General features: G+C 47.5%; 3 protein-coding genes across 18 annotated transcripts; 2 read left to right on the top strand and 1 right to left on the bottom strand.

Moving 5' to 3' along the window:
- The first annotated feature begins 1,399 nt into the window (after positions 1-1,399).
- DBF4B (DBF4B-CDC7 kinase regulatory subunit) lies at positions 1,400-31,195 on the top strand. 3 transcript variants are annotated; one of them, XM_087441277.1, is made up of 14 exons: positions 1,400-1,801; positions 2,519-2,577; positions 10,267-10,306; positions 12,541-12,695; positions 16,041-16,226; positions 17,316-17,366; positions 18,244-18,331; positions 19,714-19,787; positions 21,422-21,455; positions 22,919-22,964; positions 25,196-25,342; positions 27,981-28,089; positions 28,236-28,360; positions 29,283-31,195. In XM_087441277.1, the coding sequence occupies exons 2-14, from the start codon at positions 2,548-2,550 to the stop codon at positions 30,337-30,339; spliced, it is 2,142 nt and encodes a 713-aa protein (XP_087297403.1). In that variant the 5' UTR covers positions 1,400-1,801; positions 2,519-2,547; the 3' UTR covers positions 30,340-31,195. The 3 variants fall into 3 exon arrangements, with proteins under 3 accessions (XP_087297403.1, XP_087297406.1, XP_087297404.1); XM_087441278.1 differs by having other exon boundaries at positions 1,401-1,801; positions 25,226-25,342; XM_087441280.1 differs by lacking the exon at positions 2,519-2,577 and having other exon boundaries at positions 10,271-10,306.
- Positions 31,196-37,597: 6,402 nt separating this feature from the next.
- Positions 37,598-56,216, top strand: ADAM11 (ADAM metallopeptidase domain 11). 2 transcript variants are annotated; one of them, XM_014789091.2, is made up of 26 exons: positions 37,598-37,710; positions 38,179-38,354; positions 46,523-46,599; positions 46,789-46,855; positions 47,852-47,937; positions 48,025-48,100; positions 48,505-48,571; positions 48,639-48,706; positions 49,080-49,154; positions 49,235-49,306; positions 49,502-49,668; positions 50,187-50,271; positions 50,392-50,482; positions 50,620-50,671; positions 51,176-51,275; positions 51,358-51,429; positions 51,548-51,640; positions 52,020-52,100; positions 52,649-52,699; positions 52,808-52,871; positions 53,101-53,200; positions 53,413-53,532; positions 53,624-53,792; positions 53,882-53,996; positions 54,083-54,173; positions 54,836-56,216. In XM_014789091.2, exons 1-26 carry the CDS (start codon positions 37,644-37,646, stop codon positions 54,882-54,884), a joined length of 2,331 nt encoding a protein of 776 aa, XP_014644577.1. In that variant the 5' UTR covers positions 37,598-37,643; the 3' UTR covers positions 54,885-56,216. The 2 variants fall into 2 exon arrangements, with proteins under 2 accessions (XP_014644577.1, XP_087297407.1); XM_087441281.1 differs by lacking the exon at positions 52,649-52,699.
- Positions 56,217-70,269: 14,053 nt separating this feature from the next.
- Positions 70,270-112,781, bottom strand: GJC1 (gap junction protein gamma 1). Of its 13 annotated transcripts, none has more exons than XM_087441285.1 (4): positions 112,606-112,779; positions 77,931-78,124; positions 77,276-77,351; positions 70,270-75,986 (listed from the first exon to the last, which is right to left on the bottom strand). In XM_087441285.1, the coding sequence occupies exon 4, from the start codon at positions 75,964-75,966 to the stop codon at positions 74,785-74,787; it is 1,182 nt and encodes a 393-aa protein (XP_087297411.1). In that variant the 5' UTR covers positions 75,967-75,986; positions 77,276-77,351; positions 77,931-78,124; positions 112,606-112,779; the 3' UTR covers positions 70,270-74,784. The 13 variants fall into 13 exon arrangements, with proteins under 13 accessions (XP_087297411.1, XP_087297410.1, XP_087297413.1 ...); XM_087441284.1 differs by lacking the exon at positions 112,606-112,779 and adding an exon at positions 112,024-112,150; XM_087441287.1 differs by lacking the exons at positions 77,931-78,124; positions 112,606-112,779 and adding exons at positions 82,321-82,431; positions 112,024-112,104.
- Positions 112,782-120,462: the final 7,681 nt, after the last annotated feature.

A 120,462-nucleotide genomic window follows, 5' to 3' on the forward strand; every position in this document is an offset into this window, starting at 1 on the left:
TCAATAGCTTATAACAACAGTTTATTTCTTGCTCACGCTGCAAATCCACTATGAGTTGCCCATGGTTTTCTTCCATGTCATCTTCACTAAGAAACCCAAGTTGATGGGGCAGCCTCTAGCTAGGACATTGCCAGTCACTGTGATGGGGGAAAGAACCTGGAAAACCATACTGACTTTTAAAGCTTGTGCTTGGAAGTGATGAGTCACTATTTTTCTTTTGTCATCAGCCAAAGCAAGTCACATGACCAGGCTTTAGTTCATCAGAACCTGGATGTATAATCTTCTGCAGGGAGGGACCCCACTGGAAGGAATACCAAGTATATGTAGTATAGTTAGCTCTACCATGGTGTTTAAAGAATATCATTCTGCCTGTGTATGGAGAATGGATTATATTGAGGAGAGGTAGGAAGCTACTCGAGTAGAAGTAGTGTTAGGAATCGGCGCAGTACTTTGGGCAAGAAATTATGGTAGCTCAGACTAGGGTAGTAGCAGTGGTCTGATTCAAGATGTACTTTGGAGTTGGTAGAACTTGTTTTTGGAGTACAGATGGGGATAAGGGAAAGTACTGAAAGATAACTTCTAGGTTTTTGGTTTGAGCAACTGAGTGGATGATGTGACATTTACTGAGATAGGGAGGACTGGGAGAAGAATCACTGGGGGTTTTGGGGAATAGGTGGGTGGAACAAAAGTTCTGTTTTGAACATGTAAAGCCTCTTAGATACCTATTAGACATCCAAATGGAAATGTCCACTAGGCACTTGAATAAATAAGTCTGGAGATCAGAGGAGAGGTCAGAACTAGAGACAGAAATTCTGCAGGTATTAGCATAGCGCTGAATTGTAAAGCCAAGGAGTTGGATGAGATGTCCTAGGGATAGAGTGTTAATAGGGAAGAGAAGAGGGCTGGGGGCTAAGGGCTAAGGGCTAAAGCCTTGGCTACTCCAACATTTATGGGTGGAACAGTGGCTTTGGGTCCAGCAAAGGAGACTGAGGCGGAGCCATGGAGGAAGGTGAAAACGGGCAGAAATGGAAGCAAAAAGAAGAAAGTTGTTTCAAGAAGGAGGGAGTGGTCTGTATCAATGTTCTAGAAGTCGGATAGGATGAGGATAGCAAAGTGATACCATTTGGGAAGGTGGAAGTCACAACTGACCTGGATAAGTACATACAGTTTTAGTGGAGAGGGGAAGACCAAAGTCTAATTAGGTAAATTGAAGAAAAGACGGCAAGTGAGGAATTGAGAAATTTTTTGTTGGATGGGTAAGTGGAGAAAAGGGAGGGAAACAAAGACGTGAAGATGAAATGATGTGTATGTGAAATTTTCATGTAAAACATAAATGCTCTATAAGTGTTAAGCTTATTTTGTTACTTATTCTCGAACTCCTAGGAATTTCAAACCAGCTCAGTATGAGGATCACTAAGACTCTACCACTAGACCCCAGCATGCTGACTATTAAGGCTCCAAGTGCCAATGAAAAGCCGAGAAATGAAGGGACTGATAGAGAAAGCGGAGCGAAAAATCAAGGGGAAGGGGAGGAGTCGCTGAGTTAATATTGTCCTCCTAGGGCCACCGTAGGGCAGCTCTCGAAGCTATGACATCGTTTCAGGGGCGGAGCCGACAGGAAATTTAAACCGAAGCCGCGGCTGAGGGCGCCTAGAGAATGATATTATAGTTGCAGGGCAACAACCGGGACTCCGGAGTCTTGAAAGAGCTCAAGGAGTCCGCGAATGTAAGACGACGGCCGTAAAGAAGGAATACGGAAGCCGAGAAAGAGCCGAGAATTTGAGGAGGGAGCCGGGAAAAGGTACGGATGCCGGGAAGGAAAAGAAGGGGTAAGAAGGCAGGCAGAAGGGGTCAGAAGAGTTGTGGAGAGGGTGCGTGGTCGGGAAGTGGGCACAGAAATCAGGGAGCGGTTACGTGCAGAAGCTGGAGAGGGTAGAGGGGCCGGGAAGGGGTCACAGGAGTTGAAGGGACAGAGGTCTAAAGTGGGTGCAGGGACCGAGGGCACAAGAACTTGGAGGGAGGCACGGGAATTGAAATTACACGGGGTGATGGGCCGGCCCCGTGGCTTAGTGGTTAAGTGTGCGCACTCCGCTGCCGGTGGCCCGGGTTCGGATCCCGGGTGCGCACCGACGCACCGCTCCTCTGGCCATGCTGAGGCCGCGTCCCACATACAGCAACTAGAAGGATGTGCAGCTATGACAGACAACTATCTACTGGGGCTTTGGGGGAAAAATAAATAAATAAAATCTTTAAAAAAAAAAAAAAAAAGAAATTACACGGGGTGGCCAAGAGGCCATGGGAGTTGAGGGAGCAGAGGCTGAAAGGGGGCGGTGGGACTGAGGGACAAGAGCCTGGAAGGAGGCGCGGGAGTTGGGGTGGAATATGGGTTGGGATGGAGTTGAGTCTTGCTGTAGCCGCAGTGGGGATAGTGCGGGATTTGGGAAGCGAGGGGAGCCGATGGTGGAAGGTCGAAGACTAGAGAAGGTGGTTCAGCTGCTGTTTTGTGCTTCTTTCTTAGGCGAAGATTGCTTTGAGCCGGAGAGTTCAATGGCTGAGAGTAGGCTCCGGGCTCCGGACCTAGGTAGGAAACAGGTCAAAACTGGGGATGCGAGGACCAAGTTGCTGCTCTTGCCCTAGAGTCTCTTGGGAGGAAAAGGCCAGAATATGTTAGCCCTATTGGGGTTTTCTAATTACTTAGTCGTTTTGTTTGTGTGTGTTGAGGAATGTCGTCGATCATTTAGGAATTCACGGTAAATGTCAAACAAGCTTTCAGTTTGATAATTATGAACAAGTTAGCAGACAGATGGGAAGTCAGGGTAGAGTAACTAAATCCATATTCATGGTTATTTTCACCATAAAATTCTTAAGTTTATCAATAAACTTAAACACCCACACTCAATTAGGTAAGTATTTTAGCGCATACTCACTTCTCTCAATACTCCCCCCTCCACTCTCTTAGTATCCTCTAGTTTTGTTTCTGGATTGTTATGGATGTGCATTTAGTTGTTGCATTATGAACAGCAGTACACTTTACTAAGTTATTTATGCTTCCTTCCCATGTCTTGTTGCTTTCTTCTGGATCTATTTCTCTTTTTGCTGGAGAACTTTCTCCAAGAGTGTTTTCAAAAGGGGGCTTTATGTGATAAACTTTCTGAGGCTTGTATGCCTGAGAATAGCTTTATTTCACCCTTGTATTAAAATTCTTGAGTCAAAGTTTTTTTCCTTCAACACACTGAAAAATTACAGTCGTTTCTTCTTGCGAAAAGTAGATACTGTTGAGAATTGATGTCAGTCTGATTCTTGTTCCTTTGTAAGTGATGTGCTTTTCTCTTGAGAAGATTTCAGATTATTCTCTTTATATTTGTTTTTAAAATTCACTGCAGCATGACTCTTAGAGGATTTTTATTTTCATTTTTCTTACAGTTTTATGTTTACGTAGTTTAAAAGGCCAAGGTCTGTCACACATACCCACACCCACACACACCCACGCAAGAGTATGAGTTGCTGCTCCTTTCCTACCTCCTGATCCCATTTCCTAAGGTACAACCATTTATGCTCTTTTAGCTATTTCTTCTAGTATTTACCTTCTAATTTCTAAATGGCATGCTTATGCTGCTTTTGTTGTTTTCAATTTTAAATATCTGTTGACTTTCTAATATGGAAAGTAAAGATTACTTTTCTGTCCCCACTCTCCTCTACACCACACACAAACAGATACACATTTCCCTCCTTTCCTCTCATCCTCCCAGTGTATACGTAATAGTTTTTGTTTAGTCATTTTTGTATTTACATTGTTGTGATTATGAAAAGATTATTCACAACGGAGCCATATAGTAAACTCAGAAGTATGCTTTGTTTTCTGTTTATGGATCACTAATTCATGTCCAAAGTCTTTACCAGAAGTATAAACTTTCTCTCAGGCCGGCCCGGTGGCGCAAGCGGTTAAGTGCGCTGCTCCGCTGTGGCGGCCTGGGGTCCGCTGGTTGGGATCCCGGGCGTGCACCAATGCACAGCTTGTCAAGCCATGCTGTGGCGGCGTCCCATATAAAGTGGAGGGAGATGGGCACTGCTGTTAGCCCAGGGCCGGTCTTCCTCACAAAAGAAAAAAAAAAACCTTCTCTCAATACTTTCAAGCTCATGAGAGAAACTATCAGTTTCTTCTCTGTCTGAGAGATGTACCTCTGAGACCACCACTGTCTTAGTACTCTGGTCGGGTCCAGTTATGCACTAGGCCTTTTGCACTGGTTTCTTCCTAGGATCTCCGTTCATCATTCTATGGAATTCCCTTTGCCTCTTTCCTATGTGGAATTCCCTATATTCTAAATTCCATATTTTCCTCTCTCTTTGTTTACTTCCTCATTTTGGTAGAGTACATCTTCTAGTATAGCTTTTTTTTTTTTTTTTTTTTTTTTAAGATTTATTTATTTATTTTCCCCCCAAAGCCCCAGTAGATAGTTGTATGTCATAGCTGCACATCCTTCTAGTTGCTGTATGTGGGATGCGGCCCCAGCATGGCCGGAGAAGCGGTGTGTCAGTGTGCGCCCGGGATCCGAACCCGGGCCGCCAGCGTCGGAAAGCGCGCACTTAACCGCTAAGCCACGGGGCCGGCCCTAGTATAGCTTCTTGAGAAAGGGAACATGACAGGCAAATTTTTTGAGACCTTGCAGGTCTGATTGTTTTTTATGCTACCTTACATTTGAATGATAGTTCAGCTAGGTAAAGAGTTCTAGGTTGGAAATAGTTTTCCCTCAGAGTTTTGAAGACATGTTCCATCTTCTTTTAGCTTCCAGTGTGCTGTAGCAAAGTCTGATGTTGTAAATATTTCTCTCTTCCTCCTGAGCACTACAAGGGCCTAGACTGCTCTCTCTCTGAACCACCCCTACCCCGGTCTAGCATTATTGCTGTCTAGCAACAATATTATTATTGACTATCTTTTTTACTTCCAAATAGTCATCATTACTATTGTTTTATGCAGTCAATGATTGTTTAAATTTATACATATTTTCACCAATTTTTTGGCATTTCGGGTCTTCCTTCTGGTTTCACTTTCCTTCTGTCCAAAGTACACCTGTTAGAAGTCCTTTAGTAATATTTGGTTGGTGATAAACTGGAGTTTTGTTTGTTTGAAAAATGTCTTTATTTTATCCTAGTTCTTGAATAATTGTTTAGCCAGATTTAAAATTCTAAGTTGACATTTATTTTCTCTCAACATTTTAAATATTTTAATAAAATTAAAGTATTTAATAATTTAAATACTTATTTTATAGTCTATATCTGATCATTCTATTTGAGGTTCTTGGGGATCTGATTTTGCTGTCTCTTATTTCTGCTGATTCTTCTATGGCGGTTTGTTTTCTTCGTTTTTTATTTGTATTTTTTTGGTGAGGAAGATTAGCCCTGAGCTAACATCTGTTGCCAGTCCTCCTCTTTTTGCTGAGAAAGATTGGCCCTGGGCTAACATCCACGCCCATCTTCCTCTACTTTGTATGTGGGGTGCTGCCACAGCATGGCTTGATAAGCCATGCGTAGGTCTACACCCAGGATCCAAAGCTGTGAACCCCGGGCCGCTGAAGCGGAGCACACGGACTTAACCGCTACGCCACCGGGCCAGCCCCCTAACTGTCCCTTTTAAAGGCTTTCAGATAATCCTCTGTTCCAGCCCACTGTTTCATTCCAGTATTCTACTACATCTGGTTTCTCCAGTTTCAGGGCCTTTCAGCTCCACCTTGCTTCTTGTTGGCTTCAGATTAAGCTTTCTCTGGTCTCCTGTCTGTTTTTCACTCATCCATCTGCTTCCAGCTTCCAAAATTTTATGGCATCTCTTACTTGTTATCTTCTTGCCAGTGTCTTTGTTCATTTTTATTCTTTCTCTGTCATTTTAGTGGGATTTGGGGAGAGAAAAAAGTTCTAGTATTCATCCTCCACATTTATTTGGAAGCTTGGACCATTATTTCTTCAAATATTTTCTTCTCTCCATTATTTTTTTCTTTCCCTTTGCAGTTCCTCTGATGTTGTTGAAATTTCTGTCCCTAGCCTCTGCGTTTCTTAGTTTCTCTGTTGTCCATTTCTTTATCTCTTCCTGATACCTCCTGGAAGAGTTCCTTGACCTCATCTACCAGCTCATACTGTGTTATGATATTCAACTCATCTATTGGAGTTTTTCTTTTTCCTTTTTATTCTTCATTTTAAAATAATTTCAGACTTAGGAAAACATTTCAAAAATAGTCAAGGGGTCCTTGTGCACTGTTTACAACTCTCCCAAATATTAACATCTTATGTAACCATAGTACAATTAGAAAAATCAGGAAATTAATATTGATAAAAAATATTAACTAGTCTACAAATCTTATTGATTTTACCAGTTATCCTCCAGTGTCCTTTTTCTGGTTTAAGATCCAATCCAGAATCATACGTTGCTTTTAGTCGACATCTCTCCTTAGTCTCTTCCTATTTGGGAGGAAGTGCTCATTTTTCTTTGTTGTTCAATACCTTGATACTTTTTTACAATTCTTTTTTTTTTTTTTTTATAATTTTTATTTATTTAATTTTTTCCCCCAAAGCCCCCGTAGATAGTTGCATGTCACAGCTGCACATCCTTCTAGTTGCTGTATGTGGGACACGGCCTCAGCATGGCCGGAGAAGCGGTGCGTCGGTGTGCCCCCGGGACCCGAACCCAGGCCGCCAGCAGCGGAGCACACGCACTTAACCGCCAAGCCACAGGGCCGGCCCAATACCTTGATACTTTTGAAGGACAGAATGTCCCTCAATTCGAGTTTGTTTGCTATGTCCCCATGATTGAATTCAGGTTTTGCATTTTTGACGCAGAAGTGATGTCTTGACCTTCTTGGTATGTGGTATCAGGAGGCACATGATGAGGATAAGGCTCACCACTGGTCATGTAAACTTTGATCACTTGATTAAAGTGGTATCTGCCAGGTTTCTCACTGTAAAGTTACTATTTTAGCTTTTGTAACGAACAAGTATCTTATGGGGAGACATCTTGAGACTGTGCAAATATTGAAGTTTAAATTTTTTCTTTTTTACCGAGGAAGATTCACCGTGAGCTAACATCTGTTGCCAATCTTCCTCTTTTTTTTTTTTTTTTTAAAGATTTTATTTATTTTATTTTTTCCCCCCAAAGCCCCAGTGGATAGTTGTATGTCGTAGCTGCACATCCTTCTAGTTGCTGTATGCGGGACTCGGCCTCAGGATGAACGGAGAAGTGGTGCCTCGATGCGCACCCGGGATCCGAACCCGGGCCACCAGCATCGCAGCGCGCGCACTTAACCACCAAGCCACAGGGCCGGCCCCAATCTTCCTCTTTTTGCTTGAGGAAAATTTGCCCTGAGCTAACATCTTTTGCCAATATTCCTCTTTTTACTTGAGGAAGATTTGCGCTGAGCTAACATCTGTGCCCATCTTCCTCTATTTTGTATGTGGGTCACCACCACAGCAAGGCCACCCACTAGTGGTGTAGGTCCATGCCTGAGCCGCTGAAGCGGAGCGTGCCGAACTTAACCACTAGGCCACGGGCCAGCCCCTAAAAATTTTTTTAACAGCAGTTTTATTGAGATATAATTCATATGCCACACAATTCATCTGTATCAAGTGGCTTTTAGTATATTCACAGAGTTGTGCAACTATCACTACAATCAATTTTAGAACTTTGATCATCCCAAAGCAAGAACCCCATACTGATTGACAGTCACTCCTGATGTTCCCCTAAGCCCCTAAACTCTAGACAGCCACTAATCTATTTTCTGTGTATAGGCTGCCTATTCTGAACATTTCATTGAAATCATACAATATGTAGTCTTTTGTGACTGGTTTCTTTCACTTAGTGTAACATTTTCATAGTTCATCTATGTTGTAGTGTATATTAGTACATCATTCGTTTTCATTGCTGAGTAACATTCCATTGTATGGATATACCACATTTATCTATTCATTAGTTGATGGGTGTATGAATTTTCACTTTTGGGCTATTATGAATAATACTGCTATGAACATTTGTTTACAAATTATCATGTGGACCTATGTTTTCATTTCTTGAGTGTATACCTAGGAGTATAATTGCTGGGTCATATGGTAACTCTACATTTAACCTTTTGAGGAACTGGCAGACTGTTTTCCAATGTGACTGTGCCATTTTACGTTCCCACCAGCCAAGTAGGAGGGTTCCAGTTTCTCTGCATCCTCACCAACACTTCTTTTTTATTATAGCCATCCTAGTGAGTGTGAATTTGTATCTCTTTGTGGTTTTGATTTGCATTTTCCTGATGGCTAATGATCTTGTGCATCTTTTCTTGTGCTTATTAGCCATTTTTATGTCTTCTTTGGAGAAATGTCTATTTTTATTTTATTTATTTATTTATTTTTGGTGAGGAAGATTGGCCCTGAGCTAACATCTGTGCCCATCTTCCTCTATTTTGTATGTGGGTCACCGCCACAGCATGGCTTGATGAGTGATATAGGTCCACACCTAGGATCTGAACCTGCGAACCCCAGGCTGCAAAAGTGGAGCACATGAACTTAACCGCTATACCACCGGCCTGGCCCCCATTGCTCATTTTTAAATTGGATTATTTATCTTTTATTATTTGAGGTTTTTTTAACTATTATATTTTGCATATCCATTATCTCCAATTAATTCTTTTCTTTACCTGCTGTTCCTGTTTTATGTTTCCAGTATCCTCCCTTGCCTTTTTGAGGATCTTTATTATACTTTAAAATTCTTTTTTCTGTCTGGTCCATTACTTATGGACAAATAGATAACCTATACCAGAGAAAGCATCTTTTATAGTACTTAGTTTCTTTAATTGCCTCATTTTCTTATAAGCTAATGTTCCCTTGAGACTGTTAGCAACTCTGATTGGTAATGTGTTCCTGGAAGGAAGATGCAAAAGCTTAGGCCCTATTTTGTGCCCCTCACATTGAGTTTAGGGACTAGGAGTTGGATAGAAGAGGAAAATCTCCCAAGGTGGAGAGCCCCTGGTTCCATTGTGGGCTCAGTCACTCCCTATTTGCAGCAACATTCTGTGCCCCTCCAATACACGAACGTTGCTTTGTACTGCAGTTGTGCATCGCTTAATGACAGGGATATGTTCTGAGACATGCTTCATTAAACGATTTCGTTGTTGTGTGAACATCATAGAGTGCACTTACACAAACCTAGATGGTATGTCCTACTACACACTTAGGCTATATGGTACTAATCTTATGGGATCACTGTTGTATATGTGGTCCATCGTTGACCAAAATGTCCTCATGTGGCACATGGCTATATTCATTTTCAAGAGTTGTCTCCTTGAATTGTAATTACCTAACTCACCAAATGGATAGAGGGTAAGGAGAGAGCCTCATTCAGGTGCCAGCCGGCGCACTGTCCCCTTGACTCCATGTTATCTGTTTCCCGCACACATGTGCATATTCATCCCAAGCAAGGCTCGAACACTGCCCTACTGTGAGCCTACTACGTCTGGTCGGTTCTGGGCTGCTTACCTGGCACTGGCAACAGGCAGGCAGTGACCCACTCTGCGCAACTAGAAAGTGTTCTCCAATCTGTCACCCACCTGTGAGTCCTGGCATTCTGCCACTCTAGGCTTGCTGTTCAGCCAGCCCCCCAGTGTCTGGTTCTGGTATCCATCCAATTCCTTATTTCTTCAGTGGCTTTCCTAGGTTTAGGTTCCGTGGAGAGAGTCAGCAGGCCTTGTGTGTTTATTATCTTTTTTAGAAATGAAAGTCAAAAGGGCTAATTCTGAGAAAGGCTTCTGTACAAGTATTGAATCATTAAGTTGTACACCTGCAACTAATATAACGTTGTATGTCAATTATACCTCAATGAAAAAAAAAAAGAAGAAGGAGAAAGCCTTCTGGAGAAGTTGGCATGGGGAGGGATCCAAAATGGCTACAGTTATAATAATGCCAAGGACTGACATTCAGCAGGTACTCCTGGTATGGTTATAGTCCAGATGTTTCTGGCCAGTTTCCGTTCTGAATGGTTGGTGCCTGTTAAGTATTTGAATATCTCCCCAATACCATTATCTGACACAATTTACAGTATTTTATTTACTGTATATGGACTGCCGATGGGGGTGGGTATTTATTTTCACTATTTCAGAAGTGAGAAAAGAGATTCAGAGATACTAAGTGAGACTGTGACTTGCCCAGGGTTACACAGCTAGTAAGAGGCAGAGGCAGGACTCACAACAAAAGTCTGTTCTGTGAAATGCCAAGCTGACTTTCCAGTATTTTCTGTCTCTATACCTAGGACCCTCAGGAAGACGGAGCTTTATGGGACCAGAAGGTAAGTGCTTGAGGGTCAGGTGCCCGCTGAGGTTGGGAGAGCAGGCTCTGGTTTAAGCATTGGGGGAATGATAATGATGTGTAAGACAGCGTCTCTTCCCCAAATAGTTCCCAGTCTAACGGGGGGGCCAGAGGTTTACCCTGAAAGAGTAAACAAGAATATGAAGCTTAAACTACTAGGAGGAGAGACAATAAGTAATATGAAACTGAGTAAAAAAATGGTATCTCATTAGGGCAAGCAGCCGTTAGCTGAGGAGGTCCAGTTGAAAGTCTGACTGGGCAGTCAGTGGGAGAGATGCAGGAATTCGTGCAGAGTTTTAGATAGTTTAAAAAAATCTCTGGTCCAAACCCCTCATTTAAAGTCCAACAGTTTTACTAACTATGTCTTGGTGTTGGCTATTCTGGGTCAGTTTTTTCAAGTATATGACATGCTCTTTCAGTATCTTAGTTTCAAATATATTTTTTTATTTCAGGAGAGTTTTCTTAAATTGTAGTTTTTAGTATTCTGGGTTTTTTGTTTGTTTTAGTTTTTGTCTTCGGGGACTATTATCTGTATATTAGAACTTCTTTGCCTATCTTCAGTATTTGTCACTTTCTCATGAATCTTTTTTATCTCTTCAAGTTTTAACATGTTAATATGAAAGTTTTCAAACCTACAACAAAGTCAAAAGAATTTTACAGTGAGCACTCATAGACATACCACTTACATTTTATCATTGACATTTTAGTATACTTGCTTTATCACATATCTATCCATCTTATTTTTTTTTCATTTTTATTTTTTTGTGAGGAAGATCAGCCCTGAGCTAACATCCTATGGTGATGCTCCTCTTTTTTGCCGAGGAAGATTGGCCCTGAGCTAACGTCTGTGCCTATCTTCCTCTACTTTATATGGGACACCCCCACAGCATGGCGTGCAACACACAAGTGGTGTGTCGGTGTGCACCCGGGATCCGAACCCGCAAACCCCGGGCTGCCAAAGTGGAGCGCGCACAGTTAACCGCTTGTGCCACTGGGCCGGCCCCCATGTATCTTATTTTTGATACGTTTCAAGTAATTTTGTACACATTAGTACCTTTCTCTCTAAATAGTTCAGCATGCATTTCATTGACTAGAATTCCGTATTCGTTTATAGTTTTTTCCTTTTGAAGGAAAATTTATATACAATTAAATGCACAATTCTTTTTTTTGTGTGTGAGGAAGATCAGCCCTGAGCTAACATCTGCCAATCCTCCTCTTTTTGCTGAGGAAGACTGGCCGTGGGCTAACATCTGTGCCCATCTTCCTCCACTTTATATGGGACGCCACCACAGCATGGCCTGACAAGCAGTGCGTCGGTGCGCGCCCGGGGTTCCAAACCTGGGTGGCCAGCAGCAGAGTGGGTGCACTTTAATCGCTACGCTACAGGGCTGGCCCCTAAATGCACAATTCTTAAGAGTTCATTCATTGAGGATTTTTTTTTAGCTTTATTGAGGTATAAAACTGTAAAATTCATTTCTTGTAAGTGTACACTTTCAATGATTTCTAGTTAATTTACAGAGTTGTGCAACTAACACAACAATCTAATTTTAGAATATTTTTATCACCCTGAAAGGAACCTCATGCCCATTTGCAGTCACTCCTTGTTCCCACCTCCAACCCTAAGCAATCTAATTTCTATCTCTCTATATTCTCCTTTTTGTGAACATTTCATATAAATGCAGTCATACAGTATGTGGTCTTTTTTGTCTGGCTTGTCTCACTTAGTATGTTTTTGAGATTCATCCTTGTTGTAGCATGTATAAGTAGTTCATTCCTTTTTATTGTCAAATAATATTCCATTGTATGGATAAACCACATTTTATTTCCATTTAAATTGTTCCCACTTTTTGGCTAAAACGAATAACACTGCTGTGAACGTTCTTGCGCAAGTTTTATCTGGACATAGGTTTTCATTTCTCGTGCGTATATGCCTAGGAGTAGAACTGCTGTGTCATGTGTTAACTATGTTTAACATTTTGAGGAACTGCCAAACTGTTTTCTAAAGTGGCTGCACCATTTTTCGTTCCCACCATCAATGTACAAGGCTTCCAGTTTCTCCACATCTGAGCTTCATGAGGGTAGACACTAGTCTCACAGCCATCTCAGGGCCTCACCGGGGTGCAGCACACAGAGGCTCTCAGGGAAGGTTGCTTGAGTCACGGGACTCTCTCTTTCCTCAGACTTCTCACCTTATTCCTCTTTGTTGTTTTCTAGGGGTTCAGCTAGGAGTTTCCAGTTATCTGAGAAAATGCCAGAAGAGTTCACCAGATGCTCGGAGGCAGCCCTTTTCTGGAAAGTCCTTCTACTTGGATCTGCCTGCTGGCAAGAATCTCCAGTTTTTGACAGGGGCCATCCCCCAGCTGGGTGGGGTATGTGACCTGCTTCTCTCCTGTGATACCATGTGCCTTTGTGGGGTTAAGGCAGGAGCTGGAGACGGTTATATTAGTGACTACCAGATATTTTCAGTGGTATCACAACATTTTCCAAAGCAATTTTAAGTATAAACCTTTTTTTTTTTTTTTGTGAGGAAGATCAGCCCTGAGCTAACATCCATGCCAATCCTCCTCTTTTTTGCTGAGGAAGACTGGCCCTGGGCTAACATCTGTGTCCATCTTCCTCCACTTTATTTTTATTTATTTTTTGTGTGTGTGAGGAGGATCAACCCTGAGCTAACATCCATGCCAGTCCTCCTCTTTTTGCTGAGGAAGACCGGCCCTGAGCCAACAACTATTGCCAATCCTCCTCCTCTTTTTCCCCGCCTCTCCCCAAAGCCCCAGTACTCAGTTGTATGTCGTAGTTGCACATCCTGCTAGTTGCTGCATGTGGGATGCCGCCTCAGCATGGCTGGACAAGCGGTGTGTCGGTGCATGCCCGGATCCGAACCCGGGCCGCCAGCAGCGGAGCGCACGCACCCAACCGCTAAGCCATGGGGCCGGCCCTTCCTCCACTTTATATGGGACGCTGCCACAGCATGGCTTGACAAGTGGTGAGATGGTGCGTGCCCGGGATGCGAACCCCGGGCCGCCACAGTGGAGCATGTGCACTTAAGCGCTACGCCACGGGGCCAGCCCCATAATTTACTTAACTGTTACCCTATGGACATTTAGATTCTTCCTAAATTTTAGCTTTTATAAATAACACTGTTGTGCAGAACTTTGGGTAGAAGGTATTTGCTGTATTTGAGTCCATTAAAAGTCCTTTAAAGGGGCTGGCCTGGTGGTGTAGTGGTTTAAGTTCATGCACTCCCCTTAGGCAGCCTGGGGTTCGCAGGTTCAGATCCCGGGCTTGGACCTATGCACCTCTCATCAAGCCATGCTGAGGCGGCATCCCACATACAAAATACAGGAACATGGGCACAGATGTTAGCTCAGGGCCAATCTTCCTCACCAAAAAAAAAAAAAACAAAGTCCATTAAAGCATCTGTCATATGGTACTTTTAATAAGGGGTTGATATGAGTATCTCTTGTGTTTAGAAAATAGGATGATAGTGCTTGGCCCTAAAGAGCTGGGTAACTGGGGAAACTGCATGAATGGACTTGGAATGCAGAGGGTTTTTGCTGTCTGCTAACAGAAACTCAGGGATGTAGGAACTCAGCAGTGGGGGTGGAGAGGATGAGGATTATACACCCAAAGTGGCCCAAAATTAGGTTTTGAACTTTTAGTCTGCTCTGTCATTTAGCCTTTGCTGTCTAAAAAACCACCCTAGAACTTAGGTTTAAAACAACAATTTATTATTTCTCACTATTCTCTGGATTGGCTCAGTGGCTTTTCTTCTGGTTTCATCAGGCCTCACTCCTGCAGCTGCATTCAGCTGGAGGGCCAGCTGGGCTGGAAGGACCAAGATGACTTGACTCACACATCTGGCAGTTGGTGCTGGCTGCCTCTATCTGGCCTCATGTGTTGTATGAGAAGCTTCTTATATACATCACATTATATACACTATCATATGTGTATACAGTAAGCCGGGCCAGCCAGTTACGTGGTGGTCTCAGGCGGCTTTCCTGGAAGGTGAAGGGAGAAGGTACAAGGCCTCTTGAGGCCTTGGCTCTAGAACTCACAGCTGTTACTTTCACCACATTCTTTTGGTCAAAAGGAGTCCGATTCAAGGAGTGGAAAAATTAGGCTCCACCTCCTGATGGGAGGAACAGCAAAGTCACCTTGCAAAGGAGTGGGTTTGTTGAGATGGGAGGAATGTGTGGCCATTAAACCATCTACCACGTTTATATAGAACAGTCATTGCTCCATTCCTACTCTAGCATTTGTTTCTGCCATATTACAGAAGGTAGACAGATGTAGTAAAATGTATATAACATAAAATACACCATTTTAACCATTTTTAAGTGTACAATTCATTGGCGTTAATTACGTTCACACTGTTGTGTAACATCACTGCTATGTTTCCAAAACTTTTATCACCCCAAACAGAAACTCTGTAACCATTAGGCAATAACTTCCCATTTCCCTCCCTTCAGCCCCATAACTCTAATCTACTTTATATCTCTATGAATTTGCCTATTCTAGATATATCATGTCACTGGAATTGCTGATATTTGTCCTTTTGTGTCTGGCTTATTTCACTTAGCATCATGTTGTCAAGGTTCATCTATATTGTACTGTGTATCAGAACTTCATTTCTTTTAATGACTGAGTAATATTCCAATGTAGGGATAGACCACATTTTGCTTATCCATTTGTCTGTTGATGGACACTTGGGTTGTTTTCGATTTTTGGCTTTTGTGAATAATGGTGCAGTGAACAATGGTGTACAAGTATCTGGTCAAGTCCCTGTTTTCAGTTCTGTTGGGGATATACTTAGCAGTGGCATTGCTGGGTTGTATAATAATCCATGTTTAGCTTTTTGAGGAACCTAAACTTTTTTTTTTTAACCTAAGTGTCAGGTTTCTCATTCAGTCACACTTCAGAGATATCGTCCATCCTTATTTTCAGAGGTATGTGGAGCTGGCTGGTAGTGGCTCACGAGAACCAATTGTTGTCACTAAATGTGGAATTGGAAAGAGATGCTGTCATATTGGTAGGTTGAGATCAGCCACAGTAGGAGTATTTAACCCATAGAAATTGGCAAATGGTACAAAGCAGGTTTTTTCCCAGAGTCAGTCATTGAGCATTTGCCAGCTCACCACTGCTTCTTTCCATCTTTTCTTCTTCCCATAGACCTGAGTTAAGTGTCATTGTGTTTCAGGTGCTGTGTTGGTTCTTGGGGTGCAAAGATGAGTCAGACCCTCTCAGTGCCCATGAAAGATGAGCAGATACCTATGCAGCTGAGTAATAGCCAAAACCCTTTTTTGTTTCATATTTTAGGTTCCTTTTGGTAGTGTGGTCAAGATTACAGGTGCAGTGTCTGGATGTCCCAATGTATCTTCACAGAAAAATCATGGCTTACCCAAGCTACTTTTAATCCTCTCTGGTCCCTTCATTGTGCTCTTGCTCCGTGCAAACTCAAATTGGTCAAATAACTCAAAGTCTGCCGGGTCAGAAGCAGCAGTTCTGGAGACAAAACCTTGTATTATATATATAAACCCTATTATATTTCAGGGTGACGTCTTCTTGGGGGCCCAGTACAGAACTGCAGTTGGTCTATTTAAAGACATTGATTCTGGAACTTCTGGCAGCCAAGATTTCCTTCCCCAGCCTCTTGATATTGGTGATTTTACTTTTGCTTTTGATTTTCAGCCACCTTTGTGATCTGGTTTCAGGTAATTGAGGGTTTCCTGAGCAAAGAAGTAAGTTACATCGTGTCCAGCCGCAGGGAAGCAAAGGCGGAGAGCAGTGGGACAAGTCACAGAGGCTGCCCCAGCCCCACTGAGGTCAGAGTGGAAACACTATCTCTGGCCGATCCAAAAAGTGGCCACTCGAGGCCTTCACAGAAACCCGTGGACTCGGTAAGAACCTCGTGGGGTAGGAAAGGTGTCTCCTATACACAAAGGAAGTAAGCCCCAGTGAGCCCTTTTAGGCAGTCTCTAGTTTTAGTTTCATGTGGTTTAATTTAATCTCTCATTTGAATTCAGGGGCTAAAAATATCTTATCATAGCTCTGGATCTAAACACCTCAGCACCATGCTATCCCTTTGATAAAAGTGTTCACTTTTTTGGGCCGGCCCCGTGGCTTAGCGGTTAAGTGCGCGCACTCCGCTGCTGGCGGCCCGGGTTCGGATCCTGGGCTCGCACCGACGCACCGCTTGTCCGGCCATGCTGAGGCCGCGTCCCACATACAGCAACTAGAAGGATGTGCAGCTATGACATGCAACTATCTACTGGGGCTTTGGGGGAAAAATAAATAAATCAAATTATAAAAAAAAAAAAAAAAAAGTGTTCACTTTTTATGGGACTTCAGAGTCAGAGGTTCAGAAACAATAAGAGCGTCCTCTGTTAACCAGAGAGGGCTTGTTGGAATTGGCCCAGGCTTATCTGCTGGAGAGTGCAGAGACTCTTAAAGAGAGGTCGTTTTTTTTTTTGAGGAAGATTGGCCCTGCGCTAACATTTGTTGCTAATCTTCCTCTTTTTTTTTTTCTTTTTTTCTCCCCAAAGCCCCAGTACATAGTGGTAGAGTTGTAGCTCTTCTGTACGCCGCCTCAGCATCGCTTGATGAGCGGTGAGTAGGTCCGTACGCAGGATCCAAACTGGTGAACCCCAGGCCGCCAAAGCAAAGTGCGTGAACTTAACCGCTGTGCCACTGGGCCAGCCCCAAGAGAGGTCTTAAAACATTTGTAACACTTTTATCTGGGGTGAATTCAGAATGTCCTTTTCCACCAGGGTCCAGGCTGCCCAGGCTGCAGCTGCCTGTGGGTGACCTGAACTTTTATGTGGCTTTACCTTTACCTCCAGAAGTTTGCTAGGCTCTCATTTCTGCCACTCCTCACTTGTCACTGCTGCCAGCTTTCTGAGGGACATGACTCCCAGACAGCCTTGCCAGCTCCTGTGTAAACATCTGTTTGTACACAGCATACCTCATTGCTCTTCTCTCCCTGTCAGGTGCCTATGAGCAGAGGGAAGGAGCTACTGCAGAAAGCCATCAGAAACCAGGTGAGCTGAGAGAGACGGGCTGGAGGTGGACGCCTCTGGCACAAGGAGGGGTTTAGCCTTTCTTCTGAGGCTCTTCTGAAGTACTGACACAAATCGCACACCCTGTGAGATGTGCAGTATTGTCATTATTTCCTTCTTACAAATGAGGAAGTGGGTCTCAGAGAAGTTAAATAATTAGTCCAGAGTCACCCAGGGTGTAAATGGTAGAACCAGGATTTGACCCCTTGATCTTTCCAACTTCAGAGCCTACCAAGAGAACCTTGGAGGAATGCTGTGGAGCATGTCTGCTCTGCACATAAGCCAAACTTTGTAGTCTTTTACAAGTAGCTGTTTATCCCTTTTGTGAGAATCCAGGGCCATTAAAGTTAAGTGGCAGGAGGAGGAGTTAAGGTGATCTTGTGAGAGGCGTTGTTAAAGTGACATCAAGATGAGTGCAGTGGCTGTAATGAGGGAGGATGGTATTGCTGGACTCAGACAGCCAAGCAGGAAAGGTCTGCAGCCAGCATAGTTTCCTGCTCTATGATGGTGATTGTCGCTGGTATTTATTTTGTACTTACTATGTGCTGAGAGCTCAGAGACCCTCCCCACAAACAGCTCTCTTATAAGCATGTGTTCCTTCCTGATCACAGGGTGGCTGGAGCAGAGCATATACGCGGATCAGCAGTCCCTCCCCTCCTGATGTGGCCGTCCTTGTGGAGGACAGGGGGCTTCTTCCTGGGGGTTGGAGTAGACTCTCCAGGTGCTGTGCTTTCTCCGCTGCCTGCCTCCCCTCAACATACCCCTATGTGGATGACCCAGAGCTCCCGGAAGCCAGGACATCCTGTCCCGTAGTGTTCAGGCCTTGGGAGTCTCATGCGCCTGCCTTTCATCTTTCCAGGGGAGCAGCAGCGGAGGAGGTAGCGGGAGCAGCAGCAGCCTCCTGACCAATGCCCGCTCGTGGGGCGTGAGGATTCTGCATGTGGACGGTACTGTTTCTGCCCAGGGTGCCTGTGGAGGGGAGAGCTGGTGGCTTGGACGGGAAGTGTTCGCTTTCAGAGGGGTCATAGTTGTGTAAGCTAGCTGGAAGCCAGACCTACTCAGTTACCGTGTTGATCCACAAAGGTGGGAGGGCGTGGAGAGCAGCAGTAACAGGCAGAGTGCAGGTACTGGGTGGTGCTGTTTTGTTTAACCCGCACCACAGCTCTCCTCAAGTTGGTATGATGATCCTGTTTTACCCATAAGGACATAATCCTAGTATCCATGACCACTTATCAGGTATTTGTTCTGTGCTAGGAATTACCTCATCTAATCCTCACCGAAGTCCTCTGCACGTTGTACAGATGAGGAAATTGAGCCTCCGAGGGATTAAGTAGATTAGCCATAGTCTCACCAGGAGTGAATAGTGTGGCCCATATTCCAACTTAGTTTGACCCAACTGAATTTCATGTTCTTTCTTTTCTATAGGGTTGCCTCACACTATAATCACCTGTTTGCAGGTTGTAATAAATTTACACTAGAATAGCTATCCTGAATCAGTTGGTGGGCCTCGTACCCAGCTCCACTTTGAGTCTGGGGTTTTCTCTGATCCATTAAAGGGGGCTGGTCCAAATCTAGCCTGAGATCTGCCAGGGCAATAGAGAACTGTGCTCGGGAGGGTCCTGGTTTGTGATGTGATGTGCTCCATCGTCACTGGAAAATCTGCTGTTTCTGACATGATCTAATTTCCTGCCTTCCTGTGTGTTAGAGAAGCTCCAACATGTGTAGCCCTTGCTGTGTCTTCCACCTAAGGATACATCTGAGTAACTCATATGGCATGGTCTCCCTGACAGAAGCCGCTCTTCAGTAGTGCCTTAAAGCCCTCTGTGAGCCATAAGGGAGCTCCTGTACAGGAGTTTGTGTTCGGGGCTATAAAATAGCATGAAGCCAGCTTCCGTACTTTTCCAGGGATAGAGGACCCAGTGCTTTTTTTTTTTTTTTTTTTTTGTGAGGAAGATCAGCCCTGAGCTAACATCCGTTGCCAATCCTCCTCTTTTTGCTGAGGAAGACTGGCCCTGGGCTAACATCTATGCCCATCTTCCTCCACTTTATATGGGACGCCGCCACAGCACGACCCAACAAGTGGTGCGTTGGTGCACGCCCGGGATCCAAACCCAGGCCGCCAGCAGCAGAGCACTACGCCACAGGGCCAGCCCTTTCTTTTATTATAAGCAGGTGCAGAGGTGACATGTAGCCAGATGGTGGCAGGCAAGGCTGGTGTGATCCAATGGGTCAGGCTGAGTGAGAAGTTTAGTCCCCAGCCCTGGGAAGGGGCTGTGCTGATGAAATGAAGAGTAGATCTTTTGGCCACAGCCCTCTGTTTTCTCCACAGAAATGATGGTGCATGTGCAGCAACTGTCTCTTGATGCTTTGTGTGTGAAGAAAGAAGGGCCAAAGAAGCCAGAGGTAGGTCATCCTGCTGAACTGAAGGGAAATGGATGGTTTACAAACACTGAGGTCTGTGACAGCTTTGTAAATCCATGACCCACCCAAGCCATCTCTTCCTGGCCGTCCTGGAAAAAGTAAGGAGTACAGCCTCTCAGCTCATCCTTGGTGTCCGCAGCCTTGCATTGCCCCATGCTACCTGCAAATCTTCCTTGGTGCGCTGAGGCATTCACTGTGGCCTGGACTGTGGACTGCCTGTGGGTAGTTCTGGCCTAGATGAAACGTGAATGCTCATGGCCTACTGGCCAGGCTGCCATCTGGGGACTGCTCTTGGCCTGGGAATGAGCCTGCAAATTGCATGGGTCGGGGTGGAGGGTGCTGTGGTTTTAAATAGCTGCCATCTTCCAAATTCTTGTTTGGCTTTTCTTTCTTTTTCTGGAGTTAAAACTGTGTGTACCACACATCAAGAGAGCCTGGGCTGATTTTTAAAGCCATGGTGTCTTCTCTTCACCGGGCCTGAATCTGAGGAAGGATTAAACCCTGCAGGTCCGCCAAGGGCCTGGCACCTGAGAGCGGGACCAACCGTAGTAGCAGACTAGGACAGAGTGCTTGGCCTTGGCGCTCCTCGCTCCTCACCCTCTGGTCTGGGAGTCTTTGGGGTTTCCCTGCAGCTAAGTAGATTTGCATTGCTCACAATTGAAAAGGGTATACAGTGAAAGTCTTTCTCCCCCCAACTTCTGTTCCTCAGCCACCCAGCTCCCTCCCTGAGATAAGCAATGTGAACAGTTTCTCAGGTATCCTTTCAGGACTCCATATACAAGCAGATATGTCAAAACTTCTCCCTTTTTATGCATATGCACAGTATTTTTACTTTGCTTTGTTCACTTAATCTATTTTGTAGATACTTGGGAGTCTTTTGGATGAGGTCTGGGTGCAGTCTGCTAATATGCGAGGGGATGTGGAAAGCTTCTTTGGGGTTGTGTTTGCCCTGGAGGTGTGGCCTGGAGAATCGAACCTCCTTGGGCCCAGAAGCATAGGCAGTCATGGATCCACTGGATCTCTCATCCTGCCCCCACCACCCAACTCTTTTACTGATTTTTTTAATTTGTTCCATTTAGTTTTTAATATTAGCTTTATTTGACCTTGGTTTAAATGTTGGGTTTGACCAGCAGAGTCAGGGTACACAGACAGGGCCCAGGAAAGCCACAGGCATTGTCTTCACCCTCATCCTGTAAGCTACCTGGAATGACAGCAGTGCCTAGGAAATACCAGCTGCCATGGAGTGAGCACATACTCCGCGTCGCGTCTCTTACCTACTTTCATTTCAGTTGTGTCACATCTGATGAGGTAAGTGGGAACTCCTCACATCACAGGCAGCACAGCTCCAGTTCCCACCCAGGCCCATGGGGCTCCACAGCTCTTGCGCTCTGCTCCATCCTGCATTCCCTCTACAAAGTCAGCTGCCAATGAGATTCACACACAATGCTTACCACTCATCATGTCCCTGGGGAGCTGGACGGAGCCATTGTGCTCAGGGCCCAGCGGACAGCAGGAAGCAAAGTGGGGCAGACTTGCAGCAACTAGGCTCACTGGGCCTGGTACCTCGACCCCCCTGGCTCCCTCACATCCTTAACCTATTTTCCCTTTCCATTTAGGGAACACGTCCAGCAGAGTCAAGAACACGGAAAGGTCAGTGTGGTAGCTTTTCCTCATCTAATTGCAATCCCTCCCTCCCTAAACGCTGCCCCACGACTCCCTCTGTGGCTGCATCTGCTCACTTTTCTGCGGCAGGAAGTGAGTCCAGGTTGTGTTCCTCTTCATGTTTCCAGGGCCTGGGCTTCAGAGAGGGGGGCGGCGGGAGAGAGGCAGCCACAAGCAAGTCCAGAGCTGCTGGGCCAGGGCTTCTCTTTAGAGCCAAGATCCCATACAGTCCCTCTGCCTCCTGCATCCTCTGGCTGTTCCTGGGCATTGATTGAAGTTCAGCATCCTTTTTCTTCTGGTTCAGGAGCAATTTGGGGTGGGCAGTTTGACAGCTGCCTACTACTTTCAGAAATGCCAAACTCCCTGAAATTGACAAACAGGCAGATTGATGGGTGCATCTCCCAGCTCCTCTTGAATGGCAGGAGAGTTTCTCTCCCTGGATGTTTCTCCCAATGATGTTCTTTAAGTGGCATTTATTCGTGCACAAGCAGGAGCTAAGAAAAGTCACTTGGCACCTCTCATGTTTGAAATTTAAGGAAATCTGTGGGGGAATTGATTTTAATCACTGTCTCAGTTAATTAGAAAAACAAGAAATTGCCCCAAAAAAGTAATTAATGGGAACTGCTGCTGCACAAGGAGAAAGGCTGCTTTTCGCTTGGGTGCTGGCAGCAGGCTCAAACAGGTCTGGGAGCTGTGAGGCTGCAGCCTCTTTGGGGATTTGGTGGCTGTTAGTTCTGCCCAGGCTTCCAGTGCCTTGGCTGCCCCTTTGACAGGACTTCCGGTCACCATGGGAAGGTGGAAGTGCTTCTTAATGCCTAAGAAATTTTTTAAACTGTGCAAATAACTAGTTAGTAGGGGATGAATCTCTTGATTAATTGACTCCAAATCTGTCTTCCCAGCGCCCATTTGCCCTGTTTTTTCAGGAACCAGATTTCACCTTTGATATTTTTTTACCATCCTTCTGCTAAGATCTCTAAACAAACACTCTTTAGTTGTCTTCCTCTCTGCTCTCCCCGCAAATACCCAGGGTCCTCATGCAGACACCAGGAGTGAAGGTCTGGGAAGGACCTGAGGCTTCTAACAGAAACCAGCAGGGGCTGGATTTCTCCCTCTCAGCCAGGTTTCTAATGGTCGGTTGACAGCTTCCAGAACCTACACACAGGAGAGTCCTCTATCCTGCTGAGGGCGGGCACGCCTGGGACCCCAGGCACCCTGCAGCCTCTCCCCGCCAAGAGTAGAACTCTTTCTCCCAGGGTAGAGGCCGGAGGAGATGGGAGTGGGTGTCTCACCTCTGCCAAATGGAAAGGCGCACCTTGGGCAGCCTGGGTTCCAGCTCTGAAAGGCTCTTAGGCTTTGGCAGATCCTTGCCTCTCTGAGCATTTCCTGTGTGTGTGGTGTGGGCCCTGCACTGGAGCAGACAGATGGCTGATGTGTGTGCTCTTCCTTTCCAGTGGGCAGACTGAAGGCACCATTCCTCAAAATTGAAGATGAGAGCAGGTGAGTGGGGCCTCCTCTCTCTCCCCTCACCCTTACCAGGCCCACACGGAGCAGAGGTGCTTAGGGGCCCCAAGCTGATGTGGGGGATATAGAGCCCCTCAGCCCTGCACCTTCCTCTTCCTCAGAAACTGCTTTCTCCCCATGTCATGGAGAAGTGTTACACAGACCACGAGGAGCCGCTGAAGGTGGCATTGCACAGTTGGCACTCCTTTTGGTCATGAGTCAGAGGTTTATGACCCTGTGTGTGAATTACCTCCTTTTAATGCTCTGCTTTTATGAGCTCATGATGTCCCCTCCAAGCTTGTTACTGGTCCTTGTTTCCCCCTAGGTGTACGCTGACACTTAATATCGAATCATTGCTGGCCCCAGTACAGTGCTAGTACAGTCATCTTGGCTAAAGAAAGGATGTTTGAGGTGGCATTGGGGTTCCCTTATCAGACCACCTTGTGCTTGATGAAGCCTTTGTGTTTTGCTGTGTAAAACCCTTTTTGGGCACATGTTATCTCATGACAACCCTGGGTAAAAAATAGCATGAGAGTCCATCTTCTTCCTAGTGGGGAAATTGAGGTCAGAGAAATTAAAGGACTGGCACACAGCCACTTTGCTAGTGAATCTTAGCCTGAGGCTAGAATCCAGGTGTCCTGGCTGTCCTGCCTGGTGCCCTCTCCACTCTGCCCTTTCTGTCCGCCATTAGGGCCCCTTCTTACCTAGAGCAGGAGGGTCTCTTTGATGATAACCTGATGAGCTCTTAGCCACCCGTGTGATCACTGACTCTTCAGTAAGTGCTAGATCAAAAGTCCATGTGAATCTAGAATTCTCTCAAAAACGTTTTTAAAGAAGAAAAGGCCACATGTACCCAGCAGAGACTCCTGGGACCAGAATTCTCTGTGTCCCTCAGCCTCAGGCAAGGCAGCTAAGGACCCAGCCCCAGGAGCCTGGCAAGCCTGCCTGTCCTCCAGATGATCCTAGGTTCATTCTTGGCGCCTGCACACAGTACAGAATTGGCTTTGCTGGCCCAAAAGTGAGTGGAAAGAACACAGGGATGGTAATGAGGTGCCCTCTTCTTCAGTTCCAGTGGGCTGGGGTACATGTCCTTAACCCTAGGCCCTTCACAACCAGTTAAATACAGTCATGACTTGTATGCAGTGGCTGAAACACCACTGACGCCTTAGTATTTCACTGCACATGGCAGGCCAAGGCGATGTCAGTTCCCGGAGGGGGTACATGTATTCGTGTGCCCCTGGCATCAAAGGCAAGAGGAGATCCATGCGGGGCTGAGGTTTCTTGTGACACTTGTTATATGCTGTTCTGAAGCAGGTGCTCTTCAAAGCCCGATAGCCTTACCAACCTCAACTTGCCAGCCTCCTAAGCAGAAATAAAACAACATTTGAGGAGGAAGCAATGAGGGTACCAGGGCTGTGAAGGGCACCTCCTTCTCCTTGAGGGTCCAAGAAGACTCATTTGTTAATACACTCCTGAAGCCAAGGGCTCTCTGTACCACCCAGGAACCCATGGCCTGCACTCTCCCCTGGAGCCTGGGCCATTGCATTCAACACCGTGTGCTGGCATTTCCATCAGCTGGGTTGGCTGAGCCTCCATGCATCACCAGATTTGGCTCTGAAAGTCTCTTGAATGTGAGCAACTTGAGGCAAACCACCAAAACCACTCAGTACATGTCAGACTATCCAGAACCTTCACTGTGCCTCTCCTTTCTGTTCAGAACACTACCCCTCAGATGGTACAAAGGATCAGCCCAGAGCAGGAATGTTTCTCTTCATGGAACAAGAAAATCACTGTTTAAACATTCTTCCTTTTAGATTCTGCCAGGCTAGAGTCCTCAAAGGTTGTTTTAGGGTCAAGAAACAAAATGGAAAGGTGAGAAGAACTCAATCAGGAATTGGGAGACGTGGCTTCCGGGCTGGTCTTGGCCACTTACTAGTCGTGAGCCCTTGGGCAAGTCACGGAACCTTTTGGGCTTCATTTCCTCTTCTATAACACAGGACAACACCACTTGTTCCACTCAGCTCAGAGGGTGGTTATAGGATTCAGATGAGGTAGTGAGTGTAAATGGGCTTGAAAAGTAGACAGGGAGAGCATAAGTATTCATTTAACCTTGTAAGACTAATGAGGGTTTGGTTTTAGAACTTAAAAGATATGCAGGTGAGAGTGCACTTTATCAGGATTGGAATTCTAGGGGCTGGCCCCTATCTCATCCTTTCACTTCCCCGCAGGAGTCAAAGTGGAAGTTTTCTGTGTTTCAGGAAGTTTCGTCCGTTCCACCGTCAGTTTAAATCCTTTCCTGAAATTTCTTTTCTGGGACCCAAAGACGCAAGTCCCTTTGAGGCCCCGACGACCCTGGGCAGCTCGCACCATACCAGGTGGGTCTTTCTGGTTCCTGAGTACCAAGGGCTGGTTACAGGCCAAAGTCCTTCCTCTCTCAGGCCTGCTGGTCAAATTTTGGAATGGCCATGTGTTAGCTCCTTAGGCGAAGTCTATTCTGGGAACTTAGCCCAGAGAAGAGAGACATTAGGAGTGCTCATCTGTATTATTTGGTGTTCTCCATCCCTACCGAAGAATTTGACTTGTATCCAGAGGGCAATAGGCGGGTTTCTGAAACTCAGATCTATAGACTACCTTCATCAGAGTCCCCTGGGGTCCCTTTAAAAATGCAGGTTCCTGGACTCCACACCCACAGAATCACAGTCTCTGAGGATGGAGCCCCAAAAGCTACATTCTCACGAGTACCCTGTGTAATTTCAACGCACATCAAAGTTTGAGGCCTTTTGAGCTAAATGTCAGGAATAATAAGCGGCAGGGGATCTGGGGCACCCGAAGTGGCTTGTAGGCTTGTTGGTATTCCTGCTCTGCAGATGTATGAGAATGTGAACCTCCACTGACCAAAGTGCAGAAGGAATAAGGCTTGGGTGGTGGACTAGATGCCTTCTCAGTCCGTTTCTCACTTCTGGCCCACAGGGTTAGTTCACAGACCGGAGAACAAGACAGGGCAGACTCTCAGCCCCAGAGTTCCCAGGGCCAAGGAGAGCCTGTGGGCTCCACCAGCAGACAAAGGCTGCAGGCTCAGAAAATCATGCAGATGGGAGGAAAACCAGGAAGGGAATGTGGCAGTAGACAGAGAGGGGAGGAAGGCGAGAACGAGCTGAACTGAAGTCCAGGTGCCCTTCGTACCTTTCGCAGAAGGTGCAAGGGATACCAGAAAGAGCCAGCCAGGAGGCTGCCCGAGCTTGGGGCAGGGAGGTGCTGCTAGGCCTGGGATGGCCTTGGGGTCGCCGAGGAGCTGAGAGCTTGTAAAGGGAAGATGATGAAGCAATGAAGCTCTGGTGTCGCATGTGAGGAGCATAGGGGGTTGGCCCAGGGTTCTGGGTGTGTGTGTGTATGTGTGTAGAAAATCCGTGAGAGGAAATGTTTAAATTTTTTAATTTAAAAATGATTATTATATGTTGGTTCAAAATTCAGGAGTTACAAAGGGTTTAAAGTGAAAAATCTGTATTCCATACCCATCCCCCAATCTCCAATCGTGGGTCTCTCTCCAGAGATCTGTGTGCACAGAAGTACATCATGTCTCCTTGGTTCTCTCTTCTTACATAAAGAGGAGCATAATACTCACTGTACTGAATCTTGCCTTTTCCGCTTAATATGTCTTAGATTAATCTCCTATTGGTGCCTGAAGAGCATCCTCATTCCTGTGTATGGCTGCAGGGTAGTCCACTGTATGGATTTACTCTAGTTTACTTAACCAGTCTCTTATTGATGGATGCTTAGATTATTTCCAGTCTTTTACTATTATAAACAATGTTGCAGTGAATAGTCCTGTTCAGAGTACATTTGTGATTGTTCAAGTATATTTGCAGAATAAATTCCTCAAAGTGGAAATGCTAGGTCAAAGGGTGCCTGCATTTATAATTTTGATAAATGCAGCCAAATTGCTTTTCATGGAGGTGATGCCAGTGTGCACTCTCACCCGCGCTGGACCAGCGCCCATTTCTCCAAACCCTTGGCTGATACTGTGAGCTGTCAGCCTTGTTGACGTCCGCCAAACTCATAGATTGGAAACTGAACCTCAGTGTAATTACAATTTTCATTTCTTCTCATTCTCAGTGAGGTGAAATCTGTTTTCATATGTTTGATCATTTGAATCTCTTTGTGGGAACCTTCTTCATACCATTGGCCCATTTTTCTGTCCAGTTGTTGATCACTTTTTTATTGATTTGTAAGGAGCCCTTCAGGTATGAGGAATGAGCCTTTGTGCGTGTTCTTTGTTATAAATAGCTCCCGCCAGTTTGTGGTTTGTCTTTTAACTTTGCTTATGTTTCTGCTTATGTTAAAAATTGCATGTACTTGAATTTATCGGCTTTTTTCTCTTTTTCTGTTTTTTGTGTCATACTTAGAAAAGTCCTTAGAGGAGAATATTTGGGACATGTTGAGTTTGCTCGGACAGTTAAATAGCCGTGCCCTACAGGTCGTTAGAAATACAGGACTGACATTCAGAGAAGTCAGGTTTGAGAAAGAGATTTGAAAGTCCTCAGTTAAGGTGGCAGCTGTGCCAAGAACAAGTCAGCATGAGGGAGGAGACAGACTGAACCAGGAGGAGGGGACATTCAAGGTGGAGGAGGTTGAGGGCAGCACAGTCCCCTCGCTGCTGTTGAGGCCTTTTCCCTCTCCCCTTGCAGGTCAAATGAACGTGGGTTTGGGTATGAGCACAGGGCTGGAATTGTCCTACGAGGGATTCTTGCTCCACCACTACCCGTCCTCCCCTGTGGTTTGAGTTGTGCGGGCGGGGAAGAGACAGCTAGGACGGTGCCCACAGGGAGGTCTCGTCTTCCTTGTTGCCTCTCCTGCATCCTTGGAGGAGTGGTGCCAAGTGTAGGCAGGCCTGCCTAAATCCAGGGCTGTTTTGGTCCATCCTCTTGCTGGCCTGGGCTCCAGGTCCTGGAGCAGCAGTTCCCCCTCTGTGGGCCCCGGCAGTGACCACTTTCCCCTACCTTGCACCCTCCCCAGAGAACCCAAGGACCTAGAGCCAAGCCCACGGTCAGCCGCCCGCACCGCGCCCGGGAGGAAGAGAGGCTACTGCGAGTGCTGCCGAGAGGCCTTCGAGGAGCTCCATGGGGTGAGCCCTTCCCCGCTAAGCCGCTGCTCCCCGACTGTTCTGAGAGAGCCTTTCCCACCAGTCTCTCCACCCTGGTGTGGCTGGCCAGTCTGCTCGCGTCCCACCTCGGCCTTGTCTAACCCCTGTGCCTGCTCTCCCCTGGGCAGCATCTGCAGAGCACCCAGCACCAGGGCTTTGCCCTGGAAGCCCATCTGTACGCAGAAGTTGATTGCATCATCGCCCAGCTCAGCCACGGCTTTGTGGACATCCCCTTCCAGGCCAGCCTCCCCAGGTGAGTGCCATGCGGTCTTCCATGCCTTGGCGGGCACCGTGCCTTCTCACTCTCCTGCTGCCGCCCTCTCAGGGGGGAAGGAGCCCTCGGGTTGGCGACAGCAGGGACCAGGCTGTGGCATTTTTCTCTTTCCTCACCTTTCTTTCCCACCATTCTCTGTCCTGTTTGTTTAGAGGTGGGAGGAGTGGGGAGACTTCCATTTGCAGCTTCAGCCAGTAGGGACTGAGCCCAGACCAGAGCATGGCTCCCTTCCTAAAGCGCCAGCATTGCCACAGTTGTGGGGGCAGGTGGGCAGTTCAGCAGTTGCTGCTCTTGGCATGTGTCCGGTCATGTGCCTGTCTGGCCTTCTAGAAGTGGGGAAGGGGATTCCTGGGTCCCTCCCAGGTGGGTAAAGAGCAAAGTCTTTCTGTCTTTCTAGAAGTTACCCCCGGAAAGAAGAATAGCAGGGGGTTCGGTGGAATTCCAGGGCCCTCTGAGCCCAGCTTTCCCACGCTGCCCACCAAGAAGTTGTGGCTTCATCTCTCACCCCCAGTCTCCACCTCGGGCCTCCCTTCCTGGGCTCAGCTTGGCCGGCCAGGTTCTGTGCTACTTTCTCCAGCCGCCAAAGGGCACACACATCCTCCTCTGTGGAGCTATTAAATGGAACAGCTTCTAACCTGTTCCTCTGGCCAACCCTGACCACAGGCCGCAGAGCCAAGAGAGGCGCAAACAGGGCTGGCCACTACTGCAGGGTCAGACCCACGAGTAGGCCTTTCCCAGGGCCCCAGCGTGGGCAGCTCTCTTCAGCACACCAAGACCCAAAAGCGTAGAACCATGCATGCCCACCCCCACCCTGCCCTCAGCCCCAACCTGGGAAGATCCCAACCTGCCACCTGCTCTGGAAGTGAGCCCTGTGGCCCACTGGGTGTTTCTGTCCCCACAGGCAGCCAGGCTCCCCGGCTTCGGATTGTGACCCTCTGTGTCCTGAGACTCCGCCTCCCAGCCAGCCCTCCCATCCCAGGGCAGCATGTCCCAGGATGAGGGAGGAAGACAACCACCAGGTCCCAGGCGCCCAAGAGCAGGAGGGGAAGGTGGGTGGCATGAAGGCACCAGCTGAACCTGTGGAGGCTGGCGAAATACCCGGACCAGTAGCAAGCTGCCAGGAGCTGGGGGCGTCGGCTGATGTCGTCGTGGACCCCCCAGGGACACCAGTATCCAGGAGCCCTACTTGCCAGCACCTCCAGCCCAGCTCTGGCTTTGCAGCCCTCTCCTCTGGCCTAGACCGGGAACTTATTGGCCACAAGCGGAAGGTTCAGTTCCCCAGTGGCAATGCCGAGAAGAGGCCAGGAATCTCCTGGCCACAGACCTCATTCTTCGTCCCGAGAGCCCCCAGCCCCTGTGGCACCAGGATAAGTGGTGGCAGGCATCTCCTATCCCTTCCCCCTTCAGGCCATGAGCCCAGCCCTCCGGCCTCCCCCCTGCCCTTGTGCCACCCACAGACCTGCCTCTCCCTCCCAGATGCCTTCCCCTGGCAGTCAACAGATAGGCCAGCCGAGTTCTGGGCCACACAGGCCCCCTGGCCTGGGGGAGGCTGGCCCCCAGGATCTCAGGATTCTGCGTGTGCAGTCCCTGGCCCTGCCTCCCAGCAGGCTGACCAGCTCCCCAGCTGCCCTGCAGCTCCAGGCCAGCTGTCAGCCCACCTGCACTCAGCTGTGGGCACACAGCCCCCAGAAGGACCTGCAGAGAGCCAGTCTACCTCTCTTTCCCCACCCTCTGCCAGCCAGTGGGGAAACCAGCTGCTCCCAATGGTTCTGGGCCCCCCAGCCTCTCCCAGTACCCTGCTTCCCTGTCTCCCAGCCCCAGCCCAGTGCTGGGAGAGGACTGCTTCTGTGAGTCCCCTGAGCACGCAGCTCTGGAGCCAGACAGCTCCCAACCCGAGGGCCAGATACACAGATGCAAGTTATACCTCCACTGAGTGCTGCATACCCAGCCAGGGCTGACATAGGAGCAGCAGTGCCCCAGGCTCCCCAAAAGAACCAAAAGGAGCCCTGGGCCTGGCTTTTGAAGTCCAAGTGAATGGCTCTCATCATGGCCGAGCTCTGTGGGGTCGATGGAGCCCCTCCTCCCGCCCAGTCTTTAGGTAGGACTAAGAGCGTCTGGGCTGGGGGCTGCCCTCTCCTACCCCTGCCTCCAGCCATGTCCCTGACCAGGCAGCGATCTAGGATGGGCTTGTCCAGCCATGGCCGGCTGCCCACGCCAGGAGGCAGAGGCAAGGTTGGCATAAGGAGGGACCACAGAGAAGCTGGAGCAGCAGGAGCCCTGGCCTGGCTTCCTGTCCCTCCGCAGGCACTTGCCTCTTTGCCAGAGCGGAGAGGGTGAGTTGTTGGTGTTCCCCACCCCCACCTCCAGCCGCCTTTCCCACAAGCATGTGGCTCTCTCCTGCTTTCCGAAATGCCTGTGTGTGTGTACCCCCTCCCCCAGCCCCCCACGCTCCTGCACCAGATCCTCAGGAACATATGAAGCAGAGGAGGGGCTTGGCTGCGGCACTTACAGAGCTCCCTCCCCAGCACTTAGTGGGGGCCCAGCGCTGACCTTTCCCCTGAGCCCAGGATGTGGCCAGAGCCCCCTCTGGGGACCCTTCTCAGCTCTTCCCTGCCTCAGCCCTGGCTGCCCACCCTGAATTCTGCTGTTCCAGGGTCAACGGTTCACCTGCCAACTTCTGCATCACCCTTTTCCTCCCTCCCTCCCTCCTTCCCCAAGGACCTCCCCCCATTTCTTTCAGCCAAGCCATTAATCTGGAGACAGAGATGGGTTTGCTATCGATTCTTATTACATTTTGTCCTGTGGTTCTTCTCACCCGTCTCTGCCTCTGTGTGTTTGTCTCTTTAAATGTGGAAGCTACCAGAACCCTGGTGCTATTCCGTGTCTCATTTTGGAGGAAGAAAGGGGGGACTAGCTGCGGGTGGGGACCAGAGTTGTTAGTTTGGAAATAGAGCAACTGTGTGTACAACCCTCAGAGAGGTCATGTTTGGCCTTTTTATGCCATTCTTGTTAAATTTCACAATTAAGCTTGGTTCAGGAACTGTAAATAAAATTGTTAATAACAAATAGCAAAGAGATGGGGCTGGAGTGCAGTGCGTCAGGCCTCGATCTGCCCTCCAGTGACCCAAGGCAGGGCTGGGGGCCCAGAGATTCGGACAGAATAACTGTAGAGCAGGATGGGAGCCTCCTGCAAGTGGAGAGCTTGTGTGAGTGCCACCACCCTCTGGCCCGCCTAGCCCCTGAGGGCTGCTTCCGTCCAGTGCCCTCAGGTCACTCACTTGGCTCTGCTGCTGCCCACTGAGTGGTCACCTGCAGAGGGCATGCTCATCACCCACTCCCAAGGACACGGCTTTGCCCTAATGAGTGTTCCTGCTAGGGGCCCTCTCCCCTTCCCCAGGGCCCAGGCAACGGCTTCCTTCAGGGCCCTGGTGGGTGTATCACTTTCCTTTTGTGACACAGCGGTACCTCGTCCCCCACTGCCTTTCCTGTGACCCTGCCACTCTGGGTGAGAAGTGTCCCCCCGCGCCTTCACAGGCCTCTCTCTGATATCCTCATGTGCTGTTCACTCAAAGATCCGCGCGCCAGATTCTGACAGCCGTCATCATCATCATCTGCCCAGAGCCTCACACCCAGCTGTGTGACCTTCCCCTCCCATCTCAAAGATTGTGACCTTGGGCCTCATGTCTCAGCCAGGTCAATCCTCAAGGCTACATCTCTTCACAGCTGTGTCTCTTCTGGCCTCCAGAATATACATTTAGAGGGGAACCCACAACACCTGAAACCTGACCCAGGACAGACGGGTACTGCTTGACATAAATTAGGCCCCTCAGTGGCTCTTTGACATGGGGACAGTTCAAACCTCCTTCCGCTCCCTCCCTCCCATCAGATGACTTTGCCTCAGACTCAGCAGGCAAGGCCTCATCCTGCTCTCAGTCCCCCTTCAACATCTGACTCGCAGAGGAAGTAGTGTCCTTCCTCCCCAAGTCTCACTGTCCCTGTGCTCTCCAGCGCGCCGCGGCCAGCCTTATCAATTTCCTCCTCTCGCATTCACCAGCTCTCCTTCCCTCGGCCCAAAAGCTCCGTCCTGGAAGACACTTGCATCGATTCAGCAGCTTGAAGAAGGCTCCCTCCTTCTATTCTCTGGCTACTTCCTGTGGGCTACAGCCACTGCCTCCAGGTCTGCACATCCCCTTCCAAGCCTCCTCGGTGGCTCTGCCTAAAGCAGTCCACTGGGATTGTCCGTTCCAAGGTCACCAGATAACCTGATAGTTACCAAAGTCAGGTTCTTGTTCTCCTTTTCCACCTTCTTGAAACCTGGCTCCGCGCTCCCAGTGACCCCATGATAGCCTGGTTCCCCACCCCTCCAGCCTCTGCTCTACCACGTCCCCTCTCACCTCCCAGAGCCCCAACGAGCCCTCGCCCTCACCGCCTCCCCAGACGCAGGCCTGGACCTTTGTTCTCACCTCTGTGCACTGCTGCTTTCAGACGTGACCTGAATTGGTAGCTTCACCCCTGACTCCCCTCTGCGTACTGATCTGCACCTGGGCTGGGTGGGAAGGCAGGAGATCTGGCTACCCCTAACTCAGTGTGACTGGGTGAGTCCCTTGACAACTCTGGGCCTCAGTTTGCTCATCTTGAAGTGAGGGGCTTGGATGAGATGATTTCAAGGATCCTTCCTTGCAATAATAAAATACCATGACCTCTAGTGAATCCCTTGTATCCCTCCAGTCCTGCTACCACCACAGACCAACTTACCAGGACCTTGTCCCTGGTCTGAGACTGGCTCCCCCTTCCTTCTTTGTCATGTGTCCCTCCTGCGTTCTCTAGCGCCTGCCCCTCTCAGCCACTCCAGCCAGTCTCGGGTCCTCCTGTTCATTTCCCCGCTGACCGTCCTCCCCTGCCGCCTCCCTCCCCAGACCTCGTCCAGCCACACTGAGCCACTTGTGGGGCCACCATGGGCAGTCTGGCCCCATGTCTTTGCTCTTGGTCCCTGACCTGGACTGTCCCTCACCGACAGCAAGAATGCCCCACTCTTCAAGGCACAGGTTTCATATTCTCCATGAACCCTGCAGCGTAAGCCTTCAGACCTCACAGACCTCAAATCGGGGTCCTGCCACGTTGTGACCTTTGGCAAACCCCTGAAACTCAGTTTTCTTAATCTGAAAAATGGAGGTAATAGTAGTTGCCGCCTCACTAGGACATCGCAAGAATTAAATCAGAATGTTTGTGAGGTGCTTGGCACCCTGTGAACACCCAACAAACTAACTTATTACCACTCACCCCCACACCCAGGAGGCCTCCCTCCGAGACGCCTCGCTAGTGCTTATTTTCACTAATCTCCCACCCTGTGACTGCTCAGACCCGCATCCCCATCTCCAGTGTAAATTTGAAGCTGCTAAGGGGCTCTGGGAGACACCCTGTCCCTGGGCGCCCCACTTTCCGACAGCCGGTTCTCAGAACTCCGGGAGGATCCCTTGCATGGGAGAGAAAGGACAGTGGGTGAGTGCTGCACCCCCTACAGCACGTTGGACCCTTGGGGCATGACTACATTTGTGCACTAGGAACCTCTCTAAGGAGGGGTGTCCTCGGGATTCTCACACCCCAGGCGCCTCCAGCTCCTCCCTGAGGCAAGGCCTCAGAGCTTCAGAGAGGCCTTCAGCTTGCAACCGAGAGGAAGGAGCATGAGGCTTCCCTTGGAGGGATATTCGGATGACAAGAGTGGTCCTCTCCCGGTGGAAAGGATGGGGCGCTGGGCTGGGATCCGGGAGGAAGCAGAATGAACTTCCTGTCCCAATGCTGTGGGCATTCCCTCTGTTCCCCCGACTCTGCAGCATCATGTCACCAAGCATAGTCTCTCCAGGTGGGGCCCCGAGGCCCCCAAGCCATAAAGGAGTCCCGCGGGCCCTTGACAAGGGCCAGGAAGCTGGTTTCCTCCTCTGCACCTTAAGGGCAACAGGGACAGTGCGAGCCCAGGCTGAGTGAGCCCCTCTGCACCAGGCACTGCTCCTGAGCACTCGAGGTTGTCCACCCATTTATCCCCTGGCAGCTCTGTGAGGGAGGGCTTTTCTAACCTCCACTTCACCGATGAGGAAACTGAGGCTCAGAGAGGTTGGGGGACCTGCTCAAGGTCACACAGCTGTTAACCAGGGTTGGGCCGCAGCTGGTTGCCTGGAGCCCTGCGTCCTGCTCTTACCCACCGCGCCACCCTGCCCCCTTGCCTGGCGTGGTCTCTGCTGCAGGCCTCGCAGACTGGGCACGGGGCCTGGACAGCCTCCGCTGGCAGGAATCACCGTCCAGCGCACCCCCCCAGGGCCGGGCAGCCGACACCCCTCCCTTACCTGCAGCTGCTGGGACTAGGTCTTGGCCCCTGTGCAGGAAAATCTGAGGGAAGAATTGGCTGAAAGGCAAGAACTGCAGAGGGAAGGAGGCCTCAGCCTCCTGGTGGTGGGGGTTCCCGAGGGAGCGCTGGGGCTGGGGACCAGAACCTAGCGGCTCCCCCAGCGGGGTGACCCTGAGCGTGGCCTCAAGACAGCAGGAAGCGTGGCAGCAGCCTCTGATTTCCAGAGTCCGCAGGCTTCCTCCTGAGAGAAACAAGAGATCACCAGAAGCGACCAAAGGAGCCGCCATAGCTGTGGGGTTGGGGTGAGATTCTCCCAGGGAACCCCCGGTTTGAGGGAGAGTCACAGGCCTGCCCTTAGGAGCCCCCATCTAAGGAGAAAACAGTCCTTGCTATCAGGGGTCGGAGGGGGGCGACAGTCGCTACTCTTGTGAAGTCCCAGTCTGAGGAGAGAGACAGCGGCTGCCCTCGGGGAGCCCCCAGTTTGAGGAGAGGCTGTTTCTACACCCCGACCTCAAGAGGGAAGGCGGGAGAGGGAACTGAAGCAAGCTTCCTGCCTGGGAGAGGAGTGCAGCTTGTAGGGCTGGGGAGGGGGGTGTGGTCAAGGGAGGGTCTGGATGTCCAGCTGGGCCTTCTGGGAGCTGGGGAACCCAGGGAGATAAGGGGCTGTTGGGGGCCGAGGGGCCACATGATTGAGCCTCCACTGGAGCTGGCCCAGAATGCCAGCAGAGAGGAGTCACTGCAAGGTCTCCCCAACAGGAAACCCAAGGAACCAGGGCCACAGAAGTGGTAGGAATGTGCCTCAGCCAAGGAGGCCTGGGCCTCTGACTGGGCTCGCTGTGTGGGCTTGGGCGTGTTGGGGGAGGGGATCCAGACTCCCACAGACCCGGGGCCCCCCATCATGAAATGACAAACTCCACCTATCCTTTTGGGAGTCGTGCTGGATCAGAGCTCACTGACGTGGCCCTGGAACATGGCACAGGTGGGGCAGTGTGGACTCACCCTGGTGGGGTCTGGTGTGCCAAACGGGGGGTGGAGGGTGGAATAGATGGACTTGATGGACCAGTCCCCTCTAGGTCCCAGAGAGAAGGCAGAGGTGGAGACAGGGGTAGCCAGAGAAGAATGGGACCCTGGAGTATGGGATGCACTTCTAACTGACCAGCAGTGTGAGATTTCGGGAAGCTCACGTACCCTCCCAGAGCCTCAGTTTCCCCATCTGTAAAATGAGGAGCACAATCCCTCCCTCCTGGGTAATTGTAGGTTTCCAGGGAATATCCCATAGTAGGTGCTAATTCCCGGGGGGCCCCCTCAATGCCACACCCTGGAGGAGGTTTCCCAGAAGTCTCCAGAGTGAAGGAATGGGCTCAGCCTTCCTGAGCATCTGGGTCTGGAGTGGCAGGTGGCTGAAGTAGGGGGAAGTTGGGGAGGGGAGTCACCCCATTCCCAGCACTGATGTCAGCCTCTGGGGAAATCACCTTCTCACTTCTCCAGGGCCTAAAATAGAGCTGGAGGAGGGGGGAGGAGTTGTCACGAGCCAGAGGCAGCTGCCCCGTCCCTGGCAAAGGCCCTGGGTTCCTGGGGAAGCAGAGGACCCAGGAAGGGTTTCTCTGCCTCCACTCTTGCTGCTCAGTGACCTATGCTCTCCCAGTGTGGTGCTAGGATGCTCTGACCTTAGGCACAAAGTCAGGATAGGGCCTCACCAGCAGTAACCACGCCCTACCACACCCTACCCTATCTCAAGGCTCTGCTCTTGGGACCCCTAGCAGAGGTCAGAGACCCCAGTTCCCATTATAGGGACCCATCTTGCCCAGGAGCTGGGCTGGAGTGCACAGCTGAGGAGGTAGGTTGGGAGGCCAGGTGGTTTGCAGACAGGGCAAATTAGTCTGGCCAGAAAGAGGAAGCTGGGGGGCTCCAGAGGTATCTTCTGCTCCTCAAAGATTTGGGCTGGCAAGAGAGGGGCAGAAATAGGGCATGCTAACAGCATGCAAATAACCTGGCTACTTTATATGATATTTAGGGGGAAGGACTGGGGTGCCCTGTGTGAGGGACTCTCAGCCCAGAGAGGGAAGGCCAGCCCCTCCTGGTGGCTCTGGTGACAGCAATCCCTGAAGCCCTCGTGGAGGCAGGGGCATCTTTGGCCTGGAGAAGAAGGAGCCTGCAGGGTGGAAAGGGGTCTGGACTGAGGCTGTGGGAGGACTCCGCAGCGACCGGCTCCGCCGCGGGTGGGCGAGAGATCCCAGAGGCGCGGAGCCAAAGGAGCCTGTGCCGCTCGTTTCGTCCCTGGCCCCCCAGCCTCCCTGGCTCCGATAGCCTTCGGCCGACCCGGGCGCTCGGGGCTGAGTCCGCGGCAGCCCCCTCCTGCGTACACGCTCGAGGGGCGACTCCGGGCCGGGCAGCCACGTCCCAGCACCTCGACTGCGCGGGTCGCCAGACTGGCGGTCACCGGGTCAGAGCCCCGGGGTCCCTCTGTACCCTGCCTCCCTCCCCGTACAAACCGACGGGTCCTCGGAGCTCCCCGAGCCAAGGGTGGCCGAGGAGGGGGCCGCGAGATGGGGACCGGGGGCGCCCGCCTGCACCTGCCATGGGGGCCGAGGCGCTGCGGGAAGGCGGGCCCGGGGCGGCGCCTCTTTTGTCCTCCCGTCGCGGCAGCCCCGGCCCGGCTGGCTGGGGGGGGCCCGCGGGGGCCGGGGGCGGTCCCTTGGCTCACGTGCTCGCCGCTCGGCTCTTAACCTGGCCCGCCGCCCCGCCGGGATGGCCGCGGCCGGAGCGCGCTGAGCCGGGCGCCCTCCCCGCCGCCGCCGCCCCGCGCCCCGCGCCCCGCGCCCCGCGGCCGGCGCCCCCGCCCGCGGCTCCCGCAGCGGCGCCTCCCCCGCCGCCGCCGCCGCCCGCGCCGCCGCAGCCCCCGGACCCGGAGGATTATGAGCCATGAGGCGGCTGCGGCGCTGGGCGTTCGCGGCGCTGCTGCTGCTGCTGCCGCTGCTCTCCCCGCCCGGTGAGTGACCCTCGCCCGGCCCGGCCCGGCGCCCCGTCCCTGCCCCCGCCCCGGGCTTTGCGGCGGTGTCTGCTGCAGCCACATTTTCCTGCAGTGCTTGGGGTGACAGCCAGTCCAGAATGCGGGAGGTGGGGGACGCGGGAGGAGGGAGGGTGCGTGCACCCACCTGTCCCCATCTGGCCCTCCCCACCGCGGCCGTTCCCCTGCCGCCGGCCCGCAGACTCTGCAGGTCTCTGCAGCTTTGGGGGGGGGGGGGTGGCAGTCGTGACGATAGGGCAGGAGTGAAGCTCCTGGTCCCCTCCCCATCGGGCTCTTCCCTCTGCAGGAAAGCAGATCCTCCCACCCAGATCCCTCCAGGATCCCCTCCAAGGGCCACGCCAGAGTGGGGGATGGGGTGTGCCCACCCCATTCCCAAGTCTCTTTCCCCACGATGGGCATCTGCCTTCAGCTGTGGCCTTGCCTCCCCAGGTCTTGGGATCCGGGGACCTGCCGGAGCTCTGCGCTGGCGGGTCTCACCCCACTTGGGAGTCCTGGAAGCCCCGGAGGTCACAGAACCCAGCCGTCTGGTGGGGAAGAGCTCTGGGGGAGAGGTCCGAAAGCAGCAGTTGGACACCAGGGTCCGCCAGGAGCCACCAGGTGGCCCGGTGAGTGGGTCTGGGGATGAGGCCAGGGGGCTGGAGCAGACCCTAGAGCCCAAGGGAGGCGGCTCCCCAGCAGCTGGCTCCTGCAGCTTCCCCTTCTGCACAGTGGGCCACCAAGTGCGTGCTGGAGCCTGCTGGTGGGAGCACCCACCTGCCCTGCTCCAGACCCCCTCCCATCATCATAGGGATCCCCTGCCCTCAGCGGACCCGAATGCCCAGGGCTCAGTCCAGCCATGGTCAGCCTTCCGCCAGCCCCCACTCCTCTCCTGCCAAAGCAACTGGTTCTACTCAAAGGGGCTTGGGTAGGGAAGGGGGGGGGCAGGGAGAAGCAGCTAAGAGCCAGTCAGGGATTAGGGCTCCCGGTTCTCGCCACAGCCACCTTCAGTGGGCTTTTTTGGAACAGCTTAGTGCTTGCTCCTGCCTCAGTTTCCCCCTGTACACTGATAGGCTTGTTCTCCTTCCTGTCCTTGCTGTGGGTGGGGCCTTGGAAAAAGGTTCAAAGCCCCAAGCTCACCCACAAATGCCAGCTCCACCCGCCTCCTGTCCCTGTCAGCTGCCAGGCCCCTCCTGCCTCCCAGAGGAAGCTTAGGAATGAAGGAGATTAATTGCAATTAATAATTAATTAATATCATGTGAATAATAATCACCCAGATGGAATATTCATTCAGCACGCCTCGGCTCTCCAGGAGCTGGAAGCTGAAAGTTAGCCAGGCCAGTGGGGGCGGCGGACGGCGGGATGGCGAAGGCCTGGCAGAAATAGGAGGTGTAGAGGAGAGACTATGAGGAGGGGTACCACCGAGGTCTGGGAAGTTTTGGCAGCTGGGAGTGGTGGGAGGTAAATTGGGCTGTGCAGAGGGAGGAAGGAGGGAAACGGAGGCTAACATTACGGACATCTGTCAGACTGGCATCTGGCCCTGCCTAATGTACTTGGTTAAAAGCCCTTAGGCGGGTGGAGGGGGCTGTGGGGGGTGCAGGAGGGGGATACTCGGGAAATGGAATGGAGCAGGAAGGCAGCATGCATAATAGATGGACCATCACTCAGGGCAGTGTGGAGGGGGGAGGGGGTGGTTAATGGTCCCCAGCAGGCAGGCCTGGGTGGGGGTTGGCGTGGGGTGTGGGGGAGGTGGGTGGGAGGGAGGTGGGTGGAGCTGCCTTCAGCACCTGCCCAGGCTCCCTGGGACGTGGTAGGTGGGCAGTAGGGATGATCCCAGGGCCAGGGATGGGGTGTCCTAGCAGGGTTCGGCCCTTAGTCCCACTTTCTTCCCTGGTGTCCCCCTCACCTGTGAACTGTGCACCCCAAGGCTGTGTTGGCTGGAAGGTGACTGCCAGCCTGACTGCAGGGACTCCTGGCTGGTGCGTTAGGGGATGTCCAGATTGGAGGACGGGGCAATGCCATGGTGGGGTCAGAGGACAGAGATGAGGGAAAGCATGGGGGCCGCCTAGGGGTGAAAAGCAGGGTGCTTCTTCAGCTTAGTCCTTCCCGAAGAGAAGGGAGGGTTCTGAGGTGTGGTGGCGCTGTGCCTGTGTGGGAGACCAGGATGGGTGCAGTTGGACTGGCATGGGTGCAGGGTTGGGCGTGCAGGGATGGAGGAGTCTGAGTCCTGAGTAAGTGCATGGGATATGTGTGTGTGAGTGACCCTGGGAGTGTGCCCGAGGGGGCAGGTGTGGGAGTGGAGGCTTCTGTGGGTCTGTGAGGCAGTGGTCACCTCCAGTGGGGGTCTCTCTGGGACTGCGCCTTCTCAGGGACCTCACTGCAGCCTCCCCAGGGGACTTACTAATGGCCCTGCCTTGTCTGTCCTCGGTTTCCCCTGAGGTGGAATTCTCGCAACTCTGTAAGGCAGGTAACTTTTGTCTGCCCGTTTTGCAGATGAGCAAACTGAGGCTCAGAGAGGTTGAGTAACTTGCCCAAAGTCAATCAGATCTTAAGCAGTGGAGTCATTTTCTCTGAGACCAGCCATTCTGCCTCCAGGGACTCTCTGGGTTTGGGCACAGGGGGCACCCGCCAACCCCACCAGGCGCAAGGTGGAAGAAGGCCAAGGGAGACAAAAAGACATGTCCAGAATATTGCCCCGCAACTGGAAGGAGACATTGCAACCCTCTGTCTCCCACCTGGCACTTCTCCCTGGGGCACGTCTGGCCTCGGCACCTCGGGGGTGATGGCAGAGCCAGTGCATCATCCGGACAGGAAGTGCCCCGCCCCGGTGGCGCTGTGGGGCTCTGAAGTTACTACACTGGGATCTCAGGCCAACCGAGGTCTTGGGTCAACAGCGAGGTCTCCATCTGCTGTGGGTCATGTGGCGAGTCTGGGGCACATGCTGGCTGATGGAGCTGGGATGGCGAGGCCTTAGGTGTTAACCTGCTTTGGCCTGGGGCTGGTCACATCACCTCTCTGAGCGCCAGCTTCCTGGTCCCTAACATCAGGATGATGCTAACATTAATCTCAGCCTCACTCACCCAGGAGGTGGAATGGGAAAGGGCATTGTGAGCCAAGGACTCCTCGCGTTTGTGAGGGGAGGACAGGAGAGAGGGAAGGTGGCCAGGAATTAGAAGCTAGAGAAATTACAATCTACTGGGCCCTTACTGGGGCAGGCACTGTTCTGCCCTTACGTGTATTAATTTATTTCATGCTCATCACAACTCCAGCAAGTGGGGCTGTTGTGATTCCCATTTTACAGATGAGGAAACAGGCACAGAGAGGTGAAGTCACTACCCCAGGTCACACAGCACTTAAGTAGCAGAGTCAAGATTGATACCCAGAGCAGCACTCTTAACCAGTGCACTGCCTGCCTCTTGCTCAAGGGTATAGTGAAGAGGGGCCCGGGGACCCTTTGCCCCCTTTGCCACTGCTCTCAACACCTCACCTCTCTCCAGCTTGGAAGCATGCTGGGCCTAAGGGCCCAGAGAGGTGGGGGAGCTTCTGGAAGTGCAGAAACTTGTGGTCACAGGGAGCCTGCAGCTGAGGGGTGAGGCAAAAGAACAAGCAGGGCCACAGTGTACAGTTGGGCTGGTTGTTCACTGCACAAGGGTGCCCGGGCAAGTGGCTGAATGAAATTGGTGGGCTCACGAGGCTGCGTGTGTTCTGAGGGACCCTTTTCCTAATCCACACAAAGCTGCTGTGTGGGTCATGCCTGCCCTTGGCGAAACCCAGACTCCTTCGGAACCAAGGAGGGAGCAGGATGTGGGTAAGTGAATAGGGTGGGCGGATGGAGGAGGGTCCTGGGCCCAGGACACAGACCCTCATCTGAGCTAGCTGGGGGAGGGGACTTCAGTCAGTGGGCTGAGGTCCTGTGAGGGCTGCCCAGACCAGCATTTACTGAAAATGCCACCCCAGAAGCCTGTGCTGCAGTGTCTTGCAGCAGAAGGGTGGGGGACAATTGGGTAAGGCTCAGTCAGTCCCCAGCCCTGGCAAGATGGCAGTCACGGGCAGGGAGCCACAGGGTCTGTGCCTGGAGCCCTAGAACCCCACCAGGGCCGAGGCCACACTGTGGTCTCTGTAGCCAAGGTCACAGCTCTGTCCCGGGATCGGAGGTAGGAGGGTTCCTGGGAGGGGCTGGAAGCCAGGGCTGGGTTTGTGCTAGGCTTGGCTTGCTCTGGGAGTGCCCTGGACTGAGCCCGCCGTGAGGCTGGGCAGAGGGAGAGGTCACGCAGGGGGCTAAACCTGGGTCTGAAAGGTTACACTCTGTGGCTTCCGGGCGAGACAGCCTCAGTGGGGCCTGGTTCCCCTGCTTCTGACTAAGTGACTGGGGTGAGCCACTACAGCACTCCAAACCCCACCTTCCTCATCCGTAGAATGGGGGTGATGGCGGTTTTCACTCGCCCGGGCTGTCGCTCGGATTAGAGGAGATGATGTGTATCAGGTGTCCTGCCTCGATCTGGCAGGAGCAGATGTTCAGCATCTGTGAGCCTGCCCTCCCTATGCAGGGCGGGGCGCTGGGCAGCTTGTGCTGGCGTGAGGGCTGGGTGTCAGAAACAGGAACCAGGGCGCTTGGGGGTTACCTGTCCGGCTCGGGGCCGGGGGGTGGGGTACAGGTGGAGAGGAGTCTCGAGTCCTCCCCAGCCAGACTCTGGCCTGAGGGCTTGGCCTCTCCTGAGCACCCCTGCTGGCTGCCTAGAGGGACCCAGCTGCCCAGAGTCTGTCCCCAGAGGAACTAATGACCTGTAGGAAGTGACTCGATCCTCAAAAATTTAGGTCAAATCCCATTATTGGAAATTGGTCCAAGTGTTCTCACTCTCTGGGACTCCCGCCGCCCTGCTAAGTGGAGGCTCGGCACATCTGGGGGGCCATGGTGGCGAGTCAGCTGCTGGGGGAGGGGATTTCTCCCCGGTGGTCCCTGCCTCTCTGGCTTCTGCTCATCTGCTGCCCTCCAGCCCATGCGGTTTATCCAGTTCCTCAAAGTCCTGTTCAACTGGACCAATTACACTTCCTTCTTCATTGATTATTATTATTATTAATCCTATGATAACAACACGGTAAAAAGGGCTTTCATTTAATCCTCACAACAACCCCATTTTATCAATGGGAAACTGAGGCTCAGAGAGGTTAAGCAGCTCACTCAGGCCTTCTGATGCCTTCCCATTCAAGAGGAGTGTGGAGCCCCTGGGCAGGGAAAAGGCCGGCATAGCCCGTGCTCCAGGGGACCAGAGGTCGCCCATGTGAAAAGCTGAATCAGCAACCAAAAACATTGATGTCAACAACCATGTGCCTAGAGGCCCAGGAGTGAGGGGGGCCACGGCCCTGCGTGGGTTGGCGGGTGCAGGCTTTGCAGACGAGGGCGAGGAGGAGAAGGTCATGGGAGGAGAGGGAGGTTCAGGAGGACGGATTCAGGGTGACTGTCTGAGGGGCAGTGTCTGGATGTTCAAATTTTCTGGGGTGCTTGGGAACCTTATGGGTCTTTAGTCTCCCCCTTCTCAAGACTGATTCTGTAGGTCTGTGGTGGAGGCCTGGCATCTGTATTTGTTATTCCCGGGGCTTCTGGGGGTCTTTGCTTCCTTCCCTCTGCACCCCATATCTGGCTGGGCCTGACAAGGGGCAGAGAGGCACCTGAAGCAGGTGCCTAGGGAGTGGACGGGCCGGCGACAGGGAGGCCTCAGGGCAGGGTCACCCCAGCCAGGTGGCCACAGCTGCCATAGGAGACACAGACTCCAGCCTGAGGGTGAGACCTGACCCTGTACCTCCCCAGCGTGGCCCTGGGCCAGTCACCTCCAAGTATCTCTCCGTGAGCCTCGGCCTCGCATTTGTAAAATGAACACCAGATGGCCTGGGCAGGTTGAGATCAAATGAGCTGGAGCACGTGAGAGCCCGATGGCCAGGGAGCAAGAGGCAAGAGCAGGGCACAGGGTCGAGGCTTGGCCAGCCGGTCACCAGCAGCGCTGAGCTGGGTGCAGAGGAGGGAAGGCAGCAGGGCCAGAAGGGGCTCCCGAGGGAGGGCCTGAGGGATGATGGGAGAGGTCAGGGGCAGGTCAGGGGCAGGAGGCAGGCAGGCCAGGCAAGGAGGAATTTGGCTTTGATAGGACACGGACCTAAAGCTTGGCTGAGGAGTCTTAGGACTCTGGTGCAGCAGGAGCCCCTCCCCAAGTGCCTGGGGTGCAGAGGTCCTGGGAACTGAGGTGGGTTTGCCTGATCTTTCTCACCCTTCAGACAAGGGGTGTCCCCCTGAGTCCCCCTCTCGGGCCAGGCCAGGCAAACCTGCCCGGCTCTCCAGTTCCCTCCTTTTCCTCCCAGCCCCTGCGGTGGCTCCCCACCCGTCCTGGCCTGCCCTCTGTGGGGCCAGCCCCCAGTGCCAGCAGCTGCCCTGCACAGGTCTTAACTGGCCTGGGCCCTGTGTCCTGCTGGGGCAGAGGGCAGCGCAGCCCCACAGTCAGGCCTTAGCAGGTCGGGAAGGCGATGAGGCCGTGGCAGGCTGCAGAAGTGGTGGGGGACAAAGAGGACCTGGTGTCTGCTCCCCCATGAGTGCAGGCTTTCCCCAGACCAGGGGTCAGCTTGGTCCACACAGAAAGGGGGGAGGCCAGATGGGTTAGCTCTCTGACTTCCAGAGTGAGGGAGATTCTGCAAGTGTGAGGGCCGACTGCCAGAATCCTCCAGGCCCAGGACGACCTCCACCACACAAGCCAACCTCACAGCCTTGCATCTGGGCTCATCTTACCATTTTTAGTGGGGAAATCTGAGGCTCAGAGAGGTTGCTGGATCATCCCTGAGCCTGCACAGCCTGAGAGAGTGGAATCAGGGCAAGGGGACTGGACAGGCTGCTCCTCTGGGTGGCCAGTGTAAGGCCAGGGATAGGGGCTTGTCAGGGGTTGGGGGCGGGGGTGCAGGAAGAACAAGCAGAAACAGACCTGAGGGCAGGGGAGGGCCAAGGTGGTCCAGGCAGGATGGGTGGGGAAGGCAGAGAAAGTCCAAGCCCATGAGTGGAGAGGGAGGGTAGGGATGGTTGAGGCCAAGGGGAATGGTGGGGGTAGAGGTAATCCAGGCCTAGGGGCAGGGGGAAAGCAGAGATGGTCCAGGCCAAGATGGGGGAGAAGCAGTGACTCCTTGTCCTTGACTTTCTATTTTGAGTCTGATCGATGCTCTAGGGGCTCAGGACAGAGCTTGGAGCCTCAGTCAGCCTGGGAGGGGGTGAGTCAGTGTCCTTCGGGCTCAGCAGGCTGCCTACCCAGGCCCTGGCCCTTCACCTGCCTCACCGCCTCTCCCCGGGCCTCTCATGGACACGGGGCCATGTCCATCTTACCTCACCTTTTCAGGGAGAAGGCTCTGGAAGCTGATTCCCTAGGCTTGAATCCCAGCTCCGTGTCTTAGCTGTGTGACCTTGGGCAAGTTAGTTAGCCTCTCTGTGCCTCAGTTTCCCCACCTGTCAGGTGAGGATAACAGAGACATCTATCCCATTGGGTTGTTGTGAAGATCAGATATGATCGTACTTGTAAAGTATGTAGAACAGTGCCTGGATCATACTAAGCACTCAGTAAGAATTGGGAACCTAGGGGGCTCGTGAGGACACCGATCAGCACCAGGATAGGGATTTCGCGACATCGGGGATCCTGCAACCTGCTCCCCCAAAAAGAAGGCAGCAAACAAAACCTCACATCTGCACAGCCCCGCGGTGGGACCCTCATCTGGGGGTCTGGATTTCAGGCTTCTTAAATGGATGGGGGTGGGAAGAAGGCTGCACTCCTCTCAGGCCCTTCTGCTTCAGATCTTTTGTAAGACCTGAGGCTTGGGGTGGGCACGTGGGAGCTGAGAAGGCTGACTCCTCCCTGCCCAGACTCTCCTGCCCCTTCTTCTCTTGGGGTTGCTTCCCTCTGGGCTTGCTAGCTTCAGGTCTGGAGTCCCCACTCCCCGCAGTAGTTGGGTGCCCAGGCCTGGGAGGGCAGCCACCTTGCTCCGGCCTGGTATGTTGCCATGACAACCTGGAGCCTCCCAGCCCCACTGCAAAGGCCCCTCTAAAAAATTTATCAGGAAAACTTCAGTGTTTAAAAATTAACCAGGGGATTGAAATATTAAAGATGAGCTGCTTTGGGCGAGGTGAGGGCGATGGACTTGGGGGTAAGGAGCCAAGTTCTTCCCTCCTGACAGGATGGCATCTGCCCATCACCCCAGCTTCCAGGGCCCCACGATCAATTCTAACCCACTCCACCCGTCTGCAGAGTCCGAGGCCTCCTCCATAAATGGAGGCCGGAGCCAGGACAGAGGCACAGGAAGGGAGGGGCTGGCTTCAGCAGGGCCCGGGGGTCACACTGCCCCCCATCTCCTCTTTGCCCCTTTCCCATGATACTTCTGGGGGCCTCCCTTTAGTCTACCTGAGGGTAGGGGATTGGGAGGCAGGGAGGGCCTGGCCTGCAGCAGTGCACGGCTCGAGCTGCCCCTCTCCATCCCTGCTGTCTCAGGGAGGTGCCTGCACAGGGAGGATGGGCTGGCACCTCCCCCTACGCTGCTCGCTGTGCCCGTGCCCAGAGGGCAGGGTGGGCTGTGCCCAGGGATGTGCACTCCTGCCCCTTCCCCCAGGAAAGGAACAGGTTCTTGGAGGAAGATGAACTTGTACAGAGCATCTTCCCCCCAAATCAGTGGTCCCTGCAGCTGCTGGGCTGGGCCGTCCCCTTCCCAGGGGTTTCCCTGATTCCCCTATTCCCACCTTCAGTCCTCCCAAGGTTGACTCCCCCTTTGCCCTCCCCACCCCCAGCCTGTTCACCTGGCCCAGGTGAGTTTCGTCATCCCAGCCTTCAACTCAAACTTCACTCTGGACCTGGAGCTGAACCAGTGAGTGTGGTCTTGGGCCTGGGAGGAAGGGCAGCAGGCGGGTGGGCAGGGCATGGCCTGGACTTGGCTGGTTGAGGGTGGGTGGGGGCTGGACCCGGGCAGGGAACCCGGATCTGAGCTGGGGTGGGCCCCAAGCCTGACCTAGCCCCACCAATGACCCCTTCCTACCTCCTGCCCACTCTGTTTCAGTCACCTCCTCTCCTCGCAGTACGTGGAGCGCCATTTCAGCCGGGAGGGGACAACCCGGCACAGCACCGTGAGCCTTTGGAAGGGGACAGGGGATGTGGAATGGGGAGACAGGTGGCCGGTGGAGAGGGGGTCTGGGGTATATTCTACACTCGGGATGAGCCTGGCCCCTCGGGACCCTCCATCTCTCCCCACCTTGGAGGCTCCAAGGGTGGGAGTCAGGGTGGCATGTCGAATGGGGTGGAGCCCTGAGCTCCCCTGGCCCAGCTCCAGAGGTCTGACTCCCAGCCAGCCTCTCTGCCTGGCCTGGAGGCATTCGAGGACCCTCATGCTCCTGTTGACTCTTCTGGGAGGGGGCAGTTGGGGAAATGCCCCTCTTGCTCAGCACCAAGGCCCTGGGGATTCCTGGCTTCCTGCGATACCTCCCAGCCCTGGAGGCCCAGGGGCCTGAGCAAAGATGAATGAGTATCTATAAATAGCCACCACCCTCCCCCCCTCGCCTGTTCAGTAACTGGAGCACAAGTAATTCTGCAGGAAGCAGGGGTGGGTGATGCTCCCCTCTGACCCGTGAGCTGGGCCAGGAGGACACGAGCTGCTCACACTTCCTCAGCCACAGACCGTGTGCAGGGGGGGTCCACGGAGGCCGCAGTGTCTGTCAATGCACTGTGTGACATGGCGCGTGCGCATTGGGGAGGTCCATGGCATTCACCTAAGTGGGCTAACTGCTTAGAAGAGTGCCCAGCACACAGTAGGTGCTCTCTGAGCATTAGTGCTTCTTCTCGAAGGAGTCTGTGATCCCTTTAGCAAACAGTTAAGAACCACTGATGTAGTCCAACTTCCTCATTTAGTAGGTGAGATGAAGGAGGCCCAGAGAGGGCTAGGAACTTGCCCAGGTTGAAACAGCACATTAGGAGCACAGCCAGAGTAGAACCAGGCTGCAGATCCCCTGGAGTGCCCAGGGACTGCAGCCACCTGCACCCAGGGCAGCTTCGGGGGCCCTCGGCAGTCCTCATGCCCTCATGCTGGGGCGGGGGGCAGGTCGGCTCATGCTCTGCTGCTCCTCCAGGGGGCCGGAGACCACTGCTACTACCAAGGGCAGCTCCGGGGGAATCCCCGCTCCTTTGCCGCCCTCTCCACCTGCCAGGGGCTGCAGTGAGTATGGGGAGAGGCTGGGTGGCCGGGAAAAGCCTCCAGCCCGGGCCCTGGGGACGGTAGGGAGCTGCGCCTCTCTCTCTGCAGTGGGGTCTTCTCTGACGGGAACTTCACCTATGTCGTGGAGCCCCGAGAGATGGCCGGGCCTCGGGAAGCCCCCCAGGTGAGCCCCTCAGGTCCCCTTTGATGGCCCTGCCACACATCCCAATGGCTGTCGTCCCAGTGGCTGTGGCTGCCTCCTCCTCCTCCCTTGGTAACCTCAGCCTCACTGCCCTCCTCAGTGACGCCAGCTCTGGTTCCCTCCCCCTGTGTCCCCAGCTCCAATGTCCCCTCTGTCCCCCAAGTAACCTCCCATTGGGCTCCAGCATCCTTTGCCCCTGTCTCTCAGGGCGCCCCCAGGTCTTGACCCCGGAATATGAGCATCTGGGAGATCAGATCCGACATGGGAGCTCTGGCCAGTGCTGGGTCACCCTGGGGTGGGGTGGGGGAAGGGCTGGAGCTGTCCCCCTAACTGGGCTCAGAGCAGGCCTGGTTGGCCCCCCAAGAACTAATTCCCCCTCATTGCAGGGACCCCTTCCCCACCTCATTTACCGGACCCCTCTCCTCCCAGTCCCCCTCGGATGCAGGGAACCAGGTAAGGGAGGGAAAGTGGGGCTGGGGAGGGGCCCGCTGTGCCCCCCTCACCTGCCCCCTCCCCTCAGGCTGCCTGTTCACTGCCCCTGCCCATTCTGCTCCTCCGAACCGGCCGAGGCTGAGAAGGAAAAGGCAGGTACGGGGGCCCGCAGAGACCTCGGGCTGCAGAGACCTCAGGCTGTGGTCCAGAGCAGAAGCACACCCCTATTCATGGCTGGGGCAAAGGACAGCTCAGACTGATGTGGCTGGGGGCTGGGGAACCATCTCTGGGAGGAAGCCCCCCACCCCATTCCCTAACGCTGGTGATGACACGCGTCCCCATGGTGGACAAACTGAGGCTGCCTGCCTTTGTCCTAGGGTCGGGGACGCATGGGACCCCCCCTGCCGCCAGTGGGGGGCTGGCACTGTTCCTGGCGGGAGTCCAGCTCCCCCTCCCCAAGTCTGTCCATGGCTTTGCCATGATGCCAGGCATGGAGGGGACTGATTCCAAGTGCCCACCCACCCTCCAGGTCCGCCGGGGCCACCCTACAGTGCACAGTGAGACCAAGTATGTGGAGCTGATCGTGATCAATGACCACCAGCTGGTAAGTTCCCAGGCTAGGGGCCACTCTGGGAAGAGGGGCTGGAAGGAGCCCCGCCCTCCGCCCACTCTCCTCTCTTCCAGTTTGAGCAGATGCGACAGTCGGTGGTCCTCACCAGCAACTTTGCCAAGTCTGTGGTGAACCTGGCGGATGTGGTGAGCAGCCCTCCCTCCCCTTCCCTTCCCTCTCCCTCCACCCCACACATCTTTGGGGTGAGCTCTCAAGAGCACTATCAGTCTCTGTCCCCCAACTTCCTGGGGGGATAGACTGAGGCCTTCCTCCAGCCCTGTCCCCCCACACCCACACCCCCACTTCCAGCCTCCTCCTCATCTTTTCCTCTCCATGCCAAGATGTACAAGGAGCAGCTCAATACCCGCATCGTGCTGGTTGCCATGGAAACGTGGGCAGATGGGGACAAGATCCAGGTGCAGGATGACCTCCTGGAGACCCTGGCTCGGCTCATGGTCTACCGGCGGGAGGGCCTGCCTGAGCCCAGTGATGCCACCCACCTCTTCTCGTGAGTCCCCCACCCCATGCATCCTGCTCTGCTGGTTGCTGTGGTACACAGGGTTATTGAACACCTGCTCTGTGCCACGTGCTCTTGCAGCACTGGGACTGGGCTCACCTTGCTCCTGCCCCCAGCCAGTTGCAACAGTCTGGGCATCTTTCCCTGCATCTTAGGTTGATGCCCCTTTTCCCTAGCCCAAGTGGTCTTCCTCTGCCCACCACCCCCCCTTCACCTCTCTTCCCCTTTCACACTGTCCCAGCATCCCTTCCTCAGGGAGCCAGTGCCCTGGTGGGAAACTGATAAAAAGTCCTTGCAATTGGAGATGATCCAATAGGAACCTCTCATTTGGCTTATGGGCAAACGAACCCAAAGAGGGGAAGGGGTTTGCCTGAGGTCACACAGGCTGACATGAAGGGCAGTGCTCACCTCCCCAAGGAAGGGCTCTAGTGTGGGAGGCTCCCCTGTCTCCCCCTCACAGCCAGGGAAGCTGTGGGTGGGAGGGTCTCTGACAACCCTCTCCCTTCCAGGGGCAGGACCTTCCAGAGCACCAGTAGTGGAGCTGCCTATGTGGGGGGCATCTGCTCACTGTCCAGGGGTGGGGGTGTGAATGAGGTGAGCAGTGTGGGGGCACGGCTGGGGGCGGGTTGGAGGGAGAGGGGCTATGAAGGGCATGAGCCCTGTGCCTTCTGGAAGGATGTAGACATCTTTTTGCTCCATCTTCCTCACCCAAAGTATGACAACATGGGGGCCATGGCAGTGACCCTGGCTCAGACGCTGGGGCAGAACCTGGGCATGATGTGGAATAAACACCGGAGCTCAGCAGGTATCAGTGAAGACCCTATGTGGCCCCACAACCAGCCCAGACCCACCCACAGCCAGAAGCTCCAGAAGTGAAGAATGTGTCCATGGGAGGGGGGCAGTCCTCCACCCTCCTTTATATCCACCTGGCTCACTTCTCAGGGGACTGCAAGTGTCCGGACAACTGGCTGGGCTGCATCATGGAGGACACTGGGTGAGTTCTTGGGGGAGGGTCTTGGGCGAGGGGAGTCCCAGAGGGAGCACTGGGTGGCAGTCTGGACCCGGTGGCCTCAAGAGGCCCAGATCTCAAGACCACTCAGGATTCCAAGAACCCCAGTTTTCAGCGGACGGTGCACATGGAGTCCCAGTTACCCTGCCGGACACCAAAACTGGCCAGACTGTAGTGCGCACTGTGGCCACTGGGCGCCGCCAAAGCCTTGTTTGGAGGCACCTTCTCGCCTCGGCGCTCCAGCCTCAGACTCGGATCCTGAGGTTTTGGAGAGGGGACCGGAGCGAAGTTCCCCGCCCACTCCCGCTTGATGGGCAGGCGGGAGGATCCTCGTGCAGTCTCCGGGCACGTAGATCCTCAGCCTTCTCCAGATGGTGACCGAGTCCCCCGTCGCACCCGATCCCCAGTCTTGAGAAGGGGCAAGGGAATGGGCTGGAAAGGAGTGCGCAGGCCAGGACCCAGCGGCACAGTCCCCTTACCCCTGCCCAGGTTCTACCTGCCCCGCAAGTTCTCGCGCTGCAGCATCGACGAGTACAACCAGTTTCTGCAGGAGGGCGGCGGGAGCTGCCTCTTCAACAAGCCCCTCAAGGTACCAGCCCCAGGGCGGAGAACGTGGGAGTGGGGCTTGGGCAGGGTCCTGGCCAGACTCCCGACACCCCTTGCCGGTCCAGCTCCTGGACCCGCCTGAGTGCGGGAACGGCTTCGTGGAGGCGGGGGAGGAGTGCGACTGCGGCTCGGTGCAAGTAAGTGACTGGTGCGGGCGCCAGGTGGGGGCAGGGGACGCCGGTGGCCGCGAGGGAGGGCCCGGGTGGGGAGGATCAGGGCTCGGCCGCCTCCCTCCCCTTCTCTCCGTGTCCTCAGGAGTGCAGCCGCGCAGGCGGGAACTGTTGCAAGAAATGCACCCTGACCCACGACGCCATGTGCAGTGACGGGCTCTGCTGTCGCCGCTGCAAGGTGAGGGGGACCCGCCGCTGGAGCGCGAAGGAGGCGAGACCTGCAGGGACCGGGCGGCAGAAGTTCTGCTAAGGGGCGGGGCTTATGGAAGAGGCGCCGCTGCGGACCGAGCTAATCTGAAGGAGCGGGGCCTGACGCGAAGAAAGCGCCAATGGGGAGGGAGAAGGGCAGGGCGTTCGCCCCGGGGCCTGTTGAAGGCGGGGCTACGAGGAGCAGGGCGGGGCACTTGCGGAGACCTGGTGGGCGGGGCGGAACCGTAAGTGGGCCTGGGGGCGGTGCTGAGTGGGCTGGAGCGGGAGTGGCCGGGGCCGAGGGGAGGGCAGGCGGGCGCCGGGTCCGCAGTTCCTGCCTGAGCCCTGGGAACGCATCCTTTCCCCAGTACGAGCCGCGAGGCGTGTCCTGTCGAGAGGCGGTGAACGAGTGCGACATCGCGGAGACCTGCACCGGGGACTCGAGCCAGGTCCGCCCGGCCGGCCGGCCGCCCTGCGGAGCCCGGGGCGAGGCAACCCCTGTCCCTATCAGTTTGACTCTGCCGGGCGACTGTTCTCCGCGCCCCTCCGCTCCGCTGCTGGCGTCGTCGCCGCTGATCAGCGTGTTTCCTCAGCTGAGAAAGGGATTCCTCATGCCTCCTGGCTTTGCTCCTTCAATTATTAAACCAGTATTTATAGTCTGGCTGGTGTTCCCAGAGCCTGGTGCAGTGCCTGGCGTGTGCTGGGGATCAGAGTGGGTAATACTAGTTAACATCTCTTAAGTCCTTATTAGTGCCAGGTGTGTAGTTCCCCCAGCCTGTGAAGTAGGTGCAGGAAACAGGGAGCCTGGAGAGCCTATGGGACTTGCTAATTGGTCTGGCCTAAGTTCCAAGCCAGACCTCTTGTCCGGGATGTGGAAGAACCCTGTCACATGAGCCCCCACATAGAGGGCATTTGGCACCCCTTCATTCCTTCCTGGGGCCAGCCGCAGCTCTCAGTCCTGGGGCTGCTCTGCTTAGTCCAGCCCCTCTCTCGGCAGTGTCCCCCTAACCTGCACAAGCTGGACGGTTACTACTGTGATCATGAACAGGTATGATGGGGTGGGGGCTCCTCCCCTCGGCGCCTGTCAGTACAGTCTGTCTTGTCTCCACTCTGATCACTCAGTGTCTCAGCCCCTTGTCTCCTGTTTGTCTCTTAGGGCCGCTGCTATGGAGGTCGCTGCAAAACCCGGGACCGGCAATGCCAAGCCCTTTGGGGCCATGGTCAGTCTTTGGCTAGGGATGGGAGAGGGGACTCTGGAGGACCCAGAATTGAGAGGCTAGGGAGGGGGCATTTTCTGGCTGAATATGCCCTCCACCACATGTGTGGCTCCCCAGGATCTCAGGGCCCCAGCCGGACTGGGGGTCAGGCCAGAGTGTTGTAGGTGCAGGCCTGAGGTCCCAGGTGGGTTCTGGGCTGAGTGGAGTGACGCCTGGCATCATCTGCTTACAGCGGCTGCTGATCGCTTCTGCTATGAGAAGCTGAATGTGGAGGGGACAGAGCGTGGGAACTGTGGGCGCAAGGGGTCAGGCTGGGTCCAGTGCAATAAACAGTGAGTTGCCGAGCCTCCTGGTTGGGTCTCCCCAGTGCTGGGGCTAGGGAGGGTTTTTTCAGACATGGGGCAGCAGGTTCTTCTAGGATGAGTCTGTGAGTCCCAAATGGGAGAATATGTGAAAAATCAGGGGTGGGAGAGGGCAGATTCACGTTCAATAGTTGGGTCTGAAGTCAGACTTGGGTCTCACTGTCTCCATGCTGCCCCAACAGGGACGTGCTCTGTGGCTTTCTCCTCTGCGTCAACATCTCTGGAACTCCTCGGCTGGGGGACCTAGGAGGGGACATCAGCAGTATCACCTTCTACCACCAGGGCAAGGAGCTGGACTGCAGGTTTTGGCCAGGACCATGGCTGGGGAAGGGGAGGTTGCAGCTGTGATGGCGTGGGGGGCAAGGGCCTAGGCTGGCTGTGCTGTTGCCCCAGGGGTGGCCACGTGCAGCTGGCCGATGGCTCAGACCTGAGCTATGTGGAGGACGGCACAGCCTGCGGGCCCAACATGCTGTGCCTGGATCATCGCTGCCTGCCAGCCTCTGCCTTCAACTTCAGCACCTGCCCAGGCAGCGGGGAGCGCCGCATCTGCTCCCACCACGGGGTGGGTGCCTGGAGGCCAGGGATGGTGGGAGGGGCTTACAAGAGGGGACAGGGCCCTGCTCACCTCTGCTGGCCCCACCCCACCTCTAGGTCTGCAGCAATGAAGGGAAGTGCATCTGTCAGCCAGACTGGACAGGCAAAGACTGCAGTATCCACAACCCCCTGCCCACGTCTCTGCCCACGGGGGAGACCGAGAGATATAAGGGTGAGGCTGCAGCTGGCTGGGGTGGGCGCTCTCCTTCCTGTTCTCCATGCCTGTGCCTGCCAACCGAGCCCTGCCCTCCTCCCTAGGTCCCAGCGGCACCAACATCATCATTGGCTCCATCGCCGGGGCTGTCCTGGTTGCAGCCATCGTCCTAGGCGGCACGGGCTGGGGATTTAAGTAAGAAACGCATGCATCCCTCCTACACTCCCTGGCGTCCTCGGGGGTTATGAGAACCCCAGGCTGTTGGAGCTAAGGGGGTCTCCTGAGGTGTTAGCTAAACCAGAGCTCACATATCACAGTCCAAGCCAGCCCAGAGGGTCTTGTTTTAACATTTTAAAAAACTGGTTGCTCACATTTAAAAACCAGGAGAGTTTACATTAAGAATCCTGATTTCTAGCTTCTCTTGAAAAGTGAGAAGATGAGGCCCTACTGTGCCTCAGTGCATCCCAGCGCAGCCACAGAGGGGAGCTGAGCAGGGCTGCCTGAGACAGGGCCTCCATCCTCTGTCCCTAGGTCCCACCCAGCCTACAATGTTCTGTGGGCACCTGAGTCTGGGGCCCTGGAGCTGGTCTAACCCTCAACGTGCAAGGAGGGACCTGAGGCCCAGGGCCATACAGTGAGTCAGTTGCAGAGTCAGGACTCAGACCCAGCCCCCAACTTTAGTAGGTCTTCTCAGTGTCTCTCCCTGGGCCTGTCATTAGTGTCCAGGCCCCGGTGCCCCGGCCCATCTCTGGGGCAAGGAGTCTTCTGGGAGCCAGAAGGCCCCTGCCTAAGAGAAGGGGAAAGTCACAAATGACTCCTTTTCCTTTCTCTGCCTGTTTTCTCCTTGGCTTTTGAAGAAACATCCGCCGAGGAAGGTATGACCCGACCCAGCAGGGGGCAGTGTGACGCCGGCCACGTCATCCCTCCCGCTGTCCCTGTCTCCTCCATCTCATTCGTCACCTCGCATTCTGTTGATGGGAAGCTGGGGGCTGATTCCCCACCCCCGCTGTCACTGCTGTCACTACAGGGGTGGGAGAATCCACTCTGGGAAGAAAGTTCTTAGCCTGCCCTTGCCCCTTTCTCTAGCCGCCCATCTCCTCAGGCCTGGTCCATTTAATCCTGCCCTGCTTATGGCCAGACTACCCCTGGCCAGGTGGACCCTGGAGCTGTGCACACTGCAGCCCCTGACCCCTGGGAAGAGAGCCTACTTCTGTGTCCCATCTGTTTTGTCTTCCATGTCACCACTGTCTCACCTCCTACCAGATCCCCTCCCTGGCCAGCCTGTGACTTGCCACCTCCACGGCCCAGCCCTGACCTCCCAGGGCCCGGCTCAGGGGCTATCCCTCTGGGCCCTGCCTCATATCCTCCCTTGATGCCCCCTCTCCATTCCAGGTCTGGAGGGGCCTAAGTGCCACCCCCCTCCATCCAAGCCTGACACCCACCGTCTCCACCCTGAACCACGAGGCTGCCCCTGCCCAGCCATGGAGGGAGGCACCATGCAAATGTCTTCCAGGCTCAAGCCCTTCAAGTCCTGGCCCCACAGGGCTTTGGGTGGGGGGCTGTGGCCCTGTCCTTCACACCCCCAGGGTGGACCAGGCCTGGAGGGCCTTTCATGGTCCCCCACCCCACCTCATGTGGCTTGGCCTTGCACACCACCTCTCCCTGTGTGAATGTAGCTTCCATCATCACAGATTGCCACAGCTGAAGTCGGGGGGTGAGGGTTAGAGGGATGGCCCCTCTCAAAAACAGGCAGTTGGGACCAGGGTCTTAGCTCTCTGGGACTTAGGGGGAGGGGGCCGACATCTACATTTCTTTTTAACTGAATCTTAACTGATGAATGTAACCTTGGGGTGCTGGGCCAGGGCAGTTGTGGGGATCTTTTGACATCTGTGGGCCCGGAGGAACTGAGGCATGGCCATCCCCCGGGCCCTCCCCTGGGATGATCACTCTAGAGTCCTCTCACTGAACACAGACGTCCCCAAGCCAGGCAGGGGCCAGGCGTCCGTGCTTGCCTCCTCCGCCCAGTCCTGCTGAGCCTGGAGAGAAGTCCGAGTGCTGATTCAAACCAAAGCTGCCTGTTCCGTGCCCAGGGCCTCGGTCCTGGGTACGGCGACCACACGTCCCAGATTGTCTTCAATTCCAAAATGACTGTCCTGCTGTCCCTGCCAGGACGCATGTATTTGGGGGTCTAGAAAATACAGTCCCTGAAATAAAATGGCACCTTCCCCCTTTCAAGAAGGGTGATTCTGGGGCTGACTCAGGGTTTAGATGCCTTCTGGCGCGCCTAGAGGTCCCAGGCTGGGCCATCCTCCCAGGGAGGACTCTCCCAAGTAGGAAGGCCAGGGGTGGCTCAGTGCCTGGAGAGCTAGGGGCCCTGCCTGTGATGTGCAAGAGGAGGTAACAAAAGGCAGGTCTCATGTACGATCCTCAGCTTCTAGAAAAGTTCTCAAGGCCCTCTCAACCCATTTTGCTCCTTACCCCATTCCAGGGCCGAGTAGTAAATTTACAGTTGTTGTCCCCATTATGTCCTCTGATCCCCCTGCAGCCAAGCCTGAGAGACAGGCTGAGGCCGGGCAGAATTCCTCAGTCCTCCAACAAGCTGTCCTGTCCATGGCCTTCCCTCATGACCCTCGCTTGGGACAGAGGAGCCCTGGCTCCTCAACTGCTGCAAACCAGCTGCAGGGCCAAGATGGGGATCAAGCTACCTTATGGATGAAAGCCACAAACGAATGGAGCCCCTCTCCTCAGGGATACCCCACCTGGACTCAGCAGGGGTTTCTGAACACCCCAGGGCCTTTGAGCTGCCTGCTTCAGTCCCTCTGTTTCTGGGGCATCTTTGAGGAGGAATCATGGAGGAAATGGCTCCCTGTTTATCTGTACCACCCCTCAGGGCAAACTGGGGGCTGAGACCCATTGACACCCTTTTGGGTGGCTGGATGCAGCTACAGCCGGGTCCTCAATATTGAGCTCCAGCTGGCACTGCCCAAGAAGGGGGGTAGGTGGGGTACCCCTCCGGCCAGTCGTGCTCCACCAGCCCCACAAGCTGGGGCAGGGGCAGGAGGGTAAGGGCTGGGTTTTACACTATTGCTGTGATATCTTAAGGCATCCTCTGGTGGTACACACGTGCACACAGGTGGCGATGCATCTGGCACAAGCAATTGGATCCACATCTCTGTACAAGGGTGAACAGCTCTGCGCATGGGCATTGCTGTGTATGCACATATGTGGGGGTGGGAATGAGGATGTGGAGAACGCTGGACTTCCTGTGACCAGTCCACCTGGCTCCCAGCTGTCCGCATCCTTCTGCCCCACCCTGGGAGTGCCCACCCTGGCAGGGCCCAGGGCGGAATGGAGGCTGCAGTGGCCTGGGCCTAGAACTGGCTCCATACAACACCCTGTAAATATGTCATCTGGGGTTTGGGGTGGGGAGGCAGGGACAGGAACATCAATTAAAGATCATGTCCTGGGGCTTCCATGGAGCTCACACCAACCTGTGTCTCTCCTTTCTGTAAATGACGGCACTGTGACCGGGACCCTTCCCTGTCCTCCCTGGCATGAGACTGAATGCGGGAAGTGAGCACCCAGGACGGGGCTCTGGGAGGAAGGGGCATGCGTAGTCCATTTACGTAGGGGCATACTTCCATTCACGGCCAGGAAATAGGCCTTTCCACTCCTCGGCTCTCCCCAGCAAAGATAACTGCCCTCCTCTGGCTTCAGCAAAGCAGAATGGGAGGTGAGTAGGAAAGAGTCTTGCCAAAAAGCAAGAGAACCAACTTCCTTTTTATGGTTGAAGCCAGGGAAGCCTCTCCTCACCTCCTAAGAAAGTCCAGAAATCCAGTCCCAAGGGCACGGTACTCTTGGGCCTACAGAGAATTTGCTCGTTTCTCACCTCTGCTCCCTGCTGCCGTGCCTGAGGCAGGAAGGGACTGAGCAAGGCCAAGGCTGAGCACTCCTCCCCCGCTGGAGGCCCAGTCTGAGCCAGGAACCTATTATTATTCCCATCTTCCCCTTTGGGCTGGAGGTATCTGGCTCGGAAAGTCCTGCTTGTTCAGGGGAAAGATAAGACGAGAGAGGTGGGGGCAGGGAATGAAAGAAGGGACAGGTAGAGACGAGATAATGGGAGCAAGAAATAGCAGCAGGCAGCAAGGGCCTGGGGAGAATGAGCAGCTAGGAGCTCCAGGCTGACAGCCCCGTTCCCAAACGGATCACCTCGGCTCCTGTGCAGAGAGAACAGGACACAGGGTAGCTCCACCTAGATCCCTGGTCCCTGCCCTATTTTGGCATCGCAGTTCCCCAGAACATCTGGAACATCTACTCCGGTCCCCCAACCCCTGCAGCAGACAGTCAGCTTCCTCCCATTGGCTGTGGGTTCATGGGCGAGGCAGCCCAGCTACAGTCACTCTCAAACCTCTGTCATGAACTGAAGTCTTGGCTTGCCCTGTCTGCTCTGCTCTGGGCTGGAAATCCTATTTTTAACTTTCCTCATTGCTCCTGCCTCTCAACTCTTCCATCCCCATGCTTACTCACTTCTCAGTTCCCGGTCTGTCGTGACCTTCAAACTCGGTCTGATGTGTCATACAGCTGACCCTTCAGTTGGTGAAAAGTGTGGCTTCTGGCCAACAGATGGCAGAGGACACGGGCGAGGCTCAGCATTTGGCTCTTGAAGGTCAGTGCACAGTCGCTCTTGACACCTGCCTCTCGGCCTCAGGCCGCACCCCTGGAGCTCCAGATGTTCCCTGCGTGGGTGCCCAGAGGTGCAGGAGGCCGCAGAGCAGCACAGGCACCAGTGGCAATAGGAGTGCCAGGGAGGTAGCCCGCGCCCTCTGCCCAGTGGGCTGCCCTCTGATGCCGGCGCATCTCCCACCTGCCTAGGCAGAGGGAAGGCTGGAATGGAACATCAGATCCAGTCCAAACAGATAACCTGAAAAGTACTTACTTTGGCTTCAGAACACGTCACGGCAGTTCTGGCAGAACGGTTCCTTAAGAGTGCAGAGTAGAACCAGAAACTTGAAATTTGCTGTGAAGGCCACCAATTCCAAGGAATTCCCGGATACATGTTTTTTCAAAAGCAGAAAATCCTTTGATAAGACCCCTACCCCAGGCTGTTCCTGAGTCTCTCTGCCTAAACCAGAGCTCACCTGTTTAGAATTTCTCGGTGGATCATGGGTGCAGATTTCAACTCCCAGCTCTATTTGTTCAAGTTGATGTGTGGGCCCCCTCCATGCCCTCATGAGTTGAAGGTGGCCAGGATGAAGAGCGGGGGTCATTAGCCCACTTTGCACCTTGCAGGTGCTCAGAATCTACTTGTTGACTTGAAGGAATGATTATAAGTTCATTACGCCTCATCCCAGTGTCTAGACCAGTGCTGTCCAATAGTATAGAATATGGCCTACAAATGCAAGCTACATTGTACAGTATTTTAAAATTTTCTAGTAGCCTCATTAAAAAAACAGGTAAAGTTAATTTTAATACATTTTATTAAATTCAATATATCCAAAATATTCTCATTTCAACATGTAATCAACATAAAATGATCACTGAGATGTTACATTAGTTTTTTTGTTTGTTTTTGGGGGTGTGTTTGTTGCACTAAGTCTTTGAAATCAGGAGTGTACTTTGCACTTAAAGCACATCTCAGTTTGGATTAGCCACATCTCAAGTGCTCCATAGCCACATGTGGCTGGTGGCTACCATATTGGATAGCGTAGGTCTAGAAAATAACTGATGCTATTAAGTAGCAATATCCAAACCCAGGAAACTTTGAAATAAGGCAAGGACAGAAGAGAGGAAACCACAGGAAAGACTTGGATCAGCTGCAGCGGACAAAACCTCATTAAAGGTCAGAGGGAACCTGTGTGTACCTTTCTGGAAGGCGAGAGAGGAGCTAGGATGACTTTGGCAGGATTGGGGAATTTTAACTTAACCTAGAGTGAGAGACCTAGATGTGTCCTGCCCTGAAGCAGCTCTGGCCCCCGGTAACTTGCTGTTGTTCGAGTTAAGATTTCCATCAATCTTTTCAGAAGGTCTGCGGGAGAGAGCAGTAGCCGGGCCCTGAGGCCTGGTGCTGAGGAAGCCTCTTCCTGCTGGAGGTACTTTGAGGGCAAGGGCTGTCGGTAACAGCTTGAGCTTCTACTTTCGGCCTTTGAAGGTAGAGATTCATTCTTGTTTCTTGAGAAGCCACAGATACATTTAAGGGAGTGAGATCTGCACATTACACTCACAGAGGTCCCTGAGGACCTCCCACCAAACCCAGAAACCCCCCGCACCCCCAGCCGTGGCTCTGGCATTCACGCGGGTGAAGGGATGACAGCCGTGTTTAGCATACTCATTGGCTCCATGCTGCCTCGGGGGAGTGTGGCCCGCTGGGCTCAGTCCTCAAGCCCCCCTTGTCTTCTTGGGCATTGCTTCAGTTGGGCTCCGAAGGGTTAACTGCTGCTCCCCTCACCCCCAACCCTGACCCCTCATGCAACAGTCCTGGCCTTCAGCCACCTGAACTCCTGCCCACTTGGCAGCCCACAGGCTTCCTGACAAGTGTCTGACCAGCTGCCAATCTCTATTCCCCCGCAAGAGCCGTCTGCTTCTCCCTGGCAGCTGTAGTGCCCACTTGGGTTTAAAAATAAACTCACTGTCTGCCTTTCCTCCAGCCTGACCCCAGTAACTTCTTCCAGATTGAGCCTGATCCTGACTGCCTCTGAAAATAAGATGCCACCGTCATTCCAGAGGCCACTGCAAGGAACATGTTCCAATGTTCCCACTGAGGATAGACCATATGAAGTTCGACCCAGGAAACTCTGCTTTGTCACAGGGCACCTGTCACTTCTCTAATCTGAGGGTCAATCCTGGGTTGAGGGCTTAAGCACAGGAATGGGATGATGGGAGGCAGTGCTGATCTGAGGGGAAGAGAGACTCCAGGTGTGCCCAGATTAATGTCATTACATCAATTACAGTCTCCAACCTCAACTGGGTGCTCATAGCAAGGCGCAGACTCACCTGCATTCACCTGGTTGGTGCCCGTCCCTTTCCCCACCATCTAATTTCACCTCCTTTGCTCTCTACAGAACTCACCCCATCCCACCCCTGCTCACCAGATAACCTTGCTCCTCCTGCTTCACACTCTGTCTGAAACCCCACTCTTAAGGTCCTGACAGCGCCCCCTTGGATTCCTTTTTTTTTTTTTTTGTGAGGAAGATCAGCCCTGAGCTAACATCCATGCCAATCCTCCTTTTTTTGCTGAGGAAGACCGGCTCTGACCTAACATCTATTGCCAATCCTCCTCCTTTTTTTCCCCCAAAGTCCCAGTAGATAGTTGTACGTCATAGTTGCACATCCCTCTAGTTGCTGTATGTGGGATGCGGCCTCAGCACCGCCGGAGAAGCGGTGCGTCGGTGCGCGCCCGGGATCCCAACCCGGGCCACCAGTAGCGGAGTGCGTGCACTTAACCGCTAAGCCACGGGGCTGGACCCCCTTGCATTCTTACCAGTACTCTTGGGTCCTTCTCCCCAAGGGTCAGTCCCTCCCCCTTTGAACTCCAACTCCTCCTACCTTCTTAGGACATCATTCTGTCATGCACCAATCCCCTTCCCTGGTATCTTCTACTTCTCCTTCACATAACCCAGCACCTTTCGATCCTTAAAAACAAAAACAAAGACTACCTCCACCGAGGGGCCGGCCCTGTAGCGTGTAGCAGTTAAGTCTGTGTGCTCTGCTTCGGTGGCCTGGGTTCACAGGTTCGGATCCCAGGCGGGGACCCAGGCACCGCTTATCAAGCCATGCTGTGGCAGCGTCCCATATAAAGTAGAGGAAGATGGGCACGGATGTTAGCCCAGGGCCAGTCTTCCTCAGCAAAAAGAAGAGGATTGGCAACGGATGTTAGCTCAGGGCTAATCTTCCTCACACACACAAAAAAACAAAAACAAAAACACCTTCACCAAAACCACCCCCTGGCCACTAGTCCCACATCCTCACAGCCACGCTTCTTGATGGAATGCCTGCTCCCACTGTCATATTTTCTCACCACCCATCCAGTCCCTGGAGCAAACACTGGAGGTTGCCAACTTCAAATCCATCTCCTTCTCCATCCCATCCTCTGGATCCTGGCAACAGCCAGCTCCACTCCTCCGGCCATGCCCTCTCCAGTCCCTCCTCAACCCTGGAGCTCTGGCTCTCCTCTCTGTCCCCTACTTGCCTCTCCAGCTCATTTTGGGTCCATCTTCCCCTCTAGGCTCCAACCTTGGGAACATCTTTCATTTCCTTAAGGTTCTTGTCCTTGGACCTTCTCCCCATTTATGACTTCACCCCCACTTTACCTGGCTAACTTCTCTTCATCCTTTGGGTCTCAATTTATGTCACTTGCTCCAGAAAGCCAGCCTGGGTTGGACGTCTCCCCACATGCTCTTGGAGCACTTCCAAGTTCTATTTCCTAGATCAGAGCACTCAGCACACTGATCATGATAGCCTGTCTACTCTCCCACAGATAGCACCAGCTCCATGAAGGGTGGGGCTAGGTCTACCTTTTACTTCATATTCCCAGCTCGCAATCTGGTGCCTGCAATATTTGTGGTGCTTAATAAATGTTTGTCAAATGAAAAAAAGCAGTGCTATCCAAAGATTAAAGCAGGCTGATGGTTTGTGTTGGGCTAGGAGAAAAAAGAGGAACATAAAATCAGACCTGAAAATCCAGACTGGCCCACAAGTGTTCTGTTTAACTGTAGTTTTATCTGGAATTTGAGTGATCTTTAGGGGAAGCAAAAACAGTTTCATTTGAGACATACTCCAAGGCATGTGCTCACTGTGGAAATTTCGTTCCCAATGTATAACAGAATAACTGATTTATTTTCATAGAGAACTGGGATTATATTCCCTATCCCACCCCTCCCCCTCAACTAGCTTCCTTCTTAGCCTTTCTAGATTTATCAGTGGAAACATCATTCTTCCCAGAACCAGGAACCCCCATCTATGAAGCCCTAGAACTCACAGGCCCCAGTTATCGAGTGCTTACTGTGGGCGGGCACTGGCACAGCATCTCAGGTGATCCTCACACTTGCCAGATGTGGCAGGGCTGTGACCATCCTCCCTTCACAAGTGAGGAAACCCAGCCTTAGAGGACGCACCCCCTTGAACATACTAGGTTGCCTGTAACATTCATTTGACATTGCTGCTTTTATGTAAAGGTCCTATTTTCTGCAACTCTGTAAAGCCACCCAGGGAGTCTCGTTTTATGTCTTTTTGCATCTTTTGCAGAGCCTTTACACAGGGCCATCTAACACATCCTTGTTGGTGAGGGCGCTAACGCATGACATCCTGCATGGCTCCTGCCGCCCCGAGTGGAGACAGTAGAGCCGTGAGGGAGACCAGGCCTGCTGCTCCAACACAAGAGCCAAGCAACCACTCCCTTCAAAGGACTTTTATGGGTTCTTCGCTTTTCTGAGAATTTCATAAGTGTCAAAGATTTATAGTGTTTACTTACTAAAATATTTGCCCAGAATGTCCAGGCGCTTAAGGGGAAAGAATAAAAGATGTGAAGAAAAAATCATAATAATCAATGTTGTTGAAAAGGGGATGGAGACTAAAATCCTGTTTATTCCGACAGAACTGCAGAATCTGAAGATGCGTGGGAACTAAGAAAGTATCTGTCCAACTTCCCACTTGATTCCTCCTGCACACCCCTGACTTGGCCTTTGCATAAATTCCTACAGTGATGGGAAACACACCACCTCAAAAAGCAACAGACTCTTTACCAGAAAACTTAAATTGTAACCAGGTTCTTCCTCTCTCCAATTTCCCCCCACTAGTGTCCTCCTCCCGGGACAGTCCTTTAAGGATGTGAAGGCTGCTGCTACTTCCCCAGCGCAAGTCTTCTCTCTTCCTCAGGCTAAAGGTCCTTTTGAATTCCTTAAGTGCTCCTCATAGGCCTCAGACCCAGGCCTTGCCCCGTCCTGTCATTTCCCTCTGGACATGCCCCAACTTACCCACGTTCCTCCTAAAGCACGCTGCCCAGAAATAAAGAGAACACTCCAGTGCGTCCTGCGTGGTGGAGCTGGAGCAGTGGGCCCATTATCTTCCTTGACAAGGAAATCCTATTTCTACGGAAGCAGTAACTGTGCTCTGAACTACACACTGACCACATCAGGAATGTGTATTTATTGGCCTTCAACTTACCATGATTTGGCCTAAATCTGTAGATACTAAATCTGAGAAATTTATTTTGGGTAAATTTAATAGCTTTTAGTTTTCAGGAAGGTGCCAAAAACTACGTCAATCCTTGTTCATAGAATTTATTACACGAAGACACTAGAAATTACGCCTGGAGAGACAGCTATTAAGCATCTACATGGTCTTTGGTTTCGGTAAGCGCTGCAAATTCACTTCTGTGAAGTGATCTCTCTTGTTCTCTTGAGAACAAAGAGCCATGGTGGCGCCTTCATGTTCCTAGTAGCCAGAAGTGTGAAACTGAAGGTGTCCACAGTTGTGCCACGAAGCAGAGTGGTCACTAAAACAGCACACTAGGAGGTCTAGAAGGGCTGGTATGAAAAGCGCTCCAAGACGTAGTAAGTGAAAAAACAAGGTGCAGAAGTGTTCACAGGATGACACCTTATATAGAGGCTGATATATGCACAGGAAAAACCTGCGGCAGAATTCAAAAAAATGGACCAGCGGTTACACTTGGGGAAACTGTTGGGAAAGGGATATTTATTTTGCATCCATTTAATACATTTTTGTAGTTTTAATTTTTAAGACGTGCATGTATATTACTTTTTAAATATTCACAAGGATTATCTGAGTGTAGAAGTTGTGAACTATTTTTATTTCCTTCATACTCCTCTGTGTTAAAGATGAAAAAGTGCACGTGTGCTTTTTAAAAAAGACAATGCTAATAATGGCTTTTTAGGGACTGGCCAATTATTGATGTCTTTTGTTTTCTATTTTTTTCTGCATTTATAAAGAGCATGTAATAATACCTTTATAACCAGAAAAAATGTCATTAAAATAGAATAATAAAAAAAATATCAGGCAACGGTATTTGTATTTTAAAAAAACCCACAAAAGGGGCCGGCCTGGTGGTGTAGTGGTTAAGTTCGCGCACTCTACCTCAGCGGCCCGGGGGTTTGCAGGTTCAGATCCCGGGTGCAGACCTATGCACTGCTTATCAAGCCATGTTGTGGCTGGCATCCCACATATAAAGTAGAGGAACATGGGCACGGATGTTAGCCCAGGGCCCATCTTCCTCAGCAAAAAGAGGAGGATTGGCAACAGATGTTCGCTCAGGGCTAATCTTCCTCACCAAAAAACAAAAACAAAAACCCACAAAAGTCATGGAACTACACACTGAAAAAGGGCACATTACTGTCTGTAAATTATGCCTCATAAATTTTAAGAAGTTAAAAAAGCTTTAAAGTTCTTGTATTTCATTTTAAACAGTCTATGTTATAGTACATAAATTATAATCCTTATGGGAAGTTAATTCACATACACTAACAGATGTTCCTGTTAAATGTATTCCCTTTTAAGACAATTAATTAAAGTTCTCTAATTTTGGTGCCACCAATTTTGGATTTGGGGTCCTGTAGCCTGTTATTACTGAAGAGGACAATTGTAATTCTGTTGAATAAATGGTTTGCTAAGCAAAGAACAGCCATATGTATATGCTTGATGTGCATCAACATTTCTGGAAACAAATGCTAAACAGTGATTACCTCTGAGGAATGGAAATGGAAAGGAATATGAGGGTGACTTTTACTTTTTTATATCCTTTAGTATTGATCAAAATTCTTCTATTATTTTGTTTTAGTAAGTTTATTCTTTTTTAATTTTTAGTTTATATATATTTTTTTGCAGGGAAAGATTCACCCTGAGCTAACATCTGTTGCCAATCCTCCTTTTTTCTCCCCCTCCCCAAAGCCCCAGTGCATGGTTGTATATCATAGTTGTAACTCACTCTAATTCTTCTGTGTGAGCCACCACTATAGCATGGCAAGTGACAGACGAGTGGTGTGGTTCCGCGACTGGGACAGTGAACCTGGGCTGCTGAAGCAGTGAGTGCGGAACTTGAACCACGAGGCCATCAGGGCTGGCTCTCTTTTTTTTTTTAATTGTGGTAAAAACACAAAATCTACCTTCAACGATTTTTAGTGTACAGTTCAGTAGTGTTAACTATATTCACATTGTTGTGTAACAGATCTCTAGAACTTTGTCATCTTGCAAAACTGAAACTCGATATCCATCGACAACTCCCCATTTCCCCAACCACTGGCACTCACCATTCTACTTTCTGTTTCCATGATTTTGACTACTTTAAATATGTCATATAAGTGGAATCATAGACTACTGTCCTTTTGTGATTGGCTTATTTTATTTAGCATATCCTCAAGGCTCATCCTTGTGACAAAATTTTCTTCTTTTTTAAGGCTGAATACTATCCATTACATGTATATACCACATTTTCTTTATCCATTTACCTGTCGATGGACATCCGAGCTGTTTCCATCTCTTGGCTATTGTGAATAATGCTGCAATGAACACGAGTGTATAAATATCTCTTCAAGATTCTGCTTTCAACTCTTTTGGATATATAACAGAAGTGGGATTGACAGATTAAGTTTTTTAAAAAGCGGGTTGGCCTGAGTTTGGGTTGACATGGTTATTAAATTGCTACTGATAAAATTATAGAACCAAAAGATGGTTTGCATCAAAGTAGAATTGCCATAAACAGGGAAGACCAAAAAGCATTCCTCATTAGTAGCATGCTTTTTTTTTTTTGGTGAGGAAGATCAGCCCTGAGCTAACATCTATTGCCAGTCCTCCTCCTTTTTTTTTTTTCCCCATTTCTCCCCATAAGCCCCACTAGACAGTTGTACGTCGTAGTTGCACATCCCTCTAGTTGCTGTATGTGGGACACCATCTCAGCATGGCCGGACAAGCGGTGTGATGGTGCGCGCCCAGATCCGAACCCGGGCCACCAGTAGCGGAGCTCGCACACTTAACCGCTAAGCCACGGGGCCGGCCCCCAGTAGCATGATTTCTTACTACCTTTCTGCATGAACTGGCTCAGACTCAACATCTAGTTTATGCTTATCGTTTTTCTAATCACTGACTAAAGCCTCTTCCATTCTCTGTTACCAGGCCTCAGAACACATATCTAAGTTGAATCAAGGTAGGGTTGCCAGCGTTAGCAAATAAAAATACAGGATACTCAGTTAAATTTGAATTTTGGATAAATGACAAATAATTTTTTAAATACCAGTATGTTCCATGCAATATATAAAAAATTATTCACTGTTGATCTGAAATTCAAATTTAACTAGGCATCCTGTATTTTATCTGGCAACTCTAAATCAAGGGTGATGGGCTCCTGCCCAGGACATCTATTCCAAGCCAACCTGTGCTGACCTATTCACAACTTTCTCTGGCAGTACCTAGTTGTGCCATGGCATTTCACATTCCTCCTCAGTGCACAAGAAACAGCCCCCATGCCCTCAGCTTGTGTCTATGCTGAATGCTCTACCCTTCCTTCTCCTAGCTATTTCCCAGGATCATAGTCCACTACTCAGAAGAGCTGGCTTGAGTGGCCACTCACTGCCTAAGGGCAATGACATAAATAAAAGGAAAAGCAGTCCCCACTCCATACTATGTCTCTTCTGGGTCAACAAGCCCCCCAAAAAGCAGACCACTGGAACTAAACAGCATAATCACAAACTGGGCTATAACCAAGAATGGTTCAACCGGGCAGATTCTTGTCCCTGATTATTTCCTCATCTGAATGTGAAGTAAACAATCCATTGGCAATTTGCACTTACCCTGTTTCCAGGGCTTTTGCATTTAAAAACATCCTAAGGAGCTCAAATCCTCTTGCAGACCCCTCTGCAGTCAGAGGCTGAGGCCTGTCACTGCTCTCAACAACACCTGGATACAGGATCTAACATCAGTCTACGCCTGCTGGGCAGAAGCCACAGCTGCAACGTGCAGAAAAATGGGCCAGGCCAAAGGAGCTCCCTGTCAGTGTTTTTCAACGTTTCCGGTGCAAAGATAAAATTTCACTTTCACAGAACTACACAAACTAAAAATAAAATGGAAAAAAGCTATCTAGTTCTGTATCATTTTTCCCCATGGTCAGGTCCCATTCAGGTCACTGGCGATGCACTGAAATTGGTTATGAACAGTTGCTTGGTTCTGCCTTGCCTGGAGTTTAAGGCTGTCAGCTAGCCCATGCCCTCTGTGATGGCCCCCGGAAAGCAGAGCAGACAAGGATACTTGTGGGAGGTTTGGCCAAGGATAAAGAGGGAAACCGGTCAGCTCTTCCTCGAGGCATTAGCAGTGAGTTTCCTTAGGTTTTCTTTCACAACCCCTGAATCTAGTTTAAAGTAGGCACACATGTCAAGGACAGGGCAAGGAAGTGCTATGCCAGTTCCTCAGGACTGAGAGGGCATGAGAGAAAACCAACTGACAACAAATGCTTGTCACGTGTCATCGTCTCTTTTCCCTGTTTTCCAATCCTGAGTCACTTCCTATTTCTAATTTCCTCAAAGGTGTCATTAAATGTATGGGTGGAGAAATTTCTAAGTAATGACACCAACTCATTTACATGTAAAGTGGGATGGTTCTTTTCACATGGGCCTACTCAATAGTCATAAACCAGAAGTCCTGAATCCATATTGGATGTTGTGAAAACGTGCTTAAACATCCAGTTAGGCACTCTTCCCAGCACCCCCAGCCCTATCCCCCAAATCACTTATGGGTTATTTGGCCGATCCCAGAGTCTCTGAATCCTCTGCAGTCCTTCACTCCAGGCAGCCATCAGTCATTTGAGCTGGCAGATGAGACAACACTCACGTACTATGTCGTGTCTAAATCTTGAAACAGAGATCATTCAAAACAATCCCTCTCCCCTTTATTCTGGCCCACTTCAAGTTACTTCTTTTTCCTAAGATAAGTGGTTCTCAAATCCTAATGTACATAAGAATTACCTAGAGAGAATTTTGGGGTGACACAGCTATTCTGTATCTTCCAGTGGTGGTTACTCCACTATATGCGTTTTAATTATACTCTAAAAAGTGTGAATTTTACTGCATGTAAATTATACCTTAATAAAACCTTTAAAAAAAATCACCTAGACAACTTATTAGTTCTGATTATGTAGGCCTGAGATGGGTCTAAGGAACCTACATTTTAATAGGCATTCCCTGCTACTTCTTACACAGGTGGTCCAATGGTCACATCTGGAAAAACGCTGTAGACTCAGCAAGGTCCACCCAGCAAAGATTTACTCCTCACCCTGTGAGACAGCCCCACTAACAGCAGCTTCTGCACTCTCCTCTAGGAAAAGAGCAGAGTGCTGGATTGAGCCACTGCACAATGTGTACACCTGGATTCTGTTCTCAGCTCTGCCTCAACCTCTATATTCTTCATGCCCCCGTGTAACATGCTTCCAAGCTGATAACTAAAGGAGGCAAACCCTAAGAGTACTGTATATTAAGATTAATATAAGCCTTTAAAACCTTAGAAGTAGTTTTAAACTCTACACAGCAAACATTTTAACTTTGATGCCAACACCTTTTCCAGGTATTAGTCTCTGTTCTGATGGCAAATCTGCCAAAGAATCCATTTTCAAAACTAACAGGTGACTTAACTGCTCCAACAGCTTTCAAACAGCTCACAAGTTTATTACCAAATATGGCTGGCTGACCAGTTTACAATCTGTGCTGCTAAGAGTGGGCTCTATGCGTGACCCACCAGTCAGCTATTCTGTTGTCTGGGAAAACAGAGGGCGTTGTTGCATTAAATGCTACCCTCGCCTCAGCCCTCTCCCACACCCTTCTCTTCTCAGAAGGTAGATTAGCCAGGACTGGTCTACGTCTGTGGGGAGCATCCCTCTCAGAAGGCACTCTTGGAGAAAAGGCCTTGAGAACCAAAGGGAGCCAGAGACAGGGCGGGTTCCCCGTTTCTGTGCTGAGACCTCAGCCTCCCTCTCCTCCCACATAAGGCCACCTTCCCAGATTAAGATGCCACAAATATGCCGATCCACTTAGCCACAGCAATCCCAGAGGAGTTCCACACTAGTTATGAAAAAGGGCATCTTTTAAGCCCAAATCTCTACCTGGAAATTTTCCTGCTCACACATTCCCACTGAGATCAACTTACAGGTAAATGTACAAGAAGAAATTTTCATATCAGGTTTTCTGTGTAAACCATTAAGCTCTTGGGTACTATTTTATACAAAGAACGGGGCAAAATCCTCAATATGATATTTCCTGGCAGCTGAGTTTTCAAGTTTGGGAAAAGACGCACAGACCACAAATGAATCTTCTAAAACTGTATTTGGAACTGACAAAATCTTCCTAGAGACAAGGCCCTGAGCACAGAGTCTGTCTCAACCATCAAGTTTTACACCAACTGTATAGCACAAAATTAGCAACGAGTGATCTTTGGCAGTAGAATGAGTAATTCCTTAGCTGTTCATACAATATACAAACTGCACACCACATGACATTAGATTTCTGGTTTAACAGTTAAATTTTACATTTAAATTATCTTAAAAAGTTGAAGGTCCTAGCTAAGCTTTTCATTATCAATATGCTAAGCATAAATTTAATACTTAGTGCCCGAGGTAGAGACTTCTGTAAGGGATTTATGAAAGAAAACACAACTGAGAGCACAATAAAGAAAAACATTTCCAATCTTGGAAGCATATAGAAAAATGCCTTTGCTGGTTCAACAAGCCAACCCTGAAACATAGAACTCTTAACTTCTTTTGTTTATGTAGAAATTTTGCACAGGAGTAGGACTCTTTTGTTTGGACGCCTGGATTTTGGAATACTATGGATTGCTTCTTTAAAAAGTATGATTAGTAATGTGGAATGTGCACGAACCAAACTCAGTTAACATCATTATCAAAAACAACATAACTGCATCAGGAACAAGAAAATCTTTTAAACTCTCCATGATGTGTGGCCAGAATGAGTGACAAGTATGCAATTCAACCTTATGATTCTAACATTTGATGGTGATTGTGAATTATTACAGATTTATGATATATAGGTGAGTTGAACCTTTATTTCCAGACTCTGCTCTGTATAGATGCAGGGGTTTTATTATTTTCAGGTAATAAGACTCTTCATGAGATTACATGATTTTATAAAGATAAAATTAATCTAATGCCTGGAATCTTCCAATCAAAATGACCAGCAAATGTGTATTTTTGACTTCAGGTACTTTTCTTCACAGTCAGGAAAGACCTTTCCTTTATAAAAAGGCATTTCTTAAAGTTGGTTAGACTATAACATATCTGCCTTCTACTGAAAGCTGGCTGACCAAAAATTTATCATAAACTATAGATGTTATTTTTAGAAGTGTACTGTCACTTAAATGAGACAGAAAGCGTAAAGCATGAACATTTATAAGCTTAACGGGTAAAGCATAGGTATGACTAATAGGAATAACATTTAAGTCCATTCTTGGTATAAACTGCTCAGAGCATGTGTTTTAAACCATCACTGATTCTTGTGATAAACAGCACTGCAGGACATCTTACTACCATCACACAGCTCTTTGAACTATTTTTGGGGGGGGGCTTCAAGCTCAGACAACTGATCAATAATAGTAGGTCTTTTAATACCTTTTACCAGAGGCCCTCTCTAACTACTTCGTAACACTTCTGAGAGGTAAGCGGCTGCTGAAAGTTGGAAAAGTAAAGTGAACTCCCTAATTTCATACCACAAAGGAATGACAGAGTTAAGGTACCTATTGATGATTTTTTTTCTCTTTAAAGATACAAGTGTCCTTCTAAAAGACAGGTATGTGGGAGTCCTAACCTGTGAGAACCATTTTAGATGGCAAAGGTCATTTTTATCAAAAGTAATCCTATAGACATTAGTCAAGGAAAATTCCCAGAAAAAATGACTTCAAATGAAATAAGTCTTGTGGTTTTAAACAAACAAATATAGAAACAGGCAAAACTTAGTCATAAAGCAAAGACGAAGCCACAAAATGAACATTAACATTTTTTTAGGGGAAAATGTTAACTAATTCTCCCTTCAAATTTGACCTAAGAAAAAAGCCTGTTTTACACATCACTTCTGGATAATAGATTTTAACAGAGACGAGCAAAAGACACACCACATCTGAATAAACCCAATAGTATGTTAAGGAATACAAACATGTTGTTGGTTGTATCCTGATTCTAGTAAGTGAAGGAGTAAGCACTCCTATTTAGAGAAGCAAACGTCATATGACAGAGCATGTCTTATATGGCAATTCAAAGGAGTATGATTTTGACAGGAAAAAGAACTGCTGTCAGGCTTTTTATACAAATACTTGTAAGTTTCAGAATAATATTTTTATAGATTCAATGTAGACCCAATTAATGGGTTAAGCTAAACAGTGATAGGGTCATTTTCTTAATGCAGGTCCATAAATGTCATTAGGGGAAATGGCTTTGGCAAACTCATATGTTCAAAGGCTGAAAGAAATGTACTAAGAAAGCAGAGTTGGGAAATCCATGTCATAATTAAAACTTTAGTGAGAAAATAAAAATAGATTTTAAAAGTGTGTGCATGAGTGAAGTGACTTAGAATACTTTCTATATATTAAGAATTTGAAGAATTACCCAGACACAAAAGATAACATTCTCATCAGAACACGCCAAGATGAAACACCAGGGGCACTGTTTGTAGAAATTAAGTGGATGCTTCTGGCACTGAATGTCTGCCTGGCATTTCTGCCTGACTCTTTGCCTCTTATCACTCTCAAATCCCCAACCTTTCCACTGGCAAAGCCACTCTGTTCTCCTCCAAGCTCTGAATGGATGGATGTGGTATGTGTATTTTCTGTCCTTCAGTTAAAAGAAATCTACTTGAAGCTCTAGTGATGTAAGAATTAACTGGTAGTTCTTTATCTTAGCTAGGCTTAGGTATTTAAAATCTTACCTGTTTTCTTTCAATAATTATTGAATTTCCTTATTAAACATTTCGTTTGAAGGAAATGCATGTCAATTATCTAGGATACACACACATATATCATTTTCTGAAATTTCCACTTCAGTTTCACCTAAGTTTACGTTTTGCTTAAGATGTTTAGAGATCCTGAGGAGCTTCTCTAGGCTAAACTTTATATACTTTAAAAAAAAAAAAAAAAAAGGCAAAATAAAGGTAAATGCATGGCCAGAAGATGAGCTTAAATTTTCTACTGAGTTTCTTTTGCGGGGGGCGGGGGGGGGGGGGTGCGCGATGGAGAATGAAAAAGAACTGCACAAAGGACACTGTCCTAGGATTCTCCTAAATAATGGAGAATAGGCATTTTAAAATTAAGATATAAAAAAACAATACTTTTGGAATTTCAAAGTCGTAGGTGGCTTCCAACAGCTTTGTGTTAGAAAAGAATGAAAAAAAATGAATCGCTCCCTCGTGAAGCAAAGGCTCCTTCCTTTAAATCTTTACCAAGCTCTTACTCAGAAGATCATAAACTATAAGACAAACAATGTGAACATGACAGGAGAGCAAAGCTCTCCAACATAATATAAGGTTGAAAATGGCACTAAAATACTGCAAATTACAAGCGTTACGTGAACATTAATGCATGTCACTGACAAATAGATATGACTATAGAGAATAAATACTGAAATTCTCTTGAGGTCTATTTACAGATAGAATCTCAGGTCTGACTCGTTTTCCAGGCAGAAACCTACATTAGCAGAAGTATGTAAATTATAAAATTTCCACAGTAAATTATCAAAAATATGGAATTTGGATTTAGGCCTTCCGCCATACGCAGTACAAGTAGCTTAGCCTACAAGGGAATTTTTCCATTTCTAATGTTAACATATAAAGAAAATATCTATCACTGGCTTCTTAAGAAACCACAGAGAGGCAGGTTTCTGGATAGAGATTTAAGGCAAATCAAACAGGTCCACAACTAAACATCCTATTAGGGCTCATTTTCTAGGCATGACTTTGCTTTGTGATAGAGGAATCTTAGTAACACTCTAGCCAGGGTCTCCACACTGCTAGCAGACTGGGGACACCTTTGTGTATCAGCCTTTTGAAAGAACTTCAATGATATACACACCATGAAAGCATATATTGGCAATGCTTGATATTTAAAGGAATCCTGCAGTGAAATCATTTATCTCCTCTGAAAGTACAAACAGGTTTTCAAAGATTGGATATAACTCTGGGCACATGAATGAGAGTCAAAGATTTCTCAAGTATAGGAGAGAAGATCTCTACCTCCTTCCACTGCGGACTTTCGTTCCAAGACTGAAAACTGACTCCTCCTCCTCTGGCTCCTGACATATCTGAAATCTCCCCTGCAACATGAGAGGCACTTTTATTAGGTATAGTATCTATTAAAACTTTAAACCCAGGGTAGAATTTGCTGAACAAAGTAATAACACTAGCCTAACAGGCATTACCTTAAGGATTTTTTTTCCTTTAATATAAAAAGTATAACTACAGTGGTCCAATGTACAAATACAAAAGAGTTCCCATACTAAAAAAAAATGTACCATAATACTGTACATACAAAAACTGTTCAACAAGAATGATTTAAATATATCTGTTCTTTTCCAGATCTGGAAGACACAAATGTAAAGTTCTGCAACTTTATTATTGCTGGAACCTGTGCTCAGGAACACTGTGTTTCCCTTTCTCTTCCCCTTGTCCCAGCCTCGCCTTCAGAGTCCCCTGAGCTTGGATCATGAGCCAACATCATCCCTGAAGATAACCAGAGCCAAATGTTTACTCAATGGAAGTCATTATTCAGTGAGCCGCTGCTTACCATAAACTATGAAAAGCCCAAGTTTTAAGCTCAGCCAAGATTAAATCCAGACGGAGGTCTTTCCATCTCCGGATTTGCTACTAGCACTGCTTTTGTTGGACCCCACTTTGGCTTTTTTTTCCCGGGGACCATGGGGGTTGTTTTGGTGACTGTAGGCCTGGATTGCTAGATCCAAGCGCTCCTGAGCCATTCTGATCTCACGCTGCAGAGTCTCCAGGTCAGCTGGGAGGTTCTCCTCATGGCTGCCATATTGTTGTTCCTGGGCAATGTTGGCCTTGTTTTGCTTGGAGGCAATCTTAGCATTGGACAGTTCGGTGTACTGGATTTGATCTGGTTTGATGGCAATGTTATAGCCAGGGGGAGCAGATGGTGTATTCCAAGTGAAAGGATAATTATAAGCACCCGGATCTTCCAGTTCCCTCCTTTTACTGTTTAGTGAGTCTCTAATTGTCCCAAACCCTAAATGCAGCATCTCCCAAATGTTGAGCAATAAGCAAAGGCCTGTAACACCATACATTATCAGAAGGAAGATGGTCTTTTCAGTGGGTCTAGAAATAAAGCAGTCTATCTTATGAGGGCAAGGAAGTCTGCTGCACACATAAAATGGGTGGACTTGGAAGCCATACAGAAAATATTGCCCTATCAGAAAACCCACCTCAAACACGGTCCTTGCCAGCAACTGCAGTACATAGATTTTCATGAGCCCATCCTCCCGAATCCGCCGTCGACCATCATGCTTGGGTTTAGGTTGTTGGTTCTGCTCTTTATTTTCTTTTTCACTTTCTAATTCCATTTCTGGATACATCATGGGATCCTCTTCATGGTCTTCTTCTGTTTCTTCCAGAGCCCGGTGCTGTTTCCAACGCATTGCATAGGGTTTGCTCCGAGCTGCCTTCTTGTCTGCTTCACCATGCTCCATTTTGGCAATCTTATGAATGGCATAGCCCAGGTACATCACTGAGGGGGTTGCCACCAGGATGATCTGGAATACCCAGAAGCGCACATGGGAGAGAGGTGCAAAGGCATCATAGCAGACATTCTCACAGCCTGGCTGCTCTGTGTTGCACACAAATTTGCTTTGTTCGTCATAATAGATGGACTCTCCTCCTACAGCGGTAAGGACAATCCGGAAGACAATCAATACAGTGAGCCAGATCTTCCCCACAAACGTAGAATGGTTGTGGATCTCCTCTAGCAGGCGAGTCAGGAAGCTCCAACTCATGGTGATTGAACTGGTTTGCCCTGATAAAGACCGAAAAATACCAAAGGAAAATCAACAAATATTAAAATCTTAACAATTTAATTTTTTTATTGATGATATCTCTAGGAACTACTTCTCTGCATACTTGAAATCTAACTTCAAGGCTCATACTAGAATGAGTGTTAGAATAAATAGCATCTCACTCTCTACTACCCTCAGGTAGGACAATTCACCTCAGTCTATGAGCACTTGTTTGGGTTAACAGGGTCCTAGGAAGTCTGATTTGCTTTCATGTCTTCCCTAGTTTAAAAAGCAAACTTTAAACTTTATATATACACTATTTATACTCTATATAAACTTTACATATACACTATTATTTCATGTCTTCCCTAGTTTAAAAGGTAAAATTGTAGCTATCATTTGAGATGTATTTCTCAGACACAATACTGAATTCTTTACATATACTTTTATTTCATAAGACCTTCAGAGCTTTGTGAGATATAGATAAGAAAACAGCACAGAGGTGTAGCTATTTGGTCCAGTCACAGTAAGACTATCACTGAGAACATAATGGAGATGCTTGGGCTGGACTCCATTGTGAAGAGGTACCTTATTAGAAAACTTAAATTTTGGACCTGGTGACAAACTATTAAAAAGAATTAAGGAGATGGTATAGCTGCAAATAACTGGCAGTGATCAAGAACTAAAACAAAAGACAGAACTAGGAAGACACTCCCTAGCTAGGCTGCAAAGCATAGCAGATTCTAGGATTCCTGTATTTTGCTTATGGTAGATGTTAAAAAATGTCTGCAATTGAATTGTGAGCACATTAAATCCAATCAATAGGCAAATCCATTTAAAAGAGCATTTTGTTTTTTTGTGTGTGTGTGAGGAAGACTGGCCCTGAGCTAACATCTGTTGCCAATCCTCCTCTTTTTGCTTAAGGAAGATTGTCCCTGAGCTAACATCTGTGCCAATCTTCCTCTACTTTGTATATGGGACGCCACCACAGCATGGCTCGACAAGCAGTATGTAGGTCCACACCCAAGTTCCAAACCCGTGAACTCCAGGCTGCTGAAGCGGAGCATGCAAAGTTAACCACTACACCAGGTTAGCCACAAAAGAGCATTCTGAAGGACAGTTTTATTTTGAGATTCTTAGATCTATGTCCAGAGTCCTGATAAAGATCATCTAAGTGAGCTAATGTATGTAAAATCTCTAACGCAACCCCTGACACAAAGTACACCTAGCTTTCCTCCTTCTCTCTCCCAGTTTACTTCTACAAATTATAGGTGATTATCAGCATCAACAAAGTTTAAATACACTTTACCTGTTATCTAGAACTTCTGTTATCCAAAATTTTCTTAGAGAAATGATGTTTTGCTTACAACTTTTCCAGCTTCCCTCTGGAAGCGAAAAAAGAAAAGAGGTCATAAGCTTCCTCCTACAGAAAACAATGAATCACTAAAATGTCATTTTCAGGAAGAAACAAAGTTTTCTATGTACCACAGGAATTCTATGTACCACAGCATGAGACAGAAACAGGCATGAGTTTGAATACCTGTTTCGTTCTCCCAATACATGTGGTAGGAGACACTACGTAACAGTGAGTCTTAAGTCATTTTAGTCTAAGGAAATATGACAAGAAGATGAATCATTCACGAAAATCTGAAGCAGATGAACTCTGGCACCTATAGGAAAAAGCCAAGGCAGAAAAATCGCAACGAGTTTAAGCCAGGTCACTAAAAGCCTGTGAAAATCTTCACCCTGTGTGCTCTATTCCCGCTCTGTTCCCTGGAGCAGCCAAGACCTCTCGTTGGGATTTGAGCAGCCAACTAGGAGCAAGCTGTTTAGTTAAAACACCCAACAGCTGGCTCTCAGTCACTGGGACCCCTGTATCTATAGGAGGTGATTTATAGATTCAACTGCTCACAGAAAGAAAACAACTGCATCTGTATTGTGATTTAAAAAAAAAAAAAACCAACCTAGCGCCAGCCCTGATGGCCTAGCGAATACCATGCTCTCTGCTTCATACCACTCTCTCTGATTGCAGCCTGGGGTTCGTTTCCAATCGCAGAACCACACTCCCGCCGTCTGTCAGTAGCCATGCTGTGGCGGCAGCTCACACAGAAGAACTAGAAGGACTTACAACTAGGATATACAACCACGCACTGTGGCTCTGGGGAGAAGAAGAAAAAAAAAAAAAAAAGAGGAAGACTGGCAACAGATGTTAGCACAGGGTGAATCCTTCCCTGCAAAGAAACCCAAAAACCAAAAACAACCTAACACAAACTACTGCTCATTACCAAGTTCTGCCAACTTTGAACAGCTATGGCCAAGAGTCACCCATAAGGTGCCAACTTTGTTCATTTAGTTATCATTTAATCTAATAAATAAATGTTAAGAGTCTCTGAGTATTACGTTTTATTTTGTTTTTTTGCTGAGGAAGATTCGCCCTGAGCTAACATCTGTGCCAATCTTCCTCTATTTTCTATGTGGGTTGCTGCCACAGCATGTAGGTCCACGCCCGGGGAACCAAACCCGGGCTGCCAAAGCAGAGCATGTCAAACTTAACCACAGGGCCACGGGGCAGGTCCCTAAGTGTCACATTTTCACAGTAACTTTTTTTTTTTTTAAAGATTTTATTTATTCATTTTTTTCCCCCCAAAGCCCCAGCAGATAGCTGCATGTCATAGGTTCACATCCTTCTAGTTGCTGTACGTGGGACTCGGCCTCGTGCTGGACGGAGAAGTGGTGCCTTGGGGCGCGCCCGGGATCCGAACCCGGGCCGCCAGCATCAGAGCGCGCGCACTTAACCGCCAAGCCACGGAGCCGGCCCAACATTTTCACAGTAACTTAATAAAAAACTTTTTTGGTAAGATACAGGAAAAAAACCTGGAACAATTTCCAAAAGGTCAACAAAGAAGTTAAGAAGAAAAAAAGAAACGAAGCCATTTACATAACATGCAAGTATCATGACTTACATACAGAATCTGACCACACAAAGATCTCACCATAAGACTTCAAGTACAACTCCCATTTCCAGCTCTGATGTCCAACTGAGCTCACCACTTCTCTCACTAGATATGCAAGCTACTATAAAACCACAAAACAAGAAGTAAATAGTATGCAATGTTTAAATGGTGATGTAAGCCACGTTTCCTGCATACAACTCCATAATGATTCACATCCACAAGTTCAGACTCTGATTTTTTCCAAATGACCCATCTAAAGCATTTCCCCCAAAGCCTAAAATTCTATTTGTTCCAATAAGCCAAAATCATGAGTGGAACTGTTAATTAGTTAGAAAATGCATCCTCTACACCTCCATCCATACCAAAGACATATGGATAGCTTTTTAATAATTATTGCTATGAAAGAATTTCTCAACAGTTCAGCATCTCATCCAACAATGTAACTTTTTTTGGGAGGGGGCAGGGAGGAATTGGTTGATAAGCCCTTGAATACTTATGTAAGTTATAAGGCAGCCATTTAAAGGTACCCAGAAGTACGCAATGTATACTGGTTTAGCTGTAGGCCTAGAAAATGCTGAACCCTTCGAGTCTGGTTTTCCACGGGCGTTCATAAGTACAAGAGCACGCTATACCCGTACCTTGAGTATAAGGGATGTGTTTAGTAACTTAACTCCAGCATCTCATAAAATGCATGATGGACAATTTTCTTTCTTAAATAACCATGGGCTTCCTAAACTGAATGGCAGCATCACCACTCTTTTGATCTCATGAGGAGTCAGTAGGTTTTTCTTTGATACTCTTCCTTTTCCAAATCCCTTTCCTCTCCTTGCAAGCATTAACAGAATGGCTTAAATATCAGAGTATACTACTCCAATGGGGTGGGGAGGACAGAGAGGAGAAATCGAGAAAGACAGGCACAGACAGACAGGAAAAACTGAATGAGTAGAATGGTGGTTCTGGAATTAACATTTCCAAGCAGACCGTGTCACTGCCAAGTGTGGTCTCATTGTGTTCTTGCTCCACTAAAGTTCCCTTTCTTCTGAACCATTTTTTTGCTTTGCTATCAGAAACCTAAGATTCAGGACATAGTCTTCTCTGACTTCCCTGCTTCAGCAAACAGACTTGGTTATAGAGTAGGCAGTGAGAGTGTGCAATTAATCTGTGAATGGCTCTCATGAAAAAATAAAAATTTCCATACTCCATCTATGAATGGAAAATGACACGGGAGCATGTGACCATGTGGTGAGAGGTGGGAGAATGCCAAATACCTAAATGTTTTTTGCTAATTAGAAAAGTACAATTGATTTCTATGTACTTCTATATTTAATATCTTCTTGAATATATCCTTTATGCTTTGGTTGAATTTATCTATAGACAAATTCCAGAAAGTGGTATTATTAGGTCACAGGAAATGTAAATTTGCATGGTTCTTGTTTTGTACTGTCATTTGACTTTCTAAAAAGGTCCTAGTAATTTACAATGTCTAGCAACAAATGATTACAATTTCCCTTCAACCTCATCAGCATTGTTTGTTATGCTACTTTACAGGTACAAAATGGTATTTCATAATTGTGTCAATTTGTATGTTTTTAATACAGCAGGATACATTTCCTCCATATTCCCCCCTCTTTGTGGACTGTTTCTATCTTTTTGCCCATTTATCTGCAGAATGTGTCCTTAATATAGTACAGACATTAACCATTTGACATTTAATACAAACACCTCAGTCTATTGTCTTCCTTCAAATTTTATGATTTTTATATAGTCACATCAGTCAATTTCTGGAATAAATTAAAAGGTAGAAAAGTTATTCTTTCTAGGATTGCTTTTTAGATAAAGAATACTGCAATTCATAGTAGTCCATAATTCAAAAGGATTCACACATACACAAAGAAAATACATACTGTATCCATGTTTGCTTATATAACACTTACTGGACAGAAAGCAAATGTGCTATTTTTAGTTCGTTTTCCAAATAACTAAAGTTACAAATTTACCTTGTCTTGCACTAGAAAATATAATTTAAAAAATTAGTTGATATCAACATGGTAATACATTACGTAAATCCTTCCCAAATTCTTTATATTTAAAGAGTTTTCTATTAGTTATACCTAACAAGATCAAGTCAAAGTTCACTGCATTTTTCTGTAAAACAGAACTAACAGGATTTTTGAGGATTAAGTGTCAAGCACAGGGCCGGCCCTGTGGCTTAGCAGTTAAGTGCACGTGCTCCGCTGCTGGCGGCCCGGGTTTGGATCCCGGGCGTGCACCGGCACACTGCTTCTCCAGCCATGCTGAGGCCGCATCCCTCATGCAGCAACTAGAAGGATGTGCAACAATGACATACAACTATCTACTGGGGCTTTGGGGGAAAAAATAAATAAATAAAATTATAAAATGGATCTAATCATATAATCTACCTCCTGAGATAATCCAGATATTGTGCTTTACACTTTTTTTTTTTATAGTTTTATTTATAAAAAAAATAGTGACACCACTTGTCAGGCCATGCTGTGGCGGCATCCCACATAAAGCAGAGGAAGATGGACACGGATGTTAGCCCAGGGCCAGTCTTCCTCGGCAAAAAGAGGAGGATTGGCATGGATGTTAGCTCAGGGCTGAGCTTCCTCACACACACACACACAAAAAACCAAAAACAATACCCAAAAAGAACTCCAAGGTTTCTCGGCAGTTGGGAGGGAAGACTAAAACTAGGAAAAGGCTATCTCCAACAAAAATTATTTAATTAAGAAGGATAACTTATTTCGGCATTGAGAATAGGGACTAGAGAAGTTGGAAAATTCAGCTCAGGGGACATCAGTCTGAGATGATAATACTTCTTAAAGGGGAGATACACAGATATATACATATGAAGTGCTCAGAGCTGTGCCCGGCCTCAAGGGAAGCATCATTATTACCACTACTACCAATGATGCTGCAACTTTTTATCTTGTCACCTCAACTGGACTGGGAGCCCCTAGACGTTAGACACCACATCTTTCACCTCTGCTTCCCTAGAATCTAACCCAATGGCCAGCTAAATTAAGTGCTAAATAAATGTTTGATAAACAAATGAATAAATGCATTCCTATGGAATCTGCTTTACACTTTTTATTACAATCTCCTCTCTATATATTTTTTCTCCTAGGTTCCCACTGCATCAGCCTGTCCAAAAAAGGAATAAGCAACCTCATGAGGCAGTGAACCCTGGTTCACTGGACAGTTTAAGCAGAAAATGGGATGTTGTATGGAGTCCAGTGTTAGGTAAAATACTGGGATAGAAATTCATCATTTTTACTGAAAAGTTTTAGTTCCTAATCTGGGTTCAACACCTTTCAGGAAACCTTTTGCTTACTTCCCCTAGTTGTCTCCCTTTCCCATTTCTCTTCAAAACCTATACCTTAAATCTCCAATCCCAGCTCAATTCCAAATTTTCAGACGCTTTTACATTCTTCTTCACTGAGGAAAATAAATGCCAACAGATGGAAATGCTCTCAACTCTCTTCTCTTCCTGTTTAAAAACCAGACAAAATATATGAAACAATAGTTATCAGACATTAGACAACAGGCAGCACAAGACAGGGATCCCTGAGAGCAGGGAAACCAAGAGGTGAGACCTCTGATTGCCCCACCTTACTGCAAGCATGGAGAGAGTTTCTAGGCTGCAAAGCAAGTAGGGGGAACCCAAATAGAGCCTGGCACACTCACTGAATTGAGGAGACAGAGGACAGAATTTGGAGAGGCCAAGGTAGCTAGAATTCATAGGGCAGAGTACTAGAGAGGAGAGCTGCACAGAGAGCAAGCTCTGGAGATCTGCAAGGGTTCCCCTCAATCTTCAACTGAGTACTGATCAGCGAATGTAGGTGAGGAAATTACCCAAGGAAGGGACAAGAACTAGGAGAGAACATGCAGTACAACCCTCAGATATCACACAGGGCCAGGAATAATTTGTGTTCCCATTAGCCAGAGTGGAAAGACATCCTAATACATGAGGCATCAAATAGAGTACTCAGAAAAGTATTGCCTCAGAAGCATGGGGAAATTAGTGCTTGACTAAAGGTTGTTCTGCCACCCTCCCCCCAATGAAGTTTAAAAGCAAGCCTCGGGGCTGGCCCAGAGGCATAGTGGTTAAGCTTGTGTGCTCCGCTTTGGCAGCCCGGGGTTTGCAGGTTCGGATCCTGGGTGTGGACCTATGCACCACTCATCAAGCCACGCTGTGGCAGCATCCCACATACAAAATAGAGGAAGATGGGCACAGATGTTAGCTCAGAGCCAGTCTTCCTCACAAAAAAAAAAAAAAAAAGCAAGCCTCAAAGAATCAAACTGTTTTAAGAACTTAAATGAGTCCAGAACAAAGTTCAAAAATATTTAAAGAATACAAAAAACAGGGCCGGCCCTGTGGCTTGGTGGTTAAGTGCGCGCGCTGCGATGCTGGTGGCCCGGGTTCGGATCCCGGGTGCGCATCGAGGCACCACTTCTCCGTTCATCCTGAGGCCGAGTCCCGCATACAGCAACTAGAAGGATGTGCAGCTACGACATACAACTATCTACTGGGGCTTTGGGGGGGAAAAAAAAAAAAAAAAAAAAAAAGAATACAAAAAACAAAAACCAGAACCCAACAACATAAAATTCACAAGTTTGGCACCCAATAAAAAATTACCAGGCATACAGGAAAATATGACCCAGGAGAAAAAAAATCAATCAATAGATAACAGACCTAGCAATGACACAGCTGGAATTAGTAGACAAGAACATTAAAATAGCCATTGTAAACATATTCCAGGGGCTGGCCCGGTGGCGCAGTGGTTAAGTTTGCGCCCTCGGTTCGCTGGTTTGGATCCTGGGCACAGACCTACTCACCACTAATTAAGCCATGCTGAGACGGCATCCCACATAGAACTAGAAGGACCTACAAGCAGGATATACAACTATGTCCTGGGGGCTCTGGGGAGAAAAAAAGAAAAAAGGAGGAAGATTGGCAAGTCTGACGTTAGCTCAAGGCCAATCTTCTTCTTCTTCAAAAAAAAAAAATTCCACGTGTTCCAGAAGGTAGAAGAAAGCATGAACAAGATAAAGAGAGACATGGAAGATATAAAAAAGACTGAGGGGCTGGTCCAGTGGCATAGCAGTTAAGTTCGCATGTTCTGCTTCGGCAGTGGCCCAGGGTTTGCCGGTTCAGATCCTGGGCGTGGACTCATCAACACTCATCAAGCCATGCTGAGGCAGCGTCCCACATAGAAGAACTGCAACTCTGCAACTGTGATATACAACTATGTACTGGGGCTTTGGGGAGATAAAAAAAAAAGAGCAAGATTGGCAACAGACATTAGCACAGGGCCAATGTTCCTCCAAAAAAAAAAGAAAAGACTGAAATTGAACTTCTAGAGATGAAAATTACATCTGAGATGAGACAATGCTTAAGATTTAAAACTTGAAGGCACAGCAACAGAAACTATCCAGAATAAAACAGAGAGGAAAAAAACAGAAAAGAAACGAACGGAGCATCAGGGAGCTGTGAAACAACTAAGCCGACTATGGTAAGTTAAAGATGGATACAGTAGGGCCAGCCCCGTGGTTAAGTGCGCGCGCTCCACTACTGGTGGCCCGGGTTCAGATCCCGGGCGTGCACTGACGCACCGCTTGTCCGGCCATGCTGAGGCCACGTCCCACATAGAGGAACTAGAGGAATGTGCAACTATGACATACAACTATCTACTGGGGCTTTGGGGAGAAAAAGGAGGAGGATTGGCAATAGATGTTAGCTCAGGGCCGGTCTTCCTCAGCAAAAATAGAGGAGGATTGGCATGGATGTTAGCTCAGGGCTGATCTTCCTCACAAAAAAAAAAAAACCAAAAACCAAAAAACAAAATAAATAAAGATGGATACAGGGCCGGCCCCGTGGCTTAGCGGTTAAGTGCGCGCGCTCTGCTGCTGGTGGCCTGGGTTCGATCCCGGGCGTGCACCGATGCACCGCTTCTCTGGCCATGCTGAGGCTGCGTCCCACATACAGCAACTAGAAGGATGTACAGCTATGACATACAACTATCTACTGGGGCTTTGTGGGAAAAAATAAATAAATAAAATTATTAAAAAAAAAAAAAGATGGATACAGTAAACCCTAAATCAATCACTAAAACAACAAAACGATGTTACAGCTAATACTCCAACAAAGATAATATGGAATCATGAAAAACAGATGCGACAAAGAGAAGATAAATAGGTAGATGGTAGATTTAAACCCAACCATATCAATAATCACATTAAACGTAAATGGTCTAAATATTCCAATTAAAAGGCAGAGATTGTCAGACTGGATTATATAAACAAGATCCAACTATAAGCTGCCTATAAGAAATCCACTTTAAATATAAAGCCACGAAGAGATTAAGAGCAAAAACATGGAAAAAGGTGTAACATGCTAACAATAATCAAAAGAAATCTAGAGTAACTATATATTAATATCAGACAAAGTAGATCTCAGAACAAGGAATATTACCTGAAATAAAGAAGGTCCTTTCATAACGATAAAGGGGTCAATTCACCAGTAGGACATAAAATTCCTAAATGTTTATACATATATTAACAGATCTTCAAAAGAGATGAAGCAAAAATTATAGAACTAAGAGGAGCAACAGACAAACCCACAATTAATAGTTGGAGATTTCAACACCCCTCACTCAATAATGCATAGAACAAAGAGAGAAAAAACAGTAAGCATATAAAAGACAATACTACCAACCACTTTGAGTAAACTGACATTTAGAGTACATCTCTACCCGACAGCAGAAGAATTCACATTTTTCCCCAAGGACACAGAGAAAATTTACTGAGACAGACCATATTCTGGACCATAAGGAAAGTCTCAATACATTTAAAATGATTCAAATCATACAAAGTATGTGTTCTGATCACAATGGAATTAAATTAGAAATCACTAAAATTTAGCTATCTTCCTCTATTCTCTCTTATCACTGAAAAATCTTCATACAGATGTCTTATCAATTGGAATCTGTTCCCAAAAGAACTAATTTTCTTTTCCTCTTCCCCTACATCCCCCAAATTTACCTCCTACATTTCCATTATCAATTAACAGCACTGTGAAAGCAAAGCTATTTTTTTCAGAAAGCAATCCTTACGTTCCCTATAAAACAAACAACAAAACACAATTCAGGATTTACTGAACACCTATGTGCCAGGAACTAACTATACTGGGTGTTCATTTCCTCACAAAATCTTATCTTTTAGATAAGAAACAGGTTCAGAAAAGTTAAGTAACTTGGTCAAGTCACAGCTACTGGCATAGGTTGGTTCAACAGGTTAGTTTAACTTGCAAGTCTTCTGTTTTCACTATGTTATCTTCTCTTAACTCCAATATCCAATAAGCCATCAATCCATGAATTATTACTTTATGATGCTCTCAAACACATCATGTGCACCTGAATCTGGGTATCTGAAATATCTGAAGAATTGAAAACTATCTAATGAAAATTATGTAAATGACTAATAACTGATGATGAGTAGTGAATAAACTAGGGTAACATCCACGTGATGGAATGGTACACATACCAACATGTCTTCATACCACCAATCTACCAAAACTACTCTTGCCACTGATAAGTTCTACACTGCCAAATTCAGTGGTCAATTCTCTCAGTCAACCTTTTAAGCCATATTTGATACAACTGATAACTCCTTTGTCCTTGAAATATTTCTTCTTTTCACTTGGCCTCCCTGATACCATACTCTCCTGGCTATTATTTCCCAGTTTCTATTTCAGTCTCTTTCTCCTTTCCCAAACTTCTAAATGTATATCCTGATTTTTATCCTATCTTATTAGCCTATCCTTTTTAATGTTCTTTGCTGGTTCCTCCACCAGAATTCAAGCCATAAATGATGTCCCATTTACTCTAACATCTCCCTTGAACTTCAGACCTGAAATTTAACATACCCCAAACCAATCCTCCCATCCTCCAAAGACCTACTCCATCTTCAGTTTTCCCAATCTCAGTAAATGGCTCTACCACATTCATGCAGTTTCTTGGGCCAAAACCTTCAAGTCAACCTCACTCCTTTTTCTCACTCCATAGCCAAACCATCAGCAAATTCTGTCAGTTCTATGTTCAAAATATATCCACAGTCTAACCACTTCTTTCCACCTCCACTGCTATCACTCTGATCCAAATCACTTTCATCTGTAACCAGATTATTGTAAAAGTCTTCTAACTGGTCCCCTAGCTTAGGCTCTTATCCCTCTCAAACCTATACTCCCAAAAGCAACCAGAGTAAAGCTTTTAGGAAGTAAGTCAAGAAGGAAGGAAGTCATCATGTCCCTCTTCTGCTCAAAACTCTCTTGGAATAAAACCCAAGCTCTTTACTGCAGTCTACAATGCCCTTTATCATATAGCCACCAGTTCACTTTCTGGTCTCATCTCCTTCCATTCTTTCTCTTGCTCATTCTGATTCAGGAATACCTGCATCCTCACTGTTCCTCGGATCACACCAAATATGCCATGCTTTTGCCTCAAGACTTCTGCGCCAGGGGCCAGCCTGGTGGTGTAGTGGTTGGGTCTGCGCGTTCTGCTTCAGCGGCCCAGGGTTCACAGGTTCAGATCCCAGGCGCGGACATACGCACCACTCATCTAGCCATGCTGCAGAGGCATCCCACGTACAAAATTGAGGAAGATGGGCATGGATGTTGGCTCATGGCTGATCTTCCTCAACAAAAAGAGGAAGATTGACAGAGGTTAGCTCAGGGCCAATCTTCCTCACCAGAAAAAAAAAAAAAAAAGACTTCTGCACTTGCTATTTTCACTGCTTTGAACACTCGTTTCATAGATATTGGCAGGACTCTCACTTCATTCGTCTTTGCTCAAAAGTCACCTCAAAAGTCACTTTCCCCAGACCACTTCCCTCTACATTAACATCTGTCATTCCCCAGACCCTTTTTTTTTTTTTTTTTTAAAAGATTTTATTTATTTTATTTTTTCCCCCCAAAGCCCCAGTGGATAGTTGTGTGTCGTAGCTGCACATCCTTCTAGTTGCTGTATGTGGGACTCGGCCTCAGGATGAACGGAGAAGTGGTGCCTCGATGCGCACCCGGGATCCGAACCCGGGCCGCCAGCATCACAGCGCGCGCACTTAACCACCAAGCCACAGGGCCGGCCCCCCAGACCCTTTACTCAGCTTTAATTTTCGTTATAGCACTTAACCCTCACATAATATATATGTAATTTTTATTTTATAATTTTATTTATAGAATGTAAGCTTCCCAAGGGGCAGGATTTTGTTCTTTTATCCCCAGTATCTAAAACCCCATGGCCTGGCAAATAATGGTAGGTTCTCAATAAACATCTGTTTAGTAAATAAATTCAAACATTTAGAAAAATGTTCATGATATATTAACTGAAAACAATAGGATACAAAATAGAATTATCCCAATTTTGTGAAAACAAATAAAATTTATGCATTAAAAACCCCTAGAAGGGCCGGCTCCGTGGCTTAGCGGTTAAGTGCGTGCGCTCTGATGCTGGCGGCCCGGGTTCGGATCCCGGGCACGCCCCAAGGCACCACTTCTCCGTCCAACGCGAGGCCGAGTCCCACGTACAGCAACTAGAAGGATGTGAACCTATGACATACAACTGTCTACTGGGGCTTTGGGGGGAAAAAAATGAATAAATAAAATCTTTAAAAAAAAAAAAAAAAAAAAACCCCTAGAAGAAAAACTAAACTTTAAAAAAAAAAACCAAAAGGCTATAAACTAATATCTACCCTATATTCTTCCTTCTTCAGCCTGTCTCCTACATCTCCACTAGAATTCTCTCTCTAAAACGGATTTGTGTTACTCCTTTCCTGAAAAGCTAATGGAGGTGGGCTCCACAAACCAGTGGGGCTAAGAGGGACCTTTTAATTAATGGTGTTTGGGCAACAGGATAACCATCTGGAAAAAAAGATAAAAGAAGAATTCATACCTCACAGATATCTAGATAAATCTCAAATAGATAAAGTATTTAAATATAAAAACTGAAGCCATAAAAAGCATTAGAATAAAACACAGTTGATATGTGTTACAACTCTGGAAATGGGAAGCAAAAAAAAGATGAATTTGAGTACAAAAAAATAAAGTGTGTTTGGTTAAAAAAACAAAACAAGGGCCGGCCCTGTGGCTTGGTGGTTAAGTGCGCGCGCTGCGATGCTGGCGGCCCGGGTTCGGATCCCAGGTGCGCATCGAGGCACCACTTCTCTGTCCATCCTGGGGCCGAGTCCCACATACAGCAACTAGAAGGGTGTGCAGCTGTGACATACAGCTATCTACTGGGGCTTTGGGGACAAAAAATAAAAACAAAACAAAACAAAACAAAACAAAACAAAACAAAACAAAACACCATAAGCAATACTGAAAAACAGTGAACTGAGAAGAAAGTTCTTAGTAACTCTTTTATAGGCAAAGAGCTAATCCCCCTAATACATAGAGTCCCCCCTCCCCCCCCAAAAAACAACCAAAAATCCAACAGAAAATGGACAAGGGACACAAACAGACATTCCACAGGAAAAAAAACCACACACACAAATTCCCTTTAAAAAAGATGCACAACACAGATGAACTTTGAAAACATAATGTGAAGTGAAAGAAGTCAGACACACAAAAAAGCCACATATTGTATGATTCCATTTATATGAAATGTCCAGAATAGGCAAATCCATAGAAACAGAAAGTAGATTAGTGGCTGCCAGGGGCTATCAGAAATGGGATGTGACTATTAATGAGTATGAGGTATCTTTTTGGGATAACGAAAATGTTCTGGAATTAGATAGTGGTAATGGTTACACAACTTTGTGAATATACTAAAAACCACTGAATTATACATTTCTAAGGGATGAATTTTAATGCATGTGAATTATATCTCAAAAATAAAACAAACTACTTTGAGATACAATTCTCTTAGCACACTGGCGAAAATCCAAAAGTTGAGAAGGTTGTGGAGAAACAGGCGTTCTCATACATTGTTGATGGGAGTGCTACAACCTCTGATGGCAATTAGGCAATATCTAATAAAATTAAAAATGCATCTATCCTTTGACCCACTAATCTCACTTTTGGGAATAATCACACTATAGCACTGTTTTTATAAATAACTCAAATGTCCACTGTCAAGAGAATGGCTAAATGCACTATGGTTTATCTACACAGTAGAATATCATGTGGGTGTAAAAAATAATGAAGAATGCTCTCCTTGTATGGAAAGATATCCAAAATATTTAATTAGTGAAAATAGCAGGTCTATGAGTGTATATATTATATGCCTTTTACATAAGGAGAAAAAAAATCTGTTTTTGCTTATATTTCTATAAAGAAACACAAGGATACATTAAAAAAAAAACCTAATAAAAGTGGGAGAGGAGACTGAGGAGGATGGGGTAGGATCAAGACTTTTGATTATATATCTTTTTATATTGCCTTGTTTTTTGAACCAAATAAATATATTGCCTTTTTATTTTTATTTTTTTTTTGTGAGGAAGACCAGCCCTGAGCTAACATCCATACCAATCCTCCTCTTTTTGCTGAGGAAGACCGGTCCTCAGCTAACATCTATTGCCAATCCTCCTCCTTTTTCCCCCCAAAGCCCCAGTAGGTAGTTTTATGTCATAGTTGCACATCCTTCTAGTTGCTGTATGTGGGACAGCGCCTCAGCATGGCCTGACAAGCGGTGGGTCAGTGCGCGTCGGGTATCTGAACCTGGGCTGCCAGCAGCGGAGCGCACGCACTCAACAGCTAAGCCACAGGGCCCGCCCCTATATTGCCTTTTTTTTTTTGGGAGGAAGACCAGCCCTGAGCTAACATCCAATGCTAATCCTCCTCTTCTTTGCTGAGCTGGCCCTGGGCTAACATCCGTGCCCATCTTCCTCTACTTTATATGGGAGGCAGCCACAGCATGGCTTAACAAGCGGTGCGTCGGTGCGCACCCGGGATCCGAACCAGCGAATCTCGAATCTCGGGCCACTCCAATGGAGCGCATGCACTTAACCGCTTGCGCCCCCGGGCCGGCACCTATATTGCCTTTTTAAAGAAAACATCCCTAAAGGTATTCCATGCCCTATAGAATAAAGTCTGCTCGAGATTTTAAAAAGTTTACAAAAGGATTTTTTAAAAGTTAAAAAAACTATTTTTCAAAAATTAAATGTTCTACAGAAATGTTCATCTTAATTTGTTTTACTTCAAATTTTAAAATATAATATTTACATTTTACATCAATTTACACTATCCATTTTCACATATGCGTTTGTTTTTCCCTCCATTAAACTCACTTCCCCTGGACATCCTCACGGTTTACTCTCACTTCAGTTATGCTTCTCTTCAGATGTCACCTCCTGTGGTGGTGAGGCTTTCTTCCCTGACTACCTACCTATAATAATATCCTTCCATCACTCTCTATACTCTTATCCTGCCTTTTTCCTTCAGAGCATTTAACACTACCTAACACATTTTTTATTTGCTAATTTGTTCATTGTCTATCACCCCAATAGAATTTAAGAAAGGCCTTTTTCTTGTATCCCCAGCACTGAGGCCAACTATTCACTGAGTGATTTAACAAATTTGAACCTCTGCTCACTGATTTTCCTCCACTTTAAATTCTCTTTCCAGGGGCCGGCCTGGTGCCGCAAGCGGTTAAGTGTGCGCGCTCCACTGCAGCAGCCCGGGGTTCACTGGTTCGGATCCCGGGCGTGCACCAATGCACAGCTTGTCAGGCCATGCTGTGGCGGCGTCCCATATAAAGTGGAGGAAGATGGGCACAGATGTTAGCCCAGGGTCAGTATTCCTCAGCAAAAAAGAGGAGGATTGGCAGATGTTAGCACAGGGCTGATCTCCTCACAAAAAATAAAATAAATTGTCTTTCCAGGGGCCCGCCCGGTGGCATAGGGGTTAAGTGCACGCCCTCCGATGCGGTGGCCCGAAGGTTCGCAGGTTCAGATCCCGGGTGCACAACGACACACTGCTTGTCAAGCCACGCTGTGGCGGCGTCCCATATAAAGTAGAGGAAGATGGGCATGGATGTTAGCCCAGGGCCAATCTTCCTCTCTCACATACACAAACAAAATTAGAGTGAAATAAAGTTATAAAAATAATAATAATAAATTGTCTTTACACAATTTCCTACCTGGAAAAATTTTCATCCTTGAAGATCTAGCTCACTTCAAGTCTCCTTGACCTCCTCAATTATATCCTCCCCAGAAAGCCCCTAATAATTTTTCATTCCACCAATATCAGGACTTAACTCTATTAAATCAATGTTAGCGGTATCAGTTTCTTCTCCTGGAATATGAGTTCCTTGAGCGGAAATTCCATGTTTTTAAAAATTCTCTGAGCCCATAGCACCTAGTATGCTGCCCAGGACACAAAAAGCACTGAATGAATTGTGCTATATTAAACAGAAGATCTGAATAAATTTGTAGGAGGTAGAAAACATAAAACATTGTTCACTAATACAATCATATTTCAAGACAGAAGACAATGAATGGTATAAAAGTACAAAATGTGAAAATACTCAGAGAAGGAAAAGAGACTAATTCCTATGAATTAAAAAGTAGAAGCTGTCAATTACACCTCAATAAAGGTGGGGGGAAAAGTATAAGCTTACTGCAGAAGACAAGTGGATCTCTGAAGGATGGGTATGGTTTCAGCAGGCAGAGCTGGAGTGAGAAGCATAGGCAAGGCAGATGGAGAAAATGGTGAGTGAAAAGCTGCACAAGAAGGCTCTTAGACTGGTACATGATGGAGGACGTTTGGGAAGTAGTTGTAGAGAAGGTTGAACAGGGAAGTCAAAGACCAGTTTGCAGTGGCCCTTAGCACACCATGGAAACTGAAATTAAAGCATGTAAATAATGACGAGTAAATGTTCCTCAAATGCGGTCCATAGACCACCTTTAACAGAATTATCCAGAGCACATGTTGAAAATGCCAATTCCCAGGTCCTACCTACACAACTCCCACTCCCAGGCCTACTGCATCAGAATTTAACCAATCTTCTATGGTTAGACATTTAAGTTGTTTACAATGGTTTGTTATAATACTTACAACTTTGCACACATGCCCAATTATAGACTTAGGATAAATTTCTAAAAGAATTGCTAGGTCGGGGCCGGCCCCGTGGCATAGTGGTTAAGTGAGCGCGCTCCGCTGCTGGTGACCCAGGTTCGGATCCTGGGTGCGCACCGATGCACCGCTTGGCAGGCCAGGCTGTGGCAGCATCCCATATAAAGTGGAGGAAGATGGGCACGGATGTTAGCTCAGGGCCAGTCTTCCTCAGCAAAAAGAGGAGAATTGGCATGGATGTTAGCTCAGGGCTGATCTTCCTCACACACACACAAACACACTAAATAAATAAATGAATAAATTTAAAGAATTGCTAGGTCAATAGTTGCAGAAATTGTGAAAATTCTGTGTATTTGTTACTAAGAAAAGATCAACTTCTTTGTCTACTATCTCTCCAAAAATTCTAAAGCTTTTGATATTACCAAATTACCCCTCCAAAAAGCTGGTACCTATTTATATTTCTACTATCAGAATATGTGAATGTTGGTTTCTTCACTCCCTCACCAATGATTTTAATATACTTTTTAAAAAACAAGGTTTGAGTTAATCTGAGTTTAAACTATAAGAAATTTTAGACTATCACTAATCATTAGGGAAATGCAAGTAAAAACCACAATGAGATACCACTTCACACCCAACAAGATGGTTATCATAAAAAAAAAAAAAAAAAAAGAACAAGGGCTGACAAAAGCTATAGAGGGCCAGCCCCGTGGCTTAGCGGTTAAGTGCTCGCGCTCCGCTGCTGGCGGCCCGGGTTGGGATCCTGGGCGCGCACCAACACACTGCTTCTCTGGCCATGCTGAGGCCGCGTCCCACATACAGCAACTAGAAGGATGTGCAGCTATGACATACAACTATCCACTGGGGCTTTGAGGGGTAAATAAATAAAATCTTAAAAAATAATAATAATAAATAATAAAAGCTATAGAGAAATTGGAATCCTTGCTGTGCACTGCTGGTGGGAACATACAATGGTGTAGCTGCTGTAGAAAACAGTATGGTTACAATTTCCTCAAAATATTAAATATAGAATTACCACAGGATCCAGTAATTCTACTTCTGGATATATACCCAAAAGAAACGAAAGCAGGGACGCAGATATTTTTACACCTATGTTCACAGCAGCATTATTCACAATAGCCAAAAGGTGGAAGCAACCCAAGTGTCCAGTGAACAATGAATAGATAAAATATGGTATATACATAGAATGGAATATTATTCAACCTTAAAAGGAAGGAAATTCTGACACATGCTACAACATGGATGAACCTTGAAAACATTATGCTAAGTGAAAGAAGTCAGTCACAAAAGAACAAACTTACATGATTCCACTTATATGCAGTACCTAGAATAGTCAAAGTCATAGAGACAGAAAGTAGAACGGTGATTGCCAGGGGCTGGGAAGAATGGGGAGTTAGTGTTTTATGGGTACAGAGTTTCAGTTGGGAAGATAAAAAAGTTCTCGAGATGGATGGTGGTGATGGTTGCACAACAATGTAAATGTACTTAATGCCACAGAACTACACATTTAAAAATATAAAAATAGTAAATTTTATGTTATGTATATTCTACCACCATAAAAAAGTAAAAAAAAAGTTTTAGACTAAAATTCATTCACGCAATTAGTATTTATCTACCATCAAAAATCTTGCAATCTAGTAGTTTATAAGAAATTTAGACACTTTTTAAAAACTATAGTTGTATTCAAGAGATATTTAATGTACAGTTATACATGCTATGCAACAGAGGACTAGAGGAAGGTAATTGGAATCATCTGTTAAAAGTTTAAACACATTTTATAGCCTAGGGACTCTACAGGGAAATGCTTTACTTTCCAGTTCATCTGATTCATTTTTTCTATCACAATCTCTTTACTATAATATTGGCCACAAAAACACTGTTAATCCAAAAATATCGCTTTCATATACTTTCATATATATCTCTGGAAAAGTCTTTCTAATAGACTCGGAAAAAAAAAAAAGCTCCCAAGAGTTTCAGATCAACAACTAAAAAATCCATAACTTGCCCCCTGTCAATTTTTAATGCTCACTAAACTATAATAATCAGGAAATTTAAAAATTTTAAATAAGTAGGGCTACTCTAAATGTTTTGCAAATGCAACAACCAAGTCCAAATGGGTCAGAGCCAAGTTTTACTCTCCTTCCCATAAAAAAAAAACTTCCCATAAAAAAAAAGACCACATTTTAAAATCTTAATTTCTTTTCTAAACAAAAACAAAATCCAGGATAAACTAAAATTAATATTCTAGAAAAGTGATTGCTAACCTTCAATTTTGTGAAACTGAGAGAGCAAGCACTGAACTAGGAGCCAAGAGATTCTAACAGGCACTTCAGGAATAAGTATTTCTTTCCATTTTTTTCATTTGTGAAATAAGTGGAGATTATCAGATTAGATGATTTCTAAGGTGCCTTCTATTAACATTTGATGAAAATCACCTCAGGCAGAGTAAAATTCTTGAAACAACCAACAAATCCTGTGGAATTCAAAACTCTAGGGACAGGAAATAAGCAAAGTAACGGCAGTAAAATTAAACAACAGTAAGATATCAAATTTTCAAAAAGGCATTCCCCAAACAGTTATCCCAGAAAATTTGTGGTTGGGCTAAAACCTAAAAATCTCAATATTGACTCACTATGTTTCTAAAGTATTAACTATTTGGGCATCCCAGATCATGAGCTGAGCAATACACTAGGAATCATGCTAGTGACTCACACTCCTGAATGAGACTGCTTTATGTGCAGAGACAAGGAATCAATTAAAGGGTTTACAATGAAGTTTTGTTTAACTGGAATGTTTTAAGTGGAAGTCAATTCTGCATGAGCAATAATGGATGTTTAATAACTAGCTGGTGACCATTTCTAAGCATAAGCATTATGGCAACTAACCATCAAACAGTAATCTATGCATTACAAACATGAAAACAACTTGTTTTCAAAAAGAGTTCTTGGCTATGGACAATATTTGAGAAATACAAAACATAATTTGTTGTGAATCAAATTATAAAACCTAATGGAGAGAAGTAGTTTAAATCTTAGCTCTATTATTAACCAACAAGGAAATAAAATACACCATTGTGGGTTGAAGTGTCAATCTGCGCTGGCAAAAAGCCATTCTGTTTGAATGTAAGAATCTTCAGGAACCAGCTGGAGAAGTATGGGGAACCTGGGATAATGCATTCATTCACAATGGATAAGTGGTAGTCTTCATGTAAAGAAAGATAGCATTGGTACACTTGTTCAAAACAGCCTAAGCTTAGGTCAACCCAATTGTCTGAACAATGATCACTCTAGGAAAATGAACATGTCTAAGATAACATAAAAATAAATGTATAATATTTCCAATATGACTAGGTTCACAATACAAAATTTGCAAAAAACCCACACTATCATACACCGATGGCGAGGGTGGTCTGATACAACCTTTTTGGAAGGCATCGTGGTAATATTTATCAAGAACTTTAAAATGTTTATGTCCTTTGATCAATAATTCCACATCTAGTAATTTATCCTAAATGCCCAATAAAACAAGAATTTTAGGGCCGGCCCTGTGGCTTAGCGGTTAAGTGTGTGCGCTCCGCTACTGGCGGCCCGGGTTCAGATCCCGGGCGTGCACCAATGCACCACTTCTCCAGCCACGCTGAGGCCGCGTCCCACATACAGCAACTAGAAGGATGTGCAGCTATGACAGACAACTATCTACTGGGGCTTTGGGGAAAAAAATAAATAAATAAATAAAATTATAAAAAAAAAAAAAAGAAAAATTTTACATAATCTAAAATGATGAAATACTATACAACTATCATAAATCTTGTTTTAGAATAGAGATCACAGGGCCGGCCCCGTGCTTAGCGACCCGGGGTTCGGATCCCGGGCATGCACCGATGCACTGCTTCTCCCACCATGCTGAGGCCGAGTCCCACATACAGCAACTAGAAGGATGTGCAACTATGACACACAACTATCTACTGGGGCTTTGGGGAAAAAAAAGGAGGAGGATTGGCAACAGATGTTAGCTCAGGGCTGATCTTCCTCACAAAAAAAAAAAAAAAAAAGACTAGAGATCACAAAATTCAAATGTCTACGATTATATAGAAACAAAAAGTAGATTAGTGGTTGCCTAGGCCTGAGGAGGGGGGAATAGGGAGTGACTACTAAAACGTATGGGGTTTATTTTGGGGGGAATGAAAATATTCTAAAATTATGTTAGCTCAGGGCCGGTCTTCCTCACCAAAAAAGAGGAGGATTGGCATGGATGTTACCTCAGGGCTGATCTTCCTCACAAAAAAAAAAAAAAAAAAATTCTAAAATTAGATTGTGGTGATGGCTACATGGCTACACAACCCTGTGAATATACTAAAAACATTTAATTGTACACTTTAAATAGGTGAACTGTATGGTGTGTGAATTATATCTCAAGCTGTTTAGGGCATTTTTTAAATGTCTGGATACCAGTGAGGTGATACAAGTAACCAAAACAGGAAAACGGGGCCTAGGGAACACAGGCCCCAACTAAAGGGAGGCTGCTGCTTATTAGTTACAGCTGTGGGAGTTACCAGACTGTCATATCTTTCAAAAGAAGTCTTCATCCTGGATTTTTATGTGAAGTCTGATTTTTTGGTAAATTTTTGATTGAAGTATAGAATACCTACAGAAAGGTGCACAAATATAAGTGTAGAGCTCAATGAATTTCCACAAACTGAACACACCCATGTAACCAGCACCAAAATCAAGAACAAAACATTAGCAGCCACTCAGAGCCACAATCATGCCCCTTTCCACCCAAGGGGAACCATCATTCTTACCGCTAACAGCATAGATTAGTTTAGCCCAGGGCCAACTTTGGCATTCTGGATAATTCTTTGTTGTAGGAGACTGTCCTGTGCATTGTAGGGTGTTTTGTAGCATCCCTGGCCTCTTTCAGTTGTGACATCCAAAGATTTCTTCAGACATTGCCAAATGCCCTCAGGGAAACAATATCACATGACATTGAGACCTACTGGTTTAATCTGCTCTTGAACTTTATATAAATGGAATCAAACGGAATGAACTCTCTCATATCACAATCATAAAGAATATACTTGCGTGTCTGACTTCTTTTGTTTAACATCTGTTGAGAGTCATCAATCTTGTTGCATTTAGCTCTTGTCTGTTCATTCTCTTTGCTTCATTATACTGTCAGTGTGTGGATATATCACAATTGATCCATTCTCCTGCTGATGGGCATGTGAATAGTCTCCAGTTTGGGGCTAAAAATGCTACTATGAACGTTTTATATACATCTTCTGGTGAACATATGTATGCATTTCTGTTGAATACCTAGAAGCAGAAGTGCTGGTCATAGGGGACCCATATGTCAGCTTTAGTAGATGAGTACTTTTCCAAAAGGAGGTTCTATGAATTTATACTCCTAGCTGTCTCCTTTTTTCTTCATGTTGGCAACTAACAGAAAAAAAATTTAAATAATATTGAGCCAGATATCTTATTGGCTGAATAAAGCCTGCCAATTTGTTACCTGTTTTAAAGATTTTATTTATTCATTTTTTTCCCCCCAAAGCCCCAGTAGATAGTTGTACGTCATAGGTCCGCATCCTTCTAGTTGCTGTACGTGGGACTCGGCCCCGGGTTGGACGGAGAAGTGGTGCCTCGGGGCGCGCCCGGGATCCGAACCCGGGCCGCCAGCATCAGAGCGCACGCACTTAACCGCTAAGCCACGGAGCCGGCCCATGTTACCTGTTTTAAAAGAAGATTTCATTATGAGGGAAAATGCTCACATGTAGTAGAAACAAAAAACGCCCAACCACGTAATATGCCTGAGTGGAAACACACCAGCATTAACAATGGCCCATAGGGCCGGCCCCGTGGCTTAGCGGTTAAGTGCGCGCGCTCTGATGCTGGCGACCCGGGTTCGGATCCCGGGAGCGCCCCGAGGCACCACTTCTCCGTCCAACGCGAGGCCGAGTCCCACGTACAGCAACTAGAAGGATGTGAACCTATGACGTACAACTATCTACTGGGGCTTTGGGGGGAAGAACTGAATAAATAAAATCTTTAAAAAAAAAACAATGGCCTATAAATGTTTTCTCTTCTATTTGCTTTTCAATATTTCTACAATAAACAAGTTATAAGGGAGTTGGGAAAGCTTTACCATGCAACAAAGCCCTGAAAGAAATTTTAAAAGTAGGTCAGGGTACAAATTTCATAATATTTGCACACATTCATAAAGATCTAATTAAATAATGGATATATCAGAGAAAAGCGTAACTATCTCATAGAACCTTTGGTACAGTTAAAACATCTCCTTACATAAGGGAGTCCAAGACAGAACTTACATAAAATTCTGCTCGAGTAAAATACAGGATGGTGAGTCTAGAGGGTAATTCTTAATTTGTAAGGATATATCAAAAGATAGTAGTACTCCGATGTCTTATACAGCAGCTTAGTATCATAATGCTGCTTTTCTCATTCCTTTAGAGACTCACCATAAAATGATTCAGAAGCAACACAGAAAATTAACATATCCAATATTCCCTTGAAATACATAGTTGTTGTCATTGCTACCTGCTGGTTATTGACTGTGTGATATTGAGTATTTGGAAGGAATTATCGTTATTTGAGAAACTGATTATTAAAACAGCCATGAGGGGCTGGCCCGGTGGCATAGTGGTTAAGTTCACGTACTCTGCTTTGGGGGCCTGCAGTTCGCAGGTTTGGATCCTGGGTGCAGACCTACACACTGCTCATCAAGCCATGCTGTGCCAGCATCTCATATACAAAATAGAGGAAGACTGGCAACAGACGTTAGCTCAGGGGCCAATCTTCCTCACCACACACACACACACACACGCTACCAAAAACTTACTACTCTCCATTATAAGTGAGTTCTATTAAATGTTTATTTGACATGAAAATATTACAAAACTCATACTTTCTGTCCTAATCACTCCACTTCATTTTCTCTTCGTCATATCAAGGATTCTTCTGTTGAGATAAGAAGATGCCCACGAGATTCAGTACAAACCTAAAAGATACATCTCCTGAGAGAAAATATTAAATGTTAATATCTTGCCCTAGATGGATTTTTTAAACCAAAATATTCTTTTACTTTAAGGCTATGAGGATTGGCTAAACTGGAATCTAAGACTACTATTCTGAGCACTGATCTCATCTCCATTTTCCTATCTCAAGAAACTGTGCTGATATGTAGGTAATTTCAAACCACAAAGGCAAAAACAGTTTTCTGAGGCAAAATAAAAAAAAAAGCAGTAGGAAATAAAGCTTTTAACTACTAAGAGCATTCTACTTGGAGTTCAAAATGCTGAGGTTGCTTTAAATTTCTCATTGAACTAGTAACCATAACTAAGTGGTAGCCAAAATAAATCTACTCAGTAGAATGCTTTGCAAACTATGTATATATAATTTTCCTCTGAGGCAGGATATACCTCAAATCAGAAACATATTTTTCCCTCCTTTTCTCTTTTCCAAGTTCAAGTATAATAGGATACAATGGCTTCAGACACACAATTCAATAAAAGAAATGAGACATTCCCCCAATTCCTAATAATTTTCCCAAACTTAACAGAAAGCTTTCCTTTTCAAGTGAACCTGAAAAGTGCACATCTGCTTGAACCGCTCAGCCTATAATAAATACAAAGCTGTCACTCTGAATAACATGAACATCTACTACTGAAATGGAACGTGAGGTCAAAGCCAAGTATTTGAGTTAGACACACAAACGACGAATTGGCCTGTTGCACTAAAGCATTTTCTATTCAAATCTAGATAGGCTAGGGTCTGGCCTGGTGGCCTGCCAGTTAAGTTTGTGTGCTCCGCTTTGGCGGCCTGGGGTTCGCAGGTTCGGATCCTGGGTGCGGACCGATGCACTGCTTGTCAAGCCATGCCGTGGCAGCGGCGCATATAAAGTAGAGGAAGATGGGTATGAATGTTAGCCCAGGGCCAATCTTCCTCAGCAAAAAGAGGAGGATTGGCAACAGATGTTAGCTCAGGGCTGATCTTCTCACACACACACACACAAAACTCTAGATAGGCTAGCCAAACAGGTCCTTTAAAAACAGATCCCAAAAACTAACATTTCTGACATAAGCTTAAAAATCATTATTTGAAGAAAAAAACAAACACCGTTATCACCCAAATATTCCACAAAAAACAGTTTCATGGGTTCATGCACTATAGTGGTAAAAGAAATGTTAGAGATCGGCTAGGCTAGTAGTCCCCAACTTTTAGAGTCTGAGGACCTTTATGTAATTGCAAAAGATTTCTTGGAGCCCTATATAATAGCTATACATTTATTATCTGTCTCTGGAGAAAACACACAAGCACAAAACTCTACCATAAACTGGTAAAGTTTTAAAATAAATCTACAGTTTATTTATCATAACATCATCTACATATACATTTGAAATGGTCATACATATTTGTAAGACGTTATTTATGCATTTCATTGACAATACCTACACAGATTCCAAGGTCATCTTTCAACTATTTTGCAATGGCCCATTGTTTGACACCACAGTATGAGACTAATATCCTTATTTTACTGAAGAGGGTACTAAAGATCATGACGACTTAAGATCACACAACTAATTAGTTGTAAAGCCAAAAATACAACTCAGAACCTAATGATCTTTTTGCTATACTATGTGGGTTTAGTGTTTTCATTTCATTTATTTATTATTTATTTAATTAACTTAATTTAAAGACCACACTAGGGCCGGCCCCGTGGCTTAGCGGTTAAATGCACGCGCTCCCCTGCTGGCGGCCCGGGTTCGGATATCGGGCGCGCACCAACACACCGCTTCTCCAGCCATGCTGAGGCCGTGTCCCACATACAGCAACTAGAAGGATGTGCAACTATGACATACAACTATCTACTGGGGCTTTGGGGAAAAAAAGGAGAAGGATTGGCAATAGATGTTAGCTCAGAGCCGGTCTTCCTCAGCAAAAAGAGGAGGATTAGCATGGATGTTAGCTCAGGGCTGACCTTCCTCACATAAAAAAAAAAAAAGGAACAAATAGGGCCGGCTCCGTGGCTTAGCGGTTAAGTGCGCGTGCTCCGCTACTGGCAGCCCGGGTTCGGATCCTGGGCGAGCACCGACACACCGCTTGTCTGGCCATGCTGAGGCCGTGTCCCACATACAGCAACTAGAAGGATGTGCAACTATGACACACAACTATCTACTGGGGCTTTGGGGAAAAAAAAAGGAGGAGGATTGGCAATAGATGTTAGCTCAGGGCCGGTCTTCCTCAGCAAAAAAAAAAAAAGAGGAGGATTAGCATGGATGTTAGCTCAGGGCTGATCTTCCTCACAAAAAATAAATAAAATAAAATAAAATAGCAACAAATAGATGAAATACTCAGGAATGAGCCTAACAAGAAACATACAGGATTCAAATAAAGAATGCTTAAAAATACTACCAAGGAACACAAAAGACTTAAATGCTTAAAACACTTTATTTACTTATTTTTTTGGAAGCACTTAGGTTGCTTCTAAGTCTTGGCTATTGTGAATAATGCTGCAATGAATATGCATTGGTGTTTTCACGTTCTTTGGATCAATACCCAGCAGGGGAATAGCGGACGGTATGGTAGTTCTATCCTTAATTTTTTTTTTTTTTTTGTGAGGAGATCAGCCCTGTGCTAACATCCGCCAATCCTCCTCTTTTTTTTTGCTGAGGAAGACGGCCCTGGGCTAACATCTGTGCCCATCTTCCTCCACTTTATATGGGACGCCGCCACAGCATGGCTTGCCAAGCAGTGCGTCGGTGCACGCCCGGGATCCGAACCAGCGAACCCCGGGCCGCCGCAGCGGAGCGCGCGCACTTAACCACTTGCGCCACCGGGCCGGCCCCTATCCTTAATTTTTTGAGGAATCTTCATACTGTTTTCCACAGTGGCTGCACCAGTTTGCACTCCCACCAGCACAGTATCAGAGTTCCCTTCTCTCCACATCCTCTCCAACACTTGTTATTTCCTGTGTTGTTAATTATAGCCATTCTGACAGGCGTGAGGTGATATCTCATTGTAGTTTTTTTTTTTGGTGAGGAAGATCAGCCCTGAGCTAACATCTGATGCAAATCCACCTGTTTTTTTTTTTTTTTTCCTGAGGAAGACTGGCCCTGAGCTAACATCCCTGCCCATCTTCCTCCACTTTATATGGGACGCCGCCACAGTATGGCTCGACAAGCAGTGCATTGGTGTGCACCCCAGATCCGAACTGGTGAACCCTGGGCCACTGCAGCAGAGCACTGGCACTTAACTGCTTGCGCCACCAGCTGGCCTCTTATTGTAGTTTTGATTTGCATTTCCCTGATAGTTAATGATGTTGAATATCTTTTCATGTGACTGTTGGCCATCTGTATATCTTCTTTGGAGAAATGTTTGTTCAGCTCTTTTGCCCATTTTTTGATTGGGTTGTTAGTTTTTTTGTTGCAACACTGATTTCTAAACATGCCACTGGGATTTCTCTGGAACCAGACAAACTGATTCTAAATTTATTGTGAAAAAATAAATAGTAAAAATGGTTGAGAAATTTCTGAAAGAGTAACAAGGGCATACAAGCTCCTCTAGATATATATTATAAAGCTATAATAATTTAAAAAGCTGAAACTGGCAAAAAAAATTTAACAGATCAATGGAATGCAACAGAATAGAAAGTTCAGAAAATCCAAATACATCTGGGAATTTATGTTTTTTTGTTTTTTTTTAATAATTTTATTTATTTGTTTTTTTCCCCCAAAGCCCCAGTAGATAGTTGTATGTCATAGCTGCACATCCTTCTAGTTGCTGTATGTGGGACACGGCCTCAACATGGCCGGAGAAGCGGTGCGTCAGTGCGCGCCCGGGATCCGAACCCGGGCCGCCAGCAGTGGAGCGCGTGCACTTAACCGCTAAGCCATGGGGCCGGCCCTGGGAATTTAATGTATGACAAAAGTGGCATTTCACATCAATGGAAGAAAGATGGAATATTCAATAAATGATATTGGACTATGATGGGTAGCCATCTGGAAAAAATAAAAAATAAAGTTAGATTTTTAAGTTCCAGATGGATCAAAGATTTAAAATTAAAAAGAAAACCATTAAGGGGCCAGCCTGGTGGCATAGTGGCTAAGTTCGTGCACTCCGCTTTGGTGGCCCGGGGTTTGTGGGTTCAGATCCCGGCACAGACCTACACACCACTCATCAAGCCATGCTGCGGTGGCATCCCACATGCAAAATAGAGGCAGATGGGCACAGATGTTGCCTCAGGGCTAATCTTCCTCAGCAAAAAGAGGAGGATTGCCAATGGATGTTAGCTCAGGGCTAATCTTCCTCACACACACACACACACACAAAAAGACCACTCAATAGAAAAATGTTCAGTGGATATGAAGAGAGTTCTCAGAAAAAGAAATATAAATGGCTTTTAATAATATAATATAAAAAGATATTCAATATCACTTGTGATTAAAGATATACAAATTAAAACTACACCAATATACTTTTCATTTATCTAATTAGAAAACATTTAAAAATTGATAACAGATCACTGACAAGGTAGGAGGCACTCTTTGCGTTTTATTAGAAGTGGTGGGAGGTGGGGGAAGCTGGTACAGCTTTTGTAAGAGACAACATGGAAATAAACATCAAAATGGAAAATGCACATACCTTTTGACCCAGCAATTCCAATTCTTAATATTTACCTAGCAAATACGCTCACAGACATACAAAATAATGTACAAGAATATTCACTGCAGTCCTGTTGACAATGGGCTGGAAACAATTTAAAAATCTATTAGTAAGGGACTGGCTAAACAAATTACAGCACATCTAGTAGTCAAAAAGAATGAGACCACTCTATCTGTAATGAGATGAAACAAACTAAGATACATTAGCAAAAAATGTAGCCTGTAGAACAGAGTGTATAGTATGCTACCATTTATGTACGAGTGTGTGAATATTAAATGTATGGATAGCTCTAGAAGAATTCACAAAAAAAGGTCAACAGTAATTGCTTTGATAGGAAAAAAAATGAGTGAGTGAGAAGAGAAAAAAAGGAAGACTTACTTTTCACTTTATACCCTTTTATACCTTTAGGATTTTGTACTACATAACATATTACCTACTTCAGAAAACAATTTTTAAAATGTCAATTGGGCCGGCCCCGTGGCTTAGCGGTTAAGTGCGTGCGCTCCGCTGCTGGCGGCCCAGGTTTGGATCCCGGGCACGCACCGACGCACCGCTTCTCCGGCCATGCTGAGGCCGCGTCCCACATATAGCAACTAGAAGGATGTGCAGCTATGACATACAACTATCTACTGGGGCTTTGGGGGAAAAATAAATAAAATAAAAAATAAAATAAAATAAAATAATAAATAAATAAATAAAATGTCAATAAAGTGTGGGCCGGCCCCGTGGCTTAGCGGTTAAGTGCGCGCGCTCCGCTGCTGGCGGCCGGGGTTCAGATTCCAGGCGCGCACCGAAGCACCGCTTCTCCGGCCATGCTGAGGCCACGTCCCACATACAGCAACTAGTAGGATGTGCAGCTATGACATACAACTATCTACTGGAGCTTTGGGGGAAAAATAAATAAATAAAATTATAAAACAAAATAAATAAAATAAAATGTCAATAAAGTGAAATACTCAAGCACAAAGCTGTCAGTGTCAGCCTTGTATAATTGTATAATATGTCGAAGTTTCTTGGGACGTTAATTATACTGACCCTTGGCCCAGCAATTGGGAAGAAATGAAAATGTGAACTAGGCACAGTATGTCAAAGAAAAAACCTAATCTTCAATTTCTTTATTCCATCTGATAGCCTGCCTAAAACTAGCTGTGGTAATTCTTCCTGGAGGCAAGAGTCCCCTTGTGTAAACCATACCATAGGTGATCACTGTATTTTTGGGTCTATTAAAATTGCTCAAGATTGATCAGGCCACGGCCACTAGTAAGTTTACATCAGTATTTACTAAGGCCCTAGCACCATATTGACATACAGACCAATAATGCAAAAAATAACATACAACAATGACGTTTCTAGTTAGAAGAACAAAAGCTTTCTCAGAAGTTACTTCAGTACAATCAGCAACTATAAATAAAAAATAAATTAGTAAGCATTCGAATAATTGTTAAATACATAAATGAAGTATGAGCTAGGTGCTGGGGATACTGGGCTATCCGAGATAGACATTATTCTTGACTTTATGGAATATAGAGTACAGTCTAATGATGAAACAGGCATTACACAAATAATTAAATTAATTAATATTGTGATAAGTCCTACAAAAGAGAAGTACAGGGTGTTGTAAGAGTGTATTACAGGGGTCCCCAACCTAATCTAGGAGAATCAGAGGTTTCCCTGCAGAAGTGATATTTAAGCAAGTTCTGAAGAATGAGAAGCTGCCTTCCAGGCAGAGGGATCAGCTAAAGCATGTACAAAAGCCCCTGGGTGAGCTTTGAACCTTCAGAGAATAGAAAAAAAAAAAGATTAGTACAGCTAGACTATACATAACAAGAAAGAAATTACAAAGAAATGATGCTGGAAAAGTAGGCAAGGCCAGATCACACCTTGTTAAATGAAGACTGAAAGCTTTAAAGGGAAAACACCAGAAGTTTTCAGATAAGTGACTTCATCAAATTTGTTTTATAATGATAATTCTTGATGTTGTGAGAAGAGCAGATGAGGGTATATTGCTTAGGAATATATACATATGTAGTGAAGGTATAAAGAAATGCAAGGGAATAATCAACTCAAGTTGGTGATTACCTCTGGTAAGGAAGCCTAAAACGGAGGTGTGGAGACAGAGGATGCAATCAGGTAGGGAACACATAAGACTTCAACTGCACTGGTAATGTTTTATTTCTTAAGCTGCAAGGTGGATATGCAAGTATTTATTGTAGTGTTATTTATCACTTTTTCTCTCTTAAATATCTCATATTACTTTTTTTTTTTAACAAGAGTGAACGAGGAAAGACCATTTAGAATAGACCATAATAGTCTTAGGAAAAGGTGGCCTAGACTAGGATGGGGAGACTGGTGATGGAGAGAAATTGCAAGAGTCTGGCCTCAGTAAGCTGTTGATAGAGCCACTTAATAAAACAGGGTACAGAGAAGAAGGTCTAGTTTTAGAGCCAAGATCAAGAGCTCAGTCTGGGCAAGTCAACTCAAAGTACCTGACTATCTAAGTGGAGATGGTGAGCAGGTAGCTGGGATCAGAAAAGGGGTCTGAACTTCAGAGACAAACTTGGGAGTATTCAAAATATATATGGTAACTGAAGGCACAGAATGGATAAGATTAGAGATCCTCAAGTCTGAGGACCAAGACTTGAGAAAGACCATCAATTAAAGATCTGGTAGAAGAAGACGGGGAAAAAAACTTATTATTTTTTTTAAAGAAGGAATAGCCAGACAGCAAGGAGGGAAAATTAGAACATGAGAAGTCAGTATTTCAGGAAGGAAATTTTTGAATCCAAATAAACACCTACTCCGGATGGGCAACTGGAATCCAAGGTCCAAGAATGAGTCAAAGAGAATTCCCTAAAAATAGAGTTCGAATTCATTTTACTGTGAACATTCCCAAAAGGAATGTTATAACTCAGTTAAGTAATAATAAATTCAGTCAAAACTGATAAATCCTACAAAGATGTAGATGAAAATAATCTTCATAACTATTTGAGACTTGAATACAGTTTAGAGATTAAAGGATAAGAATAGCGATGTGTGAAGTTTATTCCATTTCTATAGAGAAGAAAATATCAAAACTTACTCTGAAATTCTATACATTTCTTTTGTTTCAAAGATGTTAGATAATTTCAAGATTGCTTAACTTTTTTAGCATGTTAAACTTATAAGCATCTAGCTCAGTGCCTAACGTAAGTATCTGACTGAAAAAAAATCACTGAATGAATGAATGGGCACTAGAACACTTTTGTCCAAACTGTGCTGGTGCTATAGTAATATAGTCTCAAAGAATAAGCTTTAACTGAAGGCTCTACTCATTTCACAGAACACTTCATTTCTGTAGAAACAGAACGCTATCTGCAAGGAGATCTCATCCTTGTCTTAGGGAAAAAAATCCTTCCAGCAACACATTCCACAGGTCTGAATGATAAACCAGAGTGCTGTCAGCAACTGCAGTGTTTGCAAAACTCAAGAATGTACTACTGTGAGCCCGCCCGTATTGACAGTCTGGTCATTCATTCTTTTTTTTTTTTTTTTTAATTTTTATTTATTTATTTTTTTCCCCCAAAGCCCCAGTAGATAGTTGTATGTCATAGTTGCACATCCTTCTAGTTGCTGTATGTGGGACTTGGCCTCAGCATGGCGGGAGAAGCGCTGGGTCTGTGCGCGCCCGGGATCCGAACCCGGGCCGCCAGCATCAGAGCGCACACACTTAACCGCTAAGCCACAGGGCCGGCCCTGGTCATTCATTCTTGAGAGTTGTAGAAAATAGCAATGCTTGGACTTGACAGAAGTACAGAACAGGTCCTTACTTAGACACAAACTAAACTCATCAGCTGCAGTGATATATATGAAAAACAAATGTTGGCACTTAGCTGATATTAACAGTTCAGAACTGTTCTCTAGGTCTGAGTTTCAGGTTAATGATATCAGCTAAAATCTATCTTCTCATATATATTCTCAAAGGAATGGTCCACAAAAGCAAAAAAAAAAAAAAAAAAGTAATCCCATCCTTTCTTCGCCTAAATTTTTATCAGATTATTCTGGATAGGAGCCACACATCTTTCTCTGCTACAAGAAAAACACAACCTCAAAAATAAACAATTACACCTCCAGTTAGACTTAACTATCCAGATTAATAATAATAAAAGGAATACATTTCATTTATTTTGAAATGTGAACAAACTTCAAATAAAAAAACAGCCTTTTGGAACTCATCATTTTGCGCTGAATTAGGCATGGAACAAACTGTGTATTTATTAAGAGAATGATGCTCTGGATTTTAGTTATATATTCTGTATTCTAGGATCCCAATTGATTGAGGATCAGAATTGATAGCTAGCTGAGCCTGGAGCTGGGGGTGTGGGCTAATCAGACAGACCCTGTATCCCTTCCCTTTGGATAATTTATAGAAATACGAAATAAGAAAAAAAATAACTAAGGAGTAACAGCATTTACAAGTAAGATGTTGAAGATATGTTTTTTTTTTTTTTTTTTTTTTTTTAAAGATTTTATTTATTTAATTTTTTCCCCCCAAAGCCCCAGTAGATAGTTGTATGTCATAGCTGCACATCCTTCTAGTTGCTGTATGTGGGACTCGGCCTCAGGATGGACGGAGAAGTGGTGCCTCTATGCGCACCCGGGATCCGAACCCGGGCCACCAGCATTGCAGTGCGCGCACTTAACCACCAAGCCACAGGGCCGGCCCGAAGATATGTTAACTTAAATGCTTTGGATTAAAGACTAAAACTCTATTCTACCTTCATGAACTGAATAGAAAGTTACTGGGTCCTTCGCTCCTTTTTAAGAGAATTGTGGTGTCTACCTAGCACAAGCAGAAAACCAATTCTAAAGTCACACAACCCAAAAAGAAGCTAAAAGTGTTGACTTTTGAAAAAGGTGCTTGAGGGCCGGCCCCGTGGCTTGGTGGTTAAGTGAGCGCGCTCCGATGCTGGTGGCCCGGGTTCAGATCCCGGGCGTGCACCGAGGCACCACTTCTCTGTCCATCCTGAGGCCGAGTCCCACATACAGCAACTAGAAGGATGTGCAGCTATGGCATACAACTATCTACTGGGGCTTTGAGGGGAAAAAATAAATAAATAAAAATCTTTAAAAGAAAAAGGTGCTTGACATTGTGGGAGATCAAAATTGGCCACCCTGAAATATATCTCTTTACCTTGGTTATTTTCTCTGAGGGACATTTGACCTCCCCCAAACTGCCTAAAGGAATTTAACTCTGGGTGTAGACAGACTGGCAGGATCCTTGCTAAGCCCATTTATCACAAAGTTCTGTTTACCAAATATTTACATTTGTAAAGGTATCTCCCTCTGTGTAGTGGGAAGGGGAGGGGCATGACCTCATCTGTGAAAACTCTTATCAAGATGGAAGAAGACGACTTAAATCTACATACTCTTGATTACTATAATTCCTGTCTCTGGCCACATTCTCTATAGGTGGCCCTGCAAAGCACTGTATGACAAACATTTACATTTCCCTCTCCATGTAAATTGTCTTCCCCTCTGAAATCCCAAAACACCACCCACCCCCAACATCCTCCTTTGTCTTTAGCTGAAGATGGTATTTAAGACTAGAATCTCTGCTATAGTGTTGAGAAACTGTTTCCCTGGTTTCTCCCATATATACATGTTATTAAACTTGCTAATTATTTGCCCAGCCAGAAGAACCTTATGGGTAAAGGGTGGAGGGGGATTCACCCTCTTTCCCAACAACATGTTTTGGAAAAGTGCACAACAGTTTAAGACAAGTAGTAAATAATATTAAAGCAATACAAATCAGGATAAAGAATAAAAGGAGAACTTCCATACAGCTTCTATGCGTTCCCCTCAACACGTCCGTTGCCTACAACACTGCTCAAAAACATCAGGTGAAAACTAAGACAGATTTGTTTGCCAGAGATTTTCACCTTTTACCCAGAAGAGTCAGTTCATATTTCTTTCATTCTGCCATTACATAGCACTTAAGAAATCCAAAGCAACTGCAATATACAACTCTATGCTAAATTCCAAAAAATGAAAGCAAAAAACTCCAGAAAACGTAACCATAATGCACAATATTTTTAGTCAGGAGCTCTGTTAATTAAGTTTATTTTTCTGCATGCTTATTCTTAATAATACCTAAACTCTCTTTAGGGTGTAAAGGATTTGACCCCTAAATTACATTATTAATCCCCTTTCCTACAGATATTACTGTACTGGAGACACGCCGTTCTCCGTTTACCAGGGAATTAAAATCGCTTTCATTTATACAGTTTGATTTTCACATATACTCACTTGAACATAGATACAACACGTATAATAATCTTAGACTTATCAGGCATACAAGATAACGCTTATCCAGGACTTATTCTAACTTGATTTACTCGATTCCAAAGTACACTCTTGATACTAACAAAATAAAGCGTGAGCACAATGAAATCTGTACCATTGCCAGTTTTCAAAGAACAAAAACTTCAAATGATAAAAACCAAACTCGCCCATTTCGCAAAGGCAAAGTAATCCCAATCTTAGAAACAACCGCAAAAAAAGAAAAAACCTCCAAATTCTAAACCACACATTCACATAAATCTTTTCAACTCAACAGCTCCAAACGCCGCCGCCAACCGCAACCGCCCACAATCACAGCGTTAGCGCCTTCTCCTAATTTTGAATCTGGAGACTGAAGGAAAAAAAAACAGTCGTTCAAAGTTTCACGAAGTGGAAAAAAATGATTTTAAGTAAAGAAAATTTCTTCACCAAGAAGCGACTATCCCATTCCCCCACCGCCCGCTCCCCCTCTCCAGCCCTCGGACTGAAACGTTCCCGGGAGGCAGGGGTCCCGGCAGCGACGTTGGAGGAAAGTCAAACGCACCGCACGCAGCCCGGAGAGCCGTCAGGGGCCGAGCATCGGGAGACAAAGAGCAGCCGGCGAAGCCCGGCGGCGAGGGGCGGCCGGCGCGGCCCTGCGCCCCTAACCGCCCGAGGAGTTGCGAGCGCCGCCTAAGTGCGCGCCCAGGGTCCCCGCTCCCCGCCCGCCCGCCGCGGCCCGGACCACTCCGAGCCGTCTCCCTCTCAATTTGGGAGCCGCGCGTCTGGGGACAAAGCGGGAGGGAGCGCCGGGGACAGCGGGGGGCCGCGGGTCGCGACGCCCCTCCCGGCTCGGCGGGACCCTCGGCGGCGCCCTCTCCCTGTCCCGCCCCCCTCTTCGCGGGCCCCCATCCTCCTCGGCCCCTCCCCGGCCTCCCCACAAGTTCTCCCGCCTCGCCCTCGGACCCCGCCCCTTGTCCGCTTCTCCTCAGCCGGCCCTGCGGCCGCCCCTCACCGAGTAGCGGGTTCCCCCGGAGCCGCCTCCTCCGCCGGGCCTCGGCCCGTCCCGCCGGCCGCCGCCTCATGTGCCCCGCGTCGCCATCGCATTTGCCGCCACCCTCGCCTCTCCTCCTCCTCCTTCGCCGCCACCGCAGCCTCAGTCTCCAGCCGAGACCGAAGCCGCTCCCGCTCCCGCCTCCTCCCGCTCCCGCCCCCCGGACCCTCGGGCAGGCGCCTGCGCACTACGCGCCGCGGTGGGGGCGGGGGCGTCCCGCAGCGGTCCGGGAGCAGGGGGCGCGCGGCACGTGGTGCTCGGGTGGGAGGGGGCTCCGCGGAGCGCGCGAGCGGCGGCGCGAACGTCCGACTTCCCGCGGTCAGGTCCGCGCGCGCTCCCGGGCGGTCTGGGACGCCGCAGAGGCGCGGCGCGGGTAGCACATCCCCCCCCCCCCCTCCGCGCCTGGAGCCCAGACCCCAGTTGCGCGCAGACTTCGCCTCCGGGACAATTCATTCCTCCAGCTCAATTCTTGGGACAGGAGTGACCCGCCGGCAGTGCCTCACTTTGAGCGTGCTACTAACAGCTCGTGAGGACACGCCTTACCTGGGTATCCTGGGTTGGTCCAGCGAGCCCCGGAGTTGTCTTCTGTGCGCTCGGCCAAGGCCTGGGTCAGTGTAACATGGGATGCTGATGCTCCGTTGTAGGTTCTGCTCTACAATTACTCGAGGATCCTACGGGCCCCCGTCGGGTTAACCATCCTCTCTCTTTCGAGTCGTGGCTTTTAGTGGCGTTCTAGATACTTTTGAGGTCTTGGACTTCTCGGATTAGCAAGACCCTAATAGGCCATTTCCTCTTAACCCCTTCCATCCCAGCAGGATTCCATTCAAAGGACTTTCTAAAAATTTGTATGCATAGGACTCTCCAGTTTTAAACTGTCTCGTAGGAATCTGAAAACTCCTCAAATGCTTTAAGTAGAGTGAGTCCGTGCATAACAACGCAAGGCATACTAAGGAGATGCGAGAGAACTTTATTTTGTATAGTGTTTGACAACTCCTGTGCTCCTGAATTATCTCATTTGACCATCACAATACCATAGGATAGGCGTTTATTTTATCCTTTTGACTAGAGAGGAAATTAAGCTCTAACAAGTGAGGTGACTTGCTACACATCGGACCACCACCCTCACCCCAAAAGCCAGGCCCTAATGGCTAGTCCAAATGTTGAAAACTTGAGGGCTGGGCATCTGGCCCACTGACAGTTTTATTTGGCCAGTATGCTGTTTTCCAAAAATATAAATTAATTGCCAAATTTTTAAAATTCACATTTCTGGCTTCTCTCTAAAAAGGCAAAAAATTTACTTGCTTTGAGCCTCTATTTTCACGTGGCTGCTACTTCTGAGTAACATCTGTTTATCCAAGGCAGGCACTGCCCCTACTCAGCTGCTTGAAACATTTTCATTACCTGCTTGGCCTCTGTATTTAAGTTCTCCTCCTCCTGTACTTGCCATGTCCCTCCTCCCCCCAGTATCACATTACCTCCCTACAAATGTGTTTAAAATGACAAGTGTGAAGACCCTGTAAATATATGAAAATATGAATAAACAACACGTTAACTAAAATAACACAAGAGACATCATTGAACATGCTGATTAAAATATTAAAACTCTCACATGCCACTAGTGCAAATATAAATTGGTACAAATCATTTTGGAACACTGTTTGGTAATATTTACTAAAGCTGAATCTATGAATACACTACGACCCTGCAATTCCATGGGAATTCCACAGCAATGTGTACAAATGTTCACCAAAATATTTGTACTAGAGTATTCATAGCAGCACTATTTGTACTAGCCAAAAAACTGGAAACTACCAAAAATGCCCATCAACTGTAGAAAGGATAGATAAATTGTGTTTTATTTACACAATGGCACATTAGGCAGCAATGGGAATAAACAATCTACAGTTGCACATAACAAGATAGATAAATCTCACAAAAGTTTTCATTTATATAAAGTTCAAAAACAGGTAGAACTAATCTATGCTGTTAGAAGTAAGGATGGTGGTCACCCTGGAGGAAGGATAGTTACTGGAAGGGAGCATGAGAGGGCTTCTGGGGGCTGGCCCTGTTCTGTTCTTCATCTGGATGCTGAATACACAGGCATGTTCAGTTGTCACAGCTGAGCTGTACACTTTTATGTGGCATATTAAGACTTCAATAAAAACCTTTAAAATGGTGTTAAAACATTTGATTATGTATATATAACATAAATACATAATATATAAATATGTATTATATATTATATACAAATTATATATATAATTAAATGTTCATTAGGTATTATCAGGTATTATTTTCCTATAAATTCATGGATGAACCTGCTGGGGAAGGATTCCCATCTTTTAGCATTGGCTGCTCTTCATGGAGATTGGGAACAATACACTTTCTATATTTGTTACCTTACTACCAAGCCTGCAGCCCCATCTTTCTTCTGGTAGAGCAATCTTTTTTTTTTTTTTTTTGTGAGGACGATCAGCCCTGAGCTAACATCCATGCTAATCCTCCTCTTTTTGCTGAGGAAGACCGGCTCTGAGCTAACATCTATTGCCAATCCTCCTCCTTTTTTTCCCCCAAAGCCCTAGTAGATAGCTGCACATCCTTCTAGTTGCTGTATGTGGGACGCGGCCATGAGGCCGGAGAAGCTGTGCGTCGGTGCGCGCCCGGGATCCGAACCCAGGCCGCCAGTAGCGGAGCGTGCGCACTTAACCACTAAACCACGGGGCCGGCCCTAGAGCAATCTTTTAAACATGGAAATGACGGGCTGGCCCCGTGGCTTAGCGGTTAAGTGCTCGCGCTCCGCTGCTGGCGGCCCGGGTTCGGATCCTGGGCGCGCACCGATACACCACTTCTCTGGCTATGCTGAGGCCGCGTCCCACATACAGCAACTAGAAGGATGTGCAGCTGTGACATACAACTACCTACTGGGGCTTTGGGGGGAAAAAGATAAATAAATAAAATCTTTAAACATGGAAATGAGACCCAAGGAAGCTACGTTGTTTTACCTGCAGAGAGTTAAAAAACCAGAAATATAACCGAAGCCTCTTGTCTCCTAGTCAGGACTCTTCTTTCTCTCCTCTCTCACCTTGCCAGCTAGTGACATCCTTTAATCCAGTTACAGGGTGGGGAAACTGAGGCCAGAAACCTAAGCCAGAGAATCTCTGGTCCAGGCATTCACCAGGGTCCAGAGCAAACCAGGGCACCTGCTAGAATATGAGTTCCCTGAAGGTGGACCCACTGCATCCCAGCTCCTAGAGCAGAGCCCAGCACACAGTAGGTGCTTAGCAAGGATATGCAGGGTGGATGTATGAATGAAGGCTCTCGCCATTGCTAGCAGAAAAAGACAGGCAACCAGAAAAAGGAAGAAAAGCCCCAAGTTTCAAACAGGGAAATGGGTCTGGTTTCCAGCTTCTGGCAGGCAGTGGTGGAGCTGGGTGCTGTGAGAACCACATCACTTTTTATTCACATGGGGCTCAGGCAGGAAAGGATCAAAACCCAGTTTCTGAACTTGAGAGTCGCCCTGGGGCTCTGTGGTTTGGGAACTGTAGGGTCAACTTGACGACTGCAGTGTGTCACTGTTTCCATTACATGGAATGTAATGGGTCCCCACTTGTCTGGTAAACTCAGAGCAGATTCTTCTGTTCGGGAGGATGGGAGCAGAGGCCCAGAGAGGTACGATTTGAGAAAGCTCCCTGTTGGTAACAGGAAGCACTGCCTGCCCCAGACTGGCCACATAATAAGGAAGAATTGTTAAAGAAGTCTTTGATTACATGTGTTAATGGGAAGAGGGTATTGGTAACACAACCCCTCCCCGCATAATCCCCAGCAGTTTCAGTTAACCTGTGGAACACATTATACTGTTCCTCCCTGCCACAGGGATGTTGGCTGAAGCAGACTTTTTTGTTGTCAAAAATTTTTTTGAATAGATAATACAAGTAGTATAGACAGAATCATAAGATGACCCCTCACCAGTATCTCCCAGAGCCTGGTTAGCAGTTTCTTGTCTATTAATGCTGGATTTTAAATTAAGGTTAAAAAATTAAGGTCAATCTACTTGCAAATAAGGGGCAGGTGAAGTTTGTGCGGAAGTTAGGGGTGGGAGGTGAAGTGACCTGCTCTGCTCTGGTACCGCCCACCTGGCAAGGACTTTTGGACATGCCCAGAATGCAGTGCACTGGCTCAGGACCTGCCCTGCTTTGATGAGCAGCAGTGGGGCAGGTGCACAGTCCTCGAATATCTGGAAGCCCTGGGTTCAGAAGTCCGCTCTGCTCAGCTGTTTGCACTCCTGTTTACTCGTATTTCTAAGATGGTGTGAGAACGTGATGATGAAATGTATATAAAATCACATTGCTATACGGTAATTTTCCATTGTAAACTGGTCTATAGTGGTTATCATTATTGGTTGGATAGCTCAGCCATTTATTTGCTGTGTGATCAGGCTGTTCTTAACCTCTCTGAGCCTTTGGTTTCCTCATCTGTAAAATGGGGATAATGAGATCTAACTGCTGGGGCTGTTGTGAAGATTAAATAAAGTATGCAAAGTATGTAAAGTGCCTAAACCTTGTAGTCTCTCAAGACATTATTCCCCTCCCAAAGTGTGCTTTAGAGGGAGCCAGGTCATTTGGGTGTTCAAAAGCACCTAACACAAGAACCTTAGGAAAACATTTTAAATCTCTGGAGCAGGCATTCGTCACCTGAGACAGGGGTCCATACTGGTGTCTTTCGCAATTCAGAACTGTTCTTTCACAAGACATGATTCCATGTCAGCAGCACTAGTCTGATTCAGCCTTCTAATCACCATTATCCACACCCTCTTAGAATCTTTTAAAATATGCGAGCAGTCTCCCCAGAAAGATTAGTGGGTACCAAAGCCAGGGCTGTGGCTCTTGGGGCTGTCCTTGGACAAATGCTGCAAGGTCCTTGGAACCCAGTGCCTGTTTTTAGAAGGAGAGGGGATGTCTCATCCTCCCCACCCCAGGCACCTCTAGAGGCTGCCTTAGCCTAGCCACGTCATCTGGAAACTTCCACTGCCCCTGCCTGTTCCTGTCACCCCTCTTTACCCCTCAAGTCCCCAAGACACTATTATATGGCCTAATGTTTTCTCCCCTGTGATTCCCCCCAGCCCTTGAGCCTGGGGCCCTCCCATTCCAACCCCAACTCGCAGCATCCTCTGTCCCTTGTCCAGTTCATTCTTCATCATCCCCTCACTCGGAGCTCTTCTTAGCTCAAGGCAAAAGCTGCACATACCTCCCTTCCCCTGTCTGGTCACTCAGCTCCCTTGGGCTATATATAGCACAGCTGTGCGTTAGACTGTGCAGAGCTTCAAGTCCTAGCCCCCTCTTTCCCCACCCATTCTCCTCCCCCAACACTATAGGGAGAACAGCCTGAAGCTTCCAGTTAGGCCCAGGAAGCCCAACAAGGAGAAGGTTGCAGAGGGACAAGAAAGGGTGTGCTGAATTCGGGACCACCCAGAACATGGTAACCTTCCCCTCTGTTGTCAGGGACTTTCCACTTCTCTCCTAGCCTGCTACCCCTTCCCTGCCACTTGCTTATTCTGGAGGGAGAGAGGCAGGCAGTGTGCAGGGGAATTCTAACAATCGTTTTATTTAACCCTTACAATGTCCTCTGGGTATATGCTACCTCCATTTTACAGATGACAATATAGATTCAAAAGAGGCTGAGTGGTATAAGACCAGGTATTTAGAGAGTGGTCAGTCAAGCAGCTAACTGACCCCATGCCTGACTCTGACTTATACTCTGGATCCATTAAGTCTGTCTGCATTGTTCAATTAGACCCTTCTAAATTAGAATTTCTTTTAGTGTGACTTGATCTGGAAGAAAAAGAGTTTTACTAAGCAAACTACTAATGTACAAACACAAAATAATTATTAAAGACTTGGCATATTAACAAAAATGATGTTATCATACTTTATCTTATCTGTTTACTAAAGCAGGACTCTACAGAAATCTTTTCCTTGAAGTTTTAGTTACTGTGTGTTCTCAGAAGTTTTTGAAATAAAAAGCAATTTTATTTCTTCTATTTCAAGACTTTTCCTCCACTTTACATTCATTTTCCCGTTAGTCCAAAGTAGTGAGATTTGATTTTAGAAATGGTTAGAAGTCTAGTCCTTTTTTCTGTCACTTACTATGACCTTAAGCAAGACATTTAACCCAAGCCTCAGTTTTTCATCTGTGAAATGGCAATAACAGTACCTACCTCATAGAGTTGTGAGGATTAAATAAAATTTAATAAATAAAATGTAGTTAAATATTTAAAGCAGTTAGCACACTTCTTGCCCATAGGTGCTCAGTAAATCATAGCAACTATTATCATCTTCTCAGTTCTGGGCTAAGATGCTGTGGGAGCATCACCATAATCTCAACAAGGAGAAGCTGAACTTTGCTTTCCATAGCTTGGCCCCTGTTCCCCGAAGGGCTTGGAGTTGATCCTGATTCTTGCCCTGTCTCATCCAGATATTTCCATCCCCCCATCTCTGCCCCCACCCCCCTCCATCTCTTGAGAGTTCAGGCCACTGTTGGGACCAGGCGAGTCAGACCAGGAAAGTGTGTGTGAATGACTGGGAGGAGAGTTCTCATGGACGCTGGGGATATGTGAAGGCCCTGGGGAGTTGCTGTGACCCTGAGTCTCTTCCTAGAGCAGTGAGTGCTGGGGAGCGAAAAGAGCGACATCAGCTGCTGGACAAATTTCCAGTGCTGAAAAGCCCCTTTAGGACAGACACACAGGGATGAGAGTCATCTGGGGAAGGAATAAAGGCCTGGGATGGAGTGGGACTCTCCATAGTGCATCCAGATCTTTCTCCACTTGCTTAGCAAGAAGGTACTTTCTTTTTTCTCCTAATCAAGGGTCCCATGATTGATGAGCACTCCTAAGCTTCAATCTGGAGAGAGTTTCAGCTTAGCCAACCCCTTGGGGAACAGATTAGAAGTACAAACCTTGGAGCCAGCCAGACCCAGGTTCAGATCATGACACAGCCATGTATAAGCCATGGACCCTCGGATAAGTCATTTAGCCTCTTAGAAGCTCAGTTCCCTCGTCTATGAACAAACTGCTACATACTGCATAGACTAGTTGAAAGGTCTGAATGCAAATACCTGGCACAGAATGGGCGCTAATGCTGGTCACTGTCATCTCTGTAACCTGAGTGAACATCAGCCCCACAGGCAGTATAAAGAGCTCTGGAGATGTGACGGAAGTCCCAGTTGTTTCAAACTCTTGAACAAATCTCCTTGGTCCAGAAACATCCTTGGAAGGATCAAAACCAATACCAGAGAGCTTGCCCCCCACAACTGCGGCATTTTATTTATATCTCATATTGTTTATAAGAGTATTTGAGACAGTTTGACTTGGGGCAGAACCCAGGATCTCTACCCATACTCGTCTCTATATTCCCATCTCAGTTCTCCACATCAAGTCTGTCTCTGATCCAGCCACTTATGTCCGTGGGAATTAAAAGGTTGAATTTAGTTAAGGGCTCCCCTCCATCTGGTCTTTTGTTACTTTCCAGTGCTTAGAGCTCCAGCCAGGAACTCAGCAGATGGGGGGTTAAGACTAATGCCCTGTCCTATCTCCTCCCCTCTCCATTCCTAACTTCAAAGTCTCCATAAAGCCTGTCACTGCTTCCTTGACCCCATAGTGGCAGCTCCATCTTAGCTCTTGGCTGGTTCAAAACAGCAGACGCTGAGCCCTGGCCCGGCTGCTCGCACTCCACTTTCTAGCCATCTCCTTGGGTAAGCACCAGCATGCTGAGGACCTGAGGGGCCAACAGTCCTTGCTCCTCTAGGAGAGGGGCAACTAGGAATAGAAGTTGCCTCAAGCAGGGAGTGTTTCGTGCTTAAAAGGCAGCCCACAGGCAGAAGCCTTGGTCTAAGGACCAGGACTCCGGGACTCTGTCTAGTTTGTGATCAGAGCAGACATTTACAGGGGTTAAAAAGTAAAGCAATAGGGGTCACCAGCCCAGGGATGGAAGCAAGGGTTGGCAATTGTAAAGAATCTGGCAAGAGATGGACCTGGAAACAGGGTAACTGCTCAGGGACCAGAATTTGTCCTGTTAGTATTAGTGTCCAAAATCTATGCTAAATTATACACAAACCAACGTGCAATCATTTTAATCTCTGGCTCTGGTGATTCCGTAACCAGTGCTTTTAACACTGTCTGGGATGGCTCTGGCTCCCTGGGGCCAGCCACTGCTCTGTAGCTCCCTTAGGAGCAACCGTCACAGACTCAAGGCCAGTGGGAGTCCTAAGGCTCAAGGCCTGTTCCCCCCACCCTCATCTGTGGATTTTTCCAGCTGTTTTACTTGGCCCAAGGATCACACTCATAGGGATACAGATGGAAGAGGGGGAAGCAGAGAAAACAGTGAAGTCAGAATGAGCTGGGGAAGA

Source organism: Ceratotherium simum, chromosome 16, assembly GCF_057802395.1.
Source record: "Ceratotherium simum simum isolate JZ-2026a chromosome 16, ASM5780239v1, whole genome shotgun sequence".
Classification (NCBI taxonomy): domain Eukaryota; kingdom Metazoa; phylum Chordata; class Mammalia; order Perissodactyla; family Rhinocerotidae; genus Ceratotherium; species Ceratotherium simum.

What these genes read in the sequence shown, in the direction of transcription:
- ADAM11 (XM_014789091.2), top strand. Translation starts at nt 37,644, where the DNA reads ATGAGGCGGCTGCGGCGCTGGGCGTTCGCGGCGCTGCTGCTGCTGCTG. An exon ending in GGCCTCGGGAAGCCCCCCAG is followed by an intron (nt 48,101 to 48,504) that starts GTGAGCCCCTCA and finishes CCCTCATTGCAG; the next exon opens with GGACCCCTTCCCCACCTCAT. An exon ending in GGGGTGGGGGTGTGAATGAG is followed by an intron (nt 50,272 to 50,391) that starts GTGAGCAGTGTG and finishes CCTCACCCAAAG; the next exon opens with TATGACAACATGGGGGCCAT.
- DBF4B (XM_087441277.1), top strand. Translation starts at nt 2,548, where the DNA reads ATGGCTGAGAGTAGGCTCCGGGCTCCGGAC. An exon ending in GTAGGCTCCGGGCTCCGGAC is followed by an intron (nt 2,578 to 10,266) that starts CTAGGTAGGAAA and finishes CTGTCTCTATAC; the next exon opens with CTAGGACCCTCAGGAAGACG. An exon ending in AAGGGCCAAAGAAGCCAGAG is followed by an intron (nt 19,788 to 21,421) that starts GTAGGTCATCCT and finishes CTTTCCATTTAG; the next exon opens with GGAACACGTCCAGCAGAGTC.
- GJC1 (XM_087441282.1), bottom strand. Translation starts at nt 112,093, where the DNA reads ATGAGGCGGCGGCCGGCGGGACGGGCCGAGGCCCGGCGGAGGAGGCGG. An exon ending in CCGGGGGAACCCGCTACTCG is followed by an intron (nt 75,987 to 112,023) that starts GTGAGGGGCGGC and finishes GGTCTTTATCAG; the next exon opens with GGCAAACCAGTTCAATCACC.